Source organism: Pristiophorus japonicus, chromosome 5 (genome assembly GCF_044704955.1).
Source record: "Pristiophorus japonicus isolate sPriJap1 chromosome 5, sPriJap1.hap1, whole genome shotgun sequence".
Taxonomy (NCBI): Eukaryota; Metazoa; Chordata; class Chondrichthyes; family Pristiophoridae; genus Pristiophorus; species Pristiophorus japonicus.
In genome coordinates this window covers 47057876-47202054 of record NC_091981.1, presented here as the reverse complement: position 1 = coordinate 47202054, position 144179 = coordinate 47057876, and the positions used below count along the sequence as shown (strand labels likewise).

The 144179-nt window shown below is 43.9% G+C and overlaps 3 protein-coding genes across 9 annotated transcripts in view; 1 reads left to right on the top strand and 2 right to left on the bottom strand.

Annotated features, from left to right (window-relative positions):
• elmo1 (engulfment and cell motility 1 (ced-12 homolog, C. elegans)) overlaps nucleotides 1–52765 on the bottom strand; it is a 351421-nt gene extending 298656 nt beyond the window's left edge. Inside the window, exons 1-2 of one of the 6 annotated variants that reach the window (XM_070880592.1) lie at nucleotides 52731–52765; nucleotides 23197–23328 (exon numbers count right to left, since the gene is read on the bottom strand). Coding sequence is in view for 1 of the 6 variants with exons in the window: in XM_070880591.1 (XP_070736692.1) it covers nucleotides 10415–10502; nucleotides 23079–23086 (96 nt within the window). In the remaining 5 variants the exon portion in view is untranslated. Of the gene's footprint in view, nucleotides 1–10414; nucleotides 10503–22804; nucleotides 22922–23078; nucleotides 23161–23196; nucleotides 23329–52730 lie in introns of those variants that run through there. The other 5 variants (XM_070880591.1, XM_070880594.1, XM_070880596.1 and 2 more) reach the window with 5 other exon arrangements.
• A 37492-nt stretch (nucleotides 52766–90257) lies between these two features.
• Nucleotides 90258–113999, bottom strand: LOC139264322 (gamma-glutamylcyclotransferase-like). 2 transcript variants are annotated; one of them, XM_070880590.1, is made up of 4 exons: nucleotides 113428–113999; nucleotides 109704–109846; nucleotides 106854–106992; nucleotides 90258–90386 (listed from the first exon to the last, which is right to left on the bottom strand). In XM_070880590.1, the coding sequence occupies exons 1-4, from the start codon at nucleotides 113620–113622 to the stop codon at nucleotides 90327–90329; spliced, it is 537 nt and encodes a 178-aa protein (XP_070736691.1). In that variant the 5' UTR covers nucleotides 113623–113999; the 3' UTR covers nucleotides 90258–90326. The 2 variants fall into 2 exon arrangements, with proteins under 2 accessions (XP_070736691.1, XP_070736690.1); XM_070880589.1 differs by lacking the exon at nucleotides 90258–90386 and adding an exon at nucleotides 97182–98212.
• Nucleotides 113715–143924, top strand: rp9 (RP9 pre-mRNA splicing factor). Its single transcript, XM_070880588.1, has 6 exons — nucleotides 113715–114002; nucleotides 120369–120399; nucleotides 122977–123106; nucleotides 132884–132975; nucleotides 133920–133981; nucleotides 143536–143924. Exons 1-6 carry the CDS (start codon nucleotides 113860–113862, stop codon nucleotides 143708–143710), a joined length of 633 nt encoding a protein of 210 aa, XP_070736689.1. The 5' UTR covers nucleotides 113715–113859; the 3' UTR covers nucleotides 143711–143924.
• Nucleotides 143925–144179: the final 255 nt, after the last annotated feature.

Sequence of the window (144179 nt, the reverse complement as noted above, 5' to 3'; positions counted from 1 at the left end):
GCCGGCATACCCACACACTCCGAGCTGACACACCCACCCACCCACACACTCGGAGCCGGCACACCCACCCACCCACACACTCCGAGCTGACACACCCACCCACCCACACACATACTCCGAGCTAGCACACCCACCCACCCACCCATACACTCCGCGCTGACACACCCACCCACCCACATACTCCGAGCTGGCATACCCATCCACCCACACATTCCGAGCCGGCACACCCACCCACCCACACATTCTGAGCTGACATACCCACCCACCGCTGGCTTACCCACCCCACCCACACACTCCAAGCTGGCTTACCCACCCCACCCACACACTCCGAGCTGACACACCCACCCACACATTCTGAGCTGACACACCCACCCACCCACACATTCTGAGCTGACACACCCACCCACTCCGCACTAACACACCCACCCACCCACACATTCTGAGCTGACACACCCACCCACCCACACACTTGGAGCTGGCACACCCACCCACCCAGAGCCAGCACACCCACCCACACACTCCGAGCTGACCACCCACCCACCCACACACTGGCACACCCACCCACCCACACATTCTGAGCTGACACACCCACCCACCCACACATTCTGAGCTGACACACCCACCCACCCACACACTGGCACACCCATCCACCCACACATTCCAAGCCGGCACACCCACCCACCCACACATTCCAAGCCGGCATACCCACCCACACATTCTGAGCTGACACACCCACCCACCCAGCGCTGGCTTACCTACCCCACCCACACACTCCGAGCCGGCACACCCACCCACACTGAGTCGACACACCCACCCACCCACACCGAGCCAGCACCCCCATCCACCCACACACACAACCTGAACCGACACACTCATCCACACACACATTCCAAGCCAGCACGCCCACCCACCCACCCAGAGCCGGCTTACCCACGCACTCCGAGCTGACACACCCACCAACCCACTCCGAACCGACACACCCACCCACTCACTCCGAACCGACACACCCACCCACCCACTCCGAACCGACACACCCACACACACACACACATATGGAGCCGCAGTAAACAACAAAAGCAACCTACATTTATATAGCACCTTGAATGATTTTGTTATACTGATCAGACTAGTTGAGCTCTGGGGAAACAGACGTGTCGATATCGGGCATGCACAAGAGGCCAAAATTGGAGGCTTGCAGAGATCTCGGAGGGTTGTTGGGCTGAAAGAATTTACAGAGATAGGGAGGGTCGAGGCCATGGAGGGATTTGAAAACAAGGATGAAAATTTTAAAATCAAGGCGTAGTCGGAGTGGAAGCCAACACACCCACCCACCCACACGGAAGATAGATTATGAAAGTAAACTAGCATGAAATATAAAAACAGATAGTAAGAGTTTCTGCAGGTACAGAAAAAGGAAAAGAGTGGCTAAAGTAAATGTTGATCCCCTGGAGGATGAGACTGGGGAATTAATAATGGAGAACAGGGAAATGGCAGCAACGTTGAACAAATATTTTGTATCAGTCTTCACGGTAGAAGACACTAAAAGTATCCCAATAGTGGATAATCAAGGGGTTATAGGTAGGGAAGAACTTAATACAATCACTATCACTAATGTACTAGGTAAAATAATGGGACTAAAGACGGGCAAGTCCCCTGGACTTGATGACTTACATCCGAGGGTCTTAAGAGAAGTGGCTGCAGAGATAGTGGATGCTTTGGTTGTAATCTACCAAACTTCCCTGGATTCTGGGTTGATCCCAGCAGATTGGAATACCGCAAATGTAACGCCACTTTTTAAAAAAGGAGGCAGACAGAAAGCAGGAAACTATAGACCAGTTCGCCTAACATCTGTCGTTGGGAAAATGCTGGAGTCCATTATTAAGGAAGCAGTAGCAGGACATTTGGAAAAGCATGATTCAATCAAGCAGAGTCAGCGTGGTTTTATGGGCCCCAAGTTTCGTCCCGCGGCGAAAACGGCGCATCTCCGAGCTGGGCGCCTGTTTTTCGCGCCGAAAACTGCGCCTAAAAAAAAGTCCGATATTCTCGAGCTCCTTGGAGCTCGATGTCTGCTTGGCGCGGCGCGCTCTTCGCAGCAGAGGGCGGAGCCTAACACTCGCGCTGATTTTCTAAGTAGCAGGGGGCGGGTACAATTTAAATTAGCCTTCGTGGTGCCGGCAACCCTGCGCGTGCACGTTGGAGCGTGCGCGCATGCGCAGTCTCAAACAAACATTGGCACTCGGCCATTTTTAAAAATACTGCAGAAAAAGTGAAGATTTGTTTCTTGGACCCCTGCAAAGGCTTGTAATTTAATTTTTTTTGATATTTCTGTGTGTGAGGGAGTGCTTTTAGCAGCACTGCTGAATAAATCACCTGCTGAAAACAGTGAGTTCAGCTTTTCACTGCTAAACTTGCAGAACCGGTGCTGCATTGGTGCATGCAAAGTGTGTTTGGAGAAATAAGAGTGCCAATTCAACTTTGCAATGGATCAACGTCCACCAAGAACAAAGAATTTCTTGCATGAGAAAGTGGAGATATTAGTCAACGTAATTGAGCAGAAATGGCAGGAGCTAGATACCTGCAACAGAGATCGCATAAAAGTGCCACCAAAAGAAATGAAGAAACGCTGCAACCAAGTTGCAGAAGATTACTGCGCAGTGGTGCATACCAGGAGACCTGGAAGTCAGTGTAAAAAGAAATGGCACAACCTTGGTCAAGTAGTTAGTGTAAGTAATATTTCCCATTTTTAATTTAATCGTAATTGTAACCTGGCTATCTGTATGCCCCACCTTGCAGACTGACACACTGTAAAAAGTTATATTTTAATCTTTGCAGAAGAAATTGGCCCACAACAAAAGGGAGGCAACTCGGACAGGAGGAGGCATGCCCAATCTGCATCCACTGACATCCTTGGAACAAAGGGTAGCTGCTATGATGAGTCGTACATGGAGAAAAGCAATCGGTACAGCACAAGCTGGGCCCGCACGCGAGGAAGAGTGTAAGTCCTGAAAATGCATCATGGCCCTTTAAATCAACCTGCTGCCTGGCCTGCTATGTGTGAGAGTACTCATGTCACCCACCCGGCCCCCTCCCTTGCTGTTAAGCATTTGACTGTTCTGATGTATTTTGTAGAACATGATGATGATGATGATGACGATGCTGCTGCTGCCAACCCTGAGGATCCTGAGGGTACAGAACAAGAACCAGTACAACCAGCTGCGGATGATCCAGACTGGATGATGGCAGCGATGACTGAAATGTCTGCAGGGGAGAGCTTCCAATTTAATGTTTATGAGCCCCCATCAAGGGGCATCAGAGTTTCAACCCCTAGCATAGGTCTTGGTTCCACTTTCCATGGTTTCGCTTCCGATGTTGCGGGTCCCAGTGGTGCTGCTGGTATAATGCAGCATTCTACAGTCAGTGCACTACCGTCCCAGCCTGCGCCTCCCTCTCGCATAGGTTCTGGTTCCACCTACTATGGTTTTGATTCCGACGTTTCGGGTCCCAGTGTTGCTGCTGATATCATGGAGCAGTTTACACCCATTCGTCCAACATCCCAGCCCACGGCTCGCACTCGAGTGCTGTCGTCTGGAACATCGAGCGTCCTACCGTTCCAGCCCGAGCCTCTCCCTCCAGTTCAGCCGTCTGGAACACAGAGTATCCCACAGTCCCAGCCCGCACCTCCCTGTGTAGTGGTGCCGCTTGCAACACCGAGCGTCCCACCGTCCGTGCCCGCGCCTCCCAGTGTAGTGGTGCCACAAGGCAGACCCAGGCAGAGGAGAAGGATATTGGAGACACGCTCTCCTGAGATGCAGCGTGCAACAGATGCAACTCAGATTGTGGCATTGGGTATGGAGACCAATGAGCTTACCCGATCACTCATCGGTGGCGTCAATGCAGTAGGTGAAGAGTTGACGGTCCTGACGGGAGAAATAGCAGTAATGACACGGGAACTTAGGGAGGGAATGTCCGAGGGAGTGCAATCGACGGCACAGGCCATCAGAGAGCGCATGCAAGTGTTGGCACAGGCCGTCAGGATGGGCCTGGTTGAGGTAGCTGCTGCAATAAGGGCACACAGCCCAGCCAATCAAATGACACCCCCATGAGGAAGTGAACATTCACTGAGATGTGGATGAGACATGGTTGCAGCCTTTCTTTGCTGCTTTTGTTCTTGTTCTTGATGTAGTTGTAGTAGTGTTTTTCAAATTGAAATTGTTTTGTAAGTTTTGTAACTTTACAACTTATAAGGGATCTTATGGTTTTTAAGTGATCTTATAGTGTAAATGCTCTCACATTTTTTTGTATCTTATTTAATTTTGCACCTAAAAAGTGATCCTGAAGTTTAAGTGTTCTTCAGAGTGTAAGATTTTTCACAATGAAACTGTTTTGTAAGTTTTGTAACTTTACAACATATGTGATCTCAGGGTTTTCAAGTGATCTTATAGTGTAAATGCTCTCACATTCTGTAAATTATTTAATTTTGCATCTAAAAAGTGATCTTGAAGTGTAAGTGATCTTAGAGTGTAAAATTTTTCACATAGAAAGTGTTTTGTAACTTTAAGGGGTAAGCCATTTAGGACCGAGATGAGGAGAAACTTCTTCACCCAGAGAGTGGTGAACCTGTGGCATTCTCTACCACAGAAAGTAGTTGAGGCCAATTCACTAAATATATTCAAAAGGGAGTTAGATGAAGTCCTTACTACTCGGGGGATCAAGAGGTATGGCGAGAAAGCAGGAAGTGGGTACAGAAGTGCATGTTCAGCCATGAACTCATTGAATGGCGGTGCAGGCTAGAAGGGCTGAATGGCCTACTCCTGTTTCTATGTTTACAAGTTTAGAAGTGATCTTAAAGTTTTTAAGTGATCTTCAAGAGTCATATTAAAAAGTATAGTTTGATACAACAAATATTTTATTAGAGTGACGATAACTTTTCAATAAAATATTTTTTCATTAAAACTGTTTCATGTTCCATTAACACAACACAACGTAGGAACAACTACAAAGAATAAACATGTCCATACGCAAAATTGGTCGCAGAGCCCTCAGGCATCAGTAGTTGAAGCGTTCACGGATGAGCTGCTGGCGCAAGTCTCGAGCAATCGTTAAAGGGGCACGATGGACGGCCCTCCTCCGACCTCGTGCTTCGGCATCAGGCACTTGCATGCTTTCCTGATTGTTGTTATCATCCACATCCTGGTCTTCCGTAATACTATCATCATGCACTGGACCCTCATGTCGGTCTTCGGGTTCCACTACCAGCTCCTGCTGCCTCATGATGGCTACGTTATGAAGCATGCAGCACACAACAGTGAAGTGACCAACAATCTGAGGAGAGTATAGCAACTGTCCTCCGGAATGGTCCTGGCATCAGAATCGCTGTTTCAATATGCCAATGGTCCTCTCAATGATGCTGCGCGTCGCAATGTGCACCATGTTGTATTGACGGTCAGCTTCTGTCCGTGTCACGCGTATGGGCGTCATGAGCCAGGTGGTCAGGCCGTACCCTTTGTCTCCCAGTAGCCAGCTCTGCCCTTCTGGCTGCTGCTCAAACATGTCAGATATAACGCTGTCGCGTAGGATGAACGCATCGTGGGTGCTGCCAGGGTATCTCGCATCGACTGACATGATGCGCTGCTTGTCGTCACACACGAGCTGCACATTGATAGAATGGAAACCTTTCCTATTTCGGTACTGCTCAGAATCATCCACAGGTGCTCGCAAGGCTATGTGGGTACAATCAATGCAGCCCTGTACCTTTGGGAAGCCAGCAATCCTGAAGAAGCCCACAGCCCTCTCGTGGATCGCTTGTGCGGTCATTGGGAAATTGATGAAGTCATTCCTTCGCGCATAAAGTGCAGCCGTGACCTGGCAAACGCAGGCATGTATTGCACGTTGAGAGATGACACACACATCTCCAGTTGTAGCCTGAAACGATCCAGAGGCATAGAAAAAAAGTGCAGCTGTTACCTTCACTTCAACAGACAAGGCAGTTGTCCTTCTGCTTCTGGGCTGCAAATCTGCTCTCACCATATCACAGGTCTCAGTGACAACTTCTCTGCGAAAACGCAGCCTTTTCACACAATCAGCCTCGCTCATGTCCAGGTACGAGCGCCTGGTTCGATATTGTCGACGTGGGTAAGGTCTCCTGCCCATCAACCTATGGGCTACGACGTTCCTGGTGCGGTGAGCTCTAATCAATTCTCTCCTATGCAGTGAATTGATGGCAAACCATTGCATAATACGTGGTGTTGACAATGCAGCACCCATTCTGCAAATTTAAATATAAAACTGTCGATGTGGCTGCCTCTCCCTGTCCAAATGGCCTCAGTCCTCCTCACAGCTCGAAGGCTGCTGCTGTATCTTCGGCTGCCGGCCAGCCACTGACGCCGCCCCTAAAGCCTGGCCGAATGGCCTCAAGCACCATAAAGAGCTGCGTGTGTCAGGTGTTGATTCTTCGGCTGCCGGCCAGCCACTGACGCCGCTGATATCCTATGGCCGAATGGCCTCACGTCGGTCCACTGCTGATTCTTCGGCTGCCGGCCAGCCACTGGCGCCGCTGATATCTCATGGCCGAATGGCCTCGGGTCCGTCCGGTGCTGCTTCTTCGCGGCTAGCCACGAAGAGAATGAAGGCCTGCCTCAAGCACTGCAGCTCAGCTCGAAGCTTGCTGCCGCTGCCGTCGAGACACTGACGCCACACCGCTGCCTGTCTCCAACATGAAAGGCCTGCCTGAAGCACTTTCACACAGGTAGGGACATGGTTTATTTAATCTTTTCTTTGCTTATAAATTTTTATTCAGGTTGGATTTATTTGTATAATATTTGTATAAGTATAACTAAGGATTGATTGTAGAATTTAATGACTTCCCTTCCCCCCCCCCCCCCCCACCTCACCTCGTTCCCTACGCCTAATTTGTAACCTGTGCCTGATTTTCTAAAGTTTTTTTCGAGCATACAAAAATCTTCACTTACTCCATTCTAAGTTAGTTTGGAGTAAGTTTTCACTCCCGAAACTTTGAAATCAGGCATAAGTGGCCGGACACGCCCCTTTTGAAAAAAAAATTCTGTTCAAGTGAAACTGTTCTAACTGACTAGAACTGGAGAAAACTAAATGTCGAGAATTCCGATTTCTAAGATACTCCGTTCTACACCAGTTGCTCCTAAAGATCAGGAGCAAATCATGTGAAAACTTGGGGCCATGAAAGAGAAATCATGTTTAACGAATTTGCTGGAGTTCTTTGAGGATGTAATGAGCAGGTTCGATAAGGGGGAACCAGTGGATGTGGTGTATTTGGATTTCCAGAAGGCATTCGATAAGGTGCCACATAAGAGGTTACTGCACAAGATAAAAGCTCACGGGGTTGGGGGTAATATATTGCATGGATAGAGGATTGGCTAACTAACAGAAAACAGAGAGTCGGGATAAATGGGTCATTTTCCGGTTGGCAAACAGTGACTAGTGTGGTGCCGCAGGGATCAGTGCTGGGTCCTCAACTATTTACAATCTATATTCATTGCTTTGATGAAAGGACTGAGTGTAATGTAGCCAAGTTTGCTAATGATACAAAGATGGGTGGGAAAGCAAATTGTGAGGACACAAAAAATCTGCAAAGTGACATAGACAGGCTAAGTGAGTAGGCACAAATTTGGCAGATGGAGTATAACGTGGGAAAATGTGAGGTTATCCACTTTGGTAGAAATAATAGAAAAGCAAATTATAATTTAAATGGAGAAAAATTGCAAAGTGCTGCAGTACAGAGAGACCTGGGGGTCCTTGTGCATGAAACACAAAACGTTAGTATGCAGGTACAGCAAGTAATCAGGAAGGCAAATGGAATGTTGGCCTTTATTGCAAGGGGGATAGAGTATAAAAGTGGAGAAGTCCTGCTACAACTGTACAGGGTATTGGTGAGGCCACACCTGGAGTACTGCATACAGTTTTGGTCTCCGTATTTAAGGAAGGATATACTTGCATTGGAGGCTGTTCAGAGAAGGTTCATTAGGTTCATTCCAGAGATGAGGGGGTTGACTTATGAGAATAGGTTGAGTAGGTTGGGCCTATACACATTGGAGTTCAGAAGAATGAGAGGTAATCTTATCGAAACATATAAGATAATGAGGGGGCTCGACAAGATGGATGCAGATAGGATAATTCCACTCATCAGGGGAAACTAAAACTAAAACTAGGGTCATAGTTTCAGGATAAGGGGCTGCCGATTTAAAGCTGAGATGAGGAGAAATTTCTTCCCTCAGAGGGTTGTAAATCTATGGAATTCTCTGCCCCACATAGCTGTGGAGGCTGGATCATTGAATATATTTAAGGCGGAGATAGAGGGAGTAAAACGTTATGAGGAGCAGTCAGGGAAGTGGAGCTGAGTTCATGATCAGATCAGCTATGATAAGGGGTAAGCCATTTAGGACCGAGATGCGGAGGAACTTCTTCACCCAGAGAGTGGTGAACCTGTGGAATTCTCTACCACAGAAAGTTGTTGAGGCCAATTCACTAAATATATTCAAAAAGGAGTTAGATGAGGTCCTTACTACTAGGGGGATCAAGGGGTATGGCGAGAAAGCAGGAGTGGGGTACTGAAGTTGAATGTTCAGCCATGAACTCATTGAATGGCAGTGCAGGCTAGAAGGGCCGAATGGCCTACTCCTGCACCTATTTTCTATGTCTATGTTTCTATGATCTTATTGAATGGCGGAGCAGGCTCGAGGGGTCAAATGGCCTACTCCTGTTCCTAGTTCTTATCTTCTTATGTCCTTATGCCCTTATACGTCAGCAAGCACAGGGGTGATGGGCGAACGGGACTTGGTACAAGTTAGGATATGGGGAACAGAGATCTGGATGAAGTTTTCCGAGAGTGCAAGGAGAGAGGCATTAGAAAAGTCAAGTCTAGAGGTAACAAAGGCATGGATGAGGCTTTCAACAGCAGATGAGCTGAAGCAAGGCGGAGACTGGCGATATTACAGAAGTGGAAGTAGGCAGTCTTGGTGATGGAGAGGATAGGTTAAATGCGAGAAGAATGTTCCCGATGTTGGGGAAGTCCAGAACCAGGGGACATAGTCTTAGGATAAGGGGTAGGCCATTTAGGACTGAGATGAGGAGAAACTTCTGCACTCAGAGAGTTGTTAACCTGTGGAATTCCCTGCCGCAGAGAAGTTTGGATCAGAAATGTTTAACATTGAATAGTGATGCCTTTCTCCCCCTGCCCAAATTAGTCGGTTTTTTAATGTCCTTTTTTCTAAAATATATATTTTTTTAATCTGCATTTTTTTATTCAAGCAAAAATTTTTGCATTTTTATTATGTATATGTTTTATTGAAGTGTGTATATATAATTTTGAGAGTTGTTGATGCCGGTTCATTGGATATATTCAAGAAAGAGTTAGATATGGAGGAAGCAGGAGCTGGCCGTGGGAGGAGCCTTATTCACACAGCCCCAGTGAGGCCATTGGGCCAGGGCTAGGGGCTGCGTGCTTCGGCCCCTCCCACACAGTTTTGGGCGCCTGGAGCAACTGCAGATGCGCGCCCACTGTAGCACGCATGTGCAGAGGTCCTGGCACTGTTTTCAGCGCAGGGACCTGGCTCCACCCCCTACAGCTCGCGCTGCGCTGCGCTGAGCTGCAAACGGCCTGCAGGGAGCTGGAGAATCTGGAAGTTTTTTTTAGGCGCACTTTGTGGCGTGAAAAACGCGCGTCCAGGTCGGGACTGCGCCGTTCTAGGCGCGGCTCGAAACTTGGGCTCAATGAGACTATCTGTCTCCATCAGATTATCCCTTTACCCTCACTCCCAGGGTTTAGTCTTTACCTAGTCTCCCACCTACTCTAACCTAAACTGCATCTTAGTCCCCATCTCTCTCCCGCCGTCTCGAAGCTCACCTCATCCATGAGATCCACCTACTGTCCATATCTACATTGACTATACCTCTAAGCATTTAAATTATAATGTGCCGCCTTAGTCTCTTTTTCTGCAGTGGGCACATTCAATTGTGTGAGTCTCTCCTCATAACTTGGAGCTCTATCTACCTTATTGCTCTTCCTTGAGCCCTCTCCAATGGATCCAAGTCCTTTTGAAGGCATTCTAAGTCTGACCTCAAATTTCTAACCTGTTACAGATGTATTGTTGAGGCATGGGACAGTGCACTGGACAATGATGAGTGTCTTGGAGCAATTGAAAGATGGACACAAAGCTCTTCTCCCAACCTGCTGAGTTTCTGATTTCAGCCATTCTGCTATGGGGAAGTGCTAAGTGGGCAGCAGGTGATTTCTAAATTCTTTGCTGCTTCCAGCTGAGGAGTGGTTTTGGTAGAGGTTTAGGAGCAGGAGATGGGGTCCTTGCACAGGGAGAGAAATAGATGGACTGCAAACAATTATATTTGTCCATCATCCTGAGTTCAGTGCCTTCCTCTTAGATACCTGGGTTGTACTTTGCAGACTGGTACCATTCTGGTTCCTGCCCAGTGAATCCACGGATGTTGAGTGAGTTTTGACTGCTGCAAGGAATCTGCGCAAGAACAAATCTTCATGAAAATATCTTTAGATCCATCACTTTTCTTTCCTCCTCCCCCCCCTCCCCCTTCTCCCCCATCCCTCCCTCTGCTCACCCCCTCTCCTTGTTGTCAGAAACACAGACACTGACAGACAGAGAATGAGAGAGACACACACACAGACAGAGAGATAGAGACACTGACAGAGACACACTGGGGGTGGGGGGGCATCCCAGCACGCTGTTGGAGGGCTCCCGGTGCTGCAGTCGGTAAGTAGAAAATGTTTTATTTATTGATTTTTTTTAAAATTATTTCTTATTAATTTTTTTTGATTGATTTATTGGTTGATTTATTGATGTTTTTATCATTTATTATTGACGATGGCTCTTTATTTGTAAAACTGAAGTGTTTAATGTTTGTAAACTTCCCTTTAAACCCCCCCCCCCCCTCCATTCCCTACGCCTGATTTGTAACCTAAGCCTGATTTTCTAAAGTGTAGACAAGGTTTTTTCTAGCGTACAAAAATCTTCACTTAATCCATTCTAAGTTAGTTTGGAGTAAGTTTTCACTCACGAAACTTTGAAATCAGGCGTAAGTGGCCGGACATGCCCCCTTTTGAAAAAAAAATTCTGTTCCAAAGTGAAACTGTTCTAACTGACTAGAACTGGAGCAAACTAAATGGCGAGAATTGCGATTTCTAAGATACTCCGTTCTACACCAGTTGCTCCTAAAAATCAGGAGCAAATCATGGCGAAACTTGGGGCCATTATTTCAGGATGAAAAGATTCATGAGTTCTTCAAACTTGGTGTTTGAGCAAGAGCAGAGGGGAAGGAGGAGGGATTTGAGAAAGCATTTGCTCATACAAAAAACCTGGGATTGAACGACTAGTCAAAATCTGGCGATGAATGACTAAGCCAGAGGTGTGGCTTAACAAACCACAAGCAGTGCAAGAGTTTGGAAGAAATCTCTTCCTTTTTCCCCCCCAGAGTATCAGATATGGGAATATGCTCCAAACAAAAGTAGATGATGTCAGCCGTGGCTCAACAACAACTTGTATTTATACAATGCCTTTAAAGCAGTAAAACCTCCAAAGGCATTACACAAGTGTTGTAAAGCCACACAAGGAAAAATTAGGGCACCTGACCAAAAGCTTGGTCAAAGATGTAGGATTTAAGAAGCATCTTAAAGGAGGAAAGAGAGAGAGAGAGAGAGAGGAGGAAAGAGATGTAAAGAGACGGAGAGGTTTAGGGAGGGAATTCCAGAGCTTAGGGCCAAGGCAGCTGAAGGCATGGCTACTAACGGATCAGCAATTAAAATCAGGGATGCTCAAGAGGCCAGAATTAAAGGAGCACAGGTATCAAGGGTGTTGCGGGGCTGGAAGAGATTACAGAGATAACATGAGTGAGGCCATAGAGGGAGTTGTAAACAAGGATGATAATTATAAAATCAAGGCATTGCTTAACCGGGAGCCAATGTGGGTCAGCGAATACAGGGGTGATGGATGAATGGGACTTGGTACGAATTAGGACACGGGCAGCCGAGTTTTGGATGACCTCGAGTTTACGCAGGGTAGAATGTAGGAGGACAGCCAGGAGTGCGTTGGAATAGTCAAGTCTAGAAGTAACAAAGTCATGGATGAGGGTTTCGGCAGCAGTTGCGTGAGGCAGGGATTGAAACGGACAATTTTATGGAGGTAGAAATAAGCAGTCATAGTTATGGCATGGATACGTGGTCGGAAGCTCTATTCAAGGTCAAACATGACACCAAGGCTCAGTGGGTAGCACCCTCGCCTCTGGGTCAGAAGGCTGTGGGTTCAAGTCCCACTCCAGACACTTGAGCACAAAATCTAGGCTAACAATCCACTGCAGTACTGAGGGAATGCTGCACTGTCTGAGGTGCCATCTTTCAGGCGAGACGTCTGCTCTCTCAGGTGGAAGTAAATCTTTATATTTAATCTTCATATTGATTGGACATATCAAATTGGCAAAGGTAGCCTTCAGGAAAAGTTCAGAGAGTATATGCGGGATGGTTTCTTGGAACAATACATTGTGGAACCTACCAGGGAGCAGACTATTTTAGTTCTGGTAATGTGTAATGAGTCTGGATTTATTAATGATCACAGTGAAGGATCCTCTTGGGAAGAGTGATCAGAGCATGGTAGAATTTCAAATTCTGTTTGAGAGTGAGAAAGCTAGGTCGCAAACTAGTGTCCTGAACTTACTTAAAGGTAATTACAAAGGTATGAAGGCAGAGTTGCTTAAAGTGAACTGGGAAAATATATTAAAGGGTAAGACAGTAGAAAAGCAGAGGCAAAAATTTATGGAGGTACTTCAAAACTCTCAGCAAAGATATATTCCAGTGAGAAAGAAAGACTAAGAGAAGGATGAACGATCTCTGGCTAACTAAGGATGATATCAAATTGAAAACAAAGGCATACAATGTTGCAAAGGACAGTGCAAGGCCAGAGGATTCGGAAATTTTTAGAAACCAGCAAAGGACGACTAAAAAAATGATAAAGACAAAGAAGATAGTTTATGAGAGTAAACTAGCAAGAAATATCAAAACAGACAGGAAGAGCTTTGACAGATATATAAAAAGGAAGCGAGTAGCTAAAGTAAACGTTGGTCCCTTAGAGGATGAGACTGGGGAATTAATAATGGAGAACAGGGAAATGGCAGAGATTTTGAACAAATATTTTGTATCAGTCTTCATGGTAGAAGACACTAAAAACATCCCAATAATTGATAATCAAGAAGCTGGTGGTGGGGAGTGGGGGCAGGGAACTAAAACAATCACTATCACTAGAGATAAAACACTAGAAAAACTAATGGAACTAAAAGGTGGACAAGTCCCCTGGATCTGATGGCCTACATCCTAGGGTCTTAAAAGAAGTGACTGCAGAGATAGTGGATGCACTGGTTGTAATCTACCAAAATTCCCTGGATTCTGGGACGGTCCCAGCAGATTAGAATACCACAAATGTAACGTCCCTATTTAAAAAAGGAGGCAGACAAAAAGCAGGAAACTATAGGCCAGTTAGCCTAACATATGTCATGGGGAAAATGCTGGAGTCCATCATTAAGGAAGCGGTAGCAGGATATTTAGAAAATCATAATGCAGTCAAGCAGAGTCAGCATGGTTTCATGAAAGGGAAATCATGTTTGACAAATTTGCTGGAGTTCTTTTAGGATGTAACGAGCAGGGTGGATAAGGGAGAACCAGTAGATGTTGTGTATTTGGATTTCCAGGAAGCATTCGACAAGGTACCACATAAAAGGTTACTGCCACAGACAAGAGCTCACGGGGTTGAGGGTAATATGTAAGCGTGGATAGAAGATTGGCTAACTAACAGAAAACAGAGAGTCAGGATAAATGATAGAAGACACTAAAAACATCCCAGGTTGACAAACTGTAACTAGTAGGGTGTGACAGTTATCAGTGCTGGGGCCTTGACCATTTACAATTTATATTAATAACTTGGATGAAAGGACAGAGTTTAACGCAGCCAAATTTGTTGACGGTACAAAGATAGACGGGAAAGCAAGTTGTGAAGAGGCCGTAAAGAATCTACAAAGGGATATAGATAGGCTCAGTGAGTGGGCACAAATTTTGAAGATGGAGTATAATGTGGAAAAATGTGAGGTTATCCAATTTGGTAGGAAAAATAAAAAAGCAAATTACTATTTAAATGGGGAGAAATTACAAAATGCTGCAGTACAGAGGGATCTGGAGGTTCTTGTACATGAAACACAAAAAGTTAACGTGCAGGTACAGCAAGTAATCAGGAAGGCAAATGGAATGTTGGCCTTTAATGCAAGGGGGATGTCGTTTAAAAGTAGGGAAGTCCTGCTCCAACTGTACAGGGCGTTGGTAAGACCACACCTGGAGTACTGCGTACAGTTTTGGTCTCCTTATTTAAGGAAGGATATACTTGCATTGAAGGCAGTTCAGAGAAGATTCACGAGGTTGATTCCTCAGATGAACGGGTTGTCATATGAAGAAAGATTGAGCAGGTCGGGACGATACTCTTTGGAGTTTAGAAGAATGAGATATGATATTATTGAACATACAAGATTCTGAGGAGGCTTGACAGGGTAGATGCAGAGAGGATGTTTCCCCTCGTGGGGGAAATCTAGAACTAGGGGGCATAGTTTCAGAATAAGGGGCCGTCCAATTAAGACTGAAATTAGGAGGAATTTCTTCTCTGAGGGTCATGAATCTTTGGAATTCTCTACCCCAGGGATCTGTGGAGGCTAGGTCATTGAATATATTTCAGGTGGAGATAGACAGATTTTTGAATGATAAGGGTGTCAAAGGTTATGGGGAGCGGGCGGGGAAGTGGAGTTGAGGCATGATCTTATTGAATGAAAGAGCTGGCTTGAGGGGACAAATGACCTACTCCTGCTCCTATTTCTTATGTTCTTATATTCTTGTGTAAAAGATCGCATGGCACTATTCCGAAGAGGAGCAGGGAGTTATCCCCGGTGTCCTGGCCAATATTTATCCCTCAATCAACATCACTAAAACAGATTATCTGGTCATTATCACATTGCTGTTTGGGGGAGCTTGTTGTGCGCAAATTGGCTGCCTCATTTCCTGCATTACAACAGTGACTACACTTCAAAAGTATTTCATTAGGTGTAAAGCGCTTTGGTACATCCAGTGGTCATGAAAGGCGCTATATCAATGCAAGGCTTTTTGCTTAATCCTAGTCTCTTAACATCCAGTCAAACTTAAAATGTAATCATAGGGTCTTACCTTGGAAGACTCCTTTCAAACTTAAAGATAAAGCAATGAGGTAGAGACCAAAGAGGAAAAGGGAATAATTTAGGGAGGAAAGTTCTAAAGGTGAACAAATGCCATCTTGAAATGAACTGGATAAAAGCTCAGCTGATGGTTGAACAGGGTAGTGAGATTGTGCGTGGGTTACATTAGTGTCGTGGGTATGTTACAGAACTAGTAATCTAGAGACCTGGACTAAATCTAGGAGAACTCAAATTCAAATCTCACCATGGCAGTTTGAGAATTTGAATTCAGTTTACAAAAATCTGGAAAAATACTGGTGTCAGTAAAAGTGACCACCAAGCTGTCGGAATGTCTTTAAAAACCCAACTGGTTCACTAAAGTCCTTTAGGGAAGGAAACCGACCGTCCTTACCCGGCCTATATGTGACTCTTAACTGCCGTCTGAAGTGGCCAAGCAAGCCCACAACTACCTTCTCGGGGCAACCAAGGATTGGCAATAACTATTAGCCTCGCCAACGATGCCCAATTTGAGAATTGATTTTTAAAAAACGAGGGCAGCCTGGTAAGGTGAGTCAGGGATATCAGTGCATAGGTGCTGGTGACAAAAATGATGGCTTTGGTTTGGCCAAAATTGAGCTGACTTATCCAGGCCTGGTAATCAGGAAGTATAGCACCCACTTTGAAATTGATGGTAGAGAGAATTGGGTGCCATTGGTGTATATGTGGACGCTGACTCTATGCATGTGGGCAATGTCCTTGAGCTGAAGCAGGTGGTGATAAATAGCAAGAACTAAGGAACCTGTCTGCAAAGCAATTTGAGCAGATGTAACTGCAACAGAGTAATACCATAGAAATGGACTATGGTGAAGAACAATAAGATCAATGATTTGGAAAGTGGCAGAGTAATGAAGAACGAGAAAAGATAGTGAGCCACAGTCACACAGGATGTTGTTGGTGACTTTGACCAGGTCTTTCTCGAAGCTGTGGATAGATCGGAAACCAGATTAAAGTGTCTCAAACAGGCAGCGGTGAATGTGTGATTGGGCAACCTTCAACAACCAAGAGAAAGGGTATATTGTAGTTAAGGTGGTAATTAGAGAATAAACTCGGGTTATGGTGTTCCTTTTTAAGAAGAGAATGACAATGACAGTGCTAGAAGATAGGGAGAGCTTGACAATTTCAATGAACATGGGCCAATCAGTGCATAGTCAGGAGCTCGGCTGAGGGAGCAAATTATCAGATTAATGGAGAAGATAAGTTTGATGAGAGCTCAGATGGGAGAGAAATGGCTACAAAGTGAAAAGAAGGTTGGGGGAAGGATGGGGCATCTGCACTGATTTCGTAAGTTCATGCGTATCACACCTTCAGTATCAGGGTCGAGGGTGGGAGATGAAGGATGTGGGGAGCAAGAGAGAGATGTGACTGGCCAGCTATGACAGTGGACTTCCAGGCCGGTCATAGAATTTCACAGCGCTGACCATTTGGCCGTGCTGGCACTCAGAGTTACCTACTTAATCTCACTACCTTGCCCTTTCCCCATACCATTTTTCTTTTAAAAATATTTATCCACTTCCCTTTTAAAAACAATTATTAATTCTACATCCAGTGACTTTATATTCATACCCTCCATTTACCAATTCAATGACCAACTGAAATAGTTTTCCTGATTTATCTCATCAAAACCCTTCATAATAACACCAATCAGATCTCCTCTTAACCTTCTCTGCTCGAATGAAAAGAGCCCCAGTCTTTCTAATCTTTCCTTGTGACTAAAGGCACCTCAGTTCTGGTATCACCATACTGAATCTCAGCTGCACCATCTCCATGTCTTTGACAGTCTTCAGAATGAGTGGAGCCAAAAACCACTATTCTAACTGTGACCGAACCAATAATTAGTATTATTGGTTCGGTCACAGTTTAGCATTACTTCTTTGCTTTTGTTCTCAATATCCCTGTTTCTAAAACCCAAGATCCCATGGACTTTAAAAAAAGAACTGCTTTATCAACAACCCTCATATTTTTATGATTTGTGTACCTCAACCTCCGTCTCCTTCCTCCTCTACTCAATACCAAAATTCATTTGCATTAAATTTCACCTGACATTTGGCTTTCCAATCTACTACCCTATAAAAGACTTGCATTTATATAGTGCCTTTCACAACCACCGGACATCTCAAAGTGCTTTACAGCCAATAAAGTACTTGTAATGTGGGAAACGTGGCAGCCAATTTGCGCACTGCAAGCTCCCACAAACAGGAATGTGATAATGACCTGATCATCTGTTTTTATTATGTGATTGAGGGATAAATATTGGCCAGGACACCGGGCATAACTCCCCTGGTCTTCTTCAAAATAGTGCCATGCGATCTTTTATATCCATCTGATAGAGCAGACAGGGCCTCGGTTTAACGTCTCATCCAAAAGATGGCACCTCCGACAGTGCAGCACTCCCTCAGTGTCACTGGAGTGTCAGCCTGGATTTATGTGCTCAAATCTCTGGAGTGGAACTTGAATCCACAACCTTCTGACTCAGCGGCGAGTGTGCTACCCACTGAGCCACAGCTGTCAATGTCATATGTCCTCCTGAAGTCACTTAAAAAAAAAAAAAAAGTTGCTCTAATTTGTCTAAGAACAGTATTTCTCCATTTCTTTCAGAATTCTCTTTTTTTTCTCGTTTTGTTCAAAAAAATCTTTTAACCATCGGAACACTCGCGATCTCTTCCCCCTTCTTTTGCTGCTTATTTTGCATCATCTTCCTTCCTTCTCCTACCCCGACAACAAATCCTTATTTCTGTGTTATATTTGATATAGTGCCAGCTACACCCAAGTCTTGATCATTTACATATATATTAAGAGCAGCAACAGTCCCAACACTGACCCCTGGTGACACCATTTTCACAGGACTCTGTCCAAAAAAACACCCACTATCCATTACTCTCCGAGTTCTGCTTCCAACCACTTTCCTATCCACGCTGGCACTATTACTGCATTATTACTGTGTCCCTTAATTTTGTCAACAAGCCTCCTAAATGGCACCTTATCAAATGCCTTTTGAAAATCCATATGCACAACATCCATGCTATTTCCTTTATCCATGCACTCCATTATTTATAAGGATATGCAGATAGGGTTAGATGACGTAGTGTAGGAAGAGGCTCGTGTGGAGCATAAACACCGACACAGATCAGTTGGGCTAATGGGCCTGTTTCTGTGCTGGAAATTGCATGTAATTCTATTTCCACAAAGAATTTGATTAAATTTGTCAGACATGACCTGCAGATTCTCCTTAATTAACTCATGTCTTTGTAGGAGCTTATTAATTTTTGTCCAGTATTATGGCCTTTAGAAGTTTATCCACTGCTGATGCGAGGCTGACTGGTCTATCCCATTCTACGTTTTTGAACAGAGGTGTTACAGTGGTAGCCGTCCAGTCCTCTGACATAACCTTCCATATTCAAGAATGCTTGAAAGATTGTGGTCAGAGCCCTCTGCTATTTCCTCAGTGACTTCGTTCAACATTCCAGATTATTGCCAGGGTCTGGTGCCGTTTCCACTTTGAGTTTCACTGTATTTTTTCAGTATTGCTTCTTTTATCAGGATATTTCTTATAAAAAAGGACAAGTTGCAATCAAACTAGGAATGTGAGCAATACTTCCACAAACAACCTCAAACCTCCCAAACAGCTGTGAATAGAAACCATTATGCAACTAACTCTGAAAAGCAGGAGAAAGTACAGAGACATAGGAATTGGCATAGGCCGTTCAGCCACTCAAGCCTCTTCAGAGTTAACGTTTCAGGTCAATGACATTTCACTAGAACCAGGTGTTGTCTCGCAGGTCGGGTGGGCACTGCGCTGGGTCCTTGGGCACTCCTGCTTTTGTCCCCGCCTGCCGCTGATGGTGTTCTCTCGTGCACACCCAAGACCCAGTGTGGCACCCACCCAACCCGCGAGAGGGCACCATCAGCGGCAGGCGGGGATGGGGACAGGGGTGCCCCGGGACACGGCGCAGCGCAGCACCTACCCAATCTGCGAGAGGGCACCACCGGCGGCAGGCGGGTATGCCCCAGGAGGGTGACTGGATTGACGTCACCATAATCCAGGTTGCCATTGGAGCGTGGACGACAACAGCAGCGGGGTCGGGACCCAGATGCTGGAGGCACGGCGAGCAGTGGAGCAGAGGCGAGAGGTCGCGGTCCCGGGAGCAGCGAGAGAGGTCGCGGCCCCGGGAGCGGAGAGAGGTCGCGGCCCCGGAACGAGCTGGAGCCCAGCAGCGAGGCAGAGGCTCAGGAGTGGCGCAGTGTGTAACAAGAGTGGGGTCAGGGCCCAGGGAAGATGCAGCACAGGCAAGCAGCAAGGCCGTGAGGTCCACACTGCGACCTATGAATTCCAAGGACAATAGGAGTATGTGTGCACACTAGGCCCGTGTAGCGGAGCTTGGTCTCCAGTCGTCTTGGTTAACCCTTGCCACTGGAACAAGACCTTGCTCTGTCAAGCCCATATGGTGGCTGGTGTGCAATGGCCCCCCCATGTTAAAAAAATACACGCAGACACATCTTCCACCCTTCAAGATGTAGTTCGGGACCTGGAATGTCAGGTCCGTTATTGAAAACCTGTGAACTCATCTTTTTTTTTGTGTAAGAGGGTCAATGAGAACATGACTGATCTGTATCCTAACTCCATTTACCTGCCTTGGTTTTATATCCCACATTATCCTTGGCTAGCAAAAATTTGTCGATCAGATTTAAAAATATTAATTGAGCTAGCATCTACTGCTTTTTGTGGGAGAGAGTTCCTCACTTCTACCACCCTTTGCGTGAAGAAATGTTTCCCAACTTCTCTCCTGAATGCTCTGGCTCTGATTTTAAGATTATGCTCCCTTGACCTAGACTCCAGCGTGAAAAGTTTCTATTTATCTAGCCTATCAATTCCTTTCAAAATCCTAAAACCTCAATCAAAACATCCCATAACCATCTATATTCCAAGGAACACAAGCTTAGTTTCTATAATCTCTCCTCATAAATTTAACTCTTGGATCCCTAGTAACATTCTGGTGAATCTGCTCTGCACGCCTTCCAAGGCCAATATATCCTTACTGTATACAGTACTACAGATGTGATTTAACCAGCGCTTTGTATAACTAGCAAACGTTTCTCCACTTTATATTCTAACCCTCTAGATATAAAAACTAACAATCCATTAACCTATGAGATTTTTATTTCTACTCGACCACTAATGTTGCCTTTAATTTTTTTTTCGGGTGAGTGGTCCCTTTAAGGGGCTGCATGGCCATTCAAACTACCCTGCATGCACGGTTTTTCCTATTTAAAAAGTGTTTGGCTAGCTGCGTGGGAGCTGCAGAGCGCTGCATGACTGCGCAACTTAAAGGGACGTTGCTGACCACTACATTTTAGTGATCTGTGTACATGCACCTCTGAATTTCTGGACATCCACTGTTCCTAGCTTATCAATATTTACAAAAAAACGAATTTCTCCATTGGTCAAAAATGGATAACCACACACTTACTTGGGTTGAAATCTATCAGCCACAGTTTTGCCCACTCACTTAATATCCGTATCTCTGTAATTTTATGTTCAGTCTACATTACTTACTGTATCACCTATTTTTGTGTTATTGGCAAACCTGGATATGCGGCTCTCTATTGCGTTATCCAAGTCATTAATAAATATAATGAAGTGCTGAGACCCCAGCACAGAAACTTGTAGGACACCAAATCCTTCCAATTCAAGTACATATCCATTATCCCTATCCTCTGTCTTCTGCCGCCTAATCAATCTCCTAAACAGGTCAATAATTTGCCTTCAAATCCATGAGCTATAATTTTATCAACAGTCTCTTCGGTGGAACCCGATCGAATGTCTTCTAGAAGTCCATATAAACTACATCCATAGACATTGCCCTGTCTTTAGTTACTTCCTCAAAAAATTCCATTAGGCTTGTTAGACATGACCTAACCTTCACAAATCCATGCTAGCTCTCTCGAATCAGCTCACATTTCTCTAAGTGCTCAATCACTCTGTCCTTTGTTATAGATTCCAATAACTTCTCCACAACAGATGACAGGTTTAGAATTTCCTGGTTTCTCCCTCTCACCGTGGAGTTACATTTGCAATTTTCCAATCTAAAAGGGACAATTCCTGAATTGAGAGAACGATGGAAAATTATGGCTAAAGCAGCTGCAATTTCATCACCTACTTCCTTTAAAATCCTGGATCTGACAATCTTTAGTGCCATTATTTTTTTATAATACTGTTTTCTTGCTTATGCTAACTTTTGTGAGGTCCAGTCCTGAATTCATTATTAGTTTCCCTGGAATGTCAGGTTTATTATTCTCTTCTTCTGTGAAGACTGACACAAAGTAATTATTCAACAAGTCTGCCATTTCTTTATTTTAATTTGCAAAGTGTTTTTAAAGGGCCCACAATGCCCTCGACTACCCTTTCCTTCTAATATAAAATCTTTTAGTGTTAATCTTGATATTCCTCACTTTTGATCTTGATAGTACTAAAAACTGACAGCGCTTGACTGCAAAACATTTTGCACTTGTTTTTTTAGCTATATTTGATGGCCCTGCTCTTTTAGTGGTTGCTTTTCTTTGTAAATTGTTTACTTGCACAGTGCAACTCTGGCATAATGTTTGCACAGGAAGTTAATCATTACACCTAGCATGAAGTAGAAAGTCACAACCAGATCATCAATTTAAAAAAATAAATATTCACATCTGAAGACAGGAAGTAATTTAGATTTTTTTTTAAACTGAAGTCTAACTTAGAGGTCAAAGGTGAGTGGTTTGTGGGCACAACTTCTAGTTCCTGCTCATCTTATGCCAGAGGGAACTAAAAGTCTGAGGAGAGAACATCCATCAAGTCTGATAATAAAGAAATCCACCAAAATGTTTGCATATTATTGCAGTGACAGCTTAAGTGCTCGATTCTGAAGATGTTTACAGGCACATGACACGGAGGGTTGTGAGGGTCCCAGTTTATGAAAGAAACACAGAGGAAATTGCCGAACAAGGTTTTTTTTTTTAAAAAGCAATTAAAGTTATTGAAGTAATATATCACAACTTAGAGACATGTGAACAGCAGAGACACACACAAACCAGACATACCTGTTCTCAAAAAGGCCATGGACTTTTGGAGGGGGAGGAAGACTATCACTTAACCAAGATGTGTTTTTCCCAGTTCTAAATCATGAACTGCATAGCGGTTGGGAGTATTTTAATCTCAATTTGGGCTATGCATAATGCACAGGCTTTGGTCTCATGGTTTAGGGCTTGATCAGAATCACTCAATTGAAGCACTGCCTTAAACTGATCATTGCCCGATGCCCTAGTGAAAACTTACAAGCACTCACAAGGAGCAACATTACTCATTCCACTTCCATTTGTGGAAAGAAAAAAAACTAACTAGAGCCAGCTCTCCGGCATAAATTGACTGTGGCACTAGAGAATTAAAAGTAACTATTTATATCCGTTCTCCTACATTACGCTGATTTCTAGTTCCTAGTCATTACACAGTGCACTGTAAGCTCCCAAAATACACACACTGTACCTTTTGTGACTGTTTTACATGCTCAGTGCAGCATGTACCGTGTTGCTGTAGCAGGAATAACACCACCCTTTCTTTGTGTTACAGTCAAGAGCAGTATTGTCTCAATGGTGAAAATAAAGCGTGCCTGTTAAATAATTACATCAGGATATCCTGTCACAAACCCAACATTCTCCTCGCGCGCCAAGTCCAAATAAAATGTGGTATCACGTCTCCACCAACCCAACCGCACTCCCCAGTATTCCACACAGGGCTCATCATCTTCTCGATAACTTACGAGTTCATGTCCAGCTAACGAAGGCCATTTGATTTCTTGTCCTACCACAGAAATTCAAGAAGCTGCCACAGGCATGAAGCTTTCGACTGCAGCAGTTTAAAAAGGAAGTAGGACTTACATCACTGCACTGCTCAAAGGAAGCTGTTCAACTGAACGGAGCACGGATGTGTTGCACCTACAGCAATGGGGGGGGTGGGGAAAGCAAGATTCGAAGTTTCAATCCACAAATGAATCAAGTCAGGAAGTATTTCTGTGAAATCAAAAATAAAATATTTTGGTGTTTTGCACAAATTGATAAGTATGCTAATTAACTGAACATTCTCTCCATGTTTATGTTGATTGATTGCATATTCTGCATGTGTTGTAATTGTACACCATGTTAAGTTTGCTGACTTTTGAAAACTATTCTTTCCCACTTTGAAAGGATATTCTATCTTGTTGGGTAATATTTCATTTTAATCCGGCTCTGCACAAATTGCAAATATAATGCAACCATTCATATTTAACCAAGGGTTAAGTATGTAAATAGCAGACTGCAAACTATTCTTGGCAATGCTAAACTTGTCCTCACTGTCCTATGTTTTAAGGGAATTGGTATCTGGAATTCATGAAAGGCTAATGACCACTGATCAATAGCAAATGGTACAAGGTCTTTTAAGAATCATCATCATCATAGGCGGTCCCTCGAACAAGGATGACAGGAGTTCACAGAATTACGACATATACTTCAGCACAGTTTACACTATCCTGTCTCATTATATTTTGTGTTTGTCAAGGGAAGGGATGGCAGTGTCAGCATCAAGCAAAACCTCTCTAAGCAAAACTTCTCTAATTTACTCCAAGCAGTGCCTCAAGTTCAGAAGAGCACCTACCATGGTACCAGAGTGACAGTTTCATTTCCCTACACTGTGCCTCTGACTGAAGTTGTCAATTTGGTAGCAAATCTGTGCTGTATTATAAGCACCTACACCCACAATAACAACTTGCAGTTAATGTAGTAAAAACGCCCCTAGGTGTTTCACAGGAGCGTTATCAGACAAAATTTGAGACTGCCCAAACTCACTTCACTCGAGTCCCTCACAAATGAGAGAATCAATGAGGGAAGACTTTCATTCCTTCAGTTTGCAATAGATTCAATCCAGGGGTAATATTGCCGGTACTCACATGTAGACATTTAGAATTTCCTGCACAAAGTGGAAACACAAAGAAAAAACTTCCGCAAATCCTGCAACTCACAAGTAACGGGCGGGAGTTGGCAATGCTGCAGTGGGCACATGGCAGTGTTCTACTCACTGCACATACACATCCAATCCCAAAGGAGGAATTTCTGACAGGTTCCAATGATGGGAGTAGAGCAAAACTGACTGAAGAATTTGAAGTCAAAGAAAATAACAAACAAGAGAGATAATTAGGTGCAGTTGTTTCTCCCTCTCCCACACATCAACTGACTGAAATTATGCAATTTTCCTTCCAGTTCATTTGCAGGATTTTTACATTGTTGCTACTAGTACTACGTACTACAGTCACCAACAATATAGTAACACAGAGGTTGGCTATGGCTCAGTCGCAGCATTCTGAGTCAGAAGGTTGTAAGTTCAAGTTCTACTCCAGAGACTTGAGCATAAAATCTAGGCTGAGACTCCAGTTCAATAGAGAGTGCTACACTGTTGGAGGTGCCGTCTTTCAAATGGCACGTTAAACCAAAGCCCTGTCTTCTCTCAGATGGACCCCATGGATCCCATGGCATTATTCCAAAGAAAAACAAGGAAGTTCTCCTCAGTGTCCTGGTCAATATTTATCCCTCAACCAATGTCACTAAAACAGATTATCTGGTTATCACATTGCTGTTGGTGGGACTTTATTGCATGCAAATTGTATGCCATGTTTCCTACATCACAGTGACTATATTTCAAAAGTACTTAATTGGCTGTAAAGCACATTGGGATGTCCTGAGATCTTTAGTGGCACTATATAAATCTCCCTCCTTGAGGGATTACAGTTACATGGACAGACTAGAGAAGCTGGGGTTATTCTCCTTGGAGCAGAGATGGCCAAGAAGAGATTTGATAGAGGTGTTTAAATCATGAAGGGTTTAGATAGAGTAAATAAAGAGAAACTGTTTCCAATGGCTGAAGGGTCGATAACGAGAAGGCACAGATTGAAGGTGATTGGCAAAAGAACCTGAGGCGACATGAGGAAAAACTTTTTTACTCAACAAGTGGTTAGGATTTGGAAGGCACTGCCTGATAGGCTGGTGGATACTGTTTTAATAGCAGCCTTCAAAAGGGAATTGGATAAACACGGGATTGTTTCTTAGAACAGTATGTTACAGAACCTACAAGGGAGCAAGCTATCTTAGATCTGGTCCTCTGTAATGAGGCAGGAATAATAAACGATCTCCTAGTAAAAGATCCTCTCGGAATGAGTGATCACAGTATGGTTGAATTTGTAATACAGATTGAGGGTGAGGAAGTAGTGTCTCGAACGAGCATACTATGCTTAAACAAAGGGGACTACAGTGGGATGAGGGCAGAGCTGGCTAAAGTAGACTGGAAACACAGACTAAACGGTGGCACAATTGAGGAACAGTGGAGGACTTTTAAGGAGCTCTTTCATAGTGCTCAACAAAAATATAATCCAATCAAAAAGAAGGGCGGTAAGAGAAGGGATAACCAGCCGTGGATAACCAGGGAAATTAAGGAGAGTATCAAATTAAAAACCAATGCGTATAAGGTGGCCAAGGTTAGTGGGAAAATAGAAGATTGGGAAAATTTTAAACGACAGCAAAGAATGACTAAGAAAGCAATAAAGAAAGGAAAGAGAGATTACGAAGGTAAACTTGCGCAAAACATAAAAACGGATAGTAAAAGCTTTTACAGATATATAAAACGGAAAAGAGTGACTAAAGTAAATGTTGGTCCCTTAGAAGATGAGAAGGGGGATTTAATAATGGGAAATGTGGAAATGGCTGAGACCTTAAACAATTATTTTGCTTCGGTCTTCACAGTGGAAGACACAGAAACCATGCCAGAAATTGCTGGTCACAGGAATGTGGGAAGGGAGGACCTGGAGACAATCACCATCACTAGGGGGGTAGTGCTGGACAGGCTAATGGGACTCAAGGTAGACAAGTCCCCTGATCCTGATGAAATGCATCCCAGGGTATTAAAAGAGATGGCGGAAGTTATAGCAGATGCATTCATTATAATCTACCAAAATTCTCTGGACTCTGGGGAGGTACCAGTGGATTGGAAAGCAGCTAATGTAACGCCTCTGCTTTAAAAAGGGGGCAGACAAAAAACAGGTAACTATAGGCCGGTTAGTTTAACATCTGTAGTGGGGAAAATGCTTGAAACTATTAAGGAAGAAATAGCAGGACATCTAGATAGGAATAGTGCAATCAAGCAGACGCAGCATGGATTCATGAAGGGGAAATCATGTTTAACTAATTTACTGGAATTCTTTGAGGATATAATGAGCATGGTGGATAGAGGTTTATCGATGGATGTGGTGTATTTAGATTTTCAAAAGGCATTCGATAAGGTGCCACACAAAAGGTTACTGCAGAAGATAAAGGTACGCGGGGTCAGTGGAAATGTAGTAGCATGGATAGAGAATTGGTTGGCTAACAGAAAGCAGAGAGTCGGGATAAATGGGTCCTTTTCGGGTTGGAAATCGGTGGTTAGTGGTGTGCCACAGGGATCGGTGCTGGGACCACAACTGTTTACAATATACATAGATGACCTGGAAGAGGGGACAGAGTGTAGTGTAACAAAATTTGCAGATGACACAAAGATTAGTGGGAAAGCGGGTTGTGTAGAGGACACAGAGAGGCTGCAAAGAGATTTGGATAGGTTAAGCGAATGGGCTAAGATTTGGCAGATGGAATACAATGTTGGAAAGTGTGAGGTCATCCACCTTGGGAAAAAAAACAAAAAAAGGGAATACTATTTGAATGGGGAGAAATTATAACATGCTGCGGTGTAGAGGGACCTGGGGGTCCTTGTACATGAATCCCAAAAAGTTAGTTTGCAGGTGCAGCAGGTAATCAGGAAGGCGAATGGAATGTTGGCCTTCATTGCGAGAGGGATGGAGTACAAAAGCAGGGAGGTCCTTCTGCAACTGTATAGGGTATTGGTGAGGCCGCACATGGAGTACTGCATGCAGTTTTGGTCACCTTACTTAAGGAAGGATATACTGGCTTTGGAGTGGGTACAGAGACAATTCACTAGGCTGATTCCGGAGATGAGGGGGTTACCTTATGATGATAGATTGAGTAGACTGGGTCTTTACTCGTTGGAGTTCAGAAGGATGAGGGGTGATCTTATAGAAACATTTAAAATAATGAAAGGGATAGACAAGATAGAGGCAGAGAGGTTGTTTCCACTGGTCGGGGAGACTAGAACTAGGGGGCACAGCCTCAAAATACGGAGGAGCCAATTTAAAACCGAGTTGAGAAGGAATTTCTTCTCCCAGAGGGTTGTGAATCTGTGGAATTCTCTGCCCAAAGAAGCAGTTGAGGCTGGCTCATTGAATGTATTCAAGTCACAGATAGATAGATTTTTAACCAATAGGGAATTAAGGGTTATGGGGAGTGGGCGGGTACGTGGAGCTGAGTCCACGGCCAGATCAGCCATGATCTTTTTGAATGGCGGAGCAGGCTCGAGGGGCTAGATGGCCTACTCCTGTTCCTAATTCTTATGTTCTTATAGAAAAAACTGCAGGGACATGGGGAAGGAGCTGGGAAGAGGGATTAACTGGATTGCTCTTCAAAAGAACTGGTGCAAACTCGATGAGCCGACTGGCCTCCTTCTGTGCTGTAATAGTCTATGATTCTATGAAATAAATTATAATAGAAATAGCTGAAAAACAAACAAAATCAGCACCAAAGTTATATATTGTGTTTTATGCAGTAAAGTGGAGCTGTAATTTCCCTTCAACTTTTATCCTATGGTCAGAAGGGTTCAGGTTTGATCCCAAATTTGGATTCGTTGATTTCAGTTAGGGATCTATCAAGAGCACTTCAACTGACCTCAGCATCCACGTAGTAGGGATGTGAAAATGTATTTGAAGTTCCAATTTCCAATCACTATTCAATGAGCCCTAGCGAAAAATGTAGATGGCGAAAGAGGACAAGGTCAGGCTTGACTGTGTGCCTTTCATGGTTGAATACTCAGTTTCGGTGCTCACATTTACAACAGCCGCTTGCGCAAAGCAGAGGAGAACAACCAGTGCCTGTAGAATTGCAGCCCACCACGAGTCTGTAATTTCGGGACGGGAAGGGAGAAAGTGGAGAGTATTTTTCTTATTTCATAGTGTTACTAAATTCTAATTATTCAAGCTCTCTTTCTTTCCTCTCCCCCTTTTTTAAATTTGCTGGAAAAGAACATTTGGAGTTTAAGTGTTCAAATCCCTCTTCACACAAGAACAAGCTAATTGGCAGCAACATTGTCTGAAGCTGCATTGGAAACAAACCACAGGAGGAATACAATCTTATCACTTCACCTAATTAAATTTTAATATTGTCTAAACAGTATAATTATAGAGGCCCATAGGATACAAGCTATATCCTTCATGCCAGTGACAATAATTCACTTGCAAGCTGTCAAATCAACACAGTCATGGTTTAAGATGATATCTCCACAGGCCTTCAAAATGGATCCTCTATATCTAGCTTGAGATCAATTTTTTTTAAACCCTTTTTTACGGTTAGGATCTGGAATGCATTGCCTGAAAGGATGGCGGAGACAGACTCAATCACGTCTTTCAAAAGGGAGTTGGACAAGTACCTGAAAGAAAAACATTCGCAGGGCTATGGTGAAGGGCGGTGGAGTGGGACTAGCTGAGGTGCTCTGCAGAGAGCTGGTACAGGCTTGACGGGCCGAATAGCCTTCTTCCATGCGGTAACCATTCTATAATTCTATGATTCTAACTCATTTCCAGGATGTGGTTGTCGCTGGCAAGGTGAGCATTTATTGCCCATCCCTAATTACCCTAGGGTGGTGGTAGGCCTTCTTCTTGAACTACTGCAGTCTGTATTGTTAGTAGTGGTTTGATACATTATCATCATTATAGGCAGTCTCTCGGAGTCGAGGAAGACCTGCTTCCACTTCTGAAGTGAGTTCTTTGGTGGCTGAACAGTCCAATATGAGAGCCACAGACTCTGTCACAGGTGGGAAGGGGTGGGTGGGATTGGTTTGCCGCACACTCTTTCCGCTGCCTGCGCTTGATTTCTGAACGCTACAACTGAGTGGCTTGCTAGACCACTTCAGAGGGCAATTAAGAGTGAAACCACGTTCGCATGGGACTGGAGCTTATGTACAGCTCAGACTGGGTAAGGACAGCAGGTTCCCTTCCCTAAGGACCAGCTGGGTTTTAAAAGTGGTCATTTTTACTGGTACCAGCTTTTATTTCCAGATTTTTCAAACTGAAATTAAACACTCAAACCACCATGAGAACAGAAAACATTTCCATTTCAGCCACATTGTCATTATTAAAGCCCTCCCAGGTCAGGAACAGCAGTGTGGTTTCTCTGAATTGGATTATCTGTACTGTGGTGAGACGGCCAAAACTAACTTTACGCAGGATCCTTGCAGCCAAGCAGAGAGATATAGGGCTCAATTTTCCCCAAAACAGTGTGAGTGTGTGTTGGAGGTAAGTTGCTGCTATGTGTTTTTCAATTCTTTTAGAGTGTCCGGGCAGCTGCTGCGCCGATTTCCTTAACTCTAGGGAAGGTTTTTCAGCAGAGGCCACATACGCCGGCCTAAGCAGAACTGGAGTGACTCTCAGCTGACCAAACTTCCTCAATTGGCATAGGTGGCTGGTTACGTCCTCTTTGGCTGAAAAAAAAACTGACCTAAATAAATCGTAACTAACTGATTTACACTGGTACAAATTGATTAGGGAAACTGGGGATTTTCAACTTAGGCCAAAAAGAGCAGCCTGCTCAAAAAAAACCGGCGCAAGTCACTGGGGAAAATTGAGCCCATAATCTGGGCTGGATTTGAATGAAGGGTCCCAGAGGTGGAAGGGCAATATCTAAAGCAGTACACTTTAGTGTAGAGGTTTTTTCCTAAGATTTGGCTGGATATACACAGACAATTCTTAATTTCCTTTTGCAGAAGAAACAATAGGAGGAAAGGAACATTGCTGAATGCCAGCTTAGTAAGCCATCAATGGAAACCTACAAGCACATGGAGCAGCAAATGTACCAAGGACGATGTGAAGAGAAGCAGGCCAGAATGGCCCCATGTCATGTTATGAGAACTATTAGGTTATAACAGCGTGAGGTTATAACAGCGTGATGGGAAGCATCTGGACTTGGTCATCTGAGATAGGGACTTTGCATGGAGCAAATTGCACATACATCCCACCACGGCAACAGGCCTATGTGTCTATATCATGGTTGATTTTTGAGCTCTATAACCATAATGCACCACAGAGCGATGCTCCATCATGGTCAACACATTTTATTGGAGATCACTTCCCCAAAAGGTCACTAATTAAGCTCACTTTCAGACAGAACTGCAAAGAACTGCAATACTTCAGAATTATTGCTGTGCTCTCTCAAATCTTTTTTCACTCAGCTTCCAAATAGTTTTAGGAAAACTGAACAGACCAGATATGGAAGGACAGATTTCAAATCGGCAATTATTGTCATCATGATTTCAGTTTGTTGGCACAAAAATAAATTTACTTCATTTTTTCAATTATTTTGCTGCTTTCTGAGGAATGGTTGCCTATTTGAATATGAAATGCCCTAGATGAAGAAAAACAGTATTCCATAAGCTATACCAATGTGACTCGGATAGCCCGATACTAGTGCTGACAGCAAGCAAAGTCAGCAGAGTAATAATGAGCCAAAAAACCACAGTCCTCTCACATGGACAATGACTGGATGATTCCAATGGCACGATACCAAAAATAAAATTAGCAGACAAGCCACCTCGTGACTGTCTCTCAGGCATGGAGCTTTTAAAGAGGGCAGCAGGCCAAATGTTATTAGCATGGATGTAATGCATCACAAGAACAATCATAGCACCATTTCAATGGAGATGTGTGCCAATTGCCTATACTGCTTATGGACGGATGGAAGGTAGGACAAACCTGTATTTATATAGCATATTCACAACTTCAAAATGTCTCAAAACACTTCACAGCCAATAAATTACTTTTGTAGTCACTGTTGTAATGCATAGAAACATAGAAAATAGGTGCAGGAGTAGGCCATTCGGCCCTTCGAGCCTGCACCGCCATTCAATGCAGCAGCCAATTTACCTACAGCTAGGTCCCACAAACAGCACTGTGATAAATGACCAGTTAATCTGTTTTGGTGGTGTTGATTGAGGGATGAATGTTGGCCAGGGCACCAGAATAACTCCCTGTTCTTCTTCAAATAGGACCATGGGATATTTTACATTCCACCCTGAACATGATTTACTGTCTAATCTGAAAGATGGCACTTCTGACAAGGCAGCAGTCCCTTAGCACCCACGTGGTCCCTCTTAACACCAACATAATAATTTTTCACCATTTAAAAAAATGTTGTTTTCCTATTCTTCCTACCAAAATGAGTAACCTCACAGTTCCCCATATTGTAACTCCATCTGCCAACTTCGTGCCCACCACCAGACTACGTGTGCTCCTCAGTTTATTTTCCCACCTAGTTTTATATCGTCAGCAAACCTGAATACCTACACTCAGTTCCTTCATCAAAGTCATTAATATAGATTGTAAATAGCTGAGGCCCCAGCACTGATCCTTGTGCCACCTCTGCCAACCTGAAAATGACCTGTTTATTCCTACTCTGTTTTCTGTCTTTTAACCAATCCCTAATCCATGCTAATATATTATCACAACCCTATGAGCCCTTTATCTTGTGTAGCAACCCTTCACATGGCACCTTATCGAATGCCTTTTGAAAATCCAAATGTACTACATCCTTATCTACCCTGCTTGTTACACCCTCAAAAAACTCTTAATAGATTTGTCAACCCCTCAATGTCTCTTTCAAAAAAACCATGTTGATTCTGCCCGATTTTCTAAGTGCCCAGTTACCACTTCTTTAATAATGGATTCCAACATTTTCCCAATGACTGATGTCTGGCTAAGTGACCTGTAGCTCCTGATTTTCTTTCTCCCTACTTTCTTAAATAGCGGTGTTACATTTGCTATCTTGTTGAATGGCGAAGCATGCTCGAGGGGCTAGATGGCCTATTCCTGTTCCTAATTCTTATGTTCTACCTTCCAATCCACTGGGATCATTCCAGATCTAGGGAATTTTGGAAGGTCACAACCAATGCATCCACTAACTCTGCAGCCAGCTCTTTTAGAACCCGAGTATGTAGGCCATCAGGACCAGGGGATTTGTCATCTTTTAGTCCCATTCATTTCTCCACTACTTTTTTCTTTACTGATATTAATTACTTTAAGTTCCTCACTCTCAGTAGACCCTTGGTTCCTCACTATTTCTGGTATGCTTTTTGTATCTTCGATTGTGAAGGCAGATACAAAATATTTGTTTAACGTCTCTGCCATTTCCTTACTCCCCATTATAATTTCTCCTGTCTCAGCCTCTATGGGACCAATGCTTACTTTTTCTACTCTCTTTCTTTTTACATACTTGTAGAAGCTTTTACAATCTCTTTTTATATTTCTTGATAGTTTACTCTCATATTCTATTTTCTCCCTCTATCAATTTTTTGGTCATCCTTTGCTGGTTTCTAAAACTCTCCCAATCCTCAGGCTTACCACTCTTCGTGGCAACATTATACGCCTCTTCTTTTGATCTAATACGATCCTTAACTTCTTTAGTTAGCCACGGATGGATCACTTTTCCCATGGAGTTTTTATTCTCATTGGAATGTATATTCATTGAGAATTATGAAATATTTATTTAAATGTTCGCCATTGCTTATCTACCATCATACCTTGTAATCTAATTTCCCAATCTACCATAGCCAACTCAACCCTAATACCTCTTTTTTAAAAATTCATTCCGGGATATGGGCATCACTGGTAAGTCCATCATTAATGAGCTTTATTTAAGTTTAATACTCTAGTTTCGGACTTACGTATGTCACTCTCGAACTCAACGTAACATTTTATCATATTATGAGCACTTTCCCCCAGAGATCCCTCACTATGAGATTATTAATTAAACCTGTCTCATTAAACAAGACAAATCTAAAATAGCCTCTTCCTTGGTTGGTTCCACGACGTATTGTTCTAAGAAACTGTCTAGAATACATTCCATGAACTCGTCCTCCAAACTACATTGGCCAATCTGATTTGTTCAGTCAATATGAAAATTAAAGTTCCCCCATGATTATTGCATTACCCTACTTACAATCTCCTCTTATTTCTTGATTAATACTCTCTCCAACAGTGTAGCTACTGTTAGGGGGACTAGAAACTACTCCTACCAGTGTTTTCTGCCCCTAGTTATTTCTTATTTTCATCCATACTGATTCTACTACTTGCTCTCCGGAGCCAAGGTCCATCCTCACTACTGTCCTTATGTCATCCTTTATTATCAGGGCTACCCCGCTCTTTTACCATTTTGTCTGTCTTTTTGAAACTTAAAGTACCCTGGAATATTTAATTCCTAACCTTGGTCATCATGCAACCACGTCTCTGTATTGGCAATTAGACCAAACCCATTTATCGCTATTTGTCATATTTGACCCTGAAATTAGCTTCCGGCCACATATCCGCGGCATAACTAAAATCGCCTATTTCCACCTCCGTAACATTGACCGTCTCCACCCCTGCCTCAGCTCATCTGCTGCTGAAACTCTCATTCATGCCTTTGTTACCTCTAGACTTGACTACTCCAACCCTGGCTGGCCTCCCACATTCTACCCTACATAAACTTGAGGTCATCCAAAACTCGGCTGCCCGTGTCCTAACTCGCATCAGGCTCGTTCACCCATCACCCCTGTGCTCGCTGACCTACATTGGCTCCCAGTTAAGCAACACCTCAATTTCAAAATTCTCATTCTTGTTTACAAATCCCTCCATGGAATCGCCCCATGGAACCACCACCCCCCCCTTGTTGTACTATTCATTCTTTTGTCTTATTACAGATAAAGAGCCTTTAATTTTAACTTTTTACTATTTTTCCATGATTTGACCTCATTCGTTGATGCACTATTATTGTTAAACTCTGTCTCTTCCTGTCGCACTCTGTTTATCTTTACCCAAATCACTGCATTGCTCTATGGCCTTACATTTCTCTTCAGATTTATAAATTTCCCTTCAACTGAATCCCCCCACATCTCCCCTTTTAGTGAAAAGCCCTATCTACAGCCCTAGTTAATCTAATCACCAGGACACTGGCTCCAGCCTGGTTAAGTGGAGCCCATCCCAACAGAACAGCTCCCTCTTTTTCTCCAGTACTGGTGCCAGTGCCCCATGAATCAAAACCCCTGCTTCCCAAACCACTCTTCATTCAACTCACTGATCTGTTTTACCTTGTCAATTTGCATGTGGCTCTGGTATAATCCAGAGATTATTACCTTTGAGGTTCTGCTTATTAATTTGCATCCTAGCTCCTAAAAACTCCCTCAGCGTAACCTCATTCCTAGTTCTACTTATGTCATTCATTCCTACGTGGACCACGACAACTGGATCCTCCCCCTCCAAGTTCTTCTTCAGCCGAGAGGAGATGTCCTTAACCCTGGCACCCGGCAGGTAACACAACCTTCAGAACTCCTGGTCACTGCTGTAAAGAACAGTATCTATCCCCAACTATACTATCCCCTGTACCTGTGTATCCAACACATTCTTCCAGAAGCATTGTGCAAACTATGTATGCAGTGACATTTAACAATTAATATTCTTAGCAATAAAATGAGAAAAGATACCTCAAATATTACTGGTCAACATATTAAATTTAGGAGCGGGGTAGCGAATGGCAAGTTTCCGATCTCAATGGTGAGCCAGGAGGAAGGCACTGAACAGAGGATATATACACTCACCTGCAAATTCCTAGCTTGAAAAGGTAGAGATGGGAAAAAGACAAAGGGACACTCGCTAAATATGTTGAAACATATTCTTGAAATTTTCAAAACTGAGATTGATAGATTTTTGTTAAGTAAGTGTATTAAAGGATATGGAACAAAGGCAGGTAAATGGAGCTAAGAAACAGGTCAGCTGCGACCTCATGGAACGATGGAACAGGCTTGAGGTGTTGAAGGACCTAATCCTGTTCCTATCTTCTACTTACAGTACTGGCAAGGGATGGGAGACAAGTGGCCTGTCTGCCCCTCAGCTGGTAAATGCTGTGCAGTAGCATAAAATTGAGGATGTTTATTTTGAATGGGATTATCTAGTCAAACAGATAAGGAAGAACCATTTATATCTGTTGACCTGGGAATGAGAGAGCAAGAAATTGAGAAAATCATGATCTTGGAAGTAGAGGAGCAGCACACCAACAGAGTGGCAAACGGTATAAACCATATATCTGACAGTGGTGGCAGTTTTATAAATCACAGGGCTTTAAACTAAATAGAGGGGGTGGGGAGGTGGGAGGATGGGGGGGAGAGAAATCTAGAATGCTAAAGAGAAAAGAAAAGGAAGCAATGCAGGAATGTGGTAAGGATAACCAGATTATGTCAGAAAGGGACAGAGCATACAAACAAAAGAGTGCACTAACAAAGAATCCAGGTAAGAAAAAATAGCGATGAGCCAAATAGGGCTATTGTACAAAATAATGTTAAGATGTCTAATAATGTTAAAAAGACAAATCTGAAAGCATTGTATCTGAATGCACGAAGCATCTGTAATAAGGCAGACGAATTAACAGCGCAAATAGATGTAAATGAATATAGTTGCAATTACGGAGACATGGTTGCAGAGTGACCAGGGTTGGGAACGGAGTATCCAAGGATATTCGATATTTAGGAAGGACAGTCAAAAAGGAAGAGAGGGTGGTGCGGCGTTGTTAGTACAGGATGAAATCAGAGCAAGAGTGAGAAAGGATATTGGCTCAGAAAATCAAGATGTAGAATCAGTCTGGGTGGAGCTAAAGGGGCAGAAAACATTGGTGGGAGTTGTCTATAGGCCTCCAAACAGTAGTGGTAGTGTAGAAGACGGCATCAAACAGGAAATTAGTGATGCATGTAACAAGGGTACTACAGTAATCGTAGGTGACTTTAATCTACATATAAACTGGCCAAACCAAATTAATAATAATACTGTGGCAGATGAATTCTTGGAGTGTGTACAAGATGGTTTTTTAGACCAGTATGTTGAGGAGCCTACTAGGGAACAGGCTAACCTAGATTGGGTATTGTGTAATGAGAAGGGGGTCCTTTAGGGAAGAGTGGCCATAACATGATTGAATTCTTTATTAAGATGAAAAGTGAAGTAGTCCAATCAGAAACTAGGGTCCTAAATCTAAATAAAGGAAACTACGAAGGTATGAGGAATGAATTGGTTATGATAAATTGGGAAGATTCATTAACAGGCATGACGGTGGATAGGCAATGGCTAACATTTAAGGAATGAATGCATGAATTGCAACAGTTATACATTCCTTTCTGACATAAAAACACAAAAGGAATAGTGGCCCAACCATGGCTAACAAAAAAAATTAAGGATAGTATTAGATTCAAAGAGGAGTTATACAAAGTTGCCACAAAAAGTAGCAAGCCTGAGGTTTGGGAGCAGTCAGCAAAAAAGGACCAAGAGATTTTATGGCCCCAAGTTTCCACATGATTTGCTCGTGATTTTTAGGAGCAACTGGTGTAGAACGGAGTATCTTTAGAAATCGGAATTCTCCACATTTAGTTTGCTCCAGTTCTAGTCAGTTAGAACAGTTTCACTTTGGAACAGAATTTTTTTTTCAAAAGGGGGCATGTCCGGCCACTTACGCCTGATTTCAAAGTTTCGTGAGTGAAAACTTACTCCAAACTAACTTAGAATGGATTAAGTGAAGATTTTTGTACGCTAGAAAAAAACCTTGTCTACACTTTAGAAAATCAGGCGTAGGAACGAGGTGGGGGGGGGGGGGGGGGGGAAGGGAAGTCATTAAATTCTACAATCAATCCTTAGTTATACTTATACAAATATTATACAAATAAATCCAACCTGAATAAAAATTTATAAGCAAAGAAAAGATTAAATAAACCATGTTCCTATCTGTGTGAAAGTGCTTCAGGCAGGTCTTTCATGTTGGAGACAGGCAGCGGTGTGGCGTCAGTGTCTCGACGGCAGCGGCAGCAAGCTTCGAGCTGAGCTGCAGTGCTTGAGGCAGGCCTTCATTCTCTTCGTGGCTGGCCATGAAAAAGCAGCACCTGACGGACCCGAGGCCATTCGGCCATGAGATATCAGCAGCATCAGTGGCTGACCGGCAGCCAAAGAATCAGCAGCGGACCGACGTGAGGCCATTCGGCCATAGGATATCAGCGGCGTCAGTGGCTGGCCGGCAGCCGAAGAATCAACACCTGACACACGCAGCTCTTTATGGTGCTTGAGGCCATTCGGCCACGCTTTAGGGGCGGCGTCAGTGGCTGGCCGGCAGCCGAAGATACAGCAGCAGCCTTCGAGCTGTGAGGGGGACTGAGGCCATTTGGACAGGGAGAGGCAGCCACATCGACAGTTTTATCTTTAAATTTGCAGAATGGGTGCTGCATTGTCAACACCATGTATTATTGCAAAGTTGAATTGGCACTCTTATTTCTCCAAACACACAGTCCTTAATTTGCATGCACCAATGCAGCACCGGTTCTGCAAGTTTAGCAGTGAAAAGCTGAACTCACTGATTTCAGCAGGTGATTTATTCAGCAGTGCTGCTAAAAGCACTCCCTCACACACAGAAATATCAAAAAAAATTAAATTACAAGCCTTTGCAGGGGTCCAAGAAACAAATAATCACTTTTTCTGCAGTATTTTTAAAAATGGCCGAGTGCCAATGTTTGTGTGAGACTGCGCGTGCGCGCACGCTCCAACGCACATGCGCAGGGTTGCCGGCACCACGAAGGCTAATTTAAATTGTACCCGCCCCCTGCTACTTAGAAAATCGGCGCGAGTGTTAGGCTCCGCCCCCTGCTGCGAAGAGCACGCCGCGCCAAGCAGACATCGAGTTCCAAGGAGCTCGAGAATATCGGACTTTTTTTTAGGCGCAGTTTTCGGCGCGAAAAACAGGCGCCCAGCTCGAAGGTGCGGCGTTTTCGCCGCGGCACGAAACTTGGGGCCATTAAGAGGAGACAAATAGAGTATGAGAGTAAACTTGCAAGGAACATAAAAACCAACTGCAAAAATTTCTACAAGTACGTAAAAAGAAAAAGATTAGTGAAGACAAATGTAGGTCCTTTACAGACAGAAACAGGAGAATTTATAATGGGGAACAAGGAAATGGCAGAACAATTAAATAAATACTTTGGTTCTGTCTTCACGGAAGAAGATACATATAACGTCCCAAAAATGCTAGGGAACCAAGGGTCTATTGAGCAAGTGGAATTAAAGGAAATGATTAGTAAAAAAATAGTGCTGGAGAAACTAATGGGACTGAAGGCCGATAAATCCCCAGGACCTGATGATCTGCATCCCAGAGTACTAAAAGAGGTGGCCATGGAAATAGTAAATGCATTGGTTGTCATCTTACAAAATTCTATAGATTATGGAACAGTTCCTGCCGATTAGAAGGTGGAACATGTAACACCACTATTTAAAAAAGGAGGGAGAGAGAAAACACGGAACAACAGACCGGTTAACCTAACATCAGTAGTAGGGAAAATGCTAGAGTCTATTAAAAGGATGTGATAACGGCACACTTAGATAATATCAACGAGATTAGACAAAGTCAACATGGATTTATGAAAGGAAAATCACTTTTGACAAACCTACTGGAGTTTTTTGAGGATGTAACTGATAGAATTTATAAGGGAGAACTAGTGGATGTAATGTATTTGGATTTTCAGAAGGCTTTTGTTAAAATGCCACATAAGAGGTTAATGTGCAAAATTAAAGCACATAGGATTGGGGGTAATGTATTGGCATGGATTGAAAATTGGTTAACTGACAGGAAACAGGAGTAAGAATAAACGGTCCTTTTTTGAGGTGGTGAGCAGTGACTTATATTAATGATTTAGAGGAATTGAATGTAATATCTCCAAGTTTGCAGATGACACTAAGCTGGGTAGCGGTGTGAGCTGTGAGGAGGATGCTAAGAGGCTGCAGGGTAACTTAGACAGGTTAGGTGAGTGGGCAAATGCATGACAGATGCAGTATAATGTAGATAAATGTGAGGTTATCCACTTTGGTGGCAAAAACAGGAAGGCAGAATATTATCTGAATGGTGACAGATTAGGAAAAGAGGAGGTGCTACGAGACTTGGGTGTCATGGTACATCAGTCATTGAAATTTGACATGCAGGTACAGCAGGCGGTGAAGGCGGCAAATGGCATGTTGGCCTTCATAGCGTGAGGATTTGAGTAAAGGAGCAGGGAGGTCTTACTGCAGTTGGTGAGGCAACACCTTGAATATTGTGTACAGTTTTGGTCTCCTAATCTGAGGAAGGACATCTTGCTATTGAGGGAGTGCAGCGAAGGTTCACCTGACTGATTCCCAGGATGGCAGAACTGACATATGAAAAAAGACTGGATCGACTAGGCTTATATTCACTGGAATTTAGAAGAATGAGAGGGGATCTCATAGAAACATATAAAATTCTGACGGGATTGGACAAGTGAGATGCAGGAAGAAGGTTCCCGATGTTGGGGAAGTCCAGAACCAGGGGTCATTGTCTAAGGATAAGGGGTAAGCCATTTAGGACCGAGATGCGGAGAAACTTCTTCACTCAGAATTGTGAACCTGTGGAATTCTCTACCACAGAAAGTTATTGAGTCCAGTTCGTTGGATATATTCAAAAGAGAGTTAGATGTGGCCCTTACGGCTAAAGGGATCAAGGGGTATGTAGAGAAAGCAGGAATGGGGTACTGAAGTTGCATGATCGGCCATGATCATATTGAATGGTGGTGCAGGCTCGAAGGGCCGAATTGCTCTCTCCTGTAACCTATTTTTTATGTTTCTATGTTTCTATGACTAGTGGGGTACCACAGGGATCAGTGCTTGGGCCCCAGCTATTCACAATATATATATATATATGATTTGAATGAGGGAACCAAATGTAATATTTCCAAGTTTGCTGATGACACAAAACTAGGTGCGATTGAGAGTTGTGAGGAGGATGCAAAGATGCTGCAAGGCGATTTAGATAGGTTGAGTGAGTGGGCAAACACATGGCAGATGCAGTATAACATGGATAAATGTGAAGTTATCCACTTTGGTAGGGAAAACATAAAGACAAAGTATTATTTAAAGGGTGATGGCTTGGGAAGTGTCGATGTATAGAGGGACCTGGGTGTCTTTGTACACCAGTCATTGAAAGCAAACATGCAGGTACAGCAAGCAGTACAGGAGCAAGGATGTCTTACTACAGTTATACAGGGCCTTGGGTGAGACTGCACCTGGAGTATTGTGTGCAGTTTTGGTCTCCTTACCCAAGAAAGGATATACTTGCCATAGAGGGAGTGCAGCGAAGGTTCACCAGATTGATTCCTGGGGTGACAGGACTGTTGTATGAGGAGAGATTGGGTCGACTAGGCCTGTATTCACTAGAGTTTAGAAGAATGAGAGGGGATCTCATTGAAACGTATACAATTCTGACTGGGTTGGATAGACTGGATGCGGGGAGGATGTTTCCCCTGTCTGGGAAGTCTAGAACAAGGGGTCACAGTCTCAGGATATAGGGAAGGAAATTTAGGACCCGAGATGAGGAGAAATTTTTTCACTTAGAGAGTGGTGAACCTGTGGAATTCTTAACCACAGAAAGCTGTGGAGGCCAAGTCATTGAATATATTTAAGAGGGAGATAGATAATATTTTTAGACCTAAAAGACCTCAAGGAGTATGGGGAAAAAGCAGGAATATGGTGCTGAGATAAAGGATCAGCCATGATCATATTGAATGGCGGTGCAGACTCGAAGCGCCGAATGGCCTGCTACTGCTCCTATTTTCTATGTTTCTATATTAACGGCAGCTGTTTGGAAGAGTGAAAACTTAGGGCAGTGAAATGAAAGATGTTCATGCTGCCAGTGTCAGGAATTAAAGATTATGATCAGAATATCCAATTCTAGATCACAGGCAAATGAAATTACTGCTCAACAGATTTTCATAAATCGGCATACGTGTGTTCATGAAGCTTTTTTTCCCTCCTGCTGCCGCCGCCACTCCACCCCCCCACCACCATCTTTTTGGGCAAATTTCCACTCTTCTCTAAAAGGTCTCAAGTCCTTTGTTGAGATCAAGTTCCATGGGCATCAGAAACCCTCCAGTACCTACCTATGGGTCCTTATCTTCTGTGTGAGCCTTGATGGTAAATATCCATTGGCCACTTGACTACAGGGGCATTTCAGCTCTGCCCAATCCTGTACTCATCCAACATCTAGTTCCAAACTGGATAGCAATCAGGACCAAGAGTCCTGGCCATTTTCTCCTCCCCAAACCCAGGGTCACTTACACCAACTGTAGCACCTTTACCACAACCATAACTAAAATCAGTGAAGTCAGCACAGACCCAGAAGCCAAAACTGGGGCTTCTTGGTCTGTATGCCTGAGCGATCAAATTCAATGATCAATCATGGGAGCATGAACTCTTGTCAAGGGCAGATCATATAACCTTCTTCTGAACACAAACAGCATAAGCACGAACAGCAAAAGCTATTTACAACAACTTACATCTATTTAGCGCCTTTAAGGTAGAAAAAAGTTCCAAGGTATTTCACATGGACATAATCAAAAGATTGGATGGCAAGCAAATGAAGATATTAGTTGGAGTGCCCAACGGCTTGGTCAAAGATGTGGGTTTTAAGGAGGGTCTTATACGAGGAGAATGAGGTAGAGAATCAGAGAGGTTTAAGGGTGTGGGATTCGAGAGCATGGTGCATTGGCAGCTGAAGGCACGATCGCCAATGATGAGGTGAATGGATGGGGCATGCAGAAGAAGAATTAGTTTATTTTATAGTTCATGCAACAACTTGTATTTATATAGCGCTTTTAACGTAGTAAAACGACCCAAGGCACTTCACAGGAGTGTTATAAGACAAAACAAATACATTTGACACCGAACCGCATACGAAGAAATTACAGCAGATGACCAAAAGCTTCGTCAAAGAGGTAAGTTTTAAGGAGCGTCTTAAAGGAGGAAAGAGAGGTAGAGAGCCGGAGAGGTTTAGGGAGGGAGTTCCAGAGCTTGGGGCCCAGGCAGCTGAAGGCATGGCCACCAATGATTGAGCAGTTATCATCAGGGATGCTCAAGAGGTCAGAATTTGATGAGTGCAGACATCTCAGGGGGTTGTGAGGCTGAAGGAGATTACAGAGATAGGGAGGGGCGAGACCATGGAGGGATTTGTAAACAAGGAAGAAAATTTTGAAATCGAGGCATTGCTTAACCAGGTGCCAATGTAGGTCAGCAAGCACAGGGGTGATGGGTGAGACTTGGTGCGAGTTAGGACTCGGGCTGCCCAGTTTTGGATGACCTCAAGTTTACGTAGGGTAGAATGTGGGAGGCCAGCCAGGAGTGAGTTTCCAGTAATCAAGTCTAGAGGTAACAACGGCATGGATGAGGGTTTCAGCAGATGAGGTGAGGCAGGGGCGGAGATGGGCAATGTTACAGCGGTGGAAATAGACGGTTTTAGTTGTGCCGCGAATATGTGGCCGGAAATCTAGTCAGAATCTAGTCCCGTCTCATATGACGGCACTGTCATGCACACAAGTACCCTCGTTGCTGTTTAATTTCACAAGTTTGTTAAATTTGTTTCTTTAAGTGTGCTTGAAAACTTTGCAGATTTTGAACAATGACTGCAAAAGAATTAATGCCGTGTAACGTCTCTTTTCCGAATCTTAACGTTACGCTCCACCACAGAAGGGATGAGTTGCATGCTTGTGACCATGTACTAACACAAACTAAGTTTGTAAACCAGCCTTGGCAATGTGGGGTGGGACCAATGGGAGGTCAAACATTTTCCTGTAGGGATAAAGGGAAATGTTAAGTCTTGAATAAAGAGTCAGACTAGATACTGTAAGCTCAAAGTAAGATGTGACCGTAGTCCTTTATTACAGATCTCAGAGTGCCTCTCCAGCCTGTGAGGCCTCCTTATATACAGGTGCTCCCAAGGGATTGTGGGATCCCTTGGGACTCCAGGGGATGAGCCATCTGGTAGTTAGACATGGTACTTACAGGTTTATATACACAACAATACTCCCCCCCCCCCTCCCCCCCCCAAAAGTCAATAGTGTAACTGTTTACAATGTGAGTCGATCTGGGGCCTTACTTTCCCTGGTTGATCGTCTCGGTGCAAATGCTGGTTTCGGTGAGTCGTTTGTTGGGCCCTCGCTGGGCTGCGCAGCTGGCCTTGCTGGGCTGCTGCGGGTAATGGGTTCTGCTTCGTGGTCAGCCACTGGGTCAGTTGCCACTTTGTGTGTTGGAGGGTTGAAAAAGGTGGAGTCTATTGTGGGTTGTTCTGGATAGTCTGTAAATCTGAATTTGGTTTGGTCCAAGTGTTTCCTGCAGGTGAATCCATTTGAGAGTTTGACCACAAATATCCTACTCCCCTCTTTGGCCAAAACAGTGCCAGGAAGCCACTTGGGACCTTGTTCATAGTTCAACACAAATACAGGATCATTTATCTAAATTTCACATGACACATTTGCACGATCATGATATGTATTCTGTTGAAGCTGCCTGTTCTCTACCTGTTTGTGTAGATCAGGGTGAACTAATGAGAGCCTTGTCTTAAGTGCCCTTTTCATGAGCAGTTCAGCGGGAGGGACCCCAGTGAGCGAGTGGGGTCTTGTGCGGTAACGAAGCAGCACTCAGGATAAGCGAATCTGCAGTGAGCCTTCTGTTACTATTTTCAAGCTCTGCTTGATTGTTTGAACTGCTCGTTCTGCCTGACCATTGGACGCTAGTTTAAACGGGGCAGATGTGACATGTTTGATCCCATTGCGGGTCATGAATTCCTTGAATTCGGCACTGGTAAAGCACGGTCCATTGACACTTACAAGGACATCAGGCAGGTCATGTGTGGCAAACATGGCCTGTAGGCTTTCAATGGTAGCAGCGGACTTGTTTGTCGACATTATCTAACATTCAATCCATTTGGTGTATGCATCTACAACCACTAAGAACATTTTTCCGAAGAATGGGCCTGCATAGTCGACATGGACTCTGGACCACGGTTTGGAGGGCCAGGACCATAAACTTAGTGGCGCCACCCTGGATGCATTGCTTAACTGTGAACATGTATTACATTTGTGCACGCAGGACTCTAAGTCTGCATCGATACTGGGCCACCACACGTGGGATCTGGCTATCGCTTTCATCATTACGATGCCTGGGTGGGTGCTGTGGAGATCACTGATGAAAATGTCCCTGCCCTTTTTTGGCACCACTACCCGATTACCCCATAGGAGGCAGTCTGCCTGTATAAACATTTCATCTTTGTGCCACTGGTATGACTTTATTTCCTCCTGCATTACTAGACCAACTCCCGTGTAGCACACAGTTTTTACTAAGGACAGTAAGGGGGCCTGGCTCGTCTAGGTTCTAATCTGTCGGGCAGTGACAGGTGATTGCTCACTCTCAAATGCTTCCATTACCATGACTAAATCTGCGAGCTATGCCATCTCCACCCGTGGCAGCCTACTGAGAGCATCGGCACAGTTTTCTGTGCCTGGCCTGTGGCGGATGGCGTACTTGTATGCGGACAATGTGAGCGTCCATTTCTGGATGCAGGCCGATGCATTCGTATTTATCCCCTTGCTTTCAGAAAAGAGGGATGTAAGTGGCTTATGGTCAGTTTCCAATTCAAATTGGAGCCCGAACAGACATTGATGCATTTTCTTTATCCCGTAAACACACGCTAACACTTCTTTTTCGATCATACTGTAGGCCCTCACGGCCTTAGACAGACTTCTGGACGCATTTGCAACCGGTTGCAATTTCCCAAATTCATTAGCTTGTTGCAATACACACCCGACCCCGTACAATGACGCATCACATGCTAGTACCAAATGTTTACATGGATCATACAATACAAGTAATTTGTTTGAACATAACAGATTCCTAGATTTCTCAAAGGCATTTTCTTGGCTTTTACCCCATACCCATTCATCTCCTTTACGCAGTAAAGAGTGCAGGGTTCTAGCAATGTGCTAAGACCCGGTAAGAAGTTACCAAAATAGTTCAGGAGTCCTAGAAATGACCGCAGCTCCATCACATTCTGTGGTCTCAATGCGTTCTTGATTGCCTCCGTCTTTGAATCGGTGGGCCTGATGCCGTCCACCGCAATTCTTCTCCCCAGGAACTCCACTTCAAGAGCCAGGAAAACGCACCGAGCGTTTTAACCTGAGCCCCACACGATTAAGCCGACTAAGAACCTCCTCCAGGTTCTGCAGGTGCTCAACTGTGTCCCGACCTGTAACCAAGATGTTTCCGCGAGAGGTGGGCGCCGGAGGGACTGGAGTGCATCGTTACCCCCGGCAACCAAATTTTAATTTGATTTTATATGTTTTAAAGTTTAATTTGTTTTAATTGCCGGTTTTAGTGTCCCCCTCCCCTTTTAATCGGGGGCACTTGTAAAATATATGATTTTAATGCCCCAAAAAAAAAAATCACAAAAAAACCCCCCCCAAAAAAAGAGGGCAGTTAAAAGTGTCTGGAGTGTTACCCAGATCGGGTGGGCACTTGATCTAATGTTTATTTTGTCCCCCCCAAAAAAGTTGTAACCAAGATCCTGCATCCTGGAAGACCACGGTGCGCGGGCCCGACTTCAGCAAGCTTTCCATTTTCCTCTGAAAAATCACCGTGGCCGATTGAATCCCAAACGGGCATCTGTTGTAAATTAAGAGAGCTTTGTGCGTGTTGATGCAGGTGAGGCCTTTCGATGATTCCTCCAGCATCTGCGTCATATAGGCCAAGGTCAAGTCCAGCTTCGTGAACATTTTCCCTCCCGCCAGCGTCGCAAAATAAGTCGTCTGCGGGTATTGATCCTGCAGTGAGAAACGATTGATAGTTACTTTATAATCACCACAGATTCGGACAGTGCCGTCTCCCTTGAGGACTGGAACAATCGGACTGGCCCACTCATTGAGTTCGATCGGCGAAATGATGCCTTCTCGTTGCAGCCTGTCCAGTTCGATCTCCAGTCCATAATGAGCAAAAAGACTTGAGATAAATTGTGGTGCCTCAAGGCCAGTCGTGGATCTATCCTCCTCTGTAACATGGTGGTTTGCAGGATTAGCAGGGTTTGCAGCTCGCCTGCACATTCGTTGGAGGTGTCCCATTGTTCCACAGCCCTTGCAAACGTATCCTTTGAAGCAGCACGAATAGAAACAATGATCACCCCCGCAGCGCCAATAAGGTGTTAATGGCCTTGTATTCACCACCCTTGATGGTGGACTCAGTCATCTGTGGACGTGTAGCTGCAGGCGTGCAAGTCCTGCCCTGTACATTTCTATTCGAAAACAATGTTACTTTGGTCACAGTACTTGCAGCAGCTCTCATGTGTTGAGAAATTTGTTTGGTATTGTCACTGGTGGCGATAAACGCCTGGGCTATTGCTATGGCTTTACTCAAGGTTGGGGTCTCTACAGTCAAAGGTTTACTTCATGGCCAATGCCAAGTAAAAGTTGTCCCTGAGCATGTGCTCCAAGTGTCCTTCAAATTCACAATGTCCTGCAAGGCGCCTTAGCTCGGTGGCGTAGCTCGCCACTTCTTGGCCTTCAGACCTCTTGTACTTGTAGAACCAATACCTCGCCATCAGAACGCTTTCCTTCAGATTTAGATGCTCCCGGATGAGTGTGCAGAACTCATCGTACGACTTGTCCGTGGGTTTCGCTGGAGCGAGCAGATTTTTCTTGAGGCCATATTTGGTGCCCCACAAACGTTTGGCAGCGTTCGCTTCTCCTTCCAGCTCGTTGACCACAAAGTATTGGTCGATTCGCTCCACAAAGGTTTCCCAATCATCTCCGTCCGAAAATTTCTTCAGGATGCCCATGGTTCTCTGCATTGTTGCGGTGGGGTTCGTCATTTGTATCTCGTCGCCAGTTGTTATGTCTTGAATAAAGAGTCAGACTAGATACTGCAAGCTCAAAAGGTGTGACCGTAGTCCTTTATTACAGATCTCAGAGTGCCTCTCCAGCCTGTGAGGCCTCCTTATATACAGGTGCTTCCAAGGGATTGTGGGATCCCTTGGGACACCAGGGGATAAGCCCGCTGGTGGTTAGACATGGTATTTATAGGTTTACATACTTAACAGGAAGGGAGAATTTTTTTTTTTTTTTTTTTTATAAATTCAGTGCCAGAAAGTACCATTCAGAAATGAAAAATTACAGTCTGGTCACATCTTGCAAAAGCATTTTTTTTTAAAGCATACTTGCATTGAGTGTGGAGCACAGTGATACAAAATTCAACAGCTTGCATCTGCGCCAAAAATACTATCAAAACATGCTCCGCGGCCTCCAATGCAAAGTGAAGATTTTTGGAGCAGGTTCTTTGCTGGAACTGAGCCTGCCCTGGAACTTGCAAATCCTCTAATTCGGCAAGACAAGCTCAGCCTGACTGTTAGTCCTCCCTTCCATGGGCTTTTGATCAGAATGACACTGAACTCTTAAAAATGTCTCAAATTCTAGTTCCTGGAACGGTTCCACAACATTTGAAAACCACACTGCAGCCTTCTAAAATCTAAAGAGACCTATTTATACCACAGCATAGCTTATACAAGTTTATGTAAGCAACAGCTCTCTGTATAAGAACATAAGAAATAAAAGGTAATTTAAAAAAAACAAGACTTTTCTTTCTTCCTCCTCTCTGGTTGTTCATTTCAATATATTTTGACATAATTGTTCATAAAATACCACTCAGTACTCCCAAAGTGTTACATTCAATGCAAAGTCAGTGCAGCACAGGGGTTTAAGGCCAACACAACTCCGAGCTCTGCTTCCAAAATAGACTAATGCTCCCTCCCACACCACTTCCTGTACCAGTTTCTAATTTAAACTGTTCAGAAGGTGCCAATCTGCCCACCAGAAATGGTTCCGACACTTTCTGCAGCTCTCTCTGAACTGCACAGTTTTCAAGCTAGTTTGAAAGCAACATTGGCGAAGCCTCAAAAGGCGGGTTGCTTGTCCCTTTGTTGCCTCTGAAATTTTGAGCAACGGTGGCATTGTGACTCTCAGAACCGACTGATGAAACTCAACATGACCCAGGCAAACAGTTCAAACTCCGTTCCTTATAAGTTGACTATAAAATAAATTTTCAAAGTAGGTCAGGGTCATGACTGGTCCCCTAACACAGGTGCATGGATTTGATTCAAATTAACTTTAATCCATCGAGAGCTGCAGGTTGCAACTTGGGCGCTTTGATTTATAATGAGGGCTAGTACTGACAAGCAGTCCTGCACTTGTCCCAGGGATGTTTCTTGAACAGCTTGGTGACTTCTACAGATAATCTCTCTATCGTTTTGGTTTATTTATTTTATTCACTCAGGATGTGGGAGTCACTGGCAAGGCTGGCATTTATTGCCTATCCCTCGCTGCTCTGGGTGGTGGGCCTTCTTCGTGAAGCACTGGTAGTGGTTTCATACAACTGAGTGGCTGGCAAGCCCACTTCAGAGGGCAGTTAAGAGTCAATCACATTGCTGTGGGAATGGAGTCACATTTACGCGGGGTTCAGCAAATGTATCGTCGAGGATCGCTGCTGGGTGCCATACAGTGCGAGAAGGTTCCAGGTTCAGTCGCAAATGGGTAGGTTCAGCCGGGGTGGGTAGGCAGTGAAATGCAACAACTGTCTGCCAGCATTCCTACTCCTGATGATTATCCAGCAGTCCCTTGCATGAAGCACAAATGTGAATGTCGGATGCTGTCACTATTTAAAGTCACACATGAAAGAAAAAACTTGCATTTATATAGCGCCTTTCACAACCTCAGGATGGCCCAATATGCTTTACGACCAATGAAGTACTTTTGAAATGTAGTCACTGTTATAATGCAGGAAACGTGGCTATCAATTTGCAAACAGCAAGTTCCCGTAAATTGCAGAGAGATAATGACCAGATAATTTGTTCTTGGGTGTTGGTTGAGAAGACTCTGTTTAATGTCTCATCCGAAAGACAAGAATGACAAGATACTAGACAACTACTGACAAACTATTATAGTTAATACAATGCCACTGCAGCACACACACACACACACCTCAGCATAGGTCACTGTCTTCAGAAAATGCAATGGGGAGAAAAGATAAGGGGGGAAAGTGCATCATCTAAACTTAAACAGGGTTCAGATCTAAAATTAATTCCCTGTTTTACTAAACAGTGATCTGAAAAAACTAGTGAGGCCAGGATTCTCTCATTTAAAATTCTCATCAGTGTGTTCAAATCCCTCCATGGCCTTGCCCTTCCCTATCTTTGTCTCCGTGTTCCTCCAATTCTAGCCGCTTGTGCAACCCAGATTTCCTTCACCTACTCACCCACTGTCTGGGCCCTAAGCTCGATCTCCTTCCCTAAACCTCTCCGCCTCTCCACTTCTCTCTCCTTCTTTAAGACACTCCTTAAAACCTACCTCTTTGACAAAGCTTTTGGCCACCTGTCTTAATATCTCCTTACGTGGCTCGGTGTCAAATTTTGTCTGACAACATTCCTGTCAAGAGCCTTGGGACATCTTACATTTATATAGCCCTTTTAACATAGTAAGTTATTATTTGGAGCAATTCCTTAAGATGGACAAAATGAGGCTACCACTCGTGGCCCCATAAACTTTGGTCTATTCCTTTGCTCCTGATGCAGAATATACACACTATTTTAAAAAAAAATCTGCACTTGGGATAGTTGCCTCTCTGTTGCCAGCACTCTGATGTCAACTACTTGCACCAGTCCCTCCAACATAGAGAAAAAACATTGCAAGGCATTTCACACAGTAGGAAAGGAGCAAGTGCCAAATCTTTGCTGGAGGTTTAGAAGATGAAAGCTTGGTCAAAAAGATGGCCAGGAAGGTAGACAGACAGAATGGTTCGGGGTGGGAGATCCAAAGCATGTGAGCGCCAAATGCGCACTGAGTCCGCCCGAGACCAGACAACACAGAGCCAACTTCACATGCCCTCAAATCAAGCGTCCTGTTTTGAGAAAGGCCGGGGGAAAAGCAATGCTTGCCCCACAGCAACAGTCAAGTTTCTTCCTTTAAAGGGATGACACCATCAATATTTGTGTCAGGAAAGGAATGGAAAGGGTCCTATTTTAAATAGGCAGTTTGCATTGTCGAGTTAAGCCAGCTCAATTCCATTGGGATAAAGGAAAATGAAAGAACTTGCATTTATATAGCACCTTTCACAACCTCAGGATGTCCCAAAGTGCTTTACAATCAATTAAGTACTTTTAAAGTTTAGTCACTGTTGTAATGTAGGAAATACAGCAGCCATTTTACACACAGCAATGAGATAATGACCACATAATCTATTTCCATGGTGTTGGGCAAGGAATAAATATTGACCAGGTCAAACTATCCAGCACATCTTCGAATTGTACCATGGGATAGAGACAAAGTGCTGGAAATACTCAGCAAGTCAGGCAGCATTTGTGGAGAAAAGGAAAGATAACTCATGAAAAGGTAATTTCCAGCATTTTCTGATTTTATTTCAGATTTCCAGTATCCACAGTATTTTGCTTTAGTACCATGGGAGAGGTTCATCTGAGAGGGTAGATTTAATGTCTCAACTAGGTTATATGCTCAAATACTGGAGTGGGACTTGAACCCACAACCTGCTGACTCAGAGGTGAGTGTGCTACCACAGAGCCAAGGCTGGTAAGATGAACAGCCAGGGGATTGTGAGGTTAGGTGAAGCACAATGCATGTGGAAATCCCAAGAGAAGTTTTTTATCCTCCTGGACAGTGTAGGTGTGCTTCATGGAGCTCAGAGCAAAGTTTAATTCCACTTTCCTATTAATGTGTACACATCTGGAGTTGTGGATACAAACAGATGGTCTGATATAGGATTTACCCACCTCTGGACAACAATGCTAACAATAATCCCGTTCCAAACTTCTCTGGGCCACAACATGCACGAGCACAGATCATCAAGGCCCGTGGTCTCAAGGTTGGAGACCCTTCTCTTCAAACCCCCTACTTCAATTAGTAAAATTATTCTTCAAATTAAATACAATTAAATTGTTTTTAAGTCACAAGAAGTAACATTGTAAAATCGATTACATTTGTTACAAACTGCAGTGGCTCAACTATTTAACGGGCCAGTGTCTCACTTTTAAAAGAGAAACAATGAATTGGTTTGTTTCTCGGGAACTGAAAATAAACAAAGTGTCTATTTCAAAGGAATCAATATAATTCACATAACTATTTCTTTCAAAAGCATAACTTTGCACTTCAAAACACACCAACAAGCAATAAAAGCTTCCTGGCTTCTGCTCCACAGCACTCTGACCCCAATTTGCACTTGTGTTATAGCTAGTTGCAAGCGGCTTGGTTTTATAGCTCGAGAAAATGTGCTTCAAAATAACCAAAAAGACGTGCTTGGGAGGATTATTGTGGTTTTTTTAAAAAAGGAATTAATTGGGTCATTCTTTCAGCATAGGGCACAGCCCCTCTGCAGCAAAGACGGTCATACTTTCCATTCCCTGTGACTCAACTAAGCAGACCGTTGTTGCATTAAAGCGAGAGGCACTGGGAGACCCCAGTGAGCAGAAACCAAAAGGAAGCCTCCAAAACTGCTTTACTCCAAACGCTGCACAAATAAGTCAAAACCGAAGCCAAATTATGCTGATAGTTTCCACTCCACGCCCCTGGTCGGTTGGTCCGATTATGCAGACAGACTGCAATACTAGTCTTGTCCGAATTTGGGGACCAGAGCAGTAGAACAACCCTCAGAGCAGCGCTGCAGCCCAAACTTTGCTCTTCCTTCCCCTGGAGTCCCTGCTGCCCACGCGCCGCTCTGCCCGGAGCTTTCCCCGTGGCTTGAGCCGCACGCGCTACGCTGCGCCAGCACCATTTTGCTGGGTGGGTGGGTGCACTTTTTGTCAAGATCTGCTCTGTAACCATTTCCCAGCCGTTTAGGGCGGGGATGCAGCATTGTTGCAATCATTGCAACGAAGTCAATGCAGTGGGGTGGATTGACTCTGCTGTTTGTGCCCCTGTTGCTGGCCGAGGGCCCGGTCTGCAAAAGCCCAGGCTCTCTCTCTCTCTCCTCCCCCCCCCCCCTGACACTGCATGTACAGATCTCCAAACTCGTGCAGCCGTCATAAATGCAAGAGACCAAAATCACACGGAGGGGGAGATGTTGCAGTGGGACTGACGGCAACTGGTGATTAGAAAGGAGAGGGACGCAGGCAGAGAGTCCAGGGCCCAGCTGCAAACTGGAAGTAGTGATATAATCTGGAGGGGAGGGGGCAATGCACAAAGCTCCATTCAAACAAATAGAAACACCGAGGGGAGGGGGTGCAAGATCATTCCGATCCCGGTTTATAATGATTCTAATTACTAAAAACAAACCCCTCTCTCTTTCTCCCTGGGGGAGATGGTGAGGATGTTCAGTTTAATTATTAATGGTTCACTCTGAAGAGGGTAAAAGGAAGCAGTGACTGACCTGCCTGCTACTGCTGCCGCCTTTTCCACCATCTCAGCCCCTCTGGCCGTGCAGTCGGTGTCGACTTGTCACTCGCGCGCACACACACACGCGCCTCCTGCTGGTCGCTCGCTCCAGCTCCACAACTCTTAATAGGAGACAAAATAAATATTAGTTCAAGTGCCCCCCCGATTTGGGGGACACTCCAGACACTTTTCAACTGCCCTTTTTTTTTTGGTGATTTTTGTGGGTTTTTTGTGGGTTTTTTTGGGCAGTAAAACCATCATTTACAAGTGCCCCCTATAAAAGGGGAGGGGGACAGTCCACAACTGGGGCGCAAAACCAGCGCCTTGCATTAAAACCCCACTCAGGCTCACACTTAACATTTAAGGAAAAGCAAAATGTGCCTCAACTCAGCATTTCTATCAATAAGGTTGGCACGTTTTTTTTCTGGCAGTAGGTCCATGGGTTGTGTAAGTATAATTGGGCCCCGTGCTGAAAAGGGTGGGTAGGATTGATGCGGGAAGAGGGGTTCTGCAACTGCTTGCAGCAATTTGAGCGCATTATTCGAATTAGCTGAAAAGTTAGCACTGGGCGGGATGAAGTTTGTAATTTCGGCACTTGGTTCAGGAAATTGGAGAACTGCACTGTTGAGCGCTAAATGGCCTCCACGTGGCGCTGGAGGGGCGATGCAGAGGCATTGGTGGAAATGAGCAGCCAATTTCAGGTGAGTTTGATTCACTCATAACCTGTTGGGCTTCTTAAAGGGGATGCCTTGCAGGTTTATTCTGCTGATTCTCTTCCTCACAGTTCAGTCATCATCATAGGCGGTCCCTCAAACGAGGATGACTTGCTTCCACATGAGTTCACAGATGTTTCAATGAAGGACCAGATGTTCCAGTCCTGAACTCCAATTGAGGGAGTGGAAGATGCCCGTGCGTGGTTTTTTTTAACATGTGGTGACCATTGCACACCAGCCACCACACGGGCTTGACAAAGCTAGGCCTTTATCCAGTGGCAAGGGTTAACCAAGACGACTGAAGACCTGCTCTGCTGCATGGACCTAGTGCGGACACATATCGCAGTGTAGGCTGGCCCATGCTGGCCCTGGGCCCTCTACCAACATTCACCGCACCTCCGCCACAATATTTCACTGCTCCTCTGCCACAAACATTGGCCGCACCTCTGCACCAAACATTCGCTGAACCTCCGTCACGATCATCCACCAAATCGCAGCCATGATCCCTCATCACCTGGGTCCTGATGACGTCACCCAGTCGCCCACCTCGAAGCCGTCACACATTAGTGTCAGCTCGCGCTGGAAGCTGGGGCTCGCTTGCTGTGTAGGAGTTCTGACCTGCGGAGATGTTCTCTCAGGTTGGGGTGGCCTACGATGTCCCAGGGCCCAGCGCACCAGCTCTTTTTATAGCCCCGACTTGCGGAGATGTTCTCTCGCAGGTTGGGGAGGCCCGCTCCACAGCGCTATCTGGGAAGAGGTGGCTGCTGAGGTGTTGGGCACCTCCGTCCTCGACCGCACACCCAGTGTCGCAAGAAGTTCTCCAACCTCATTCGTCTGGTCAAAGTAAATACATGTTCCCCCAACTGTTACCGATGAACCTGTGAGCCTCTGTCTGTTCCCACAACTCTTACAAGGCAGCCTCAGCAAAACCAGCATTTAACTCAGGATGTGTGCCTACTCACAGTTATTGCCTCAATTGATTCTTTGTTTAGAATCATAGCTGCTTAAGCTACCAATGCATTTCTTCCACATACATCATCATCATAGGCAGTCCCTCAAAATTGAGGAAGACTTGCTTCCACTCTAAAAGTGAGTTCTCAGGTGACTGAACAGTCCAATACGGGAATTACAGGCTCTGTCACAGGTGGGACAGACAGTTGTTAGAGGAAAGAGTGGGTGGGGGAGTCTTGTTTGCAGCACGCTCCTTCTGCTGCCTGCACTTGTTTGCTGCATGCTCTTGGCGACGAGACTCGAGGTGCTCGGCGCCCTCCCGGATGCTCTTCCTCCACTTAGAGCGGTCTTTGGCCAGGGTCTCCGAGGTGTCGATGAGGAAGTTGCACTTAATCAAGGAGGCTTTGAGGGTGTCCATGAAATGTTTCCTCTACCCACCTGGGGCTCACTTGCCGTGTAGGAGTTCCGAGTAGAGTACTTGCTTTCGGAGTCTTGTGTCGGGCATGTGAACAATGTGGCCCACCCAACGGAGCTGGCCGAGTGTGGTCAGTGCTTCAATGCTCTGGATGTTGGCTGATCGAGAACACTGACGCTGGTGCATCTGTCCTCCCAGGGGATTTGCAAGATCGTGCGGAGACATCGTTGGTGGTATTTCTCCAGAGATTTGAGGTGTCTACTGTATACGGTCCAAGTCTCTGAGCCATACAAGAGGGCGGGTATCACTACAGCCCTGTTGACCATAAGCTTGGTGCCATATTTGAGGGCCTGATCTTAGATTCTTTGCTTAGAATCACAGCTGCTTAAGCTGCCAATGCATTTCTTCCACATATATAAGTGCACTGTGACTCACCAAGCTTCCTTTCTTTTGCAGGCCAAGATAGCACATAACAGGTTGCCGCAGCAGCACAGCAATCTGTACACCACTGTAACTCCGTCATTGCAACTATCCTTGGCTGTCATCCAGCCAGCTCAGACTGCCGCCGCCCAGCCTGAGGTGCTACAGTCTGCAGAGCTGGTCGAGGGCATACGAGAAGGCCCAGAAACACAGCAGCCTTCCACCAGCCCATGCTGCAGCCACAGGGGAGACGCTGCGGCTTAGTAGAGTAGGTTTACGTAAAAGGGGATATAAGAAGATGCACAAGGATGAATGATGTTGACGTTGCGCTTTTTATACATAAATGATGATCATCATCTTTACTGTTTGGTCTTGAATCTCATTTCATTGCTGAGCATGTGACATGGAAGAATGGGCTCATTGATGTGTTTATGGGAAGGCATAATGGAAGCGGTAAGTGGCAAGGACCTTATTGGAACCGAGATCTTATGAGACAGTCTTGGATCGCCCTTGCAGGATCAGGACGGTGTCGGCGCATTCTTCCTGCCGGCTGTGCCTCCTCCTGCAGCTCCTCCTCCTGAGATGCAATGGCTGTGCCTTCATGATTGCTAGGTTGTGAAGCATGCAGCAGACGATGACGAAGAGGGATATCTGCTCAGGCGAGTACTGCAGGACTCCTCCTGAGTGGTCAAGGCAGCAGAACCATTACTTCAGCACTCGGATGGTCTGCTCAATGATGCTCCTGGTGGCGGCATGACTGTCATTGTAAGAGTGCTGGGCAGGAGTGGTGGGATTGCGGAGTGTGGTCATGAGCCAGGTGCATAGCGGGTAGCCCTTGTCTCCAAGGAGACAGCCGGGAGCTGTATTTGGTGGCTGGAACAGAGCTGGCACACCGGTCTGGTGCAGGATGAAGGTATCGTGGCTGTTGCCAGGATAGCGGGCATTAACAACCATTATTGTGCTTCTGTGGTCACACACCAACTGGACATTGAGTGAGTGGTATCCTTTTCGGTTTTGAAAGATCTCTGGGTTCCGATGCGGAGCCCTCAAGACGATGCAAATGCAGTCTATAGCACCCTGCACCATGGGGGAGTGTGCCATCCTCACAAAGCCAGTTGAGCGCTCCTGCTGCTTCTATCTCAACATGGGAAATGAGATGTCGTCCATCCTCCTTCTGTACAAAACATCCGTGATGTCATGAATGGAGCAATGGACAGCATATTGGGAGATGTTGGAGCTGTTTGCTGTGGCTTCCGGGAAAGATCCATTGGCATAAAATTTTAGGGCAATACCTTCACAGCTACTGAGAGAGCAGTTCTCACCCTTGTTTGAGGCTCAAGGTCTGGCTGCAGCAGATGGCACCGCTCCATCACCACGTCTTTAGTAAATCGCAGTCTTCGGACACACTGCTGCTCAGAGAAGTAGCTGAAAACTGTTGGCAAAACACCCTGTTCGCACGTCTGTGTGCTCTTCTTTCTCTGGCCACATCCTCATGGACCTCCTGATGTTGGTCCTCCTGTTGCTGTCCCTATGCTGCATATTACTGCTGTACCTCTGCCTGTTGCTCTTGCTCCCTTGGCCTCTGCCTGTGCCTCTGCCTATCCCTCTCCCTCGGATCATGGGCCTCTCCAAGGTCTTCTGCATGGCCCTCTCTCAGTGCAGGTGCTTCTTGCAATGCCAGCCTTTCTCTTTCCATCTCCCGCTGCCTCTGCCTGGCTAAATGATGGTGCCGAACCATCCTCCAATGGTGAAGATACAGGAGGCGGTCCACTGCCAAAACAGAGCCCATGATTTGCAGAGAATGTTGTGCTCTGAAAATGGAGCTGACTGAAACAGGGGGAAGCAATGAAGTCAAAGGAAACTTTGGCCCAGCAATCAATCTTGGCAGAACCAAAAAACAAAATCATTTCAAAGTGTAAATTTTGGCCGACAAAAAGGTTTCTCCACCAGCGAGTCTTTAAGTCTCGCTGGCACTGCAGCTTCACAACCTCAATCCAACAGCAAAAGCAGTCATTGGCATCATTAGTTGGAGGGGCACGGGGAAATTTAAGCTTCCGGGGTGGTCTTGAGGTGTGCACACAGGAGCATCGCAAGCAATGCCAGAGCCGACTGCAAAGCCATAGTGCCATCGGCGAAGAGGTGGGCAAATACATGCAGATTGATGTGGCCACTGCAGATACACAAACTGGCACTGCACAAAGGGGAAATTTTGGCCCCCTAGTGTCACATGTGGCTTAGTGGCATCACTCTAACCTGAGTCAGAAGGTTGTGGTGTTCAAGTCCCACTCCAGAGACTTGAGCGTAAAATCTAGGCGGACACTCCAGTGCAGTACCGAGGGAGTGCTGCACTGTCAGAGGTGCTGTCCTTTGGATGAGGCGTTAAACAGAGGCTCCATCTGCCCTCTCAGGTGGATCTAAAATATCCTGTGGCACTATTTCAAAGAAGAGCAAGGGAGTCTTAGATAATATTTACACATTGGCTGGCACATTTCCTTACAACAGTGACTACCCTTCAAAAGTACTTCATTGGCTGTAAAGATCTTTGGGACGTCCCGAGGTTGTGAAATGTGCTATAGAAATGTAAGTCTTTCTCGTGCGTGTGCCTGGGTGACCTTGGAGCCAGGGCAGATAGTGTGCACTCAAAGATTTACACAAAATGTAGATGTTATTTGTTTCATCAATGATGAGAATAAAATTACTATCTGACATTTACACACACTTTTAGTTGCTTGGGTCACCTGCTTCTTTTTAAGTGATGTGTTCCTCAGGAATGTAGGGTGGGGGGGTGGTGGAAACACACTTGCAATAATATTTGTTCTGGTGGCATTGAACTCGAATTAGGTACCCCTATAGGCCCAGATTCAAAATGGACCCTCGCACAGAGAAATGTAGTGCAAGGACACTAAATGATAGGATCTGGGCTCACATAACATCTTCCCACCAACTGAATTCCCAGCCTTACCCACATTACAGACTGCTGGGGCGACAGAGGAAAAAAAATTAGGAAGTCATGCCTCTGCTATGCCCCCTGGTGGTTGGTTTCAGAATGGTTTTGGCAAACGCCTGGGATCAGGGTGCTAACAGCACTCGTTCAACAATGGGTGTTTGGCACATGGAGAGCTACGGTGGAAGGGGAGGGTGCGTGGAAGAGAAAACAGCTCTTGCAAAAAGATTTCCCCCCATAAAAATATTGTGAAAGAATGTCACTATTTAACAGGCATCCACACTTTCTTTCTGCCTCTCCCTATATGTATAAAAGGTTAAACTGTAATGTGAGTATTGTCCACTCCTGGCGATTCAATGCACTGTTTGCACTAAAGAAATGTGAATTATCCCATCATTTGAATTAAGCAATGGAAATAACACAAAGTGGGAATATATGGCCAAACGTTAATTATCGGATAATTTCAATTAAACAATGAATTAAAAAGGACTATAGTTGCTTCCACAAAAGTCAAGTGGTATGCAACACAATCGGTCATTATGATCTGATGTGTGGCATTACTTTAGCTTGTTTCTAAAATTCCTTTCCTATGGAACTTCCATGGTATAAAATATGAAATGCCACAAAGCAATTCAATTGGTATATCTTAGGCAGTCTCGCATTTGACTTGTCTCCATACCAAAAAAGGATGAGTTCACTGGTGTTTTGATGAGGACCTGATATTCCAGGACCCGAACTACATATTGAAGGGTGGAAGATGCCTGTGCGTGGATTTTTTTAACGTGTGGTGGTTGTTGCACACCAGCCACCACACGGGCTTGACAGAGCTATGTCTTGGTCCAGTAGCAAGGATTAACCAAGTCGACTGGAAACCAGCTCTGCTGCATGGGCCTAGTGCGCACACACATCGCAATGTGGGCTGGCCCGTGCTGCCCCGGGCCCTCACCTCTCGCCTCTCCTGGGCCCCAATCTCTCTCCGCTCCTCTGCCCAAGTCATTCGCCGCACCTCTTCCACGGTCTCTCTCCACTCAGGCAGCCCCCCAGAATCGAGGAGGACTTGCCTCCATACTAATATGAGTTCTAAGGTGACTGATGAGACCAATGCAGGATCTAAAGTCTCTGTCACAGGTGGGGCCAATGGTGGTTGGTTTGACGGAGGGCGAGTCGGTTGCTTCATTTGTCGGAATCTCCTTCCGCTGTTTGTACTTGGCTTCCACATGCTCCCGACGAAGAAGAGACTCAAGCTGTAGAGAGCGCTTTAAACTAATTAGTAAGGGGGAAGATTCAGGTGAGTGAAAATTTTAAAAGTCAAAGAATGAGAAGGCAATAGAGCAGGGTAGCACTGGGGGAAATGAAAACCAGAGCATGCCAGGAAGGGACAGAATGTATAAACATAACGGTGAATCAGAAAGTGGGGTCAAAGCAAGAAAAAAAAATGGTAAAAAACACAAATTTAAAAGCTCTTTATCTGAATGCATGTAGCATTTGTAACAAAATAGATGAGTTGACGGCACAAATAGATACAAATGGGTATGATGTGATAGCCATTACAGAGACGTGGTTGCAAGGTTACCAGAACTGGGAACTAAATATTCAGGGGTATTTGATAATTCGGAAGAACAGACAGAAAGGAACAGGAGGTGGGGTAGCACTGTTAATAAAGGATAAGAACAGTGCGTTAGGTGAGAAATGATCTTGGCTCAGAAGATCAAGATGTTGAATCAGTTTGGGTGGAGATAAGGAATAATAAGGGGAAAAAGTCGCTGGTGGGCATAGTCTATAGACCCCCTAACAGTAGCAACAGTGTTGAACAGAGTATAAATCTGGAGACTTGTAAAAAAGGAATGGCAATAATCATGGGAGATTTTAACCTTCATATTGATTGGACAAAGCAAATTGGCCAGGGTAGCTTTGAGGAAGAGTTCATAGAGTGTATTCGGGATAGTTTCCTTGAACAGTATGTTGTGGAACCAACCAGGGAGCAGGCTATCTTAGACCTGAAACTGTGTTATGAGACAGGATTAATAAATGATCTCCTAGTAAAGTATCCTCTAGGAATGAGTGACCACAACATGGTCGAATTTCAAATTCAGCTGGAGGGTGAGAAAGTTGGATCTCAAACCAGTGTCCAAAGCTTAAATAAAGAAGACTACAAAGATATGAGGTTGGCTAAAGTGGACTGGGAAAATGGATTAAAACTGTGGGACGATTGATGAGCAGTGGCAGACATTTAAAAGGAGATGTTTCATAACTCTCAAGAAAAATATATTCCTGTGAGGAAGAAAGGGTGTAAAAGAAAAGATAGTCATCCATGGCTAACTAAAGAAATAAAGGACGGTATCCAATTAAAAACAAGGACATACAAAGTGGCTAAAACTACTGGGAGGACAGAAGATTGGGGAGCTTTTAAAAGCCAGCAAAGAATGACTAAAAAAATGATAGAGAGGGAAGATAGATTATGAAAGTAAACTAGCATGAAATATAAAAACAAATTGTAAGAGGTTCAGGTACATAAAAAGGAAAACAGTGGCTCAAGTAAGTATTGGTCCCCTAGAGGATGAGACTGGGGAATTAATAATGGAGAACAGGGAAATGGCAGAGACATTGAACAAATATTTTGTATCAGTCTTCATGGTAGAAGACAGTAAAAACATCCCAATAATGGATAATCAAGAGATGATGATGATAGTAGGGTGGGAGGTACTAAATACATTCACTATCACTAATGAAGTCGTACTCAGTAAAATAATGGGACGAAAGGCAGACAAGTTCCCTAGACCTGATGGCTTACATCCTAGGATCTTAAAAGAAGTGGCAGCAGAGATAGTGGATGCATTAGTTGTAATCTACCAAAATGTCCTGGATTCTGGGGAGGTCCCAGCGGATTGAAAAACCGCAAACGTAACATCCCTATTTAAAAAAGGAAACAGACAAAAAGCAGGAAACTATAGACCAGTTCGCCTAACATCTGTCGTTGGGAAAATGCTGGAGTCCATTATTAAGGAAGCAGTAGCGGGACATTTGGAAAAGCATGATTCAATCAAGCAGAGTCAGCACGGTTTTATGAAAGGGAAATCATGTTCAACAAATTTGCTGGAGTTGTTTGAGAATGCAACGAACAGGGTGGATAAGAGGGAACCCAGTGGATGGAGTGTATTTGGATTTCCAGTAGGTATTTGATAAGGTGCCACATAAAAGGATACTGTACAAGATAAAAGTTCATAGGTTGGGGGTAATATATTAACATAGATAGCGGATTGGCTAACTAACAGAAAACAGAATCGGGATAAATGGATCATTTTCTGGTTGGCAAACTGTACTAATGGGTGTCGCAGGGATCGGTGTTGGGGCCTCAACTATTTACAATCTATATTAATGACTTGGATGAAGAGACCGAGTGTAATGTAGCCAAGTTTGCTGATGATACAAAGGTGAGTGGGAAAGCAAATTGTGAGGAGGACATCAAAAAATCTGCAAAGGGATATAGACAGGCTAAGTGAGTGGGTAAAAATTTGGCAGATGGATCAACTGGGCTTGTATTCACTGGAGTTCAGAAGAGTGAGAGGGGACCTCATAGAAACGTTTACAATTCTGACGGGTTTGGACAGGTTGGATGCAGGAAGAATGTTCCCAATGTTGGGGAAGTCCAGAACCAGGGGTCACAGTCTAAGGATAAGGGGTAAGCCATTTAGGACCGAGATGAGGAGAAACTTCTTCACCCAGAGAGTGGTGAATCTGTGGAATTCTCTACCACAGAAAGTAGTTGAGGCCAATTCACTAAATATATTCAAAAGGGAGTTAGATGAAGTCCTTACTACTCGGGGGATCAAGGGGTATGGCGAGAAAGCAGGAAGGGGGTACTGAAGTTTCACGTTCAGCCATGAACTCATTGAATGGCGGTGCAGACTAGAAGGGCTGAATGGCCTGCTCCTGCACCTATTTTCTATGTTTCTATGTTTCTATAATGTGGAAAATGTGAGGTTATCCACTTTGGCAGAAAAAAAAATAGAAAAGCAAATTATAATTTAAATGGAGAAAAATTGCAAAGTGCTGCAATACAGAGGGACCTGGGGGTCCTTGTGCATGAAACACAAAAAGTTACTTTGCAGGTACAGCAAGTAATCAGGAAGGCAAATGGAATGTGGGTCTTTATTGCAAGGGGGATAGAGTATAAAAGCAGAGAAGTCCTGCTACAACTGTACAGAGTATTGGTGAAGACACACCTAGAGTACTACATGCAATTTTGGTCTCCATATTTAAAGGAAGGCTGCTCAGAGAAGGTTCACTAGGTTGACTCCGGAGTTGAGGGGTTTGACTTATGAAGATAGGTTGAGCCTATACTCATTGGAGTTCAGAAGAATGAGGGGTGATCTTATCGAAACATAAGATAATGAGGGAGCTCAACAAAATGGATGCAGAGAGGATATTTCCATTTATCAGGGGAAACTAAAACTAGGGAGCATAGTTTCAGAATAAGGGGTCGCCCATTTAAAACTGTGATGAGGAGGAATTTCTTTTCTCAGAGGGTTGTAAATCTATGGAATTCTCTTCCCCAGAGAGCTGTGGAGGCTGGGTCATTGAATATATTTAAGGTGGAGATAGACAGATATTTGAGCAATAAGGGTTATGGGGAGCAGGCGAGGAAGTGGAGCTGAGTCTATGATCAGATCAGCCATGATCTTATTGAATGGTGGAGCAAGCTCGAGGTGGCCTACTCCTGTTCCTATTTCTTATGTTCGTGTTCGGTGCCTTCTCGGATGCTTTTCCTCCACTTTGAGCAGTCTTGGACCAGGGATTCCCAAGTGTCAGTGGGGATGTTGCACTTTTTCCAAGGAGGACTTGAGGACGTCCTTGGAAGTGTTTTCTCTGCCCTCCTGGGACTCACTTGCCGTGTCGGAGCTCGGAACAGAGCGCTTGTTTCGGGAGTCTCGTGTTGGGCATGCAGACAATGTGACCCATCCATTGGAGCTGGTCGAATGCGGTCAATGCTGGGGATGTTGGCCCGAGCGAGAACACTGATGTTGGTGCGTCTCTCCTGCCAATGGATTTGCAGGATTTTGCGGAGGCAGCGTTGGTGGTACTTCTCCAGTGCTTTGAGATGCCTACTGTACATAGTCCATGTCTGAGTCATATAGGAGGGGCGGGTATCACTATTGCACTGGTTTGAGATCCTGGTCTTGGAACACTCTCTTCCTCAGGCGACCAAAGGCTGCACTGGCACACTGAAGGCGCTGTTGGACTTCTTCATCGATGTCTGTCCTTGTTGACATTAGACTCCCGAGGTATGGGAAGTGGTCCACATTGTCCAAGGTCTCATCATGGATCTTGATAATCAGGAGGCAGTACTGTGTGGCGGGGGCAGGTTGGTAGAGAATCTTTGTCTCACGGATGTTTAATGTAAAGCCCAGACTCTCGGTATGCTTCAGTGAAGGTGTCGACGATAGATATAAGTAGAGAACTGGCATCCTATTCACAGGACCTTGGTTCAAATTGATTGACTAAGGATCAGTTTAGCATGGGCTGTTCGAACACCAGTTTAGTGACATGTGCATTTCAGAGGGAGAACAACCAGTAAGCATGTCCACTGGTGATTAATGCAGAACATGGTGAACAGTCAGTATACCTCTTTCCAGCAGAGGAAGATATCAAAAAAAGAGGACCAAGCAGAGGCAAAAATATAAACAGAATAAAAACAATTTGTATCTAATATTATCCTATTGAAAACACCATAAGGTGTTCTTTTTGTGCATGGAATAAAAGAACCATACATACACAATTCTATTTTTCCTGTATTGTTTCTGAAGCAGGGACACTTGTAAGCCTCAGAATTACCAGCACTTATGGCTATGGGTGGATTTTTTTATCTTCTCAGGCTGACTTTTGTCCTCTCTAATCGAGCCAAGATCAACAAATTCAGCAAAGACCAAGATTAAAGCTGTATAGCTTAGTATCATATACTAAGGCACCAATGAGCACCCCTTCAACAACTTGCATTTAGAAGGAAAACAGCCCAAGGCGTTTCACAGGAGCGTTATCAGACAGCTGACAGCACAGCCGCCAGTAGTGGTGTGAAGGAAATCGGGGATGATCAAGTTGTTTCCTTGAATATCTTTTGAACATAAAATGAGTGACTCCCACCTACTTGTGGGGAGGCATCATGCAATAATACTGATATAGTGCAAGTGTATTTATTTGCATAACATTGTAATAATTTATCTGATTAGATACTTTGTAAATAGGTACAGTTAATATATTTACAGAGAGGAAATAATGTATCTGCTGCAACTGATGCAAACCATCCTGTATATGAATACAATAATGATTAAGATAAAGAGCACCACTTGACTGAACATTGCAAAAACTGAAAAGATTGTACCCAGGCAGGTGCTCGAGCAACATATTGAAAGGCTTAATCCTACATATGATTTGGAGTAGTCATCCTGGCATGAAAGGAAAGAAAATAAAACTAAAAAGTTATATCTAAACCTTTCGCTTCAAGAATATATATATATATATATATATATATATAGATGTAGTTAACCTCAACAACAATTTGCATTTATATAGTACCCTTAACGTAGTAAAACATCCCAAGACTCTTTACAGGAGTGTAATCAAACAAAAAATTGACACCTTGCTAAAGGAGGAGCTATTAGGACAGATGATGGTAGGTTTTAAAAGGAGATGAGAAGAGGCAGAGAGGTTTAGGGAGGGAATTGCATCGGCGTAGGTATCTAAAGGCATGGCCAAGGCTAATTGTAAAGCCCCCACTGTTGCCCCAGATCCTCAAATATTTTAATTACTGTCTTATGAGGAGAGATTGGGTCGACTAGGCCTGTATTCACTAGAGTTTAGAAGAATGAGACGGGATGTCATTGAAACGTATAAAATTCTGACTGGGTTGGATAGACTGGATGCGGGGAGGATGTTTCCCCTGGCTGGGAAGTCTAGAACAAGGGGTTACAGTCTCAGGATACGGTGTAGGAAATTTAGGACCGAGATGAGGAGAAATTTTTTCACTCAGAGGGTGCTGAACCTGTGGAATTCTCTACCACAGAAGGCTGTGGAGGCCAAGTCATTGAATATATTTAAGAGGGAGATAGATAGATTTCTAGAAACAAAAGGCATGGGGAAAAAGCAGGAATATGGTGTTGAGATAGAGGATCAACCATGATCGTGTTGCATGGCAGTGTAGACTCAAAGGGCCTCATAAGACAGTCCTGCCATCCCAGGAATCAGTCTGGTAAACCTTCGCTGCACTCCTTCTATGGCAAGTATATCCTTTCTTAGGTAAGGAGACCAAAACTGCTCACGATACTCCAGGTGCAGTCTCACCAAGGTCCTGTATAACTGTAGTAAAACATCCTTGCTCCTGTACTCAAATCCTCTTGCAATGAAGGCCAACATACCTTCTTTGAGGATGTAACGAACAGGGTGGATAAAGGGGAACCAGTGGATGTGGAGTATTTGGACTTAGAAACATAGAAACATAGAAAATAAATGTGAAGTTATCCACTTTGGTAGGAAAAACATAAGGACAAAGTATTATTTAAATGGTGATGGCTTGGGAAGTGTCGATGTACAGAAGGATTTGGGTGTCCTTGTACACCAGTCATTGAAAGCAAACATGCAGGTGCAGCAAACAGTTAAGGCGGCCAATGGTATGTTGGCCGCTAATTGTGGGGCGAAAGGAGTGGCGGATGCACAAGAGGCCAGAATTGGAGGAGCACAGACTTGTCAGAGGGTTGTAGGGCTGGAGAAGGTTACAGAGATAGGGAGGGGGCAAAGCCATGGAGAGATTTGAACCTCACTACAACCTTATGTAGTATTCATTAACACATAGAAATAACTAAAAATAATAGAATAAGGTTTTTCTTCCGTGGCCAGTGGTGCTGACCTGGAATAAGTAAGGGGTGGGGGGGGGGGGGGGGGGGGGGGGAGTATGGGTGGCGATTACGCTTCCTCAGTGGTTACCCATTATGCATAGGGTTGCCAACTCTGGTTGGACATATTCCTGGAAGTTTCGTCGCACAGACCTGCATAGTCAAACTGCGTTTTTTTCCCCATTTCTATATTTCCAATATTTCTATAATTAATAAGTGTTCAAAGAACATGAATAAAAGTACATAATTTCTTTAACACCCCTATGATTTTCCTCCCGGGTTGCTCGCAGCAGTGCCCAGGAGATTAATCTTCAATTCCTGGAGACTCCAGGGCAATCCTGGAGGGTTGACAACCCTAATTGTGCACTTTGTGTCATCATCCAGGTAGCCCTCTAGACCAACCTATAGTACTCTCACCTAAACTGGATAGAGAACTGGTTGGCAGACGGGAAGCAGAGAGTCGGGATAAACGGGTCTTTTTCAGAATGCCAGGCAGTGACTAGTGGGGTGCCACAGGGCTCAGTGCTGGGACCCCAGCTATTTACAATATACATCAATGATTTAGATGAAGTAATATCTTCAAGTTTGCAGATGACACTAAGTTGGGTGGCGGTGTGAGCTGTGAGGAGGATGCTATGAGGCTGCAGGATGACTTGGACAGGTTAGATGAGTAGGCAAATGCATGGCAGATGCAGTATAATGTGGATAAAAGTGAGGTTATCCACTTTGGTGGCAAAAACGTGAAGGCAGAATATTAACTGAATGGCGGCAGATTAGGAAAAGGGGAGTTGCAATGAGACCTGGGTGTCATGGTACATCAGGCGGTGAAGGTGGCAAATGGCATGTTCCTTCATAGCTAGGGGTTTTTGAGTATAGGAGCAGGGAGGTCTTACTGCAGTTGTATAGGGCCTTGGTGAGGTCTCACCTGGAATATTGTGTTCAGTTTTAGTCTCCTAATCTGAGGAAGGACGTTCTTGCTATTGAGGGAGTGCAGCGAAGGTTCACCAGACTGATTCCTGGGATGGCAGGACTGACATATGAGGAGAGACTGGATCGACTGGGCCTGTATTCACTGGAGTTTAGAAGAATGGAAGGAGATCTCATAGAAACATATAAAAATCAGACGGGACTGGACAGGTTAGATGCAGGGAGAATCAGAACCAGGGGTCACAGTCTAAGGATAAGGGGTAAGCCATTTAGGACCGAGATGAGGAGAAACTTCTTCACTCAAAGTTGTGAACCTGTGGAATTCTCTACCACAGAGAGTTGTTGATGCCAGTTCGTTAGATATATTCAAGAGGGAGTTAGATATGGCCCTTATGGCTAAAGGGATCAAGGAGTACGGAGAGAAAGCAGGAAAGGGGTACTGAGGTGAATGATCAACCATGATCTTATTGAATGGTGATGCAGGCTCGAATAGCCTACTCCTGCACCTATTTTCTATGTTAATACCAATGTAAATTGTATTGAAAGTAGCAGAAAAGGGCTGAGCAAGATGATGAAAATCAGGGAGAAGATAGCCCTGCTGAAACACATATCAGGCAGTAAGGGGCATACAGCAGGCCATCATAGAGATGACCTTCAGCTAAGTGCCACCTAACGCACTAACGGTCCTCTCCATAGAAACATAGAAAATAGGTGCAGGAGTAGGCCATTCGGCCCTTCTAGCCTGCACCGCCATTTAATGACTTAATGGCTGAACACAAAATATCGTGGCCCAAAACACTTTCAGCAACATCAACCTCTGCACTAACTCACTTACCATCGATGTCAGTCCCTTGATCTGCTAATACCCTATTCTACATTTTCAGAAGGAAATTCTCTGGGCACAGTTGAAATACTGTATAACCAAATGTAAATCCTCTACAAGTGGTGCATGCAGGGGGCTAATGTTCTTCAGCCCAGTGCTTCCCTTGGTAATAGTGTGTGTCTTGTGTACTCTGCAGCCTAATCTTGTGCTCCTTCTACATTATTTTTCAGTGGTTGCACTGGAGTAAGTGAGGAGGCTGGCTGCTGGCCCTGCACCTCCTTGTTCTAGGTAAGGAGATGAACTGGAGATGGGCATATGCCATCCGATGTTATAGTTGCTGGTTGGTCCTGCCATTTTCTGGCACATTTCTTTAATTATGTGGGGAGTGGGACAGTACATGGATGGGCCAACTGTGGCTGAGCGTTGAGTGATGGCAGCCTTATATCCATGCCCATCCAGCTGGAGCCTAGCTGTTGGGCATGTCTACTGATCTGTGTGAGGGCAAGCCTCCAAACAACAAAGGAGATAAGTCATAGCTTGGGCTGCTAAACATCAGCTCTAGAAAAGGGATCCAAACACCATGGGTGAACTGGAAGTTGCATCATCCATGTGCAATGTCGCATCCTGATGATTGACAGAGAAACAAACCTGATTGTTTCATCCCAAAGTTCTCTTGCTTATCTGACTGTAAGAGGATGAATGAACAGAAGCAAGTGGCAGTAGCAGGAGGAGGAGTATGAACCTTATGGTGATGGGCCAGCTTGTATACTCTCTCTGCTGCAGAGCCGAGATTCAGACTTCATAGAATCCTTTCTTTACATACAGGCCCTATCAGAGCAGAAAATGTTGCTTGCTGTCAATAGCGATTTTGTCAAACCACCTGCAAGGTCTGATATGGCTAAGGAGGAATTTACTATTCGCATCTGTGTATTCATGTATAAGAAATCCAATTAACTCCTCGTGAACCTATCCTAGTTTCCTTGTCAGGATTCTTTGTCAGTACTCAGACAGGCATTTGGCAGCATAGGTGCTCTACTCACCACAATGGCCCACCCCTGATGCTGGCCAGTTTAATGGGGTCAGGACAATTTAAATGTCAGCAGGGTCCTAGCAGGAATTCTACCTCTTATGGGGAGCTCATCTCGGGGGAAGGAAGGACAATTATTATGTACCGGAGTTGGCAACCTCTGGAGCTGCTGAAGAGGATGGCAATTTTTAAAAAATCTGTAAAGTTCATGAGGCTGGGCAGTTATATGTATTTCCCTGCGATTGATTCTATTCCTGCCAGAACACAAAATTTAAATACCCCAGCTCCACGCACACTAGCAATGCTTGATAGCAGAACATACTTCATTCCTGCCGCCCTGTGCTGCTAAAGTGCAAATCATTGACAATAAGCCAGAAGGCCATTTCTCATCGTTTGCATGGCCTTTGAAAATACCCAACCATATTTCAGCAAACATTCCTACACCCACCATTACTTTTGATGTACAGTTGCGGAAGTAGTGGGGGAGAGTAGTAACATGGCCGACTCACTTCCTTGCCCCTTGGAGTTACTCCAGGGAGCCAGTATAACTCCAATGGAAAGTCCAAGCCATTGTTTTTAAATGGGTGTGCTTACAATGCAACATTAGCATCGATACAAAGCATTTCAGCTGAAATTTTAATGTACATGGGTAACGTAGTGGTTAACTAGAGCATAACTAAGACCGCCTATTTCCACCTCCGTAACATCGTCCATCTCTGCCCTTGCCTCAGCTCATCCACTGCTGTAGCCCTCATCCATGCCTTTGTTACCTCTAGACTTGACTATTCCAACGCACTTCTGGCTAGCCTTCCACATTCTACCCTACGTAAACTAGAGGTGATCCAAAACTTGGCTGCCCATGTCCTAACTCGCATCAAGTCCTGCTCACCCCTGTATTTGCTGACCTACATTGGCTCCTGGTTAAGCAACGCCTCAATTTCAAAATTCTCATCCTTATTTTCAAATCCCTCCATAGCCTCACCCCTCCCTATCTTTGTAATCTCTTCCAGCCCCACAACCCGCCTCCTCTAATTCTGCCCTCTCGAGCATCCCTGATTATAATCGCTCAACCATTGGTGGCCATGCCTTCTGTTGCCTCGGCCCCAAGCTCTGGAGCTCCGTGCCCAAACCTCTCCACCTCGCTTTCCTTTTCAAGATGCTCCATAATACTCTTTGACCAAGCTTTTCGTCACCTGCACTAATTTCTACTTGTGCAGCTCGATGTCAAATTTTTTCTCTCTTAATACTCTGTAAAGCGTCTTGGGACATTTCATTACGTTAAAAGGTGCTATATAAATGCAAGTTGTTATGTTACTGGACCAGGAGTCGAAGGGCCTGGTCTAATAATCCAGTGAACGCGAGTTCAAATTCCACCATCTCCGTTTGAATTGAATTTGAATTCAGTTTAAAAATCTGGGAATCTTAAAACAAAGTGGTACCAGTAAAAGTGACCATGAATCTGTTGGATTGTCAGAAAGAACCAATTGGTTCACTGTCTTTATTGAAGGAACCTGCCGTCCTTACCCAGTTTGGCTTATATGTGACTTTAGTCCCACACCAACGTAGTTGACTCTTAAACTGCCCTCTGAGGTGGCCTAGCAAGCCACTCAGTTGTATTGAACCTTCAAAGGCGGTGGCTCACCATCATCTTCTCAGGGCAACTCGGGATGGGCAATAAATGCCGGCCTTGCCAGTGATGCTCATATCCTCAGAATTATTTATTTATTTTTTTAAATATAAAATCGAGAGCTGGGTCTGTCTCTGAACTCCGAGGTGGAAGGTATAGTAATTCCACCGTGGAGTCATACCGGATGTAAACAATATCTGGGATACATTCAAATAATGAAGAATGTAGAGGCTCCAGCTCACCCTGTCAGAACATTTAAATTTTAACTGCTGAAAGAACAGTTCTATGCATCTGTGTAAATTCTGGTAGTTTATCATCACAAACAGAAAAATGACATGACTGCTATAAATTGACTCAGGTTTTAATTATAAGCATAACATGTAGCAGATGGTGAATACGCATTTAAAATTCTCTTTCCGACCATTGGCTAAACATTTCTTTGATGAGCAGACTTTCCAATGCTGTTTGAAGATAAGAGCAGTGTCACATGCAGTAATTAATGCAAGATTTGAAGGTATATTGAAAGACCACATTGCAGAAAAAAATCTGATATTATATCTTAAAAATTTACACATACTTGCACTTCCTGGCAACCTATTCCTTTTTAAATTCCTATGTCCACTTTTATGATGGAAACATCCTGTGCAAACTTGCCATCCTGTAATTATACTCCCCCCTCCTCCTGTGGAGGCACTGTGGCTCCAATGGAAGAAGGGTATAATTGCATTGTGACGCAGTGTGCAATAGAATGTTTCTATTTTAAATGTGCGCATAGGAATTTATAATGGAAATATAAAAAGGATAAAATGAGGAGTGAACTATGTCTATGTGCCCTGGTCTAATTATCCACTGGGCTCTAACCATGCTTCACCTGGTGCCAGAATCAAGGATGTCACTGAGCGGCTGCAAGTCATTCTTGGAGGCTGGGGGAGGGTGGGGGAAGAGGAGGAAGAGGGTGAACAGCTAGAGGTCATGGTTCATATCAGTACAAATTACATAGGTAGAAAGAGGGATGAGGTCCTACAGGCAGATTTTAGGGAGCTAGGAGAGAGATTAAAAAGCAGGACCTCAAAAGGTAGTAATCTCCAGATTACTGCCAGTGCCATGTGCTAGTGAGTACAGAAATAGGAAGATAGAGACGATGAATGCATGGCTGGAGACATGGTACAGGCGGGCAAGCACTGACCACACTTGATCAGCTCCGCTGGGCAGGCCACATGTCTGGCATGCGAACAGACTCCCAAAGCAAGCGCTCTACTTGGAACTCCATCACGGCAAATGAGCCAAAGGTAGGCAGAGGAAACGTTATAAAGACACCCTCAAAGCCTCTCTGATAAAGTGGTGGGGGGGGGTGGGGGGAAAAGAGAAGGAGGAGGGAGGGGGAGAGGAGGAGGGGGAAAGAGAAGAGAAGAGTGGGGGGGGGGGAAAGAGAAGGGGAGTGGGGGGAAGAGAAGGGGAGGGGGGGGGAGAAGGGGAGGCTGAACGGGCCGGGCCGTCGCCGATGATACTTCGGGCGGGGCCCGCCCCAGCGAGATGCTGGGCTCTGCAGATGACGTGGAGGGAGGGGGGAGGCGAAGAGGAGGGGAAAGGGCTGAACGGGAGGGAGGAAAGCCCGAGTCCTGATCTTCACCCGCGGAGCCCGTTCGGCCAAGTCTAGGGCCAGCGTGCTTCTGGCCCCTCCCCACGCAGCCTCGGGGGCAAGGAGCTACTGCACATGCACGCACACTCGAGTGCGCATGTGCAGAGGTCCCGGCTTTGTTTTCAGTGCCAGAACCTGGCTCCGACCCCGACCCCTTGTGCTGCGCCATGCCGAGCACGAAGACATCCTGAGGAGACCGGAGAGTCACAAGGTAAGTTTTCGGCGCCCTTTTTATTCTAGAAAGTCGCCGCACCTTATGGAGGTGCGCCTTTTTACAGAGGGTGGAAACTTGGGCCCTATAGAGCTGTAATAGTGGGGGATTTCAACTACCCTGATATTAACTGCGGAAAAAAAGTAGTATAAATAGTGCAGAGGGTGCAGATTTCCTAAAATGTATTCAGGAGAACTTCTTTTACCAATATGTAAGAAGCTCAATAAGGGAGGCGGCAGTTCTAGACTTGATTTTGGGGAATGAAGAGGGGCATCATTGGGAGAGCAATTTGGTGCTAATGATCATAATTCAGTAAGATTTAGGGTAGTTATGGAAAAGTACAAAGGTGGACCGGAATAAAAGTTCCCAATTGGGGTAAAGCCAATTTTGCTGAGCTGAGATAGGATTTGGTCAAAGTGGACTGGAAACGGCTACTTGATGGTAAATCAGTGTCAGAGCAGTAGGAGGCATTCAAGGAGAAGATCCTGAGGGTACAGAGCAAGTATGTTCGCTTAAAAAAAAAGGGTGGAGCCAACAAATCTAGAGCCCCCCTGGATGTCAAGGGACATACAGGGCAAGATAAGGAAAAAAAGGAAAGCTTATGACAGGTACCAAGAACTCAATATTGCAGAAACTCTAGAGGAGTATAAGAAGTGCAGGGGTGCAATTAAGAGATCAGGAAAGCAGAGAGAGAGCATGAAAGAATGTTAGCAAGTAAAATCAGGGAAAACCCAAAAGATGTTTTATAAATACCTTAAGAACAAGAGGATATCTAGAGAAAGAGTGGAGCCTATTAGAGACCATAAAAGGAAATCGGTGGATGGAGGCAGAAGATGTGGGTATAATTTTTAATGAATACTTTGCATCTGTTTTCACAAAAAAAGAGAGGGGCAATGCAGACTTTGCAATGAGGGAGGAAGAGTGTGAAATATTAGAAAAGATAAACAGTGAGAGTGGAAGTATTAAGGAACTTAGCAGCTTTGAATAAATAAACAAGCCCGGATGAAATGTATCCCTGACTGTTAAGAGAAACAAAACAGGGAATAGCAGAGGCCCTGACTATCATTTTCCAATCCTCTCTGGCTACAGATGTGGTGCCAGAGGACTGAAGGACTGCTAATGTTGTACCTTTGTTTAAAAATGGAGAAAGCGATAGACCTAGTAATTACAGGGCAGTCAGCCTAACCTCGGTGGTGGGAAGATTATTGGAAAAAGTCGTGAGGGACAGGATAAATCTTCATTTGGAAAGACATGGATTAATCAAGGATAGTCAGCATGGATTTGTTAAGGGTAGGTCGTGTCTGACTAATTTAATTGCATTTTGAGAGGAGGTAACTAGGAGGGTCGATGAGGGTAGTGCGTATGATGTAGTGTATATGGATTTAGCAGTTTTTGATAAGGTCCTACTTGGCAGACTGGTCACAAAAGTAATAGTCCATGGAATCCAGGGCAAAGTGGCAAGTCAGATCCAAAATTGGCTCAGAGGCAGGAAGCAAAGGGTAATGGTTGATGGGTTTGTGACTGGAAGGCTGTATCCAGTCTTGCGGAAGGGGTTCCGCAGGGCTCAGTGCTGGGTCCCGTGCTTTTTGTGGTATATATCAATGACCTGGATTTAAATGTTGGGGGTATGATTATAAAGTTTGCAGACAACACTAAAATAGGCTGTGTGATTGATAATTAAGAAGAAAGCTGCAGATTGCAAGAAGATATCAATGTACTGGTCAGATGGGCAGAACAGTGGCAAATAGAATTCAATCCAGATAAGTGCGAGGTGATGCATTTGGGGAGGTCGAACAAGGCAAGGGAATACACATTGTCATACCATTCAACAAAAAAGAGTAGAGGAACAAAGGGACCTCGAAGTGCAGGTCCACAGATCCCTGAAGGTAGCAGGCCAAGTAGATAAGGTGGTTAAGGCGGCATATGGAATACTTGCCTTTATTAGTCGAGGAATGGAATACAAGAGCAGGGAGGTTATGCTTCAACTGTATAAAACACTGGTTAGGCCGCAGCTGGAGTACTGCATGCAGTTCTGGTCACACCAAGCAAGAAGTCTCCTCCGGAGGGGAAGGGAGAAAACTGACAGAAATAAAATATGAAGTCCAATAAAGGTCTCTAACCTCTGAAGAAAACCATGAAGTGATTATAAAAATAAGCATCATATTGAACAGTGCAGAATGTCTGTCATGTGGATAAGAAGACACTGTCACATTCTTGGTAGTTAGTTACTGGGAGATGATAATTTCATATGGCTGATTTAGGGCTCAAGATTCGGCAATGGGCCTGATTTAGGGTTGGGCCAGGGATGTGGGGGTAGGCCTCCACGTTTCATTTTCTGCACCACTCGAAAACCAGCATTTTACCAGAGGAAATTTACCAGAGGAACCGCACAGTCCAAAAAAAGCCCAATTATTTTTAGTGCCAAAGTATTGATTGTGCTAATGAAACCAGACAGGTCTTCCCACCTCCTGGAGAGATACTGCTTTGAAGCTCATTATATGCAACTTACATTTTCATCCCTCTTTTGTGCCAGATGTGATGTGCAGCTCAGACGGTAACTGTTATATATGCAGACTATAGATATACTCTGTGTAGTCACTGATTAGTTGCATAAGATGGAGACTTGTTTACCTGATGTACTATCAATAAGGTTTACACTGTGTATATACATGCTGGCACCACTAGAGGGTGCAACTGGTGGAGACCGGGGTTTCCTGCCCAGGTGGCAGGGGCTGTATAAAAGGGAAGCCACCATGCGGCTGCCTCATTCTGGAGTTACAAATAAAGGACCAAGGTCACTACAGTTTGAGTACAACACATTGCCTCGTGGAGTCATTCATTAGGTACATCACAGACATAACAACTGGTGATGAGAATACGGACTTTCACGCGATTATGGCTACTTTCGGTACACTAAAAGACTTTACAGAGTGGTAACTTCGATGGTATGAGATGTGAATTGGCTAGGATAGACTAGAAAATGATACTTAAAGGGTTGACAGTGGATAGGCAATGGCAGACATTTATAGATTACATGGATGAACTTCAACAATGTACATCCTTGTCTGGAATAAAAATAAAATGGGGAAGGTAGCTCAACCGTGGCTAACAAGGCAAATTAGGGATTGTATTAAATACAAGAGGCATATAAATTGGCCAGAAAAAGCAACAAACCTGAGGACTGTGGGAAATTTAGAACTCAGCAAAGGAGGACAAAGGAAGGGGAAAATAGAGTACGAGAGGAAGCTTGCAGGAAACATAAAAACTGACTGCAAAAGCTTCCATAGATATGTGAAGAGAAAAAGATTAGTGAAGACCAACGTAGGTCCTTTGCAGTCAGAATCAGGTGAATTTATAATGCGGAACAAAGAAATGGCAGACCAATTTAATACTTTGGATCTGTCTTCACTAAGAAAGACACAAATAACCTTCCGGAAATACTAGGGGTTCGAGGGTCTAGTGAAAAGGAGGAACTGAAGGAAATCCTTATTAGTCAGGAAATTGTGTTAGGGAAATTGATGGGATTGAAGGCCGACAAATCCCTAGGTTCTGATAGGCAGCATCCCAGAGTACTTAAGGAAGTGGCCCTAGAAATAGTGGATGCATTGGTGATCATTTTCCAACATTCTATTGACTCTGGATCAGTTCCTTTGGACTGGAGGGTAGCTAAAGTAACACCACTTTTTAAAAAAGAGGGAGAGAGAAAACAGGGAATTATAGACCGGTTAGCCTGGAAGCAATTATTAAAGATGAAATAGCAGCGCATTTGGAAATCAGTGACAGGATCGGTTCTAGTCAGCATGGATTTATGAAAGAGAAATCATACTTGAGAAATCTCCTAGAATATTTTGAGGATGTAACTAGTAGAGTGGACAAGGGAGAACCAGTGGATGTGGTGTATTTGGACTTTCAAAAGGCTTTTGACAAGGTCCCACACAAGAGATTAGTGAGCAAAATTAAAACACATGATATTGGGGGTAATGTACTGACATGGATAGAGAACTGGTTGGCACACAGGAAGCAGAGAGTCGGAATAAACGGGTCCTTTTCAGAATGGCAGGCAGTGACCAGTGGGGTGCCGCAGGGTTCAGTGCTGGGACCCCAGCTATTTACAATATACATCAATGATTTAGATGAAGGAATTAAATGTAATAAATCCAAGTTTGCAGATGACACTAAGCTGGGTGGCGGTGTGAGTTGTGAGGAGGATGCCAAGAGGTTGCAGGGTGACTTGGACATGTTAGGTGAGTGGGCAAATGCATGGCAGATGCAGTATAATGTAGATCAATGTGAGGTTATCCATTTTGGGGGCAAAAACAGGAAGACAGAATATTATCTGAATGGTGACAGATTAGGAAAAGGGGAGGTGCAACGAGACCTGGGTGTCATGGTACATCAGTCATTGAAGTTTGGCATGCAGGTACAGCAGGTGGTGAAGGCGGCAAATGGCATGTTGGCCTTCATAGCTGGAGGATTTGAGTATAGGAGCAGGGAGGTCTTACTGCAGTTGCACAGAGCCTTGGTGAGGCCACACCTGGAATATTGTGTTCAGTTTTGGTCTCCTAATTTGAGGAAGGACATTCTTGCTATTGAGGGAGTACAGCAAAGGTTCACCAGATTGATTCCCGGGATGGCAGGACTGACATATGAGGAGAGACTGGATCAACTGGGCTTATATCCACTGGAATTTAGAAGAATGAGGGGATCTCATAGAAACATAAAATTCTGACGGGATTGGACAGGTTAGATGCAGGAAGAATGTTCCCGTTGCTGGGGAGTTCCGGAACCAGGGGTCACAGTCTAAGAATAAGGGGTAAGCCATTTAGGACCAAGATGAGGAGAAACTTCTTCACTCAGAGTGGGTGAATTCTCTACCGCAGAAAGTTGTTGAGGCCAGTTCGTTATATATATTCAAAAGGGAGTTAGATATGGCCCTTACGGCCAAAGAGATCAAGGGGTATGGAGAAAAAGCAGGAAAGGGGTATGAAGGTTGAATGATCAGCCATGATCTTATTGAATGGCGGTGCAGGCTCGAAGGGCCGAATGGCCTGCTCCTGCACCTAATTTCTATGTTTCACGGAAAGGCTCGAGCTATATTTCGTGACAAACGACCTGGCAAGGGAGACGGACGCATCGGCGGAGAAGCGCAAGGCTATACTGCTGACCAGTTGTGGGCCCGAGGTCTACCGCTTCGTCAGGGACTTGCTGGCACCCACGAAGGTCAAGGATAAAAGATACGCTGAGCTGACTGAACTAATTCGCGACCAACTAAAACCAAGAGAGCATCCTCATGGCCAGGCACAGATTCTACACTCACCGCAGACCTGAGGGCCAGGAGATTGCAAAATATGCTGCCGGCCTCAGAAGACTTGCGGCAGAGTGTAATATTGGCACGCACCTCAATGAAGCATTGCGAGACATCTTCGTTATAGGAATTGGCCACGAGGGTCTCCTTCACAAGCTATTATCTGCCGACACCACAGTCAACCTGCAGAAGGCCATCAACATCAGTCAGGCGTTCATGACCTCGACCTGCAGCACCAAGCAAATTATTCACCCTGTGGACTCAAACCCGGCAAGTACTGTATACAGAATAGGGCCTTTCACAGGTAAGACTGTAGAACATGGCTCTGCCCAGGGCAGAGAGCACAAACCTCAGGGTTCCAGAACTCAGAGTCCGCCAAGGGGTGCTAATCGAGTAGCACCATGCTGGTGTTGCAGAGGAAACCATAGGGCTCACCAGTGTCAGTTTGCTGAGTACATATGTAAAGCCCTGTAACATGAAGGGCCACCTCCAGCGTATGTGTAAAAGAAATATGACTCACCGTCTAGCAGGAGTCGGCAGATGACTTTGAATCCAGAAGGGAGTATGATGATTTGGCCAGAGAGGCAGCTCAGCCCCAAGAAGTGTATGGAGTGTATACCTGCACCACCGATTGTTCTCCAGTGAAGATGGAAGTCGAGATAAACGGCGTTCCAGTCTTAATGGAAGTGGACAAAGGGAGCGAGCCAGTCAGTGATGAGCCAGGATGCCTTCAAAAGGCTATGGAACAAAAAATGACCTGAGCTGGTTCCAGTACAGGAAAAGTTGCACATCTACACAAAGCTGATCTCAGTCCTTGGTAGTGCGGATGTAAGTGTAACCCATAATGGCGTGGTGCACAGGTTACCTCTGTGGATTGCTGCAGGTGATGGTTCAACACTACATGGAAGAAAGTAGATGGGGAAGATCCAGTGGAAATGGGAAGACCTCTTCACTCCAGCAATCGATGTCCCCCATGCTCAGAGGCAGAGCAAAACCTCACCTTCGCTTGGGCCAGGCACCAGAGAACAGATCAGCGCAGCACCTGAGGCACAGACCATTCATCATGACTGCGTGGCAATGATCCGACCGGAACCATCTAAAAGTATCTTCCCAGCTCCAGTGGCAGGACTCCTGGGGAGGAAGATCGAATTTACAGGCACTCTTGCAGCTTTTGTGGCAGAATTGCAGGAAAGGAGGATCAAGGCAGTCAACCTCGAGGACAGAAGCAAGATGGCGTCCCTGCTGCAGCGAGGTGTAGCGTGGCTGAAAAAAAAGATGGCCATGGCAATACCATGAGGTGCAATGCTGAAGGACCAACACGTGGTGTTTAACAAAGGATTTGATTGGGATGGGACAGGTACTTGCGCTGGGATGGGGCATGCACATGGGCTGGTAGAGGGCGGTGTGTAGGGACGGGATTGGGCATGAACATCTGCTGGGATAGGGCAGGAACATAGACTGGGATGGGGCAGGAACTTGGGCTGGGGTGCATGGATTAGAAACTTGGACTGGGATGGGGCAGGAACATGGGCTGGGGGTTGCAGGAACTTGGGATGCAGGAACTTGGGCTGGGGGGGGGGCAGGAACCTGGGATAGGGAGTACAGGAACTTGGGATACAGGAACATGGGCTGGGGGTGCTAGAACTTGTGTTGGGGGAAGCAGGAATCTGGGCTTCAATGGGGTATGAACATGGGCTGGGGGGTACCGGAACTAGGGATGCAGGAATTTGGGCAGGGGGTGTCAAGCACCTGGGCTGATATCAGGCAGGAACAAGGGCTGGTGGTGCAGGAATTTGGATGCAGGAAATTGGGCTGGGATGGATTTGGAACTTGGGCTGAGATGGGGCAGGGACTTGGGCTGAGGGTTGTATCAGGAACTCGGGCTGGGATGGGGCGGGAACATGCGCTGGGGGGTGGTTTAGAATTTGGGCTGGGGAGGCCAGGGACTTGGGCTGAATTAGGGCATGAACTGGGGCTGAGATGGGGCAGGAACTGAGGCTGAGATGGGGCGCGGTGGTGGGTGCAGATGTAATGATATGCACCGGTGACTATGCTCACAAGTTTATTGAGCTGTTCAATTGTGAATGGTTTAGCAAGGATGCACCATTGCCTAACACACCCATGTGCACACAATTGTGGAACTAGAATTCTTTCATCTTCCTCTTCGTACCACTTCTACATTGTGCAACCCCTGTGGCTTCAGACAGGCTGCTCACTTCCCTGCTCTGACGGCTTGAAAACTCTTAGCCAACATCTTGTGTGTTTTTGAGCCTGTGAGGGCCCCACCAAAGACTGCTCCTGCTGCGTTTGTGATGGAGCACCCTCAGAGTTAGCTACTTCATCTGAGGAGTTACCTTCCTCCTCTGGCTATTGGACACTTGTTGGGCCTGTGGGATAGTAAAGATGTGAATTAGAACTTTCATGATAAGAATGTTTTAAGTGAACACGAGGATGGGAGTTTCTTCATGAAGAAAGTTTTAGTGGAATTTCCTTTTATGAGAAGGCAAATGCAGGTGGAGCACAGCAAGAAGGTATACTGGCAGCATAATTCCAGAATGAGAGTCTGGCAGTACCATTTTTTTTTGTGAGTATGGAACAGCGTTGAACTGACAAGAAGAGCTTGTGGAAAGCCATTTAGAGTAATTGAAAATCAATTCAAGGTTATGGAGAGTGATGAACGGCTATTAAGCTAAGACGGAAATATGGATGTGACAATGAATTATGTCAGTAATTTATTTTTAGAGCTAATGATGTCATTGAAATCCCAGGTGTGGCAAATTCACAAATAAGGAATCAAGTACTGCATGGGAAGATGAAAGCTATTCTGTCAGTCATGATTGGTGCAGAGAATTATAGTATCTTAGTGAATGTTAACACCAAGAAAGTTTAAGGATGCTTCATTCTCAGACATACTACAGATATTGGACGTTCATTTTGATCCACAGCCTTTAGAAATAGCGGAGAGCTATAAGTTCGCAATGAGAAACCAAAGACCTGATGAAACCATCAGTGAATACACTGTTGCCATAAGAAAATTATCTCTACACTGCAATTTCGGAGGATAGCCAGATAGGGCTCTTCGAGATAAATTTGTCTGTGGACTAACAGATAAACGCATCCAATCAAAATTGTTAGGTATGGATGATCTCTCTTTTGAGAATGCTTGCAACATAGCCACCTCCACGGACATGGCAGAGAAAAATATTAAGGAATTTCACCTATTACCGCCGGTAGTAGCAGTTCAATTACCAGGGGAGGGAGAGTTATGAAACCAAGAAGAATAGATGTCATAAGAACATAAGAAATAGGAGCAGGAGTAGGCCATAAGGCCCCTCGAGTCTGCTCCTCCATTCAATAAGATCATGGCTGACCTGATCATGGACTCCACTCCACTTCCCCGCCCGCTCTCCAAAACCCCTTATCCCCTTATTTAAGAAACTGTCTATTTCTGTCTTAAATGTATTTAATGTCCCAGCTTCCATAGCTCTCTGAGGCAGCAAATTCCACAGATTCACAACCCCCAGGAGAAGAAATTTCTACTCATCTCAGTTCTAAATGGACAGCCCCTTATCCTAAGATCATGCCCTCTAGTTCTAGTCTCCCCCACAAGTGGAAACATCCTCTCTGCATCCACCTTGTCAAGCCCCCTCATAATCTTGTATGTTTCGATAAGATCACCTCTCATTCTTCTGACGTCCAATGAGTAGAAGCCCAACCTACTCAACCTTTCCTCATAAGTCAACTCACTTATCCCCGGGATCAACCTAGTGAACCTTCTCTGAACTGCCTCCACAGTAAGTATATCCTTTCGTAAATATGGAAAGCAAAACTGCATGCAGTATTCCAGGTGTGGCCTCACCAATACCCTGTATAACTGTAGCAAGACTTCCCTGCTTTTATACTCCATCCCCTTTGCAATAAAGGCCAAGATTCCATGGGCCTTCCTGATCACTTGCTGTGCCTGCATACTATCCTTTTGTGTTTCATGCACAAGTACCCTCAGGTCCCACTGTACTGCAGCACTTTGCAATCTTTCTCCATTTAAATAATAACTTGCTCTTTGATTTTTTTTCTGCCGAAGTGCATGACCTCACACTTTCCAACATTATACTCCATCTGCCAAATTCTTGCCCACCCACTTAGCCTGTCTATGTCCTGCTGCAGCCTCTTTATGTCGTCCTCACACATTACCCTTCCTCCCATCTTTGTATCGTCAGCAAACTTGGCTACGTTACACTCAGTCCCCTCTTCCAATTCATTAATATAGATTGCAAATAGTTGGGGTCCCAGCACTGATCCCTGCAGCACCCCACTCGTTACTGATTGCCAACCAGAGAATGAACCATTTATCCCGACTCTCTGTTTTCTGTTAGTTAGCCAATCTTCTATCCATGCTAATATATCACCCCCAACCCCGTGAACTTTTATCTTGTGCAGTAACCTTTTGTGTGGCACTTTGTCAAATGCCTTCTGGAAGTCCAAATACACCACAGTCACTGGTTTCCCTTTATCCACCCAGCAAAGTTGTCAAACATGACTTCCCTTTCATAAATCCATGCTGACTTTGTCTGACCAAATTTTGCTTTTCCAAATGTCCTGTTACTGCTTCTTTAATAATGGACTCCAACATTTTCCCAACCACAGATGTTAGACTAACTGGCCTATAGTTTCCTGCTTTTTGTCTGCCTCCTTTTTTGAATTAGAGCGTTACATTTGCAGTTTTCAAATCTGCTGGGACTACCTCAGAATCCAGGGAATTTTGGTAAATTACAACCAATGCATCCACAATCCCTGCCGCTACTTCTCTTAAGACCCTAGGATGCAAGCCATCAGATCCAAGGGATTTATCTGGCTTTAGTCCCATTATCTTACTGAGCATTGCCTCCTTAGTGATTGTGATTATGTTAAGTTCCTCCTCTTGCCCTTGACTATCCACTGTTGGAATATTGTTAGTGTCCTCTACCGTAAAAACTGATACAAAATACTTGTTTAAAGTTTCTGCTATCTCCATGTTCCCCATTACTAATTCTCCAGTCTTGTCCTCTAAGGGACCAACATTTACTTTAGCCACTCTTTTTCTTTTTATATACCTATAGAAACTCTTACTATCTGCTTTTATATTTTGTGCTAGTTTACTTTCATAGTCTATTTTTCCTTTCTTAATCATTTTTTTTGTCATTCTTTGCTGGCTTTTAAAAGCTTCCCAATCTTCTGTCCTCCCACTAGTTTTGGACACTTTTTATGCCCTTGTTTTTAAAATCGGATACCATCCTTTATTTCTTTAGTTAGCCACGGATGGCTTTCTTTTCTCTTGCACCCTTTCCTCCTTACTGGAATATATTTTTCTTGAGAGTTGTGAAATATCTCTTTCAATGTACATCATTGTTCATCAACCATCCTACACTTCAATCGGTTTTCCCAATCCACTTTAGCCAACTCTGCCCTCAAAGCTTCATAGTCTCCTTTATTTAAGCTTAGTACGCTGGTTAGAGATCCAACTTTCTCACCCTCCATCTGAATTTGAAATTCAGTCATGCTATGATCACTCAGTCCAAGGGACTCCTTTACTAAGAGTGTTTATTAATCCTGTCTCATTACACAGAACCACATCGAGGATAGCCTGCCCCTTGGTTGGTTGCATTACACACTGCTCAAGGAACCCGTCGCTTATGCACTCTGAACTCTTCCTCAAGGCTACCCTGACCAATGTGATTTGTCCAATCAATATGGAGGTTAAAATCACCCATGATTATTGCTGTTCCCTTTTTAAAAGCCCCCACTATTTCCTGGTTTATGCTCCAACCAACAGAGTTGCGACTGTTAGGGGGCCTATATACTACACCCACCAGTGACTTTTTCCCCTAATTATTCCTTATCTCCACCCATACCACACAACAGTGTCAGTTCAAGTGGGCAAGATATTAACCGTGCCAAGTAAGGGGACACATTGAGCCACATGTAAATCTAAGAACGGGACCAAAAATAATCAAAGACTTCACTGGGTGGAAACCGATCAGAACAGTGTAGGTTTTGGTGTATATGCAGTGAAGGGCAAGGCAGTACATTCCTTATGTCAGGAGTTCAGAATGTTAACGCTAATTAATAATTGATGGATTAATATGAAATAGATACATGAAATAGAGTGGGCAAAAATTTGGCACATGGAGTATAATGTGGGAAAATGTGAAGTTATCCACTTTGGCAGAAATAATACTAAAACAAATTATAATTTAAATAGAGAAAAATTGCAAAGTGCTGCAGTACAGAGGGACCTGGGGGTCCTTGTGCATGAAACACAAAAAGTTAGTATGCAGGTACAACAAGTAATCAGGAAAGCAAATAGAATGTTACATAAGAACATAAGAAATAGGAACAGGAGTAGGCCATACGGCCCCTCGAGCCTGTTCCGCCATTCAATAAGATCATGGCTGATCTGATCATGCACTCAGCTCCACTTCCCTGCCCGCTCCTCATAACCCCTTATTCCCTTATCATTTAAGAAACTGTCTATTTCTGTCTTAAATTTATGCAATGTCCCAGCTTCCACAGCTAAGGCAGTGAATTCCACAGATTTACAACCCTCAGAAGAAATTTCTCCTTATCTCTGTTTTAAATGGACGGCCCCTTATTCTAAGATCATGCCCTCTAGTTCTAGTCTCCCCCATCAGTGGAAACATCCTCTCTACATCCACCTTGTCAAGCCCCCTCATTATCTTATACGTTTCAATAAGATCACCTCTCATTCTTCTGAATTCCAATGAGTAGAGGCCCAACCTACTCAACCTTTCCTCACAAGTCAACCCCCTCGTCTCCGTAATCAACCTAGTGAACCTTCTCTGAACTGCCTCCAAAGCAAGTATATCCTTTCGTAAATATGGAAACTAAAACTGCATGCAGTATTCCAGGTGTGGTCTCACCAACACCCTGTATAGCTGTAGCAAGACTTTCCTGCTTTTACACTCCATCCTCTTTGCAATAAAGGCCAAAATTCCATTGGCCTTCCTGATCACTTGCTGTACCTGCATACTATCCTTTTGTATTTCATGCACAAGTACCCCCAGGTCCCGCTGTACTGCAGCACTTTGCATTTTTTCTCCATTTAAATAATAACTTGCTCTTTGATTTTTTCCTGCCAAAGTGCATGACTCCACATTTTTGCAGATTTTTTGTGTCCTCCTCACATCGCTTTTATTGTTGGCCTTTATTGCAAGGGGGGTCAAGTATAAAAGCAGAGAAGTCCTGCTACAACTGAACAGGGTATTGGTGAGACCACATCTGGAGTACTGGGTACAGTTTTGGTCTTCGTATTTAAGGAAGGATATAATTGAATTGGAGGCTGTTCAGAGAAGATTCACTAGGTTGATTCCAGAGATGAGAGGGTTGACTTATGAAGATAAGTTGAGCCTATACAAATTGAAGTTCAGAAGAATGAGAGATGATCTTATTGATACATACAAGATAATGAGGGGACTCGACAAGGTGGACACAGAGAGGATATTTCCACTCATAGGGGAAACTAAAACTAGGGAACATAGTTTCAGAATAAGGGCTACCCATTTAAAACTGAAATGAGGAGAAATTTCTTCTCTCAGAGGATTGCAAATCTATGGAATTCTCTGCCCCAGAGAGCTGTGGAGGCTGGGTCCTTGAATATATTTAAGGCAGAGAGAGACAGATTTTGGAGCATTAAGGGAGTAAAGGGTTATGGAGAGCATGCAGGGAAGTGGAGCTAAGTCCATGATCAGATCAGTCATGATCTTATTAAATGGTGGAACAGGCTCGAGGGGCTAAATGGCTTACTCCTGCTCCTATTTCTTATGTTATGTTCTTAGATACAGCAGCTGATTGCTCAATAATGAGTCAGGATATGTATTATAAGAATTTCAGGGGCACACCACTAAAGGTGAGCTCAGCAGACCTGAAAATATATTCAGGGTAAAACTGCAGATGCTTGGATAAATGGAGTGTATATTACAATACCAGGGGCAACAAGCAAGATTACCTATCATTATAGCGAAATACATCAATCGGCTGACATTTATGGGCAAAGATTGTCTGAGTTTTTTCATTTGGGTTGATATAGCATCTGTAGTACAGAAATGGTTAAGTCTCAACTAGGTACTCTGCTGGAGAAATATGCTAACATGTTTGAGGATTCATACGAGGGCATGAAGGGATACAATGCACATTTTCAGATTAGGTCAGATGTCAAACCTGTTTTTTGTAGACCAAGGCTGGTACCACATGCATTAAAATCACAGGTTGAGTGAGAGCTTGATAAGTTGGAGAAAAACTGAGTTTTAGTGAAGCTTGATAGCTGTGACTGGGCCACCCCGTTAGTTGTAGTTCCAAAGGCAGGCAAAACAGTATGGCACAATGGGGATTATAAAATTACCCTGAATCGAGCAGTTGATGAAGAACAGTACAATTTACCAAGATCACAGGACCTGTATACAGAACTGGCAGGAGCCAAAATCTTCACAAAACTGGATCTCTCCCATGCCTGTGCTCAACTCAAAATTGACAAGGATAGTCAGCAGTATCTGACAGACAACACACACAAAGGTTTATATTCATACATTAAGTTGCGCTATGGTATCAAGTCCTCACCAAAGATATTTCAGGCTACCATGAATCAGATCTTACAGGGAATGAATCACTGTTTGTGCAATCAAGATGATGTGTTGATAGACACCGGCATAGAGAAGGAAAGCCTGGAAATCTTAGAAGTATTCAGATGGTTCAATGACCATAATCTGAAGCTGAAGAAGAGTAAATATGCATTCATACAGTGTGAGGTGGTTTATCTAGGATTATGGTTGATGAAAATGGTCTCCAACCAATTAAGGAGAAAGTGCAAGCCATCATGATGGCTCCGCAACTGAAAAACATTACTAAAATACGATCCTTTTTGGGCATGGTCCAATATAATGCTCATTTTCTTCCTTGAATAGCAACGGTGCTCGGATTACTCCATTATTTATTAAAGAAAGGTGTGTATTGGATATGGGACAAAGAGCAACAGAATGCATATAACACATTCTAAAAGGACAAAGGGTGTTAAAAAAACAAGCCTGAAGGCTTTGTGTCTTAATGCAAGGAGTATCCGTAATAAAGTGGATGAATTAACTGTGCAAATAGATGTTAACAGATATGATGTGATTGGAATTAGAGACGTGGCTCCAGGATGATCAGGGCTGGGAACTCAACATCCAAGGGTATTCAACATTCAGGACGGATAGAAAAGGAAAAGGAGGTGGGGTAGCATTGCTGGTTAAAGAGGAGATTAATGCAATAGTTAGGAAGGACATTAGCTTGGATGATGTGGAATCTATATGGGTAGAGCTGCAGAACACCAAAGGGCAAAAAACGTTAGTGGGAGTTGTGTACAGACCTCCAAACAGTAGTAATGCTGGGGAGGGCATCAAACAGGAAATTAGGGGTGCATGCAATAAAGGTGCAGCAGTTATCATGGGTGACTTTAATATGCATATAGATTGGGCTAACCAAATTGGAAGCAATATGGTGGAGGAGGATTTCCTGCATAAGGGATGGTTTTCTAGACCAATATGTCGAGGAACCAACTAGGGAGGAGGCCATCTTAGACTGGGTGTTGTGTAATGAGAGGATTAATTAGCAATCTCGTTGTGCGAGGCCCCTTGGGGAAGAGTGACCATAATATGGTGGAATTCTACATTAAGGTGGAGAATGAAACAGTTAATTCAGAGACCATGGTCCAAAACTTAAAGAAAGGTAACTTTGAAGGTATCAGGCGTGAATTAGCTAGAATAGTTTGGCGAATGATATTTAAGGGGTTGACGGTGGATGGGCAATGGCAGACATTTAGAGACTGCATGGATGAACGACAACAATTGTACATCCCTGTCTGGCGTAAAAATAAAAAAGGGAAGATGGCTCAACCGTGGCTATCAAGGGAAATCAGGGATAGTATTAAAGCCAAGGAAGTGGCATACAAATTGGCCAGAAATAGTAGCGAACCCAGGGACTGGGAGAAATTTAGAATTCAGCAGAGGAGGACAAAGGGTTTGATTAGGGCAGGGAAAATAGAGTACGAGAGGAAGCTTGCAGGGAACATTAAGACGGACTGCAAAAGCTTCTATAGATATGTAAAGAGAAAAAGGTTAGTAAAGACAAACTTAGGTCCCCTGCAGTCAGAATCAGGGGAAGTCATAATGGGGAACAAAGAAATGGCAGACCAATTGAACAAGTACTTTGGTTCGGTATTCACTAAGGAGGACACAAGCAACCTTTCGGATATAAAAAGGGGTCAGAGGGTCTAGTAAGAAGGAGGAACTGAGGGAAATCCTTATTAGTCAAGAAATTGTGTTGGGGAAATTGATGGGATTGAAGGCCGATCAATCCGCAGGGCCTGATGGACTGCATCCCAGAGGACGAAAGGAGGTGGCCTTGGAAATAGCGGATGCATTGACAGTCATTTTCCAACATTCCATAGACTCTGGATCAGTTCCTATGGAGTGGAGGGTAGCCAATGTAACCCCACTTTTTAAAAAAGGAGGGAGAGAAAACAGGGAATTATAGACTGATCAGCCTGACATCGGTAGTGGGTAAAATGATGGAATCAATTATTAAGGATGTCATAGCAGCGCATTTAGAAAGAGGTGACACCATAAATCCATGCTGATTTGGACCTGTGAAAGGGAAATCATGCTTGACAAATCTTCTGGAATTTTTTTGATGATGTTTCTAGTAGATTGGACAAGGGAGAACCAGCTAATGTGGTGTATTTGGACTTTCAGAAGGCTTTCGACAAGGTCCCACACAAGAGATTAATGTGCAAAGTTAAAGCACATGGGATTGGAGGTAGTGTGCTGACGTGGATTGAAAACTGGTTGGCAGACAGGAAGCAAAGAGTAAGAGTAAATGGGTACTTTTCAGAATGGCAGGCAATGACTAGTGGGGTACCACAAGGTTCTGTGCTGGGGCCCCAGCTGTTTACATTGTACATTAATGATTTAGACGAGGGGATTAAATGTAGTATCTCCAAATTTGCGGATGACACGAAGTTGGGTGGTAGTGTGAGCTGTGAGGAGGATGCTATGAGGCTGCAGAGTGACTTGGATAGGTTAGGTGAGTGGGCAAATACATGGCAGATGAAGTATAATGTGGATAAATGTGAGGTTATCCAATTTGGTGGTAAAAACAGAGAGAGACAGACTATTATCTGAATGGTGACAGATTAGGAAAAGGGGAGATGCAACGAGACCTGGGTGTCATGGTACATTAGTCATTGAAGGTTGGCATGCAAGTACAGCAGGCGGTTAAGAAAGCAAATGGCATGTTGGCCTTCATAGCTATGGGATTTGAGTACAGGGGCAGGGAGGTGTTACTACAGTTGTACAGGGCCTTGGTGAGGCCACACCTGGAATATTGTGCACAGTTTTGGTCTCTTAACTTGAGGAAGGACATTCTTGCTATTGAGGGAGTGCAGCGAAGGTTCACCAGACTGAATCCTGGGATGGCGGGACTGACATATCAAGAAAGACTGGATCAACTGGGCTTGTATTCACTGGAGTTCAGAAGAATGAGAGGGGATCTCATAGAAACGTTTAAAATTCTGATGGATTTAGACTGGTGCAGGAAGAATGTTCCCAATGTTGGGGAAGTCCAGAACCAGGGGTCACAGTCTAAGGATAAGGGGTAAGCCATTTAGGACAGAGCTGAGGTGAAATTTCTTCACCCAGAGAGTGGTGAAACTGTGGAATTCTCTACCACAGAAAGTTGTTGAGGCCAATTCACTAAATATATTCAAAAAGGAGTTAGATATAGTCCTTACTACTAGGGGGATCAAGGGGTATGGCGAGAAAGCAGGAATGGGGTACTGAAGTTGCATGTTCAGCCATGAACTAATTGAATGGTAGTGCAGGCTCGAAGGGCCGAATGGCCTACTCCTGCACCTATTTTCTATGTTTCTACATGCAAGCAACGCTTGAGCAGTAGTGCTGTTCTCGTCCATTATAACTGCGTCCATTATAACAGTCATGAACTACGACTAGCATGTGATGCCTTTGGGTATGGTGTGGGAGCAGTGATCAGCCATGTTATGAATGTTTGACAGGAAAAAATAGTTGCCTTTGCATCGCGTACCCTCAACAAAAGCTAACAAAATTATGCCCAGATTAAGAGGCTTTGGCAATTATATTTGGTATTAAAAAGTTCCACCAGTTTCTTTTGGGACAACAATTCACACTAGTAACCGATCACAAATCATTACAAGCTATCCTAGGCCCAAAGGCGGCAATTCCATCTATGGCAGCTTCCAGGATGCAATTCCATCTATAACATCTTCCAGGATGCTATTTTATTATCTCACTACGATTACAAAATTGAGTATTGTACGTCGAAGCAGAATGCAGTGGCGGATGCCCTTTCAAGGTTGCCTCATGAAAATTGTGAAATTGCCTGCGAACAGTCAATCTTCACTCTAGATGTCGATGAGGACTTTCTGGTCACCACCTCTGTTATTGCAGAGCATACAGAAAGATGCCACGTTACAGCAGGCCTATGAGCACACCCTGCGAAGGTGGTCTGAAAATCAGACACATTTAGATGAGGGGATAAAGCCCTTTAATCGTCAGCACGAATTATCATGTGAGCAGGAATGTCTAAAATGGGGCCTGAGAGTAGTCATTCCCAGTGCACTATAGGCCAACGTCTTGCTGGAACTTCAGTGAGCATACTGGCATCGTAGGCATGAAAGCGGTGGCCCGAAGTTTTGTTTATTGGCCTGGATTGGATAAAGACAGAAGTATTAGTAAGTGTACTATATGTCAAGACTGCTGTACCATGCCAGCTAAAACGCCACTGTAAACATGGACTTGGCCAACGAGACCATTCCAAAGAATACATATTGATTTTTGCAAGAGGGGCAGTGATAATTTTCTGGATCTAAGCGATAGCCATTCGAAATGGTTGGAGGCACGCCATATGGGGTCATCTACGACTATAGAGCATACATTGGATGAATTGAGGGAGATTTTTGCATGCCATGGCCTGCCATTCGAAATGGTATCAGATAATGGGCCGCAATTTCAGTCCAAGCAATTTATGAATTTTGCCAAACACAACAGTATCAAATACACTTTGGTAGCACCGTATCATCCTGCTTTAAATGATGCAACTGAAAGGTTGGTCAGGATTTTCAAGGAGGCTTTGCAGAAACAAGTTCTATAGAATGGATCATCGGTGAGCACGAAGCACAGGTTAGCAAATTTTATTTTCAAATACAGAACTACGCCTCATTCTACAACATGCTGAATTATTGATGAAGCGCAGGCTAAGGAACCATCTCAGTTTATTGCAACTGAACTTGTCTGATAAGGTAGAGAAGGCACAATCGGTGCAGTAACATCATTATCATTCCGGTACGAAAGACCGGTGCTTTCAGAAGGGTGATTGAGTCAGAGTTCTCAGTCTGTCGAAAAAGGCAAGTCCATCAAATGGGACATTGGTACAGTTATTCAGGTATGTGGCACCAAACAGTACTTGGTCAAAATTGGTGAATACATCAGGAAGTTTCATGTGGATCAAATGTTTCTAGAGAGTGATGCACCTTCGGTACCACGAGTAGATAATTATGAGCCTGACTTAGATGATCATAATGAGTTGGCAGGTCCAAGTACTTCAACGTACACAACGTCTATATTCCTACCAATTCAGATGCAGCCAGCTGAAGGCGGTTCTGCAGATTATGGGACAATCTCACAGAGAACCTGTATCTTCCGAAGGTGGAGTTGGGGTTCAGTTGAGAAGATGCAAATGAGAAAATGCAAACCAACTCGACAGGATATTGATAACTGGGAACACTAGGACTGATGCAAGGGTTCCAAGGAAACTCAAGAGGACACAGGAAGATAGAGGTCAGGAATCCTGGGCTACACACCCTGAAAACAGAAATTCCCCAAGAAGGTCTCCGGAGTCAACTGAGAATATACAAAATGGGCATTGCCAGCCAACTGTAAAGAAATGGAGGTCAGAGCAGGAGGAAGCTAAAAGCTTACAATATCACTCACTCACTCATAGGCGGTCCCTCGAAACGAGGATGACTTGCTTCCACGCCAAAAAAAAGAATGAGCTCACGGGTGTTTCGAAATAAGAACCCAAACTATATCCTCAAGGATGGAAGAAGCCTGTGCGTGGATTGTTTTAACGTGGGGTGACCGTTGCACATTAGCCACCACAGGGGCTTGACAGAGCTCGGTCTTGGTCCAGTGGCAAGGATTACCCAAGATGACTGGAGACCTGCTCTGCTACACGGACCCAGTCTGCACCCATACCGCAGTGTGGGCTGGCCCGTGCTGCCCCTGGGCCCCAAACTCACGCCTCCCCTGGGCTCTGACAAGATAATCAGGCTCAGCAGTCAAATTTGTAAAATTGTAATCATAAGTAATTTTTAAATATTGTATAAATACCTTGCTTCTAAAAAAGGGAGGCACTAATGTATGCTCAAGTTTGTAGAGCATACTAGTTTGAAAATGCCAGACATTGCTTAGTTTCCAAGATCAGACAGTCAGGCCTGATTAGTACTTGGATGGGTGACCACCTCAGAATACCAGGTGCATGCAGTAGGTTTTTCTCGCGCCTTGGCCAAAAGGGGGCACTTGATTTTATGTTCTACTTAAAATAGTTGTAGAGTTATTGAGAATACATCACGCCCAGCAACCAAATTTTAATTTGATCTGCTAAGTTCCTTAAAGTTTTATTGTTAATTTGTGGGTTCTAGTGCCCCTTTAATAAGGGGGCACTTGGCTTTATCATTTAATTTAAAATAGTTGTTGAGCTGTTGAGTTGTGTGTGGCTTAGCCAGTCACGTGATGTTCACAAGACTCAATAAAGCCCCAGGCAGTTGGGTTCAGGGGATTCACAATGAGGCATGTGGTTGTGAGCCTGGCGGATGAACTGGTGATGTGTATTGGGATTGTTAAATCTTTGCTATTAAGAACTAGTTGGTTTATTAGCAATGTGTTGCTATGAATTCTCAAGCAAAGAACCCAGGAAGCAAATACATAACAGCAGGAACTTGGGCCCGGGGGGTGGTTAATTTATGAGAATGAGCTCATTATCTGGAATCAGAATTACTTGAATTACACTTCGCAGTCACTGATTAATGTGCAATTAAAACTGGCTTGCCTATGTAGAGAAACTGCTGCATGTCTTATCCTCCAAAGGGACCAATCAGGTCATGTGATCAAGGGGACCCAATCAGAGCATTTTTCTATTGCAAATAAACATCCTGGAGAGAGGGGGACAGTACCTGAAGAAAGGGAATCGTTACAATTATCAGCTAGCATGAGACTTGGAAGGGAAGTTGGATGGTCAAGTTAATCATCCAACTTGGGAAGAGTAGCCCATGGGGGGGGGCGGGCTAGAAGTTTTGCAGATTTTCTATCCAGATAACTGTACAGGTTATAGATCCAATGGTAGTCCTAGCTCACTAAATAGATTTATCAGCGAGAAGCACTGGTAAAGCTGTGCCGTTGTAACTGGTTAACTCCAGCTGTACTGACACTTACTTGGGAGTCCTTAAACCGTGACTCTGCATTTAAGTGCATGGAATGTGTCATTATAGGGAGAAGGTGTGCACTCCACATTGAGAAAAGCTGTCAATTTTTCAGTAGTTTGTCGAGGAATGCGATCGGGGCCAAGGAGAGGCGCGAGTTCAGGGCCCAGAAGAGGCGAGGGCCCAGGGGCAGCACGGGCCAGCCCACACTACGATATTTGTGCGCATTAGGTCCGTGCAGCAGAGCTGGTCTCCAGTTGTCTTGGATAACACTTGCCACTGGACAAAGACCTAGCTCTGTCAAGCCCATGTGGTGGCTGGTGTGCAACGGCCACCACACATTTTTTTAAAAATCCACACGCAGGCATCCTCCACCCTTCAAGATTTAGTTCGGGACCTGGAATATTAGGACCTTCATTGAAACACTTGTGAACTTTTTGGCGTGGAAGTAAGTCATCCTCGATTCGAGGGACTGCCTATGATGATACTAAGTTTGTATTGGAGGCAGTTAGACATGGTGATGGGATTCCACACATCAAACATCCCTATTAACTCCAAAAAATGTGATGTACAGCTAATCTATTTTGTGACCATCAGACAAAAGTGAGACTTCTATTCTGGGCACAAGATTATGATGGAAAATGACACTGATGTTAATAGTATATGGAGACGTAGCCTCATTTGTCAGTTACAAGTGTCAAAAGTCCCCAAAGCATATGTTCTAAAAATATTTTTTTCCTTTCAGCTTCCTTTTTAAAAAAATATAAACTTTATTACTCAAAGTCATCATTCTTATTTATTTTTAAGTTTGTGACCATTAATTGCTCTATGTTCTCCCTCTTGATTTCTGTACTGAAGTGTCTCCCCAGCAATTCTTTCCTAGCAGGATCATTAAACTGAATTTTCAGTTCTATTGAAGGAAATAAAAATGATAGGTGACAATATGCTAAAAACAGTATATAATCCACAAGGTCTTCAGAGTTAATTTGCTGTATTTAGATCTGTAGAGCAGACAAATTAGTTTATTCAAATAAAATGAATATTCCTATTTTATGGATCAATAAAATACACCAAGAACAGTTGATTCACCAACCTCTATTGATTCACTGGATTATGATACAGAAAATGTACTAAATATTTTTTTGTTTTGTAGACAGGAACCACTAATAAAAACTGTTGCAAATGTTGTCATACCTGCAATAGCTGTAGATACAATTCTGTTAGCAGATAATATAATAAATTAAAATTGCATTGAAGTAAATGAAACAGGAAACTGTTAGTTTTGGTTAATGTTGTTGGTGGTGTTTTATCCGGAAAGAAAATAGTGAAGGTTGACTGCAAATTATAGCAAAATATCAAACTATTCTTTTAAAATGCAAAACTGTATTAATGGTTCATTAATTAAAAAGGAGAATCATTATCTGAACCCACACACACATAAATTGAAAAAAACTATTTTGTTAGCATTTATCAGTGTCACACAAAAATGGACTCTAAATTAAATGTTTAATTCTAATCAGCTGAAATAATTGGAATGCACTTACATTGATTATATAAATTCAGGGATCCCAGTTGTAAGTATAGCCCATCCTTTAGCTGCTAGTCTGCATCAGTTCTCTCAGCAGATGCAATATGTCCAACTCAGCTGTGCACAATCCAGAACCTTGGTGGTTGTCAGCACACACTAGCTATAAACATTTATTGTTCAGCAAAATATCACAATTCTACTGTTTACAAACTTTTAAAGCTGTTTAGTTTTAGATGTTTAAACTTCAGTAAATTATTTGGATTCTAGACTGATCAGCATCTGAAAGTCCTTCAAACTACACAACTTCCACAAATGGAATTTATCTTTTTTTAAAAAAAGATTCATTCTCATTACTCTCAATGAAGCCAAACTGTATTTGCTCACATTCCAGATGCTGCTTCTATTTTGCTTGGGGCCCTATTAAAGTAACAGGACTAGCATGCTTGCTTGCTTGCCGAATAACAGGATATCCAGAAATTCATAATCTGAAATATAACTATATTAAAAAAAAAATCAGACAAAAAGGCACCCAATCCTTAAAAGATGTCCCCAAATCCTAAACCGAGGTCATAATGACTCCCAATTTTAACATTTTCCCAGATAATCGCGAGTTATAGACAGATTAGATAGAAACTTCCCATTGGCAGAAGGGTGGAGAACTAGAGGACACAAATTTAAGGTGATTGGCAGAACTAAAGGCGACATGAGGAAGTTTTTACGCAGAGTGGTTAGGATCTGGAATGCACTGCCTGAAAGGGTGGTAGAGGCAGATTCAATCATGGTTTTCGAAAGGAAATTGGATAAGTACCCAACTTAAATTTTTTTGCAAGGCTACGGTGAAAGGGCAGGGGAGCCGGACTAGCTGAAGTGCTCTTGCAGAGAGCTGGCACAGGCTCGACGGGCCAAATGGCCTCCTCTGTGCTGTAACCGTTCTATGATTGTCCAACATGACCATTGCAGTATGGCACAATCGAAGTAAAAACTAGGCCAGGTCTTTTATTAGCAGATCATAGGGCAATGGCAAAAGTGCTTTACAATTAAGAGCTAAGGAATCACAGTTTGAAGACTTAATTTGTCCAAGATCAACATGTTAAAATAAATATGAATCACAAAAACTTTAAACATTAGATGTGTAAAAAGTGATTAAAAACCTCGACCCAACCACAGTGCAATTTAAATAATGTAAAGAACATCTTGGCCTGGAATTTGCAGTCAGCAGCAAAATGACAGAGATCGCCGCTGACCTGAAGAAAGCTACCCACAATATCTAGAGATCTCGCTGGTGAAAACATGAGTTTTCTTGACTAAGTTGATTGTAGTGCTGTCAAAAGGGGATCCCCAGCATACAGCAGCAGTGATGTCATCAAGCTGTCTAAGCAGCCAATCAAATTGAAGGATTCTTACAGATAGCAAACCGGAATTAAAAAAGCACTTATTCACTTTTTACATTTTGTTTTAAATACGAAGAGCAAAATAAAGCATGGGATATACAAACGGGGTTAAGGTAGAAGTTAAAATATCAAACTTTATTATTTTAAAAATCTAGTAATTTTTAAATCATAATGGAGACATTTTTCATTCCACAAATATAAAGTTAGTTTTTCAGGGACAGAACTGTTGTTCAGCAGTCAATAGGCTGTTAAAACCCCAGTTATACCTCTTTCAAAAAGGTGTACCTTTTTGGGCTCAAGTTTCAGACTCCCGCTAGAACTGCGCACATCGGAGAGGCCCACCTAATTTGTAGAACAAAAATTGTGTCGAATACTTACCTCGCGATTCTCCAATATCTGTAGGCCCATTTCCAGTTCGGCGTGGCGCAGCTGGAGCTGCTGGGGGCGGAGCTACAGCCCTGCACCAAAAACAGTGCCGGCAGCTGCGCACGTGCGCAGTAGCTCCTGGCCCTCCCAGCGCGCTCTGTCTCCGGGGCGACGACCCTATCCCAGGCCGAAGGGACGTCGCCCCTATCCCAGGCTGAGTGACCTGACGCATCTTACCTTGTCGGCGGGGCCGCCCAGCCTGTCGCTGGGGGCGGGCCCCGCCCAAAGTCCTCCTGGGAACGGGCGGCGGCGGTGCCCGCCCGGCCTCTCGCTGGGAGCAGGCCCTGCCCAAAGTCCCCCGTTGGAGCTGGCTGCGTCGTCGTCGGGGCTCGCCCACCCGTCCTCTCGCTGCGTGCGGACCCCGCCCGAAGTCATCGGCGGGGCCCGTTCATCATCATCCTCTCCCTCCCTCACCTCCATCTTCCTCTACCTACCCCCCTCCCCTCCATCTTCCCCTACCTACCCCCCTCCCCTCCATCTTCCTCTACCTACCCCCCTCCCCTCCATCTTCCTCTACCTACTCCCCTCCCCTCCATCTTCCTCTACCTACTCCTCTCCCTCTCCCTCTACCTACCCCCCTCCCCTCCATCTTCCTCTACCTACCCCCCCTCCCCTCCATCTTCCTCTACCTACCCCCCTCCCCTCCATCTTCCTCTACCTACCCCCCCTCCATCTCCTCCTCCATCTCCATCTCCTCCATCACCACCATTAGAAATAATTTTGAGTGCTATTTTTTTTAAATTTATTTATTGATTGATTGGTTGATTTATTTATCATTTATTATTGATGATGGCTCTTTATTTGTAAAAGTGAAGTGTTTAATGTTTGTAAACACCCCCCCCATCTCTCGATCCCTACGCCTGATTTCTAAGTGTAGGCAAGATTTTTTTGAGCATACAAAAATCTACACTTACTCCATTCTAAGTTAGTTTGGAGTAAGTTTTTGCTGCCTAAACTTGCAAAACATGCGCAAGTGGCTGGACACGCCCCCTTTTTGAAAAAAAAATCTGTTCTAAAATGAAACTATTCTAACTGACTAGAACTGGAGCAAACTAAATGCCGAGAATTGCAATTTCTAAGATGCTCCATTCTAAACTAGTTGCTCCAAAAAAAGAGCAACTCAGGCCAAAACTTGAGCCCATAAAATGGGGTGTTTAACAGCAATATTAGAGCAGAAAAGGGGGCGTTTGTCAGAAATGATTTCACTGATTGCTGGCTATGGGAGTTCCACAGCGCAACCAGTGGCAGAGCAGAGAATGAATGACCTCAATTTCAGGATTTCCGAGTTTATCTGCACATGCACCAAATCCTGAAGTTATGATCAGTTTCAGAGGGTAATGCCGGCGAATGTCGATAGTAACGCCGTCATTCCCATTGCAAAATCCAGGCCTTTAAAACTAAGTACTGCAGCGCTACTGTCATTATTTCAGTCGAGTTTCTAAATTTCTACAATTTTGTATTCCAAACTGAAGTCAACTTAACCAAGGGTTCAGCATGTTTAAAATACATCTGCCTTCGAGACACAGTATAACTATGACTTTTCAAAAACCAGAGTTTTACACAGATGTGTTATTTTATAGTTGACGCAAAATATCTCTAATTTCCGTTGTAAATAGAGTTGTTCCATTGTGATTATTAGTCCTTATAGCATTCAACTTCTTAATATATTCAGCAGGCAAACCACTTTGTTTTGCACCTGCACACATTATCTGCAAAACATAATTCAAGTAAATAAAGGTGAAAACATCTATTTACTATAGTGAAGTTATACAAAATGGAAAGCCGTTATTTGCAAAATGTATCAGTTGTATAAAGGGTACCCAGAGGCTACAAAATATCACACTCGAAACTCAAAGCCTCCTTGAAAAGCTGCAACATTCCCACTTCCCCACTGACACCTGGGATTCCTTGGCCCAAGACCACCCAAAGTGGAGGAAAAGCATCTGGGAAGGTGCTGAACAGAGTCTCTTCACTGAGACCAAGCATAGACAGCGGAAGGAGCGTGCGGAAACCCAGCCCCCCCTCCCCCACCCCACCCACCCCATCTGTCCCACCTGTGACGGAGACTGTAGGCCCAGCATTGGACTGTTCAGTCACCTGAGAACCCATGTAGTGGCGGCGGCGGCGGCGGAGGAGGATGATTGATGTCCCCTTTGGAATGCATGTCACTCCCAAATGACGACCTCAAAAGTGCATTATAAAAAAGAAAACTGTGCAAAGACAGCATCATCCTTAAATCCAATGCTGATTGTAGATCATATAATTGATCGTATACATACGGTGGAAGAGGAGAATCCACATTATTTCCTTACCAGTATTCTTAAACTTCTCACCAGTCAAGGATGAGTGGCTATACCCCACTAGGAGGGTCCCCAGCTACAAAGTGTACAGGAAGTTGTATGAAGTCTCCTAATCTCTCCATTAATCTTTAGCAATCATAAGTGAAGCGGTAACCCTAAGTTTAATCACAATAGTAGAACATTACAATACAATGTTAGTACTAAAGGGGAGGCAAGGTCTCAGAAAAGTACTTTTGTTCAAAGTACTCCCCTACTATCTAGAAGAATAGGGTCCAAGATGACTTTTGACCCTCCCTGCCAGCAAGAATCTAAAACATCAAAACAAAAATCGATTATATTTTCTTCAATGGAATGAGAAGTGATTTGAAGAAATACTCCCTTCTAGGTTTTCCTACCGCTTAAGTTAATAGGCGCTAAGTTAAGTTAATCTGCACATGCGCTAAATCCCAAACTTAACAAAACATAAGAAATAGGAACAGGAATAGACCATACGACCACTCAAGCCTGCTCTGCCATTCAATAAGATCATGGCTGATCTGATCATGGGCTCAGCTCCACTTCCCCACCCACTCCCCATAACCCCTTATCATTTAAGAAACGGTCTATTTCTGTCTTAAATTTATTCAATGTCCCAGCTTCCACAGCTCTCCAAGGCAGCAAATTCCACAGATTTACAACCCTCAGAAGAAATTCCTCCTCATCGGTTTTAAATGGGCAGCCTATTATTCTAAGATCATGCCCTCTATTTCTAATCTCCCCAATCAGTGGAAACATCCTCTCTGCATCCACCTTGTCAAGCCCCCTCAATCTTACACGTTTCGCTAAGATCACCTCTCATTCTTCTGAATTCCAATGAGTGGAGGCCCAACCTACTCAATCTTTCCTCATAAGTCAAGCCCCTCATCCCTGGAATCAAACTAGTGAACCTTCTCTGAACTGCCTCCAAAGCAAGTGTATCCTTTCGTAAATATAGAAACGAAAACTGCATGCAGTATTCCAAGTGTGGCCTCACCAATCCCTTGTATAGCTGTAACAAGACCCCTGTTTTTATATATCCATCCTCTTTGCAATAAAGGCCAAGATACCATTGGCCTTCCTGATCACTTGCTGTACCTGCATACTATCCTTTTGTGTTTCAGGCACAAGTACCCCCAGGTCCCGCTGTACTGTGGCACTTTGCAATCTTTCTCCATTTAAATAATATCTTGTTCTTTGATTTTTTTCCTGCCGAAGTGCATGACCTCACACTTTCCAACATTATACTCCATCAGCCAAATTGTTGCCTACTCACTTAACCTGTATATCCTTTCAGATTTTGTGTCCTCGCACATTGCTTTTTATCCCATCTTTGTATCGTCAGCAAACTTGGCTACATTACACTTAGTCCCTTCTTCCAGGTCGTTTATAGATTGTAAATAGTTGGGGGTCCCAGCACTGATCCCTGTGGCACCCCACTAGTTACTGGTTGCCAACCAGAGAATAAACCATTTATCCCGACTCAGTTAGCCAATCCTCTATCCATGCTAATATATTACTCCCAACCCCGTAACCTTTTGTGGCACCTTGTCAAATGCCTTCTGGAAATCCAAATACACCACATCCACTGGTTCCCCTTTATCCACCCTGTTCGTTACATCCTCAAAGAACTCCAGCAAATTTGTCAAACATGACTTCCCCTTCATAAATCTATGCTGACTCTGCCTGACCGAATTTTGCTTATCTAAATGTCCTGATACTGCTTCTTTAATAATGGACTCCAACATTTTCCCAACCACAGATGTTAGGCTAACTGGTCTATAGTTTCCTGCTTTTTGTCTGCCTCCTTTTCTTTTTAAATAAATAGGGGCGTTACTTTTGCAGTTTTCCAATCTGCTGGGACCTCCCCAGAATCCAAGGAATTTTGGTAAATTATAACCAATGCATCCACTATCCCTGTCACTACTTCTCTTAAGACCCTAAGATGCAAGCCATCAGGTCCAGGGGATTTATCCGCCTTTAGTCCCATTATCTTACTGAGTACCACCTCCTTAGTCATTGTGATTGTGTTAGTTCCTCCACCCCCTATAGCCCCTTGACTATCCACTGTTGGAATATTGTTAGTGTCCTCTACCGTACTGATACAAATATGTTAAGGGGAAGAGTGACTATAATATGGTGGAATTCTACATTAGGATGGAGAATGAAACAGTTAATTCAGAGACCATGGTCCAGAACTTAAAGAAGGGTAACTTTGAAGGTATGAGGCATGAATTGGCTAGGATAGATCAGCAAATGATACTTAAGGGGTTGACTGTGGATGGGCAATGGCAGACATTTAGAGACCGCATGGATGAACTACAACAATTGTACATTCCTGTCTGGCGTAAAAATAAAAAAGGGAAGGTGGCTCAACCATGGCTATCAAGGGAAATCAGGGATAGTATTAAAGCCAAGGAAGTGGCATACAAATTGGCCAGAAATAGCAGCGAACCCAGGGACTGGGAGAAATTTAGAACTCAGCAGAGGAGGACAAAGGGTTTGATTAGGGCAGGGAAAAGAGAGTACGAGAGGAAGCTTGCAGGTAACATTCAGACGGATTGCAAAAGCTTCTCTAGATATGTAGAGAAAAAGGTTAGTAAAGACAAACGTAGGTCCCCTACAGTCAGAATCAGGGGAAGTCATAAATAGGAACAAAGAAATGGCAGACCAATTGAACAAGTACTTTGGGTCGGTATTCATTAAGGAGGACACCATCAACCTTCTGAATATAAAAGGGGTCAGAGGGTCTAGTAAGAAGGAGGAACTGAGGGAAATCCTTATTAGTCAGGAAATTGTGTTGGGAAAATTGATGGGATTGAAGGCCGATAAATCCCCAGGGCCTGATGGACTGCATACAAGAGTACTTAAGGAGGTGGCCTTGAAAATAGCAGATGCATTGACAGTCATTTTCCAACATTCCATAGACTCTGGATCAGTTCCTATGGAGTGGAGGGTAGCCAATGTAACCCCACTTTTTAAAAAAAGGAGAAAAAACAGGGAATTATAGACTGGTCAGCCGGACATCGGTAGTGGGTAAAATGATGGAATCAATTATTAAGGATGTTATAGCAGCGCATTTGGAAAGAGGTGACATGCTAGGTCCAAGTCAGCATGGATTTGTGAAAGGGAAATCATGCTTGACAAATCCTCTGGAATTTTTTGAGGATGTTTCAGTAGAGTGGACAAGGGAGAACCAGTTGATGTGAAGCATTTGGACTTTCAGAAGGCTTTCGGCAAGGTCCCACACAAGAGATTAATGTGCAGAGTTAAAGCACATGGGATTGGGGGTAGTGTGCGGGCGTGGATTGAGAACTGGTTGGCAGACAGGAAGCAAAGAGTAGGACTAAATGGGTACTTTTCAGAATGGCAGGCAGTGACTAGTGGGGTACCACAAGGTTGTGTGCTGGGACCCCAGCTGTTTACATTGTACATTAATGATTTAGACGAGGGAATTAAATGTAGTATCTCCAAATTTGCAGATGACTCTAAGTTGGGAGGCAGTGTGAGCTGCGAGGAGGATGCTATGAGGCTGCAGAGTGACTTGGATAGGTTAGGTGAGTGGGCAAATGCATGGCAGATGAAGTATAATGTGGATAAATGTGAGGTTATCCATTTTGGTGGTAAAAACAGAGACACAGACTATTATCTGAATGGTGACAGATTAGGAAAAGGGGAGGTGCAACGAGACCTGGATGTCATGGTACGTCAGTCATTGAAGGTTGGCATGCAGGTACAGCAGGCGGTTAAGAAAGCAAATGGCATGTTGGCCTTCATAGCAAGGGGATTGGAGTACAGGGGCAGGGAGGTGTTACTACAGTTGTACAGGGCCTTGGTGAGATCACACCTGGAATATTGTGTACAGTTTTGGTCTCCTAACTTGAAGGACATTCTTGTTATTGAGGGAGTGCAGCAAAGGTTCACCAGACTGATTCCCGGGATGGTGGGACTGACATATCAAGAAAGACTGGATCAACTGGGCTTGTATTCACTGGAGTTCAGAAGAATGAGAGGGGATCTCATCGAAACGTTTAAAATTCTGACGGGTTTAGACAGGCTAGATGCAGGAAGAATGTTCCCAATGTTGGGGAAGTCCAGAACCAGGGGTCACAGTCTAAGGATAAGTGGTAAGCCATTTAGGACCGAGATGAGGAGAAACTTCTTCACCCAGAGAGTGGTGAACCTGTGGAATTCTCTACCACAGAAAGTTGTTGAGGCCAATTCACTAAATATATTCAAAAAGGAGTTAGATGTAGTCCTTACTACTAGGGGGATGGCGAGAAAGCAGGAATGGGGTACTGAAGTTGCATGTTCAGCCATGAACTCATTGAATGGTGGTGCAGGCTCAAAGGGCCGAATGGCCTACACCTGCACCTATTTTCTATGTTTCTAAAATATTTGTTCCGAGTTTCGGCCATCTCCATGCTCCCCATTACTCGTTCCCCGGTCTCGTCCTTTAAGGGACGAACATTTACTTTAGCCACTTTTCCTTTTTATATACCTATAGAAACTCTTGCTATCGGTTTTTATATTTTGTGCTAGTTTACTTTCATAGTCTATCTTCCCTTTCTTAATCATTTTTTTCGTCGTTCTTTGCTGGCTTTTAAAAGCTTCCCAGTCTTCTGTCCTCCCACTAGTTTTTGACACTTTGTATGCCCTTGTTTTTAAATTGGATACCCTTCTTTCTTTAGTTAGCCACGGATGGCTATCATTTCTCTTGTACCCTTTTCTCCTCACTGGAATATATTTTTCTTGAGAATTGTGAAATATCTCCTGAAATGTACACCACTGTTCATCAATCGTCCTACACTTTAATCTATTTTCCCAGTCCACTTTACCCAACTCTGCCCTCATACCTTCATAGTCTCCTTTTTTTAAGCTTAATACGCTGGTTAGAGATCCAACTTCCTCACCCTCCATCTGAATTTGAAATTCAATCCTGCTATGATCACTCATTCAGAGGGGATCCTTTACTAGGAGATTGTTTATTAATCCTGTCTTATTACACAGGGCCAGATCTAAGATAGCCTGCCTCCTGGTCAGTTCCGTTACATATTGCTCAAGGAAGCCGTCCCTTATGCACTATGAACTCCTTCTCAAGGCTACCCTGACCAATTTGATTTGTCCAATCAATATGGAGGTTAAAATCACCCATGATTATTGCTGTTCCCTTTTTACAAACCCCCACTATTTCCTGGTGTATGCTCCGATCAACAGAGTTGCTTCTGTTAGAGGGCCTGTAGACTACGCCCACCAGATACTTTTTCCCCTTATTGTTCCTTATCTCCATCCAAATTGTTTCAACACCCTTATCATTTGAGCCAATATAGTTTCTTACTATTGCAGTGATTCCATCCTCTCTCAATAGAGCTACCCCACCTCCTTTTCCTTTCTGTCTGATCTTCCGGATTGTCAAGTACCCCTGAATATTTAATTCCCAGTCCTGGTCACCTTGCAACCACGACTCTAATGGCTATCAGATCATACCTGTTCGTCTCAATTTGTGCCGTCAACTCATCTATTTTGTTACAAATGCTACGTGCATTGAGACAAACTTGCGATCCGTCATGTTCGTACACATTGACAGATCATCCGCACGGCCAAAGAAAAACCAATTGCTGGCATAGAGTTGGACTAATTGCCTATCAGCTGCCCAGCAATTACATACAGAAATTTTATGGTTGAGACAAACAGACATCAGGCATTTTTAAACCATTTTCATCTTGAAATCCACATAGTTTAATTGTATCAAATTAGTTTTTCTGGTTTCTGCAAAGATTTGAGTTTTAATAAAGTCGATAATTATCAGCAAAATTAAATATTTACTAACAGAACCAAGATGTAGTGAAGTTTGTGGAATGAGATTAATTAGAAATTAAATTCCAATCCTGTAAATTGCAATGAAATCTGATTACAGGACTCCCTTCTGAAGTGATGTAAATTCTAATTCTGTTTCCCGATTTGAGGATGAGGCCCACATGATCCTAGGTGCGCTTCCACACAGGCAGTGTCCTTGGGATCCATGGGCCATTACGCTGCCCTCCACCATGCAGCGTCAGAACGCAAGTTTATGTAGGATAGCAGCCATCAGGTAGATGCATATTCTTTTAGATCCAGAGGTATGCTGCGGACTGCAATTTTTGGGCCATTAATAATAAGCAGGTTTGGATTGCAAAATAACTAATACAATACATTCTAAGAATCAAGTTTTTTGCACACTCAGGCCAAGATTTTCCTTACCTTGGCGGGTCCGTAGCAGGCCCTGACCTCACTGCTGGCTCCAGCTCACCTTGTAGAATGATTTTCCCCCTGATTGGGCGGGCTTTACAAGCACAGTGCATTTCCCAGCCAATTGAAGGAAGTGGGTCTGATGACATTTGATGACACATCGGCCGGTTTCTTTAAAAGGGACCATGTGCAAATTTATGTTGACATTTTTGCTGTCAGTGTTCCACAGCATTGAGGTGCTGAAAACACTAATGAGCACTGCACAAAGGTACAGGGCTGCACCTAGGCTGTCCCATGACTTCCTCCATATTCTTATAGAGGGAATCACAGTACGCAGGGAGGTTCTCTTCCTTTCCAATGGACGGAAGCGACCTCCCCAGGAAATCAATGCATGGTTGCACATTGTAAAGGACACAAGCAGGGATTTCATCAGGAGGACCAGGCTGCATGGGATTATTTACATTATCACTTCCCCATCTTACTTGCCACCATCCTAGTCCAATCATATCAACTAACAACACACAAAGGTAGGCACTTGGGTGTTTTAGCCAATGTTCATGCGAAGTTTTGGTGAATGTGTTGTCAAACATCGAAATCTTAATTTTCAACACTTTGTGTTCTTGGACAGATGTGTGTGAACCTTTGGAAGTGGCTTAGTGAGTTGCCGTAAATTGAGACAAGGGTACCCCCGCAATCGTGAGGAATGTGAAAGGAATGGCTTGGGCATTGTAGGGATGTTTTAAGCTGTTGGTGTGGGGTGGTGCCAACCTGGCAAATCATGTGGCAGCCAGGGTGTAGAGTGTCAAGTGAAATAAATCTGGCCATGGTGAGGCCATACCTGGTAGCAATATGGTCGGGTGCTGATGCCCTCTGTTGTGCACAGCATCAGTTGATTGCGGAGAAGGTTGGTGTTATTGGTGCCATTGGTGTGTGGGCTGATTGTGGTGGGATTCTGAAGACCAAGGTGAGAGAGTATAAAGTGCACCCATACTGATGGAATTGATAGCAGGTGAAGTAGAGATGATCGAAGCGATAGAAGTGAATGGTGAGAGAGGTAATGAGGTCAGACTGGATGGTGACTTGTGTAAAGACTTGCAGCATTCTGAATCTGTAGTGGAAATGCAGTTTAGAGAAGCTAATGACCAAGGGAAGATAACTGAATCAGCTGGGAGCTTTAACTTGACATTTGAAGCTGCCAACTCATCAGCTGAAACAATGGCAAGATGAGGGGGCCCGACAAGGTGGATGCAGAGAGGTTATTTCCACTCATTGGGGAAACTAAAACTAGAGGACAGAGTCTTAGAATAAGGGGCCGCCCATTTAAAATGGAAATGAGGAAAAATTTCTTCTCAGAGGGTTGTAAATCTATGGAATTCTCTGCCCCAGAGAACTGTGGCGGCTGGGTCATTGAATATATTTAAGGTGGAGATAGACAGATCTTTGAGCGATGAGGTAGTATAGGGTTATGGGGAGCAGGCAGGGAAGTGGAGCTGAGCCCATGATCAGATCAACCATGATCTTATTGAATGGCAAAGCAGGCTCGAAGGGCCAAATATTTGGCCTACTCCTGCTCCTATTTCTTGTGTTCTTATGTACAACTTTGGATTGTTGATAAATACAAACACTTATTCAGCTACTTTCAAACATTAGCATGTAAATGGTTTGGATTTTTCTACACCTAGACACAAAAAAATATGAATTACTCAAGAAGGTTAAATAGCCATGTGCATTATGGATCAGAGGAATTTTCCTGTCTTAATTCTCATCTAAGTCTGTTACAGTGGAAGACTTTAAAAAAAAAACATACCTCTTTGTAAAGTGGGGATGTAAGGGAGTAATTAAAATAATTCATCTGGTAGGTCAGACATGTCACTTCTTCTCCTGTATCTTCCCGTTCAACTTTAACCTCAATTGGACTGTATACCCCTTTCTTCACACCTTCTTGACTGTTTTTGGGGGGGGGGGGGGGGGGGGGGAGAGGGAGGAGAGGGAAAAAAAAAGATATTTAATTACTGCAGCACTCCCCTCCCTCCCTCCCCCAACAGCAGCTTAACACAAAGCAGATATGCAATTAATAACTTTAAAATGCCAAAATATTTTCTTACTGGTGATGGGATTAAATTTATACTTATTTTAAAAAACACAATTAAGCTGAGGGATTTCACATTTACATGGCAACATATTTAAATTCCATCTAAAACAAAATAGGATAAAAGTCTGTCTTGTCCTTCAACTGCACTTCTTCTGGGTCATATACATAATAGCTAAATCATAAACAAGTCTGAATGAAAAGTTCCCTCTTTTGAAACTTCCCAATACACCCAGCATCATTATAATATAGATCATAAGAAGCATAACAATGCAATGTTAAAAGAAAATGAAAACTACAATGTAACCAAAAGTAGTAGCACAATTAGTCCCTTGAATACCATTCCCTGAAATCACAATCCTTAATGATGGCTCAATCAAAGGAATTACATCCTAAAACATCACTGTAACCACACATATGTACATAATAAACCAAATGCATAAATCTAGAGTTTTAAAAGCAAAACCATGTATTTTTGTAAAATAAAATAAATATTCAAGGCTTTAACTCTACACTGGCCTTATTCTAGACCCTCTTGTAGGTGACTGGAAAAAAAAAGGTTTATGAATTTTTTTTTTTTTTAAATCAGGGTGTTCCTCAACAGAGAAGAACTCCACTCCAGAACTGTTCATTGCACAAGGCACTGTGGCTTCATGCTTGCCTTGAACTGATCTGGAGTTGTGATATGCTGAGAAAATGCAATTCTGACTGGCTCTGCAATATTTAGGACAGGTTGAAATTACAGTTTTTAAATCGTAATTCACATTAGTATTTATTTCTTTTCATAACCAAAAGGGCAGAGAGATTACATTTGGGAACCTGCAAACTACAGAACCAAATTTATGGAAGAAATAACTTTAAAAAAAAAACATGACCATATTGGATTGTGTAATGTTTACATATTTTATGTTCAGAATCAATCACTTCTTTTATTATGCTAACTGTGAGGAGTTACAATTTATCTAGCAGAGTACAGGTTCCTACCTATAGTATTTTTTCCATGAAAAGTTAGCTCCATAGCTAACTACTTATCCAGCCAGCCTCCCATCTTACTCTTCTGGAGTGGTTAGGTATGGCAAAAGCAGTGACCATCCAGCTCAACAATCCATGCTTAAACATCCTCATTAATGCTAAATGAGATTGAATGGTTTAAAGTTCTTCCCAACTACATCTATCAGGCACCTTTTTCATCTTCCTCGGCCTCCATTTTTCTTCTGTTTTGCAATCTTTAGCCCCTTGACAATGGCATGCTCCTAATGGCCACTTGCATATTAAATTTAAGAAAATATTTTGCACTGTTAAGTTGTCCAGTAAACAGTGGAAAAGAAGTGTTGTAGTGCAGTGTAAGAGAATTGCAAGTGTTCTCCAAATGATTGACCACACTGGAATGTCTGTTTAGCAGCAGTTCTTTGGTGATGTGTACTAACTTTGGGTGAATGTAGATGATCAGAACAGAAAGTGTGAAGGGTAATATTGATTGACTGACCGACCACAGGTATTTGATTTAAAAAAAAAATACAAGGTTACTGAGCATATCGTGGTTGTGTGAAATGTTAACTTTTCACCAGAGAAACATAATACAGCTTTAAGCCACAATATTTTGAAATAGCTAATCAATGTCTGGACTGGTTTGTAGGTTTGAGCAGACGGGCCTTCATGGACAATGGATAAGAAAGTGAAATCTGCGGAAACAGATACATGTACAAATGCCCTTGTGGCAAGTGCTGAGGTTGACTAGAGGGGTCTGTCGGCCTGGGTACCAACAGAATAGTAATCAGCAATGGAAATAATGTACTAGGGTAGTTAGTATTTCTTGGTGCCATTTGCAAGGACACAGTGTTAATTCAGCAAAAGGATCCCATCTGCTCAGATAAAAGTAATAAAGTTTATGTAAAATCTACGAAACAATGGAACAATGGGAAAGCGGTGGGAGGTTGCGGCCAAAGCTGCTGTGTAGTATTGATAAAGGGTATAAAAGGGAGAAGGTCTTCACCTAGGTGGGTGTTATGTCCAGAATAAAGTAATGTGATTGAGTACTGTAGACGTGAGTAAGTGTGACCTTAGTCTCTTTATTCTAACTCGAGTGTTGGTACAGCATGGGAGGCCTGCTTATATACCATGCTCCCAAGGGATGCTGGGATCCCTAACAGATACATCCTCTGGTGGCAGTAGAATGCTGGTTACATATATAACAGTGGGGAGCTGCAGTGAATCTTCTACAGAGGAAGAGATATTGGCTGACCTTGGCCCTAGGATAGCGATGACCACTGCATCGTGCAAGTTAAGGCTGACCCATAGCACCAGGCGCTCATATTGCTATGGTCAACGTTGCTGTTTTTAAAAAAATACTTGGAGCCTGTCCTAAATAAAGATTACGTTGATTTCTATACACAAATAGGTGTATGCATGTCTGATGCGATAAGCCTGAACGCAAATCAGATTTAAAAACAAATCACAGTATCTGATTGAAATAGTGATGATGGCCAATTTCCAGGTCTTTATAGAAATAAACTTTTAAAAAGAGAATTTATTTACAAATATTAAACAAGTACACAAAACAATACTTGCTCATCTAAAGACTGACGATCGGCAGCTTTCAAACGCCATATAACTCCCCACACATCATCTTCAGGATTTAGGATAATAGTGGCAACACCTCCTCCCCACCGGTTCTCAGTCCCTTTGTAAAGGCCAAATGCAAGCTTATAGCCCTGGGAAAAAAAGATTTCAACGTTGGGCTTCACCAAAACAATACACATTTGAAACATTGTGTATCCCATTCCTTAATGTCAGGATTGTAATGTACAATAACTGAACACAGCAAAAACCAGGATTTATTAAAAAGGAGCTTAGAAGCAACACATAGAAGAAACAAAGAAACAAAACAAAACAGTACAACATCTGTACAACCCACATGCCCCCTATATTGTTTGTTTAGACTCAATGATTTATATCTCCTACTGGAACGGTAGCATAGTGGTTATGTTACTGGACTAATAATCCAAAAGAGAGAGAGTTCTAATCCCACCACGGCAGCTCGGAAATTTAAATTCAGATAATTAAATAAATCTGGAATAAAAAAAAAAATCAGTATCAGTAATGGTGATCATTAAAACAATCGGATTGTTGTAAAAAACCCAAAACTAATGTCCTTTAGGGAAGGAAATCTGCTGTCCTCACCTGGTCTGGCCTATATGTGACTCCAGACCCACAGCAATGTGGTTGACTCTTAACTGCCTTCTGAAATAGCCTAGCAAGCCACTCAGTTTTCCCCAACACTACAAAAGACAATCATAAAAATAAAAGTCATCGACCTCGGCACAGGTTTCAGGTACGACAACAGCACACCTAGTCCAGTCAACCCTGCAGTTTGGGTTCCGTTAGGAACACTCAGCTCCAGACCTCATTACAGTCTTGGTCCAAACATGGGCAAAAGAGCTGAATTCCAGATATGGTGAAAGTTACTTCCTTTGACATCAAGGCAGCATTCAACTGAGTGTGACATCAAGGATACCGAGTAAAATTGAAGTCAATGGGCATCAGGGGCAAAACTCTCCACTGGCTGGAGTCATACCTAGCACAAAGGAAGATGATTGTCGTTGTTGGAGGCCAATCATCTCAGCCACAGGAGAACGTTGCAGGAGTTACTCAGGATAATGTCTTGGGCTCGACCATCTTCAGCTGCTTCATCAATGACCTTCCCTCCATCATAAGGTCAGAATTGGGGATGTTCGTTGATGATTGCAATATTAATTCCATTCACAGCTCCTCAAATAATGAAGCAGTCCATGCCCAAATGCAGCAAGACCTGGAAGACTTCAGGCTTGGGCTGATAAGTGGCAAGTGACATTCATGCCAACAAGTGAGAGTCTAACCACCGCCCCTTGACATTCAATGGCACTACCATCGCCAAATCCCCCCACTATCAAGATCCTGGGAATCACTATTGACCAGAAACTTAACTGAACTAGCCACAAATACTGTGGCAAGAGCAGTCAGAGGCTGGGTATTCTGTGGCAAGTGTCTCACCTCCTGATCCCCAAAGCCTTTCCATCATCTCTAGGCACAAGTCAAGAGTCTGATGGAATGCTCTCAACGTGCAACTCCAACAACACTCAAGAAGCTGGACACCATCCAGGACAAAGCAACCCATTTGATGGCATCCCATCTACCACATTCACTCCCTCGATCACCGGCACACCGTGGCTGCAGTTGGTACCATCTACAAGATGCACGGCAGCAACTTGCCAAGGCTTCTCCAGCAGCACCTCCCCAACCCATGACCTCTATCGCCGAGAAGGACAAGGGCAGTAGGCACATGGGAACACCATCACCTGCAAGTTCCCCTCCAAGTTGCACACCATTCTGACTTGAAATATATCGCTGTTTCTTCATTGTTGCTAGGTCAAAATCCTGGAACTCCCTCCAACAGCACTGTGGGGGTAAGAGGCGGCTCACCACCATCTTTTCAAGGACAGTTAGGAATGGGCGATAAATGCTGTCCTTGCCAGCTACACCCACATCCCAGGAACAAATAATTTTTAAAATACAATAGTCACATAATAATGCTCAGTGAATCCAAAGGAGTTAAAACTGACATATCAATTGCATCACAAGCACAATGATGTGGAATGCACTCGGAACACAATCACAATACATGCATATGTTCTGTGAACTAATATATTCTGGCTCGAGACTGAAACTGACAATAAGGAGGGTGCAGGAACCCATCACATGACATGATCTGCAACAATGCACAAATACATACAAGCAGGAAAAACTGTACAAATAGATATAGAAAACTTGCACCACAGCCAGCATAACTCACTTCATGTGTATACCACAGGTTTGCAATGTGTACCTTCAAAATGTTTTACTATTGAAAATGTTTTAAAAAGTATAAAAAAGGGACAAGTTAGCACAGTGGGATAAAACACAATGATGGGATGAAAATTCTGAACCATGTTGATCGTGGAAACAATGATAGCTAAATTGATCAGGTGTCAAATTACTTCGGCTTAAACATTAAAAAATGCCTAAGTGGGTGGGACTAACTGTAAATACAGTACATAATCCAGCAACTGTCTCCAGAAAAGTATGTATGGTCAGCCTATTTTAGGTCCACCTGAGAACACAGACACGCTGCAGATCTATCAGGAACAGCACAGCCCTGGACAACATGAACCATTTCTCATACCTCGGGAGCCTCTCATCAATAAGAGCAGACATTGACGACAAGATTCAACGCAGCCTTCGGCCGCCTGAGGAAGAGTGTTCAAAGAACAGGCCACCAAGCTCATGGTCTACAGGGCTGTAGTAATACCCACTCTCCTGTCCGCATGCCAGACACGAGACTCCCAAAGCAAGTGCTCTGCTCGGAACTCCTTCACGGCAAACGAGCCAAAGGTGGGCAGAGGAAACATTACAAGGACACCCTCAAAGCCTCCTTGATAAAGTGCTACATCCCCAGTAACACCTGGGAGTCCCTGGCCAAGACCACCCTAAGTGGAGGAAGTGCATCCGGGAGGGTGCTGAGCACCTTGAGTCTCATCGCCGAGAGCATGCAAAAATCAAGCGCAGGCAGCAGAAAGAGTGTGCGGCAAACCTGTCGCACCCGCCCTTACCCTCAACAACTATCTGTCCCACCTGTGACAGGGACTGTGGTTCTCGTATTGGACTGTCAGCCACCCAAGGACTCATTTTAAGAGTGAAAGCAAGTCTTCCTCGATTCTGCCTATGATGATGATCAACATGGGGGCAGGCAGCTGAAAGAGGAAAGGTTAACCTTTCAGTTGGTGACCCCTTCATCAGAACCAGAAAATAGGAAGCTGCTCAGACCAAACACAATACAAGCAAGTCCGTCTAAAACATAAACCAATTTTAAAATATTGACTAACCCCACCCGGAAGCTCAAAACTGCATCTTCCAACCACTTAACAACGACACTCCCAACATGCCTCCGTTCAACCGGCTCCTGGAATCCATTCCCGAGCTCAAACGGGGCAGGAACGGCCGAGAATCTCTTCTCAGGGTTTCTGTACATTTGCGTCTATAAAAAAAGTGTCTATATGGGGACAAGTTTTCTGAACCGGGGACATTGTTTGCCTGGGGACACAGTACACAATCCGGCGACTATCCCCGGAAAAGTATGTATGGTCAGCCTATTTTAGGTCCACTTGAGAGAACAGACAAGGTAACAGTGCAGCACTCCCTCAGTGCCGTGCCAGCCGAGATTAGTGGGCCCTGCACCCTCAGACCCCGGAGCAAATGCGTCATCAGCACTCTCACCCACCTTCAAGCAGCCCACAGAGACTTGCACAGCTGAAGGATTCTGCAACTGCAGCCGCTCCCGTAGCATGTTACTTCCGTAGCCGAGGTAGAAGAATTCTTCGTCTTCAGCGGCGACGCGGCTGCTCCCCGTGTTATCGATGGCGAAAACGCCTCCGCTCGAAGCCACACACATGACCACTAACCAGGAGAGCCCCATTTAACAAAAGCATTGTTGTCAGTCGCACCGATTTATAGGCACCGTCCGTGGGGGGCGGGGCCTGCCCAAATCAGAGCCAGTGCGCATGCTCAGAGAAGGTGCTGGACCTTTTTTTGTTTCGATGGCGACCGGCGAAGGGTGGATGTGAACTGTGGGGCCTTTGGGCCGCTGCCGCCAACCCTACCGACTGGCCAATGTCGCAACCTGCGAACTTTTAGGCTTCGGCGCCACAGGGAGATGGCAGACGACAGCCGAGCGAGTGGAAATGAACGACGGCACCATCGGCGCAAACGTCACAGGATGGAGGAGAAGGAGCCGGAGAGGAGGAAGAAGAAACGGTTGCACCAGGAAGTGAAGAAAATCAAACACGTCGAAACCTTGTAAGGATCAGATAGAGAATAAAATGGGTGTTGGTGACAGATCCCTGGGGTCCGTGAGGGTACTGCTAAGGTGGTCGCCTGAAATAGCACCCGGAGCTAACGGTCCCGGGGGCCCACACAGGTTAAACAGCTTAATTTATTGTGTTTTGGATCAATGGTGGCAATCTTGCCTCTTAAGTCAGGAAATCGTGGGTTCAAACCCCATTCCAGAGACTTGAGCACATAAGCTGGCCTGACACTTTAGTGTAACACTGCACTATTAGAGATGGTGCCTTTCGGATGAGATGTTAAAATGACCCCCCTCTGCCCTCTCGGGTGGACATAAAAGATCCCACAGCACTATTTGAAATGGCTGTGTAAATGCAACTTTCTAGTTACATTGCTCGGTTGTCTTTTCCATTTCCGTCTGTGCAGTATAAATGTGGACATTGAAGGTTACTTGGGATGGTTACAAGAAACTTTACTGCAGACAAGTGTAAAATATTGCGCAGAGGAAGAAAAAATGGCAATACTCATTGAATGGTGTTGAAATAGCTACCTATGAGTCTTAATAAATTTGATGCGCAACATGTCCAACCAATGCAGAGCAGCAGCAACATCAACTTGTATTTATATAGCACCTTTAACATAGTTAAATGTCACAAGGTGCTTCACAGGAGTGTTATAAAAGAAAATTTGATACCGAGCCACATAAGGGCAGATGACCAAAAGATTGGTCAAAGAGGTAGGCTTTCAGGAGAGTCTTAACATAGGAACAGGAGTAGACTATTCAGCCCCTCGTGCATTCAATTAGATCATGGCTGATCTGTGATCTAACTCCATATACCCGCCTTTGTCCCATATCCCTTAATACCTTTTTGGTTAACCAAAAGCGATCACTCTCAGATTTAAAATTAACAATTGATCTAGCATCAATTGCGGTTTGCAGAAGAGAGTTACAAACTTCTACCACTCTTTGTGTGTAGAAGTGTTTCCTAATTTCACTCTGAAAAGTCTAGTTCTAAATTTTTAGACTATGCTCCCAGTCCTAGAATCCCCAACCAGCAGAAATAGTTTCTATCTGCCCCATCTGTTCCCCTTAATATCCTGAAAACCTCGATCAGATCACCACTTAACCTTCTAAATTCTAGGGAATACAACCCTAATTTATGTAATCTCTCCTTGTAACTTAATTCTTGAAGTCTAGGTATCATTCTGGTAAACCTATGCTGCATTTCCTCCAAGGCCAATATATCCTTCCTCAGGTGTGGTGCCCAGAACTGCTCACAGTACTCCAGGTGTGGTCTGACCAGGATTTTGTACAGCCGCAGCATAATTTCTACCCCCTTGTACTTTAGTCCTCTAGATATAAGAGGCCAGCATTCCATTAGCCTTTTTGATTATTTTCTGTACCTTTTCATAACATTTTAATGATCTATGTACTTGAACCCCAAGTCTTTTTGGACAGCCACTGTTTTTTTTTAAGCTTTTCACCATTTATAAAGTACCCTGTTCTATCCTTTTGAGGTCCAAAATGGATAATCTTACATTTGCTTACACTGAAATCCATTTGCCACAGTTTTTCACATTCACTTAATCTCTCAATATTCCTTTGTAAATTTATGCTTTCATCTACAATGCCGACTATCTTTGTGTCATAAGGAAATTTAGATGTATGACTTTCTATGCCATCATCTAAGTTGTTGACAAATATTGTGAATAGTTGAGGCCCCAACACAGATCCCTGCAGGACACCACTAGTCACATCTTGCCAATTTGAGTGCCTACCCATTATCCCTACTCCCTGTCTCGTGCTGCTCAGTCAATTTCCTAACTGGGTCAATAATTTGCCCTCATGTCCGTGGGCTTTTACCTTAGATAACAGTCTCTTGTGTGGGACTTTATCAAACGCCTTCTGGAAGTCCATATAAATAATATCCATAGACATTCCCCTATCCACTACTTTAGTCACCTCTTCAAAAAATTCAATTAGGTTTGTCAGGAAGGAGAGGTTTAGGGAGGGAATTCCAGAGCTTAGGGCCTTGGCAGCTGAAGGCATGGCCACCAATAGTTGAGCAATTAAAATCAGGGCTACTCATGAAGCTAGAATTAGAGTAGCGCAGATATCTCGGAAGATTGTAGGGCTGGAGGAGATTACAGAGATAGGGAAGGATGAGGCCATGGAGGGATTTGAAAACAAAGATGAGAATAAGGTGTTGCCTAAGTGGGAGCCAGTATAAGTCAGTGAGCACAACAATCAAAAAAGACAGTAGGTTGTCAAATTATACAGCCTAAACAGTAAATCAGATGATGTGATTATCAAATACTGCTTTTATCCGACCATACCTTGAGTATTGTGTCCATTTCTGGTTGCCAAGAAGCAAGGGATGCAGGCATTCAAGCACTGGAAGTAGTGCAGATAAGAACCACGAGGCTGATCCCGAGTGTCCGGCGTCTTAGCTGTAATGAAATTAGAAAGGAGGTATCTGAGGGGTGAACCTACACAAGTATATAAGATTGTTACTTGAATGGAAAAAATAAACACATTACTTTAAATTGCAAGTTCAAACTAGTAAAAGGTAATTTTAGGATTGATGACAGGAATTCTTCACGCAAAGAGTGATCAACATGTGGATCAGATTTCCAGATAAAGTCGTGGATGCAAAACCCTGGATTCATGTAAGAAACAATTGGTTGTTACAATGGAGAGACTTCAGAATCTTTCAAAATTGATGAAATAAAATGGTCTGATTGGCATTCCTGTTACATAATTATCTTGTGAACTAGTTTACTCAAAAGTCTCGGCTGATATTGGGAGCTGTACTAGGGTGAGTTATTGTCATCTAAGCCTTGAATGAGATTGTTTTCATTGTGATTGCTAAACGGGGTCCAGATAGAAAATATTGGCCACACATTGACTAAAAACTAATTCCAAAGTCTTTTTTACCCAACCAGTTTAAGTGTGAAGATTGGCTCGATTCCCATAGATGCAATCAGCTTATAGGTTGACATGTTTTTAAGGGTTAAAGCATTCTAATCTGTCATGTGTATATACAGTGTATCATCATCATAGGCAGTCCCTCAAGTCGAGGATGATTTGCTTCCACGCCAAAATGTTCACGGGCGTTTCAATGAAGGACCTAATATTCCAGATCCCGAAAAAAATCCATGCACAGGTATCTTCCACCCTTCAAGATTTAGTTAACGTGGGGTGGCTGTTGCACACCAGCCACTACACGGGCTTGACAGAGCTAGGTCCAGTGACAAGGATTATCCAAGATGACTGGAGACCAGCTCTGCTGCATGGACCTAATGCACGCACATATCGCAGTGTGGGCTGGCCCGTGCTGCCCCTGGGCCCTCGCCTCTCCTTGGCCCTGATCACATCCCTCTACAATCTCTCGCTGCTCCTTCGCCCCAATCTCGCCACTCCTGCAATAATTGCCTGCTCTCCAAACAGCGACCTGGATCGTGGTGCTGTCCAATCCAGTCACCCTCTTCGCTGCCATTGCTGTCCTGCTCCAGCACGTGCTGCTCCCCGGAGTGATATGCTGCCACGCTGCTCCTTCCGCTCCCCAGCCTGCTCCGATGGTGCTCGCAGGCCGGGGGCCGTGGAATATTCAGATTCCCAAAACTATGTCAACCATGGCTCAGTGATAGCATTCTACCCAACGAACGGAAAATAGAACTGAAATCCCATCCTGCTAGCAGGGCTACAGAATTAGGCACAATCCTAGGTTATATATGCACACAGGAAGTAAAGACCATTTGTAATATTCAGGTGAAGCAGGGTAAGGGCAGAGGATAGTTAGACCAGGGTGTTCAAATGTGAATCATAGAATAGTTACAGCAGAGGAGGCGGCCATTTGGCCCGTCGAGCCCGTGCCGTCTCTCTGCAAGAGCACTTCAGCTAGTCCCACTCCCCCGCCCTTTCCCCGTGGCCCTGCAAATTTTTTTCATTCAGATACATACCAATTCCCTTTGAAAGCCACAATTGAATCTGCTTCCACCACCCTTTCAGGCAGTGCATTCCAGATCTTAACCAGTCGCAGCATAAAAAAGTTTTTCCTCATGTCGCCTTTGGTTCTGCTGCTGATCACCACCTTTAATCTGTGTCCTCTGGTTCTCGACCCTTCCGCCAATGGGAACAGTTTCTATCTACTTTGTCTGGACCCCTCATGATTTTGAACACCATCTCTCAACACTTCTCTGCTCTAAGGAGAACATCCCCAGCTTTTCCAGTTTATCCATATCCCTCATCCCTGGATCCATTCTTGTAAATCTTTTCTGCACCCTCTCTAAGGCCTTCACATCCTTCCTAAAGTGCGATGCCCAGAATTGGACACAATACTCCAGTTGAGGCCGAACCAGTGTTTTGTAAAGGTTCATCATAACTTCCTTACTTTTGTACTCCCATTAGAGGGAGCCGCGTGCGGCGACATGCCATTTCAGGGAGCAGTGCGTGCTGCTGCAAGAGGGCGACGGCTGATTGCAATGTGGGCAGGTGCAGCAGGAGTGGCGAGGTCGGGGCGAAGGAGCGGCAAGAGTTCGTAGAGGGATGTAATCGGGGCCCAGGAGAGGCGAGAGTTCGGGGCCCAGGAGAGGTGAGGGCCCAGGAGCAGCACCGGCCAGCCTACACTGATGTGTGTGCACTAGGTCCGTGCAGCAGAGCTGGTCTCCAGTCATCCTGGTTAACCCATGCCTCTAGATAAAGGCCAAACTTTGTCAAGCCCATGTGGTGGCTGGTGTGCAACGGCCACCACACATTAAAAAAATCCACGCACAGGCATCTTCCACCCTTCAAGATGTAGTTCGGAATCTGGAATATTAGGTCCTTCATTGAAACACCTGTGAACTCATCCCTTTTTGGCATGGAAGCAAGTCATCCTTGTTTTGAGGGACTGCCTATGATGATGATGGCTTTTGTACTCTATGCCTCTGTTTATGAAGCCCAGGATCCCGTATGCTTTTTTAACTGCTTTCTCAACCTGCCCTGCCACCTTCAATGATTTATGCATATATACTCCCCGGTCTGTTCATGCACCCCCTTTAGAATTGTACCCTTTAGTTATATTACCTCTTATCGTTCTTCCTACCAAAATGTATCACTTTTCACTTTTCTGCATTAAATTTCATATGCCACGTGTCCGCCCATTCCACCAGTGTGTCTATGTCTTCTTGAAGTCTATCACTATTCTCCTCAATGTTCACTATACTTCCAAGTTTTGTGTCATCTTCAAATTTTGAAATTGTACCTTGTACACCCAAGTCTAATTAATATGTCAAGAAAAGCAGTGTTCAAGTACTGACCCCTGGGGTACACCACTGTGTACCTTCCTCCAGACCCTAAAACAACCGTTCACCACTACTCTCTGTTTCCTATCACTTAGCTAATTTTGTTTACATGCGGCCATTGTTCCTTTTATTCCATGGGCTTCAACTTTGCTGGCAAGCCTATTATCAAATGCGTTTTGGAAGTCCATGTACACCATATCAACCGCATTGCCCTTATCAACCCTCTCTGTTACCTTATCAAAAAAACTCCATCAAGTTTGTAAAACACGATTTGCCTTTAACAAATCCATGTTGGCTTTTCTTAATTAATCCATACATGCCCAAGTGGTTGTTAATTTTGTCCTAGATTATCATTTCTAAAAGCTTCCCTACTACCAAGGTTAAAGTAACTGGCCTACAGTTGCTGGGTTTAACCTTACACCCTTTCACTTATCATTTTGAAGTGATACGCATTGCATCTATTTTGATATTTATTTCAATTGTAAATTCATAGATACACATTTATGATGGAAACTGCCTATAAAATTTTGTTACAGTCATTACACCTGTCCTTCAGTGGTGGCTCTGCAACATCTTCAGGAGCTGGTTGGAGAAGGTTGTATTGCAATGCAACAAGTTTGCATAGACAGTTTCCATTATAAATAAGGACATGGGAATTTATAATGGAAAAAGTTGACAAGGTTAATGCAGATGTATCATCAGCCAGCAGTGGTAACCTTGGAAATGGGAACGATAACATTGGGTCATTGTAGTGTCCAAACCCTTGGTTCAAGGAGCACACTGTTGAATTTATTGAGAACTCAACTTAAAATTTGTGGCTGTTCCACTTTATTTGGTATCAGTCCAGTTCAATCTCCGTGGAGGAGATCGTCTCACTCCACTTCATTTGAGAGTCGGTTCGTGCCTTGGCACCCACTTTATATTCCAGGTTTTATTTACATTGGTTTCCACTGCACACCAACATTAAACTTGCAGAATGTGAATACACCTTTATTCATTAAAGGATAGGAGGCTCATGTAAAGTAACTACTATTAAATATTTCTTATTTGCGAAGTCTTTAAATTATTGCAATTTATTTTTGTTTTTAATAGTTACGAGAAGCCACCACCAGGGATGATAAAGGTTAGTTGTAAGTTGAATTGTTGCACTTGTTTTTTTTTCCTTTTAATTGTTCATTTTCTTTCTATCTGTTGGTAATCCTGCACTAATCACAATCCCACAGCCAAAATGTTTGATACTTGCCTCATATTCTGTACTGTGGTCAGTTACCATGAGGTATGCAAGACTAATGCTCTGAATTTGTTTTGTACGTGGAAGCACCAGCCAGGCCTCCCAATGTCCTGAGATTGAAGTCTTGTTTTGTGAGGAGTAATGGCCAAGAGCCAGTATCCTAACTCCCAGTAGTATGTGGCACACCAATTTAATGCACTGTTGGTCTGCTTTAAATCGGCATCTAAACATTACCATAGATTGGACATTACCATAAAGTGTTCAATCTAGAACCAGGACTGATTACTGAGAAAACTGTTGTACAACAAATGCTTCAAGAATGTGACTCCTTCACACACACATGCAGTCTTTTTTAACAAATATGCTTTTATTTATTTTAGTTTCAACCGCTAACCTAAAAAAAAATCAACATAGGCTGGTATAGAATTCAACATACGTAACCGCCCCACAATGATGCAAGTGTAATATACCTATATTGCTGATCTCTTTCTCCCCATGCAACCCAATAGACAGGAAAATGAACGCTTAAATAATTTTTAAAAATGCATTTCTCTGCCCCTTTATGGCCCCAAGCAACATTGCTCCCTTGGGTATTGTGATAACTGCACATAGGACTAAACAATATTCCTGTAAACAGTTTCATGGAAACTGTTTCATCATTATTGATTCAATTGAAATTCTCATGTTTGCTGAAATTTGTTATGTAACATTTCTTCGAGAGGCATTCAGTATCACCAGTTACGTTAGCAGTATTTAAAACATTTTGTTTTAAAGTGGTGTCCTCCCAGTGTAATAGTCTTCCATAAGTAAAGATTTTGTTGCCATGTGAAATAAATTGATTTGAATGCAGCTCAGACAGAGAAATGAAAAACTACTCTCTCTGACAGTTGTAAGGATCCTGAACAAAATTACTTTAGGTACTCAACTCAAGATTTTTGTTAATTTTTTTAAAGCAAGTTTTAAAAGTTACAAAAACAAAATGATCTTATTTCACAATTCTGTACTGTTATACTTTGGTATCACAGTTGCATGCATTTTAAAATGTTAGAATTTGCTCTAAAAAATTGTACCAAGATAATGTTCTGAACTGAATCAGTATTAAGCAAATTTTACTGAATGCTTTTTACAAGAGTATTATTTAGTTTCATGTCTAGTTATCCTGTTGAAATGCAATCCTATATCCAATAAATATGTGTAAATATTTGTGCACTATTATAAATTTAAAGAAACTGGCATATTAATAATCTGACGGGCATCACTTTTACTGTACAATTCAGTCATAGCTCTGTGAGGCATCACTCAACTTAAAATAGAGATGTGCTCATCTAAATTGCAACATAATCCTAAATGTTACAAAGTGATGCATATTGTTCCTTTTCTTCCTTTCTTCCAAAGTTTTACACTTTAAAATGTCTGGTTACAGCTATCTCTTCCATGATGTCATGAAGTTCCTCTCCAGTGATGTTATGAATTGGGAGTGCTGCCCACAGCTCTCGCTTTTCATCAGAGAGGCGATCTGCATGAAAGATCTGCTTCCAGTGTGCCTGTGACTAGCAGTTTGAGCTCAAAACTTGGGAAGAAAGCTAACCTGATGAGGCACTGTCAATTGTAAAAGTATGTCTTTTCATAGCATTTAAGTTTATGTGGCAATTCAGTAGAATACATTCCTCTTTCGTGTGAGAGAAATTACTTACAAAGTTACATCTATACAGAATTTTAGCAAGTAATTAAAATATTTGAGGATCTGGGGCAACAGTGGGGGCTTTACAATTAGCCTTGGTCTCCATGGGCTTCACGGATGGGAAAAAAACAGCCCTTGTGCCTGTTGCCCTGGCCTATCTATTAATTCTTGTAGGAAGTTCAGTGTGTGTGGATGTAAGGCAAGGAGAGAATAGGGTTCCACTATGACTAGCTTCCACAGTAAAATAGCTCACAGATACTGACTGATCAGGCTCTTGTCTGAAGAACAGCCACTGGGGCAAAGTAGCAGAGCGATTCTGGTATCCATTCAACGATAATCCAGCATGAATTGCTGCCTTCAAAAAATTTACAGAATTTGAGGATTAGAATGAATAATGAGAAACATGTTGTTTTGTTGTACATTTCTGATCATTTTGTGGGAATATATATGACACAGAAGTTAAAACTTAAACAGGAGAAAAAGCAGGAGAATGCATGCTTTGCTCTATTATTAACAACCCACTAATGAAACTTCAAGAACGTGCAACTTTAAAATGTGTGGTTTTTGAGAGTTAGATTTTTTTTTTACGGAGCCTTTGAATGTGGAGAAAACCAGTCATTATCTGGTTTTCATTAAAAAGGGACTATACCCTATTAGTTTCGTATTCTGTAAATTAAGCTGAATCAGTCCCAGGAATTTTGAGTCTTAATGATTCTTCTGAATAATGTGAAATACTAAAACCAATTACAGCATTTATAAAAGCTGTAAAATGACTTCTGTGTGCTCAGGAAGATGATGACAAGCCTGAAGACTGTATCCCAGACCTGCCAGGCAATGAAGGAGCAAGAGATTTCCTGGCACATGCTCCGACCAGAGGACTCTGGATGCCATTGGGAAAAGAAGTGAAAGTCATGCAGTGTAAGCAGAATATTGTTGGCATTATTGATTCACTGTTGAAGTGAAGTGAAGCAAAGTGAATAAATTATTAATTCAATATTAAAGAAAACTGCACTAGTGGGAACCCAAATGCAGAAAAAAATACTGAAATTGATGACAATTTTATTTATATATAAAACATCCTTGGTAGAATCAAGGATAGATTATAACTTGATAACACTACAGAATCACTGGGAAGAATTTTAACTTGGCGGAGCAAGTAGAATTTTATGCGAATGGGTGGATTAAATCTGGCAAAAATGCAAGCATGTTGGGAAACCGGTTCCAACCCGCCGACTTCCGCATTGCACTCCATTGCGTTAGGCTGCATGCATGCAACACCATCGGGATGGGGAATTATCAATTGACGTATGTTAATTGCTCAGTTAGAGCAATGTTGACATGGGTTTTGCACATTAACTTTGAGACCATAGTTTCCCGGGTTTCTTGGAACTCACCAGTGTAAGCAAGGTGAGAACACAGAAACCATGACGGAAAAATATCAATAAGTACTCAGCACTGTTCCCTCTAAGCCCACGCATGGATCTGTAAGCTGCCACGCATTTAAATTCACAAGCTGCGCACTGGACAGCTGGGGTAGGGTGGGAGGAGCCCGATACTGAAATAGCAGGAACATACGAAATAGGAGCAGGAGTAGGCCATACGGCCCCTCGAGCCTGCTCCGCCATTCAATAAAGATCATGGCTGAGCATCGACCTCAACTCCACTGTCCCGTCCAATCTCCACACCCGTTGATTCCTGCAGAGTCCAAAAATCCATCCATCTCAGCATCCACAGCCCTCTGGGGCAGAGAATTCCAAAGACTCACAGCCACCATGTGGAAGAAATTCCTCCACACCTCGGTCCCAAATGGTCCACCCCCCATCCTCAGACTATGCCCCCCAGCTCTAGACATTCCAGCCAGACGAAACAACCTCCCAACATCCACCTTGTCAATGCCCTCCAGAATCTCATGTATTTCAATCAGATCACCTCTCATTCCTCCAAACTCCAGAGAGTACAGGCCCACACCATACAATCTCTCAGCATAGGACAGCCCCCTTATCCCAAGAACCAATCCAGTGAATCTTTGTCACACCGCCTCCAAGGCAAGCATATCCCTCCCTCAACAAGGAGACCAAAACTGCGCACAGTACTCCAGGTGTGGTCCCACCAAGGCCCCGATTCCTATACTCCAACTCCCCTGCAATCAAGGCCAACATGCCACCTGCCCTCCCCATTGCCTGCTGCACCCGCATGCCAGCCCTCCAAGTGCCCTGACACCACTTCCCCAACAATGGATTCCAGCACTTTCCTGTAGATTGATGTCAGGCCAACTCCGTTCCCTGTTCTCTCTCTTTTTCCCCCCCCCCAAGACAGCGGTGTTACATTTGCTATCCTCCAATCTGCTGGGACCACTCCAGAATCCAGGGAACTCCTGGAAGATCAAAACCAATGCATCCACCATCTCTGCAGCCACTTCCTCTTGGATGTAGGCAGTCGGGTCCAGGGGATTTGTCAGCCATCAGTTTCCCCAGCGCTCCCTCTCCAATCATACTAATTACGTTAAGTTCCTCACCCCCACTAGACTCCTGGTTCCCCTTCATTCCCGGCATGTTCCCAGTGTCCTCCATTGTGAAGACCGACACAAAATACTTGTTCAACGTCTCTGCCATTTCCTTATTCCCCATAATAACATCTCCTGTCTCAGCCTCAAGGGGACCAATGTCCGCTCCCGCCACTCTCTTCCTTTTTACAAACCTGGAGTAGCTCTTACAATCTGCCCTTATATTTCCTGCTAGCCCATTCTCACATTCTATTTTTTCCCTTTTTATCAATATTTTGGTCATCCTTTGCTGGTTTCTGAAACTCTCCCAATCCTCAGAGTTCTCCACAATTCTACAAGCCTCCTTTTTCAATCCAACGCTATCCCCAACCTCTTCAGTTAGCCATGGATGGATCACTTTTCCTGTGGAGTTTCTGCTTCTCAGTGGAATGTATTTTTGTTGAGAATTATGAAACACTTCTTCAAATGCCGACCACTGCTTATCTACCACCATACCTCACAATCTATTTCTTCCAATTCTTCAAACCCTAGCCAACTCGCCCCCCCCCCCCCCATACCCACATAATTGGCTTTATTTAATTTGAAGACTCTAGTTTCGGACTTGGGCAAGTCACTCAAACTTAAAGTAAAATTCTATCATGATCACTCTGCCCAAGAGAATCCTTTACTGTGAGAAAAAATCATAATGCTGAGAGAATGGGCTGGGAACCTCACAGAACTGATCCGAATTGGAATGGTGTTTAGTAAGAGCCCTGGAATATGGCAAGCATTGCCTTGGACCGCCGTTGACTAATGGCAGCCTTAGGACCCACAATTCTCTGCGCTCCAGCAACCGCTCCATTTTCCCCGCTGAGAGTGTGTATGCTCCCTAGGGCCGCGGTGCATTCAAAAGAGAGAAATAGTCGGACTTAGTGGAAACGGGTGAAGAAACTGGGAGGTGCTGGAGTTGCGATTAAATGGTGCTAGGTCCAGTGGCTTTGATTCGTGGTCTGAGACATACACTCGGTGACTTGTTGCTGAGGCCTTCGCTAGCTCACGCTCGGTCTCCTGGACCTGCTCTTCGCATGCTCCACGCAGGATGGCGGTCTTCGTCTGCACTTTGGATCAGCACACCCCAGGAGCCTGGCCATTAACAATAACATCATAAGTCACCAGTCCTTTTGGGTATGCAAGTTGTGTGCTGAATTGTTTTGATGAATGCTTTTTTTTAAGCTTAGCAAACTGATGTTGAAGATTGTATTCAGGTTCCTGATAAGGCTCTCTGTGTCACACTAGTGTTACAGCATTGCTTTTCCACCTCTGGGAGTTGGATTTGAATCCAATGTGGAGAGATGAAAGGAAAGTCCCTGGTCTTCTGTTTCGAAAGGCCAGGGCAGTATTGCATAATCACAACCTTACATGAGTTCTGAAATTTCAGAAAAGTAAACCGTTTACACAATGAAGGATTATAGCTAGCTTAGAAGTAATGATATAGATTCTGGATTTTGAACTCTCATGCAATGAAACATTAAAAGAGGTTTAAATTTGACTCTGTGTAGTTTCCAAAGGACATAGGTCCTCAGACAGAAGTCACTCAGTGAAACGAAGGCAGGAAAGTGAATAATTATATTTTTATTCTTATTTGGAACATATTTTGTTTGCCAGAGCTGCCAATTATGTCATCTTTACCTGTTATGCTGCCAGTCAGAATTGGCGGACACTCGGGCTTGTGGCTCTGGCTGGCTTCCCATAGCTGCAGGGCCTCATCGACTGCATGCTTGTGGCAATTAAGGCAGCCTCCTCAATCATCCAGGAGTATTCATAAACTGCAAGGGCTTCCACTCCATCAATGTGCAGCTGGTGTGCAATCACAAAAAGATCTTTTATGCAGGTGTGCACAAGATTCCTGGGCAGCTGCCATGATGTTTTTGTCGTGCGACAGTCCAAACTCCCTGATCTCTTCGTATCTCAAAGCCGAGTTACTGGCTGGCTGCTCGGAGACAAGAGATACCCACTTAATGCGTGGCTGATGAAACCTCTCAGAAACCTGAGGAGTGAGGCCCAGGAGCAATACAATGAATACCATAAGACCACCAGATGTGTCATCGAACAAGCCACCAGCATGCTGAAGATGCGCTTCAGATGCCTGGACAGATCTGGAGGCATCCTTCAGTCGCACCAGCCAGAGAGTTTCCATAATGGTTATGTACTGTGCTTTGCACAACATTGCGCAGCAATGAGGTTTTGACCTGCAGGAGGAACTAAGCACAGAGCCTCTTTGGTTGATTCTGAGGAAGAGGAGGAGGAAGATGATGCCCGGGATGCCCTCATTATTGTGAGGTCTGCTTAGGTTCCACCAGTGCATCCATCTAACAACCACATGCAAATACCACTTTTGCTCCCCCCCTCTCTCCAGCAAAGCCACTAACAAAGCAAACAACCAAGCATCGCTTTCACAGCAGCCCCCCGCACCACCTCCATTGCTCGGCGTCAATTCATGTCTTCCCATTCATCATCACACAACTGAAAAGTCCACTTGCCAGCCAGCAAGCAAGTAAAGGCAAGACGGGAAAGTGGTGCAAAAGAAGAATAATTATGTGGTTCAAATAGATAACAGAAACGTAACAATCTAAATGTTTGTTGTGCAACTACAAATCTTTAATCTTCCTTTTCCTAGCACTGATAAATGGCGCAGCCCCTGAGGCTTCAGCAAAGGTAGAGGCAGGCTGCTCAGGTCCCTGCTCTAACTAGCTGTAGAAGCTGGGACATTGCATAAATTTAAGACAGAAATAGACAGTTTCTTATGGGGAGCAGGCGAGCAAGTGGAGCTGAGACCATGATCAGATCAGTCATGATCTTATTGAATGGCAGAGCAGGCTCAAGGGGCCATAAGGCCTACTCCTATTCCTATTTCTTACGTTCTTATTTACAATGCACAGTCTCTGCTGCTGCTCAAGAAGTATCCTCTTCATCGACCGTCCCTGGGGTACAACATCTGCACCCAGCTGAACGGAGCTTGGAGAGTCCTGCGGACTCCGACGTGGATTTTCTACTCCTGTCCCTGACTCCGCCATCTGCTCTTGTTCACTTGTGAAGTGTGAGTCACGATGTGAAAACCCGACTATCTAACTTCTCCCACAGAATTGCGAGTATCTGATCTGGTGCATGGTCTGCATAAGTCCTGTGACGGTGTACCCACAGAGGGAGTGACCTCCTCCGAGGAGTCGTTTTCCTCGGTGACCTGGACCACCTGCTGGACGTGTGAAGGCCCTGTGGGAGGTAAAAGACATAAGAACATAAGAAATAGGAGCAGGAGTAGACCATACGGGCCCTCGAGCCTGCTCCACCATTTAATTTGATTATGGCTGATCCGATCATGGACTCAGGTCCACTTCCCTGCCTGCTCTCCATAACTCCTTATTCCCTTATCATTTAAAAAAACTGTCTACTTCTGTCTTAAATTTATTCAATGTCTCAGCTTCCACAGCTCTCTGAGGCAGCGAATTCCACAGATCCACAACCCTCTGAGAGAAGAAATTTCTCCTCATCTCAGTTTTAAATGGACGGCCCCTTATTCTAAGATTACGCCCTCTAGTTCTAGTCTCTCCTATCAGTGGAAACATCCTCTCTGCATCCACCTTGTCAAGCCCCTCATAATCTTATACATTTCGATAAGATCACCTCTCATTCTTCTGAACTCCAATGAGTAGAGGCTCAACCTACTCAACCTTTCCTCATAAGTCAACTCCCTCATCTCCGGAATCAACCTTGTGAACCTTCTCTGAACTGCCTCCAAAGCAAGTATATCCTTTCTTAAATATGGAAACCAAAATTGCACGCAGTATTCTAGGTGTGGCCTCACCAATACCCTGTACAACTGTAGCAAGATTTTATACTCCAACCCCTTTGCAATAAAGGCCAAGATTCTATTGGCCTTCCTGATCACTTGCTGCACCTGCATACTAACCTTTTGTGTTTCATGCACAAACACCCCCAGGTCCCGCTGTACTGCAGCACTTTGCGATCTTTCTCCATTTAAATAATAACTTGCTCTCTGATTTTTCCTGTCAAAGTGCATGACCTCACACTTTCCAACATTATACTCCATCTGCCAAATTTTTGCCCACTCACTTAGCCTGTCTATGTCCTTCTGCAGACTTTTTGTGTTCTCCTCACACATTGCTTTTCTTCCCATCTTTGTATCGTCGGTAAACTTGGCTACGTTAAACTTGGTCCCTTCTTCCAAGTCATTCATATAGATTGTAAATAGTTGGGGTCCCAGCACTGATCCCTATGGCACCCCACTAGTTACTGATTGCTAACCCGAGAATGAACCATTTATCCCTACTCTCTGTTTTCTGTTCGTTAGCCAATCCTCTATCCATGCTAATATATTACCCCTAACCCCGTGAACTTTTATCTTGTGCAGTAACCTTTTATGTGGCACCTTGTCAAATGCCTTCTGGAAGTAGTGGGGTACCACAGGGATCAATGTTTGGGCCCCAGCTAATCACAATATTTATCAATGATTTGGATGAGGGAACCAAATGTAGTATTTCCAAATTTGCTGGGATTGTGAGTTGAGGAGGATGCAAAGATGCTGCAAGGCGATTTAGATCGATTGAGTGAGTGGGTAAACACATGGCAGATGCAGTATAACGTGGATAAATGTGAAGTTATCCACTTTGGTAGGAATAACATAAGGACAAAGTATTATTTAAATGGTGATGGCTTGGGAAGTTTGGATGTACAGAAGGACCTGGGTGTCCTTGTACACCAGTCATTGAAAGCAAACATGCAGGTGCAGCAAGCAGTTAAGGCGGCCAATGGTATGTTGGCCTTCATTGGAAGAATATTTGAGTACAGGAGCAAGGATGTTTTACTACAGTTATACAGGGCCTTGGTGAGACTGCACCTGGAGTATCGTGTGCAGTTTTGGTCTCCTTACCTAAGAAAGGATATACTTGCCATAGAGGGAGTGCAGCGAAGGTTTACCAGACTGATTCCTGGGATGGCAGGACTGTCTTATGAGGAGAGATTGGGTCGACTAGGCCTGTATTCACTAGAGTTTAGAAGAATGAGACGGGATGTCATTGAAACGTATAAAATTCTGACTGGGTTGGATAGACTGGATGCGGGGAGGATGTTTCCCCTGGCTGGGAAGTCTAGAACAAGGGGTTACAGTCTCAGGATACGGTGTAGGAAATTTAGGACCGAAATGAGGAGAAATTTTTTCACTCTGTGTGCTGAACCTGTGAAATTCTCTACCACAGAAGGCTGTGCAGGCCAAGTCATTGAATATATTTAAGAGGGAGATCGATAGATTTCTAGAAACAAAAGGCATCAAGGGGTATGGGGAAAAAGCAGGAATATGGTGTTGAGATAGAGGATCAGCCATGATCGTGTTGCATGGCAGTGTAGACTCAAAGGGCCTCATAAGACAGTCCTGCCATCCCAGGAATCAGTCTGGTAAACCTTCGCTGCACTCCCTCTATGGCAAGTATATCCTTTCTTAGGTAAGGAGACCAAAACTGCACATGATACTCCAGGTGCAGTCTCACCAAGGCCCTGTATAACTGTAGTAAAACATCCTTGCTCCTGTACTCAAATCCTCTTCCAATGAAGGCCAACATACCATTGGCCGCCTTAACTGCTTGCTGCACCTGCATGTTTGCTTTCAATGACTGGTGTACAAGGACACCCAGGTCCTTCTGTACATCGACACTTCCCAAGCCATCACCATTTAAATAATACTTTGTCCGTATGTTTTTCCTACCAAAGTGGATAACTTCACATTTATTTTCTATGTTTCTATGTTTCTAAGTCCAAATACTCCACATCCACTGGTTCCCCTTTATCCACCCTGTTCGTTACATCCTCAAAGAATTCTATCAAATTTGTCAAACATGACTTCCCCTTCATAAATCCATGCTGACTCTGCCTGACCGAATTTTGCTTTTCCAAATGTCCTGCTAATGCTTCTTTAATAATGAACTCCATCATCTTCCCAACCACAGATGTTAGGCTAAATGGTCTATAGTTTCCTGCTTTTTGTCTGCCTCCTTTTTTAAATAGGGGCGTTAGATTTGCAGTTTTCCGATCTGCTGGGACCTCCCCAGAATCCAGGGAATTTTGGTAAATTACAACCAATGGATCCACTATCCATGCCGCTACTTCTCTTAAGACCCTAGGATGCAAGCCATTAGGTCCAGGGGATTTATCTGCCTTTAGTCCCATTATCTTACCTCCTTAGTGATTGTGATTATGTTAATTTCCTCCTCCCCTCCCCCACCCCCACCCCCATAGCCCCTTGACTATCCACTGTTGGAATATTATTAATGTCCTCTACCGTAAAGACTGATACAAAATATTTGTTCAGAGTTTCTGCCATCTCCATGTTCCCTATTACTACTTCCCCGGTCTCGTCCTCTAAGGCACCAACATTTACTTTAGCCACTCTTCCTTTTTATATACTTATAGAAGCTCTTGCTATCTGTTTTTATATTTTGTGCTAGTTTACTGTCATAGTCTATTTTCCCTTTCTTAATCATTTTTTTAGTCATTCTTTGTTGGCTTTTAAACACTTCCCAATCTTCTGTCCTCCCACACGAATGATAACCGCAAGCATTTTTACCTTCATAGTAATCATTATGCACATGATCATGTGACATCTGTTGACATCTAATCAGCATTACTGAGTATTGTATGCCATCTGGCAGCCTGATATTTAATTCTGTCACTAGGTAACTGGCAGGCCCCCCATCTCTGATGGCCAGGGACACTGCAACTCCGCTGATCTCCAGTGCCGCCTCCTCTGCAGATGTTAATTGAAAGATGGCTGGAGGGTCATCTCCGGTGCTCTGCCTATCCCTGGTATTCTCGGCTCTCATCTCCTGCAAGGAGGGAAAGAAGAGACCCATGAGTGAGAGTAATGGGATGAGTTCACTCGATGGATGGAGAGCATTTGTTGAAGATGGCTGAGGGATAGGCTGACATCACATAAGGACAAGTGTCAGTGCGGATGGATCGATGCGGGTGTGAGTAAGTGCATAGACAAAGAGGGATGGCGGTACCTGTAAGCTAATTTGGTGTGAGGAGTGATGTACTGGAGTAGGCTTGAGAAGGCAGAGTGAGGGGCATTGGGATGATGGGCACATCTGGATGTAGAGCAATGTGCCATTTCTGTTGTCTTTCCTGCCCTGCTGAGATAATTGAATCACTTCCTGCACTGGATTCAGGAGCGTGACATTACGCTCCTGCTGCTGACCTTGGCAGCCACCAACCACGTCTTCTTCGTTTCAGCTGTAGGCTTCTTCCTTGCATCTCTCCACTTGCATCTCTCCGGGCCTTTACAGTCCCCAACAGCACATCCAGGGATGCGCACCCTTTGCCCGTCTTGACTCCATAGCAATAGGCCTGTGGCTCTCTGCATTTACAAACTCCTTCAACTTTCATGTTTGGAGTGTCGATTTAAATACTGGAGTTGAAATTGCATAATGCGCATTGTCATTTTGCCTGCTGATGCTAATTGGATGGAAATCCCAGAAGTAAAATGATAATGAGGTAGCTAAGAACAAGAAGCCCACTGACATCTGCACTACTGCACTTACTTCTAGGTTTCCCACACACTATCGCAACCCTCCATCCCCACCCAGGCAACCAGTGCGTGTGCACATTAAAATCCAGCCCACTGTTTGTAATCCAGCTTCCTGGGATAATGAAATTGCTGCAGTCTCATTTTTGCACAACTGAAGGCCAAAATATGATTTCTCTGAAAAGGAAAGTAAGAATTCAGCTATATGTTGTAAAATACAGGATGATCTTGCTTGAAACACTAATTTTGGAGCATTCATTTTGTATTGAAGTATCAAACTTATAAAAAGAGTTTTTTTTACCTCAAATGAAACCTTATGTTGTAATCAGTTTGCAGTTACGATTATTCCAGAATCTGTCTCCGTGAACTTCATAGGAATGTAACTTTTAAACCAATTGTTTGATTTGAGTCATTAGAATGTAATGAACCAAATTATTTTGTTTGTTTAAAATTTAGTATTTTATTAGCAGATCAAAACTAGCCCCCTTATTATTTAGTTTTATTTGGCTTCCAAGTTTTAAAAATGCCACCATTGATGAGCATTTGACAATGTTCAAAGGTTAGTATGGGAGAATTGAAATGACTAGTTATTTGTACTATTTTGGACTCTTGTTTCCAGGCTGGAGATGCAAAAATTTTGGACATCGAACTGGGGATAGAGAATGTCCCTACTTCATCAGTGGAAATCAGAAGTTGGAACAGTTCAGAGTAGTAAGTCAGAACAAAATTCATTCTCTATTTGCTTTTGAAAATTTGCAAAAATTATGAGTTTCACCTTTTCAGCATTTTATGTTACTGTTTTTGCAATCAACTCATTAGAATTAACATTTTCTGAAGTCATGGATCAATAATAATGTTTTTGTAGCATTACTTTGTATTGGTTATATTTGTAACATGACTTGCTAAACTGAGGTCAGACTTGTCTTGGTTTATTTGCATAAATATAATTAATCTAACTTTTAAGTAAAATAAGGCAGGCCTAAAGTAACAGAAGAAAGAAATTAGCCAAGTGTGAGTTTGGCTCAGTTGTAGCATTCTCTTTTCTCAATCAGAATGTTGAAGATCTAACCCCACTTTAGGACTTGAACACAAACTAGGCTGACACTTCAGTGCAGTATTGAGAGAGTACTGCATTGACAGAGGTGCTGTCTTTCAGATGATATGTTAAACTGAGGCCCCATCTGCCAGTTCAGATGAATGCAAAACATCCCATGACACCATTCAAAGAAGAGCAGGGGAGTTTTTCTGGTGTTCTGGCCAAGATGGACTGGAGCTTTTCCCAAGTTCCTGGCTATTATTCTTCCCTCAACCAACATAAACAGATTACTTAGTCATTTATCCAAGTAGTGTAGTGGAATATAACTGTGCACAAAATAACTGCTCTATTTGCCTATACAACAAAGTAAGTAATTTCTGAAATGTGATAAAGCATTATGTAAATAAAAATTAAATTCTGGGGGAAATAAAACCACCTGACACTAAACGTCTGTTCATAATAGTCAAACTCTGCTGTTCTAACTTAACTAACTCTGCTTTTGATAATTTTATACTTAACGACAGGTATTTGAAAGTTGACTTTTTAAAAGTTATATTTAGCATATAGAAATTTGTACTTACTATAAACAATTTTCTAACATGGTGCCTTCTTTTACTAGGCACATGAGGATCCCATGTATGATGTAATCAGAGAAAACAAACGGTATGAAAAGGAAACAAGGTAAGCATAGGTGTTAGTGATAGACTACTATAAAGAATAAAACGGTATGCAGTGCATTACAAAGTTGAGTGGTTGCATTGATATGATCTATAGGAATGAAGGCGAGGGGGAGAGAGAGAGAGAGAGAGCTCAGGCAGAAATAAAGATAGCCTAAAGATTTTTAAAAGGATGAGAGCAATCTCCAGGCCATCAATAGTAATAAAGATAATAGAAATACTTATGGTTCAGTAAAAATATAGAAAATAACTGACGAAAATACAACAGAAGTGATAAAAAAAACAAGGAATATAATGCATTAAAATGTGTGTTCAAAACAACATCAGGGCATAAGAGCAGGAGAGGGTTTATTGCCCAGTTACTATACACTAATGCACGTAGCATAAGAAATAAAACAAGTGAATTAGAAGTGCAAATTCAGCTTAAACGGTAAGACAGTGGTCATCAGAGACTGGGCCATGATTGGGAGAGAAATATTCCAGGTTATAAGGTCTTTAGAAAGGACAGGGAAATTCAAAAAGGAGGAGCAGCAATATTGACAATGGACACTATTGCAATATTTGAAAGAATGGATATCAATAAGGGTGAGCAGGCAGTAGAAATATTATGGGTGGAAGTTGTTTACAGACCTCCAAATAGCAATAATAAAGTAGCGGGAAGCATAAATGTGGAGTTTAGAAAAGCTTATTGTAAAAACACAGTATTTATAATGGGAGACTTTAATTTTCACACAAACTCGGGTAGCAGAACAGCTCGAGTCCCAAAGGCAGTGAATTTTTTTGAGTGTATTCGGGACAATTTTCTGGAACAATATGTCCTTGAACTAATAAGAGAACATGCCATCTTAGATTTAGTTATAAATAATGAGCTTGAATTAGTCAATAATCTAACGGTAAGGGAACACCTAACTAATAGTGACCATACTATGATAGAATTTGATATTGGGTATGGGAGGAAGAAAGTTGAGTCACGAACTAAGGTTTTAAATTTAGGTAAGTCTGACTGGAGAAATGAGTCAGGAATTGACCACAATAGACAGAGCTGAACTATTAACGGATAAAACTATGGATGAATAGCAGGAGGTGTTCAAAAAAGTATTTGGGAGAATACAAGACTTATACATACCCTAAAAGGCAAGAGCTCTTTGTGTGTAATTAAACAACCTTGGTCAACAAAGGAAATGAGAGATAGAATAAAACTAAAGGAAAGGGCTGAAAGAAAGGCAAAGAACTGTAGAGATTCCGTGGACTAGGAGAGATATAAAGAACAGCAAAGGGATATAAACAAAGTGATAAGAGCTGCAAAAGGAAACAAAAAGCTATTGAGGAATATCCAGGACAACAGTAAATGTTTTTACAAATATATTAAGAGAAAGAGGTTGGCTAAGAGTAATGTGGGCACCTTAATGACAGATGCAGGTGATAATTGTAATTGAAAATCAGGAGATGGCAGACTTACTAAATAGTTACTTTGTATTGGTCTTCACAGTAGAGGATGAGGATGATGTATCAGAGATACAAGGAAAAATAAAAATAAATCAAGAGGAGGAACTAACTGGAGTCAATGATTTAAAAAAAAATGATGATTGAGAAACTAATGAGATTAAAAATAGACAAATCACCAGGACCCGGTTTCCACCCCAGGGTATTAAAAGAGGTTGGTGAGGAAATTGTTGATGCGTTAGTCATGATCTTTGGCGAGATAATAAACGTAGGTTTGAGAATGTCTGTGGATGTTATTTATATGGACTTCCAGAAGGCATTCGACAAGGTTACACATAAGATACTGTTAACAAAAATGAGAGCACATGGAATTGGGGCCAACATATTTACTTGGATAGGGAATTGGTTAGGAGATATGAGACAGAGAGTAGGGATAATAGGTATGTACTCAAATTAGCATGATGTGACTAGTGGTGTCCTCCAGAGATCTGTACTGGAGCCTCGGCTTCTCACTGTATTTATAAATGACTTGGATGAAATAATAGAGAGCCATATATCTAAGTTTGCTGATGACACTAAAGTGGGTGGCTCAGTAAATAGTGTAGTGGGAAAGGTATGTATATTGGTACTGAGTACATCATTAAGATAGAAGGCATTTGAGTTAATATTTTTTTCATTGAAAAATCATTTGAGTTTATCTCAGGATATTTGAGGAGATTCTGGAGATTTAAAAAGAATGGGGCCCGTACTATCTCAGCCTGTATTGCTGACTACCTGTTTAATGCAGGATCCAGATGGGAGAAGGTTTATTGAGCAGAGTTATCAGGGTAATGGAAGAGGTCGCAGACTGATCAGCAGGAGGAGGCCTTACCCCAAAGGATTTTCAGGGAGAAATGCTCCTATTTGGACTTGACCGATCGACAGTGCCTTCGAAGGCTGCACTTCCGAAAAGAGGTGATCAATGAGATTTGCCAGCTCATTAAGGCAGACCTGCAGCCCAGTACCACCAACTTTACTGCACTCTCTGTCGAGATGAAGGTGACTGTGGCATTTTACTTTTATGGATGCGGCTCTTTTCAGGCATCAGCTGGGGATATATGCTCTAATTCTCAGCACGCTACTCATCGCTGCATTCGACAGGTAACCAAAGCACTGTATGCCGCTGGATGTAATTTGGGAAGGCCATCTTAGACTGGGTGTTGTGTAATGAGAGAGGATTAATTAGCAATCTCGTTGTGCGAGGCCCCTTGGGGAAGAGTGACCATAATATGGTGGAATTCTGCATTAGGATGGAGAATGAAACAGTTAATTCAGAGACCATGGTCCAGAACTTAAAGAAGGGTAACTTTGAAGGTATGAGGCGTGAAGTGGCTAGGATAGATTGGCGAATGATACTGAAGGGGTTGACTGTGGATGGGCAATGGCAAACATTTAGAGACCGCATGGATGAACTACAACAATTGTACATTCCTGTCTGGCGTAAAAATAAAAAAGGGAAGGTGGCTCAACCATGGCTATCAAGGGAAATCAGGAAGTGGCATACAAATTGGCCAGAAATAGCAGCGAACCCGGGGACTGGGAGAAATTTAGAACTCAGCAGAGGAGGACAAAGGGTTTGATTAGGGCAGGGAAAATGGAGTACGAGAAGAAGCTTGCAGGAAACATTAAGACGGATTGCAAAAGTTTCTATAGGTATGTAAAGAGAAAAAGGTTAGTAAAGACAAACGTAGGTCCCCTGCAGTCAGAATCAGGGCAAGTCATAACGGGGAACAAAGAAATGGCGGACCAATTGAACAAGTACTTTGGTTCGGTATTCACTGAGGAGGACACAAACAACCTTCTGGATATAAAAGGGGGTCGGAGGATCTAGTAAGGAGGAGGAACTGAGGGAAATCCATATTAGTCGGGAAATTGTGTTGGGGAAATTGATGGGATTGAAGACCGATAAATCCCCAGGGCCTGATGGGCTGCATCCCAGAGTACTTAAGGAGGTGGCCTTGGAAATAGTGGATGCATTGACAGTCATTTTCCAACATTCCATTGACTCTGGATCAGTTCCTATGGAGTGGAGGGTAGCCAATGTAACCCCACTTTTTAAAAAAGGAGGGAGAGAGATAACAGGGAATTATAGACCGGTCAGCCTGACATCGGTAGTGGGTAAAATGATGGAATCAATTATTAAGGATGTCATAGCAGTGCATTTGGAAAGAGGTGATATGATAGGTCCAAGTCAGCATGGATTTGTGAAAGGGAAATCATGCTTGACAAATCTTCTGGAATTTTTTGAGGATGTTTCCAGTAGAGTGGACAAGGGAGAACCAGTTGATGTGGTATATTTGGACTTTCAGAAGGCTTTCGACAAGGTCCCACACAAGAGATTAATGTGCAAAGTTAAAGCACATGGGATTGGGGGTAGCGTGTTGACATGGATTGAGAACTGGTTGTCAGACAGGAAGTAAAGAGTAGGAGTAAATGGGGACTTTTCAGAATGGCAGGCAGTGACTCGTGGGATACCGCAAGATTCTGTGCTGGGGCCCCAGCTGATTACACTGTACATTAATGATTTGGACGAGGGGATTAAATATAGTATCTCCAAATTTGCGGATGACGCTAAGTTGGGTGGCAGTGTGAGCTGCGACGAGGATGCTATGAGGCTGCAGAGCGACTTGGATAGGTTAGGTGAGTGGGCAAATGCATGGCAGATGAAGTATAATGTGGATAAATGTGAGGTTATCCACTTTGGTGGTAAAAACAGAGAGACAGACTATTATCTGAATGGTGACAGATTAGGAAAAGGGGAGGTGCAAAGAGACCTGGGTGTCATGGTACATCAGTCATTGAAGATTGGCATGCAGATACAGCAGGCGGTTAAGAAAGCAAATGGCATGTTGGCCTTCATAGCAAGGGGATTTGAGTACAGGGGCAGGGAGGTGTTGCTACAGTTGTACAGGGCCTTGGTGAGGCCACACCTGGAGTATTGTGTACAGTTTTGGTCTCCTAACCTGAGGAAGGACATTCTTGCTATTGAGGGAGTGCAGCGAAGGTTCACCAGACTGATTCCCGGGATGGCGGGACTGACCTATCAAGAAAGACTGGATCAACTGGGCTTGTATTCACTGGAGTTCAGAAGAATGAGAGGGGACCTCATAGAAACGTTTAAAATTCTGACGGGGTTAGACAGGTTAGATGCAGGAAGAATATTCCCAATGTTGGGGAAGTCCAGAACCAGGGGACACAGTCTAAGGATAAGGGGTAAGCCATTTAGGATCGAGATGAGGAGGAATTTCTTCACCCAGAGAGTGGTGAACCTGTGGAATTCTCTACCACAGAAAGTTGTTGAGGCCAATTCACTAAATATATTCAAAAAGGAGTTAGATGAAGTCCTTACTACTAAGGGGATCAAGGGGTATGGTGAGAAAGCAGGAATGGGGTACTGAAGTTGCATGTTCAGCCATGAACTCATTGAATGGCGGTGCAGGCTAGAAGGGCCGAATGGCCTACTCCTGCACCTATTTTCTATGTTTCTATAAACTTCCCAATGACTGGGGAGGCAGAGTGAGAGGGCTTTGAGATTTGCACGCATTGCCGGCTTCCCCAAGGCAGGGTGCTGTTGACTACCCATATTGTCTTGTGAGCACCAGTACAGGAGGCGGAGACGTACCGAAACTGTAAGGAATTCCACTCCCTCAACATGCAGCTCGTCAGTGACCATACGCAGCGCACATACAGAGTGAATGCCTACTTTCCAGGGAGCATCCATGATGCGCGTATCTTGCATGAGAGCACTGTGTCTGACGCGTTGAAGTCTGAGCCACAAAGTAAATGCTGGCTGCTGGGAGACAAAGGGTACGGCCTTGCTACCTGGCTCTTGAACCCCCCTACGGAAGCCTCAGACAGAAGCCGAGCAACAATATAATAAGAGCCATATAGCCAAATGTAATATTATCGAAAAGACAATTGGAGTGATGAAGCAGCGCTTTTGATGCTTGGACCACTCAGGAGGCAGGCTGCAGTACCACCCTGAGCAGGTTGCTCAGTTCACAGTGGTGTGCTGCATGTTGCATAATTTAGCAATCATGCAGGGACAGGAATTGCCACAGGGGACTGCGGGACCACCTGAGGAGAGAGTGCAGGAGATGGAGGAGGAAGAAGAGGAAAATGAGGGGCAGGAGGATGAGGAGGAGCTTCCAGATGAACCCATGGCACCATCCCCTCGCCCCACACCACAGTGGAGGGTGCGCGGAGCGTATTGTTATGGCAGCAGCTCATAAATGAACGCTTTGCTTGAATGTGGAGAGCTGCATTTTGGGACCCTGATGACTGTTATCCCAAAAGTTTGACACTGTACAAGAGTGCTTAAATTCAATTGAAATGTTTATGTAAAAAATATACAATTGTAAAACTTTGTAAAGCTTATAATTAGAACTTTGCACAACTGTAACAACTTTAACAACTTGAAATAAACTTTAAAAAATCAAACTTCAACTATTTTAAATGAACAATGGAACAACACTTGACAACAACAAAGCATCCTTTACTGTCCTCTACCTTGACCGCATACTCCACCACCCTTGGGACTACCCCCCCCCCCCCCGCCCCCTTACTCCCGCCCTTCTTTCCCTGTCCCACTGCCCCTGAGCCCAGACCAACGCGTGGTGGTACCAAGCCAGCGTGCAAGAGTGCATCCAGAGTTCTGTTGCTGTCGTTGGGGATCAGCCATTGCAGGCGCAGTGAATGGGGCCTCAGAAGAAGTTTGTGATCAGAAGGCACGGCTACAGGGCTGGAAGCTGCTGACAGCTCCCCACCCTCAGGTGTTGTCGACCCAACTACTATGACACGGGGGGATTCCGCGCCATGTCCTGATCCCATCAATTGCAGCATGGCTTCGACGGAGTCGGTGATTCGCTCCATCGAGGTGATCTGACGTGACAGATCCTCTGACTGTCGTTCTGATAGCACTGCGAAGTTTCCGGCTATCATAGCCATGGCCTTGAGCAGCTCTCGAACTATGTCGACGCTGGTCTGTGACAGACGCACCATGTCCTGATACACGCCTATCTGTCTTGCAGCAACGGACCTTTTCTACACCAACCTCCGTTGCTGCAGCAAAGGCGATACAACACTGGGGGTGTGTTGCTGCGCACCGCTTGGTCCCGCAGAATCGGGAACAGAGGAGGCATGGGGGAATCCAATGAATATAGAATCAGTGGTGGAGGATGTTCCAACTGGCTCACCAGAGGAGCTGGTGTATCCTCCTCTGTCTCCACCCCCACCTCCACCGGCTCCAGGATCAGCTGCTCTTCCTCTTCATCATCTCTGGCAGGAATGAATTCGGGAGAGGGCTGGGTGACGCCAGAGATGGAGGCAGTGGGTCTGTCGTCTGGTCTCTCTGCGAAGGACTGGTCTGAATCATCTGAGTCTGGATGTACAAAACATTTTAAAATGCTTGGCACCAGGGGAGGGGTGAGGGTTACATGAGTACATGAGTATAGTGACGTAGCGCAGTCTGTCTTAAATGTCCACCACTGCTGCATTACTGCATTACATATCGCAGACAGACAATACATATATACATATACATATACATATGCATTGCGTTACATGCCCCCAACATTACAGTACATCACATGAGCCCAACATTACAATGAAATAAATTTACATTACATTACATGAGGCCAAGATTACAGTTACATTACATGACATTACAGGACCGCAACACAGACCGGGGATTGTATTGAACTGACCATCCTATGTGGGTGGGTCAGCTCCAACTCCAGTGGTGGCACGGTTGCTATCCCCGACCAGCAACAGGGCACGGATCTCAATCTTCGTCAATGGTTCTTGCGTTGGGGGTCCTCCCCCCGGTACACCGCTGATCCATTGCTATTGCAGACGTCTTCTGCAGAAAGTGAAGTAAATTAAAGTAAAAATCTTCAATCCATTTAACATTGCAGACACACAGGTTCACGCACACACACATCAAAACACTGCGTTAATCCTCCTGTCATTGCCTGAAAGCACAAATACATCGCCATAACCTTGGGATAAATAACATTATCTGTGTGACACTGTGTGGCGGGCAGTGACTGGTGGGGTACCGCGGGGTTCTGTGCTGGGGCCCCGGCTGTTTGCACTGTACATTAATGATTTAGATGAGGGGATTAAATGTGGTATCTCCAAGTTTGCGGATGACACTGAGTTGGGTGGCGGTGTGAGCTGCGGGGAGGATGCTGTGAGGCTGCAGAGCGACTTGGATAGGTTGGGTGGGTGGGCAGATGCATGGCGGATGAAGTATGGTGTGGATAAATGTGAGGTTGTCCACTTTGGTGGTAAAAACAGAGAGACAGACTATTGTCTGAATGGTGACGGATTGGGAGAGGGGGAGGTGCAACGAGACCTGGGTGTCGTGGTGCATCGGTCATTGAAGGTTGGCATGCAGGTGCAGCAGGCGGTTAAGAAAGCGGATGGCATGTTGGCCTTCATAGCGGGGGGGTTTGGGTGCAGGGGCGGGGGGGTGTTGCTACAGTTGTACAGGGCATTGGTGAGGCCACACCTGGAGTATTGTGTACAGTTTTGGTCTCCTAACCTGAGGAAGGACATTCTTGCTATTGAGGGAGTGCAGCGAAGGTTCACCAGACTGATTCCCGGGATGGCAGGACTGACCTATCAAGAAAGACTGGATCAACTGGGCTTGTATTCACTGGAGTTCAGAAGAATGAGAGGGGACCTCATAGAAACGTTTAAAATTCTGACGGGGTTAGACAGGTTAGATGCAGGAAGAATGTTCCCAATGTTGGGGAAGTCCAGAACCAGAGGTCACAGTCTAAGGATAAGGGGTAAGCCATTTAGGACCGAGATGCGGAGGAACTTCTTCACCCAGAGAGTGGTGAACCTGTGGAATTCTCTACCACAGAAAGTTGTTGAGGCCAATTCACTAAATATATTCAAAAAGTAGTTAGATGAGGTCCTTACTACTAGGGGGATCAAGGGGTATGGCGAGAAAGCAGGAATGGGGTACTGAAGTTGAATGTTCAGCCATGAACTCATTGAATGGCGGTGCAGGCTAGAAGGGCCGAATGGCCTACTCCTGCACCTATTTTCTATGTTTCTATGTTTCTACATGGTACATGGCTCATGGCGGGTGCAAAAAGAAAATCATAACTTTTGCTACCCTCACCAGTTCGTTCCACCTCTTACGACACCTTTCCATGGTACGTACCATTGTACTTGGAGAGGACACAGCCTCCCTAATCTCGTCCCATATTCTGTTGTATTCCTTTGGAAGGGGTAAGCTTTCAACGACCACCCTTCGTTAAGTCGGAGTATCTCTCTGTAATATTCTCCAGCAGGGCAGATAGCTCTGTCTTGTCGAAGGTGGGCGCCCTCAACCTCCCATCCTTCTCGATGTTCCTGCGTTTTGACTTCTTTTTCAGCATTTCCATTATATTTATATTTATTATATTATGAATTTTGATTTATAAAATATGTTAATATTGTATAATTTTTGACTGCAATCTCTGACTAAACCAACTGACCCTCGAATACCTTGCTGCTCCTTCTCACTCTCTCTCCCTCGACTCCAACTCCCTGCGCATGTGCGGGTGACCCTGACCCCCGAAATCACGGGGAAAAAGCATCTGTGGGGGGAAAAAAAGAAGAAAAAATTTCCGCATGTGCAGTGCACTATCCATTGACAAGAAAATCGATCTTAATTGACTATAATACTGCACATTGCCCGCTGCACACCGCTCGCATACCGCCAAAAAAAATTCCACCAAACCAGCGCTCTTCGGTCTCGGCAGTTTTAAATGACGCACTGCCGAAATACCGCTGAGAAATGGGCGGCCCTTACGTCCTGTCGAATTTCAGGCCCAAGGTGTTTAAGGTGATTAAAGGACTTGATAGGGTACAACGAGAGAAACTGTTTTCTCTGATGGGAGAGTCCAGAACAAGGTGACATAACATTAAAATTAGAGCTGGGCTGTGCTGGTATGACGTCAGGAAGCACTTCTTCACAAAAAATCATGGTTGAAGTGAAGAATACTGTTCAATCGGTGAGCAATTATTTTTTCTAATTACTATAATGTGAATTATAATTACTATAATTCTTCCTAGGATACAACAACTGAAACAGATGTTGGAGGACACCACATCAGACAGTAAGAGTTCCAGCTCCTCAGATTCTGGAGCCAGGCACAAAAAGAAGAAAAAAAGGAAAGAGAAGAAGAAAAAGAAAAAGATGAAAAAACAGAAACACAAGACTAGAAAATCAAGTGACAGCTCAAAATAAGATAAAAGACTTGACTGTTATGAGTGTTTTTTTGTAAAGAGAAATATGTTATATTCGTCAACAAGAGTTTATTTTGAGCAGCTGTGTAAGTTGGAGATTTTCAACAACAGTGGGGAAAAACTGTGAACAGTAAACCCAATACCTGAACTTGATGGTTGAGGTTAACATGCTTCCCTTTATACAAGTGTATACAGACATTAAATTCACTTTTGCAGCTGTTGTACACCTGACTAATTTTGCCAGATCGAGGAACAGACTCAGTGGGAACATTTTCATTGTAAAGGTGCTAGTTGGTGAAAGACTACTTTTGGTTCTCACTCAAAAGCAATGTAGACCTAACTTGTAACAACAGAAATGCAAATCACTTTCCCGCAGGCATAGAATCACAATGACAAAGTGACATTTAAAGCAGTTTCTTCTTATTTTTTTGTAGAAGGGAAATTACTAAAATAGCGAAGTGTTGTGGGCA

Coding starts and splice junctions, on each gene's coding strand:
- LOC139264322 (XM_070880589.1), bottom strand. CDS start 113,622: ATGGGGCTCTCCTGGTTAGTGGTCATGTGTGTGGCTTCGAGCGGAGGC. Junction 106,993..109,703: donor GATCGTCAGTCTTTAGATGA/GCAAGTATTGTT, acceptor CCCCAAAAACAG/TCAAGAAGGTGTGAAGAAAG. Junction 98,213..106,853: donor CATCCCCACTTTACAAAGAG/GTATGTTTTTTT, acceptor TATGTTTTGCAG/ATAATGTGTGCAGGTGCAAA.
- rp9 (XM_070880588.1), top strand. CDS start 113,860: ATGGCAGACGACAGCCGAGCGAGTGGAAATGAACGACGGCACCATCGG. Junction 120,400..122,976: donor CACCACCAGGGATGATAAAG/GTTAGTTGTAAG, acceptor CTGTGTGCTCAG/GAAGATGATGACAAGCCTGA. Junction 132,976..133,919: donor AGTTGGAACAGTTCAGAGTA/GTAAGTCAGAAC, acceptor TTCTTTTACTAG/GCACATGAGGATCCCATGTA.